Source organism: Cryptomeria japonica, chromosome 2, assembly GCF_030272615.1.
Source record: "Cryptomeria japonica chromosome 2, Sugi_1.0, whole genome shotgun sequence".
NCBI lineage: Eukaryota > Viridiplantae > Streptophyta > Pinopsida > Cupressales > Cupressaceae > Cryptomeria > Cryptomeria japonica.
This window is the reverse complement of record NC_081406.1, coordinates 54193671-54337849: the sequence shown is the minus strand read 5'-3', so window position 1 is coordinate 54337849 and position 144179 is coordinate 54193671. Positions and strand designations below refer to the sequence as shown.

Here is a 144179-nt window from a genome sequence, read left to right as displayed (position 1 = left end):
ATTTAATTAAATAAAATGATTTATTCAATTAAATGACATAAAGGGCTTAAGTGAATTTAACTAAATAAATTGAATAATTTATTTAATTAAATAGAAGAATGTGGGTGATTTAATTAAATTAGATTTAACTAAATAGAGGAATGAGAATAAAATGAACATTGAATATTCATTTAGGAATATAGTCATTTTTATACGTCTACACCAGTATCTAATCAACCAACTGAGTCACCTCTGTAGCATAAAGGGACCTTGGAGTCGATTGTTTGAACTTCTTGCAATCTTAGTAGGAAATCGCATTTTGATCAAGAGAGAGTGAAGTGATCATTAGGCAACTTTATTATGTGCTCGACGTAGTCATAAAAAATACGTCAACAGAATTGGCACTAGAAGGAGGGCCGAATACGTGAACTCCATATTCTATCATTTGAAATTTGCATAGATTATCTCAAGCCATTTTTTTAACCCTCCTCCACAGCCAATAGAATTGGCCCTAGAGGGAGGGGTTGAATATCAAATCATTCATTTTTGCAAGTAGAGAAATCCAAGCTGGTTGGAACTAGTGTGATCTTTTAAGTGCCAAATCAGAGATATGTTAGATCTCTTATATGCTTGAAAATCCAAAAAAAGTGAAAAATCAAAAAAGACAAAAAAAAATCAGAAAAATTAAAATTAAAAAAAAAAAAAAAAGATTTCTCAATGGAGTAGTTTCACCAAAATGAGCAGGAAGTTGATATTATTCAACTTTGGTGGTGATTGAATGTGCAGTTACAGCCACAGAGTTTGTCTGAATTCTCATCAAGGAATAGCTATAGAATTCATAACACTGGCAGACACAATGAGATACATTGTGTAACATTTCTATCAAGGATGGAATCAGCCTTGCAAGGAAAATTTTCCTTTTCAAAAGTACATGAACTTGTTGTACTGGTAAAAGTGGAAAATGAAGCTTCAATTGGTGAAAGTGAATTTTTCATGAGGTTCAAGGAGATGGTTAAGAAAGGGTTAAGTATTGAGAAAGACTTGTGTGTAGAGGACATCTTGCTTCCGTGTTGGTGTAGGATCCATAATACCACTGATTCTAAGGTCACATGTCCATCATGCAAGGAAGCTATTTACCAAGCTAAGATGTCAGACAATCAACAAAGTTTAGTCAATAGCAAATTTGCATACCTTATACCAAGGAAAGGAACACCTGCTGAAACGGAGGGTGACAAAGCAATGGAAGATATTCAAACAAATGCAAGTAATGATTTCACAATCAAGAAAGAAGAGATGCTCCTTGATGAAGAGGTCCTTTCGTGCATGCTCAAGATGGAAGAAATGATAAGAAACTTGAGGCAGGAAGGATTATCTGATAGTCAGTGGGCCACCGAGATGGAAGTAGAGTATGAAATGCAATTTGGGTCAGTGCTTGAACCTCTACTCAAGATCCAAGAAGAATTGTTAAAATAAATTGAGATACGTGAGATGTCGATCGAGGAAAAAGTTGTCGTGATAGAAGTAAAGAATGAAGAAAATTTTGGGTTGGGGCTCAACTCGTTATCAAATAATCAAAACGAGTTAGCTGGAGAAATATCGTCTATTTACAAGTTCCCATTCAAATCCAGCTCACACCACAATTTTCTCATCATTGAGTGTGATCTTAATCTACATGTTGCAAATACAAGTGGGATGATACATCACCACCTTTGACCTCTTAATGAAGTAGTGGATGACATGCAACAATTCTGGCCCATGCACTAAAACCACCAAGTTGTCTCTTTCCTTGCTCCTGAATTTGAAAGTAATGAATTTGATTATGAAAATTTGAGAAGAACTTATTCATGGATTTATCATGGTCCCGATGAGTTGCCACAGTTACTAATATTTCTTGAATTCTTACTTGAGTTTGAGATTTGTATTGTGAAAATCACTTTTCTGAGTTTAAAGATGAATTTGCAAGGCTTCGAACCATGACTAATGCCATGTTGCTCATGCACATCCTGAAAAATCATGTTAGGAGTTGTATATATTTAGGTCTTGTGAGTATTGTTCGTCTGAAATTGTTGTTTTTATTAGATTAGGTTTCCTTTCTGTTTGTTTTGTTTGTTTTCCTTTTGAGTTTTGGTTTTTCTCTGTTTGTTTCAGGATTTTGGTTTGGGTTTGGGTTTTCAGCCTTTAGTGTTGGTTTCCCTTGAGTTTGTCCACTCAAGTGGTTTTGCTTACGTTTAGGGTTTTGGAGTGTCCTAAATTGTTTGGAGTTCATGTTTGTGGGTGCGATGATGATGTTGTATTTCACTTATGTTATCAATTTCTCTAAGTCATTTAGATCTCTTGGGAGAAGTTATGGCTAGAGAAAATCCTAAATCTTGCTTCAGTGCCACTGAAATTTCCAAACACTGAGTAAGCTTCATTTCTTATGAGCCAAAGGAATTGACGGAACGGAAACTAAATATCAAAAAAAAAAAGATGAAAAATGAAAAGAATTATCAAATTATTGGCTTTGGGAGCATGCAAATAACTCCATCGAGGCTATGGACACTTGGCAGGTAATGGAGCAATATTTGCAGGAATTTTAGAGACAACCTCGTCGAAGCTATGGACACTTGACTGTTAATGAGGCAATGTCTCAGATGCTATTGAAGTATGAATACCTTTTAGCCTACCATGACTAATTCTAGGAGTATGGATGGTCTTGTGAGATGGAATTAATGCATACCCCATTGCAAATGGGGACCCCCTTCTTTTTAGGCCCTTTCATTTGTCAATTTAAGAGTTTTTGTCTTTAGTCCTAGATTTAAGGGGTTTTCGCTGGGGTTTTGAAAAAACTGAACATATAACTAGAATCAGGACCCCTCAAGGAACCTCCTAGTAAAATTTGAGCAAAAACAGAGCAACTTTCTAGTTTTAGAAAGTTCCTATTTTTTAGGGATTTTACTGAGTCTCTTCATTTTGCCAAAAATCAAAGTTACTATTTTTAATAAGTTTCTATTTATAGTAAATCATTCTATGTCCTATTTTAGGGTCTGACGCTGACATTTTGAAAATTTTCTATTGTTGGAAAGATTATTTCTAATAGGACTATTCAGGCAAGCGATGAAGATCAAGCATTCACGACTATTTCTAAATCTAAAAGGTTTGAAAAGCAGACAAAATAAATCAAAAATGGCTAAGTGTTGGCATCAAAACCTAGAGTAGAAAGCTCAAAAAATCATCCAAGTTTGGAAAGCAACATAAAACCCTTCAGTAAGTCAATGTGACATCCAAATGAAGGAGTCTGGCATCAGGGAAGGAAGAAAGATGAATTTCCTTCCCTCAAGAAATCCAGCGCCCAAATCAGGAAGAAGGCGCCAAAAGTGAGCAGTTATGGAAAGTTCAAAATGCATTGAATTCCTTCCTCCTAGCAAAATTTTTCCCTAAGAAAAGGGAGGGCGCTAAAATCAATAAGTCATGGATAATCCAAAAACAAGTGAAATTCCTTCCTCGAGTGAAAATTCTGCCCTAATACAAGGAAGGGCACTAAACTCACATCCCCATGGATAAATGGAAGAAGTGCAAGATTCCAAGACTAAGGAAAAATTCCACCCTAGGCCTAGGAGAGACGCCAAAATGAAGAATGCATGGAGAGACAAAAAATCATGAATTCCTCCTTTTTCAAAATCTGCCCCAAGCTAGGGTAAGGTGCCCAAATGGAATGCTCTTGGAATGATGAAGAAAAGGATGAATTCCTCCTTCCTTGGAACATATAGCCCATGAAGTAGAAGGGGTGCCAAAATGTAGTATGCATGGAGGGTTAGAAAAATTGTGAATTCCTTGGCCTAGGTAAAATTTCGCCCTAGCACTGTGGAGGGCACCAAAAGTCAAGTAGAAAGGAAAATTTGGAAGTCATTGAATTCCTTGACCAAAGGGAAGGTGCCAAAGGGAGGTAATTCCACCATGAAGAGTGAATTCCAAGCCTAAGTTGGAAAACTAAAAATTTGACTAAGGCGTGAAAATCTAGGGGTCAAGGAAGAATGAAAAACAGAAATCCCCTCGGGAATTTTTTTAAAATTTCTATTTTTAGACACCAAATCTTATCAGAATCCAAAACAATTTGCAGATTTGGACTCGTGAGAGAATTCTCTCTCTCCTGGACCCGAGTCCTAAATTTTAGGAAATTTCCTAAAAATAAGAGATGTGAAAATTGGTCAAAAAGTGGTCAAAAAGCTCCCTGCAAACATGATGAATTCAAAGATCACAAAAATTCCTTCCTCAAGGAACAAAATTCTAGAATTTATTCTCTTGTTCCAAAATGTGCCCAAGCTTGGAAGCAAAACTTAAAAATCAAGGTTCAGGAAGAAAGGTTCAAAATTCAAAAAAAATCCTTCCTCAAGTTAAGAATTGCACCCAAGAAGAAGAAATTCCAAGAAAGTGAAAATTGGTCAAAAAGCTCCCTGCAAACATGATGAATTCAAAGATCACAAAAATTCCTTCCTCAAGGAACAAAATTCCAGAATTTATTCTCTTGTTCCAAAATGTGCCCAAGCTTGGAAGCAAAACCTAAAAATCAAGGTTCAGGAAGAAAGGTTCAAAATTCAAAAAAAATCCTTCCTCAAGTTAAGAATTGCACCCAAGAAGAAGAAATTCCAAGAAAGTGAAAAAATTGACTAAGTGATGGAAATTCCTTCCTTCACAACAAAATTCTTCGAAAAGGTAAGAATTTGGCTAATTGTTGGAAATTCCTTCCTTCACGACAGAACTCTTGGAAAAGGTGAAAATTTGGCTAAGTGACGGAAATTCTTTCCTTTGGGACATAGTTCTTGGAAATCATGAAAATTGGCTAAGGCATGAATAATTTCCTTCCTCAGGGGTAAGGAACAAATTTATTTCCAAAGGAGAATTCCTTCACAACATGAATTCCACGACGGGATGAATTGAAGGTGAAAAAAAGAAATTCTAAGGCAAGGAAGAAATCAAGGATGAATTGAACAAGAAATTTTCCCCCATGAAATTTTTTGAAAAATCCATTTCTGGCATCAAAAATCATTCAAATTTCAAAATGATGATAGATTTGGAGTAGTGAGGGAATTTTCTCTCTCTTGGACCGTGGAACCCTAATTTGAAAATTTTCCTAAAAAATAGGAAATGTGCAGAATTGTTGAAAGATCTTCTCCAAGGCAAAGGAAAATTCAAAATCTCAAGAAAATTCTTCCCAAATAAAGTTTTCTCTCTCCAAGGGTTTTCTCACCAAGTGGTAGCCAGGTCAATGCATGAAGAATTAATGGAGCATCTTTAGCATGTAGTTGTCACATTTAGGGCATTATGGCAGATTCTTTTTTTGCATGCAGTCGTCACATTCAAGAGATGGTGGTGAATTTATGACATCATGGGGCGATTTTGCATGGAGGCATATTTATTGCATTTATGATTTATTGGGCAAGCTTGATGGATGATGGCACATTCAATGCACAACATTTTTGGCAGTAATGTAATTAATTGCAATGGGATGGAATTAATTGTATATGGGCATAATGGGCATTTATTGTCAATTCCCACCTTGTTGCATCATGTGTGGGGAATATTTTAGGGAGAAACCCTAATTAGGGATTGCATGTAGTCGGGGCTTGAAGCCTATATAAAGGGGTGACCCCCCTCATTTGTAACAGGAGGGAGATTTGTATGAAATTGTTGCGATAAGTTTTTGAGAAAATAACAGTGAAACATTGTTCTCTAATGGTGCCCACTTAAGTTATTTTTTCAAAACTCGCATGGTTTCACCTTCCTCACTTAGAGTAGAATTTTATTTTCTCAGTTGTTAGATAAAGTGCTTTTATTTCAATGGAGAATATAATGGTGTTTGATGAATTCCCATGGTTCATACTTTTTGCATCTTGTTGATTTTAAGTTGCAGTGTAAAGTTAGCCTGAACCCCCAAATTTATGCTAAGTTCGATTGTGAATAGTCATTTGGATTACATCGTGTTGGGTATTCAAATGCACTTTCTCAATGTGAAAATCCTTCAACATCCTCAGAAGATTTCACCGGTTCTTACCAATTTGTAGTTGATCTTGGTGAAATAGAGCTTGGTTTATTTGGAGTTCGTGCACTAGAATAGTACCTATTGATATCACTACCCTTAGGAGTAGATTTAGATCCTTCTAAAACCTTTCCCCTTTATTTCCAATTCATTCTAGTCGAGTTTGTTTGAAGCAAAAGCATCATAGAATTACTATATTTGATGATGAAGGTCCACACCATAGCAAAGAAGTGAAAGAATGATCCAAACGTAAGGCCCCTTGGATTACCAACAATCACATCAGCCAACTGAGTCACGTCCATAGCATAAAGGAACCTTAGAGTCGATTGTTTGAACTTCTTGCAATCGTAGTAGGCAATCGGCGCACTTTGATCAAGAGAGAGTGAAGTGACCGTTAAGCAACTTTATTTTGTGTTCGACGTAGTCATTAAAAAAACGTCAATAGAATTGGTGTTAGAAGGAGGGCCGAATACGCGAACTCCAGATTCTATCATTTCAAATTTGTGGAGGTCATCTGATAGAGAGGCTACCTAGTTTACCATCAATTAGGATTCTTTGATGGTTGCTTCTATTCCTTTCCAGGTTCCAAGTCTATCCCTTTAGACTTCTAAGGGCTTCCCTACCATTTGTTTGCTTATCTCACCTTCCTCTAGCTCACAAAGTAAGCTTGCTCACTATATCCTTGCAGGGGTGCAAGACACACACCCACATGTGTTCTCTCTCTCTGTAAAGCCACCCATCCTGTTTGGTTTGGCAAATACACTCCTTTCAGTCACACAATGTCCAAGTTTTAGGCGTATAGCCTACTGGATCTTCTCCCAGTTCTCAGCAAATTCCTTCCCCTACAAGTTATCTCCTTCAAATTATTGAAACGTAGTCAAACTATCACCAAGCTCGCCTAGGGCCAATTTGCAGGAATAGCCAATGCCATCTCCTGGACTCTTACCAATAAAACCCTATTGTACATAATTGGCTCTACTTGACAATCTCCAATCATCATGTGGAGTCTCATGTCAAAGTCATGTGATTATTACAAACAGAGAACAAAAAATGAAAAGGAAAACTTTATTTACAGATTCTGAGCTTATGCACAGGTTCAAGATGGTAACTCTTACAATAGAGGAAAGAAACAATTACATTAACAGTATACGTGAAATGAATGAAAATTAAACACTAATTGGAAACTAGAAAATGGACTTCTCTATTGCATTTCAGAAAAACAAAAATGATCCATGATCTAAAAGATCAGCCATCCATGATTCACGATTAACCTCTTACAGATGCCCGTGGGTCTTTTATACATTTTCACTTCTATTATGAACTTCTCCTATTAGATGAGATAAATCTCGTTACCAATGGTTTCCATTTGTAACTACCTCGCAGGTTCTGCTACGCACTTTCCATTGGGTTATCAATATAGCATTAGAACCGAGTTACCGTTGTCTGATGCCTTCACACTTCCGCTTCGCACTTTCCATCGGGTTATCGATGTAACATAACATTGCACTTTTCCCATGGCCGATGTCTCCAAAATCAACCTCCTCCGCTTGCACCTTGTTATCGGGTCATCGGGGTAACAAGAAAACACTCCTCCCGATACCCGATAACTCTCTCCTCGACTAGCACTTTCCTATCGGGTCTGCGGAATAACAAGAAATCACTCTCCCCAATACCTGATAACTCCCATCGGAACATCAGTGTAGCATGCAACAACTCTTTTCGATACCCGATGGCTCATCGGGTCATCGGTGTAGCAAGAAAGAGCTTCTGTCGATACCCGATGGCTCCGCTCCAATCCAATGCTAACACATCGGGTCATCGGGGGAACTTGAGACGGTTCCTCCCGATACCCGATAACACTTACTCCACCATCAACGACCTATCAAATCATCAGAGTACGAGTGAACCACTCCTGTCGATACCCCATAACACTTCTCTCGCTCTAGCGACCTCATCGGGATGGGACTTGCCGATCGGGGTAGGTCTTGTTGATAAGAAAAAAAAAATCAAGACTGCAAATAAACGACCAAACACGTGTACTTTGAGCCAGTCCTTATGTATGTACATGACCACTAGAAGGTCTTAAAAGCCAAAATTGCTCAAGGGCATTTCAACCCTTAGGTGCTCCTGCACCATTATCTTAAACCACTTTTTTTACCCTCCTCCGCAGCCAACAAAATTGGCGCTAGAGAGAGGGGTAAGTCGAGAAATCCAAGTTGGTTGGAACTAGTATGAACTTTCACGTGTGAAATCATAGATATGTTAGATCTCTTATATGACAAACATCCAAAAAAAGTGAAAAATCAAAAAAGACAAATAAAAATCGGAAAATGGAAAATAAAAATAAAAAAATTCTCAATGGAGCAGTTTCACCAAATGAGAAGGAAGTTGATATTCTTCAACTTTGGTGGTGATTGAATGTGCAGTTACATACACGAAGTGTGTTTGAATTTGCATCAAGGAATAGTTGTATAATTCATAACACTGGCAGACACAATGAGATGCATTGTGTAACTTTTCTATCAAGGATGTAATCATCCTTGCAAGGAAAAGTTTCCTTTTCAAAAGTACATGAACATGTTGTATCGGTAAAAGTGGAACCCGAAGCTTCAATTGGTGAAAGTGGATTTTTCATGAGGTTTAAGGAGATGGTTAAGAAAGGGTTAAGTATTGAGAAAGACTTGTGCGTAGAGGACATCTTGCTTCTATGTTGGTGTAGGATCCATAATACCACCCATTCTGAGGTCACATGTCCATCATGCAGGGAAGCTATTTACCAAGATAATATGCAAGATAATCAACACAGTTTAGTCAAGAGAAAATTTGCATACCTTATGTCGAGGAAAGAAACACCTGCTGAAATGGAGGTTGACAAAGAAACAAAAGATGATCAAACAAATGCAAGCAATGATTCCACAATTAAGCAAGAAGAAATGGTCCTTGAAGAAGAGGTCCTTTCGTGCATGCTCAAGATGGAAGAAATGATAAGCAACTTGAGGCAGGAAGGAATATTTGATAGTAAGTGGGCCACCGAGATGGAAGTAGAGTATGAAATGCAGTTTGGGTCATTGCTTGAACCTCTACTCAAGATCCAAGAAGAATTGTTAAAATAAATTGAGATATGTGAGACGTCGATCGAGGAATAAGTTGTCGTGATAGAAGTAAAGAATGAAGAGCAATTCAGGTTGTGGCTCAACTTGTTATCAAATATTCAAAAAGAGTTAGCTGTAGAAATATCATCTATTTCCAAGTTCTCATTCAAATCCAGCTCACACCACGGTTTGCTCGCCATTGAGTGTGATCTTGATCTACATGTTGTGGATGCAAGTGGGATGATACATCCCCAACTTCTACCTCCTGATGAACCAGTGGATGACACGCAATAATTCCGGCCCATGCACGAAAACCACCAGTTTGTCTCGTTCCTTGCTCTTGAATTTGAAAGTTATGAATTTGATTATGAAAAATTGAGAAGAACTTATTTATGGATTGATCATGGTCCTGATGAGTTGCCACAATTACTAATATTTCCTGAAGTCTTACTTGAGTTTGAGATTTGTATTGTGAAAGATCACATTTCTAAGTTTAAAGATGAATTTGCAAGGATTCAAACCATGAATAATGTCATGATGCTCCTACACATCCTTAAAAATCATGTTAGGAGTTGTATATATTTAGGTCTTTTGAGTATTGTCCATCCGAATTTTTTGTTTTTATTAGTTTAGGTTTCCTTTCTGTTTGTTTTGTTTGTTTTCCTTTTGAGTTTTGGTTTGCCTCAGTTTGTTTCGGGATTTTGGTTTGGGTTTGGGTTTTCAGCCTTTCGTATTGGTTTCTCTTGAGCTTGTCCACTCAAGTGGTTTTGCTCAGGTTTAGGGTTTTGGAGTGGCCTAAATTGTTTGGAGTTCATGTTTGTGGGTGGGGTGACTCTTTTGTATTCCACTTATTTTATCAATTACTCTAAGTCATTTACATCTCTTGGGAGAAGCTATGGCTGGTGAAAATCCTAAATCTTACTTCAGTGCCACTAAAATTTCCAAACCCTTTGTAAGGTTAATTGCTTACGAGCCAAAGGAATTGACGGAACACAAACTAAATATATATAAAAAAAAAGATGATAAATGAAAAGAATTATCAAATTATTGGATTTGGGAGCATGCTCCATTGGGGCTATGGATGCCTGGCTGGTAGTGGAGCAATATTTGCAGGAATTTCAGAGACAACCTCGTCAGAGCTATGGACGCTTGGCTGGAAACAAGGCAATGTCCTGGATGCTATTGAAGTATGGATACCTTTTAGCTTGCCATGACTAATTCTAGGAGTCTGGATGGTCTTGTGAGATGGAATTAATGCATGTGCACACACTTATCCAATCCCAAGATGAATGTGATTTGATTTGGGTTCTCACCCTAAAGTGTTTTTAACACTTCTCTCGTGGATTGGAATTTTATCTTTGAAATGTTTCAGAAGATTTATTTGAGTGGGGGATAGATGTTGGGAAGTCTTCACATCGCTCCATTGCAAATGGGGACCCACTTCTTTTTAGGCCCTTTCGGTCTTTTGGTTTTCTCTTTTGGATCTTTTCGCAACAGTCTCTCCATTCTCTTTGCTTTGCAGGTGTTTGGGGGGTTGAATTGCTCAATTCTGGTTTTTGTTTGATTGATTTTGGTGAAGTCTAGGGCCTGGTTCGTCAATTTTATGGATTTTGCCTTTAGTCCTGGATTTTAGGGGTTTTTGCTAGGGTTTTGGAAACACTAAACATATAACTGGAATCAAGACCCCTCAAGGAACCTCCCAATAAAATTGAGCCAAAATGGATCAACTTTATATTTTTAGAAAGTTCATATTTTCAGGGATTTTACCAAGTCTTGGAATGTCTTCATTTTGCCAAAAAAACAAACTTACTATTTTTAGTAAGTTTCTATTTACAGTAAGTCATTATGTTTCTTGTTTTATGGTCTAACGCTGACATTTTGAAAATTTTCTATTGTTGGAAAGATTATTTCTAAGAGGACTATTCAAGCAAGCGATGAAGATCAAGCATTCACAACTATTTCTAAATCTGCAAGGTTTGAAAAGCAAATAGAATCAATAACCAATGGCTAAGTGTTGGCATCAAGTCTTGGAGTGGAAAGCTCAAAAAATCATCAAAGTCTGGTGTAGGTTAACAGATTTAGCCTTTTATAATTTTATACTAAATGACTCATGTATGCCCTTAGTTTTGTGAAAGACAAATAGAACCAGCAGTTCGGTAATCCAATTAATTGTTTACCCTCTGCATAAGGGTGCAGCTTCCCTATGATGTTGAATGAATTTTTAAACACACAAATATTAACTTCACTTTTAACTAGAAAGAGAGAAAATGTTTTTCAAATTAATCAGTCAACACCACATGAATGCCAGGAAGATCAACACTATATGTAAACCCAAAGATTTACAATAAAAAATAACTTTACATTTCAGAATTTTTAATTAAAGAAGAGATAAAATCATGGACTCTGATTAAGTCTCTCTCATGTCTCATAGCACAAGGGGAATCAGATCCACACAAATTTAACAAAAGAATTACTTATCACATTCATTCATAGACATATAAAAAGTGGATAATCAAAGAAGCAAAATATTCGACACATAGATTTATCCCAACAAAGATTCTATTTTCTGCATTCAAATACACAGATTTGAAAGTTGATAAAAATGTGTAATTTTATTCACTAATAAAATGCCTTCATAGAAAATCCACAAGTATCTAAATCAAAGCCTACTAATCTTTACAAAAATTATCAGGCCTTTTCTAAGTCTTTTTTCAATAAATATATAGCTAAACTTTCTACCCTAACCACTTGGTAACCACAGAGTTACACCACTCTACCCTAGGGTAAGTTAAACAGTTTGTTTTTAAAACTAACTTATAACTAAAACCATTTTTTGACTAAAATAGCAGAAAGTAAAGAAAACACGGGAACAGTTATCCAAATCATGGCAACGAGCGACCACTTTGATCCTTCTTCCTCTCTGAGAATGCCTCCGTGAATTGTTGGATGATAGGTTCATTCAAAATGCCTACGTGTAAAATCCATTGCTGCCAAACCTCTTTATCATAGCGCACCTGTTTTACTTTATCAACATGGTTGTTCAAATTATCTATGCATAAAAATAGTAAGGATTCGATTTTAGCAATGGTGGAGAAATATTTCTTGGTGACCATCGTTGCACTCCTGGCCATATCAATTTGCACTTCATAAGATTTGCTTATGGCATCAGCGGTGTAAACGATTTTTCCATCCTCCTTCATATATTTCACTCCAATGCATTTCAGATCTTAAGCATGTTTTGCACCAATTCAGACAATTCTTGCCCAAGTTTAACAAATTCCTCATAGCCTTGTTTTATTACCGAATTTCTCCATTCAATATTTTTTGCAAATGTACAGAACATTGTCATCGAATCCCTGTAAAGGCTTTTCTACAAGGAACTTCATTATGCCATGCTTTTGAACTTCTTCCATGTAAGCTATTGTTGGGGCCCATTTCGCTTCTTTGTTCTTCCAGACTGTGTTTTCCTTTCCCAACTTTCGGATAACTTTAGCAGCATCATCATACACCTTGCTCAAATGCCCAATGTATTATTTTCCCTCTTTTTTTATCGTCTCTAACCATTCAAGGAACACCCCATGCACAATTTTATTCCTTTGTACTTCTACAAGCAGCTTCTGATTGCTAGGGGTTTTAGGATCAAAGAGTGTTGGTTGTGCAGATAGTGGTTGGGGATCTGGCCCATGGATTGTGTCAATATATTCTATCATTTGTCTTAGGGTTTCTTTCAGTTATTTTTTATCTTTTTCATCCTTCCGGGTCCTGGTTATGATCTTTTTCATGGAAGCTTCAAGATGAAGTACATTCGTGGCCCGGGAAGCAGTACCAATATTCACCTTTTCGACAATAAAATCTCGGATTGTAGGGTCTTTTGTTTTCTCATTTGTTAATGGGTTTTCTATCTCTGCAGTCCAATTCCCACTGTCGACATCAAAGTCAATTCTTGAAATGGTTTTCAATTTCTTTACTTTGGGAGTCTTCTCCAAGCACTTGCTCACCATATCTTCCAAAGGGACCAAAACGGGAACTATGTTCCTTTTCTTGCTATTCAGGGTATTTTCTAACCATAGAGGCCAAGTGTGCACAGAAGTTTCATCAGAGCCAACTTTTGTTTCTTTTTCATTCCTTACTACCAATGTAGTAGTAGTGTTTCCCAAAATATCCACCTGTTGAGTGTCATTTGTATCATCAAAATTTAGCACCTCCAAGTCTAGATGAGTCAAAGGATCTTCCATATCAAGATAGGCTTCTAAATCAACTACCACTGAATAAACAGGAGATTTCTTAGCTCCGCTTTTGGTTCTAGCCCTGGTAATCCTAGTAGGAACTGGTTCTCTTTTGATTCCTACTGGCTTGGCACTCTAACACTCAACTGGTTTGTGTTCTGGATGATCCTGCAACACAAGATGTAACATGGGAGTTACCCAATGGAGCTTCAGAGGATGAGGTTGAACCTTTCTTAGAGCCCTTTCCCATTCTTTTCTCTCTTAGCCAACTTTCAGTTCTTCTGATAACTAGGAATGTTCTTGTTTGGATCTGGTCTTCCTCATCTTTTTCTCAGTCCACTTCTGGAATGACTCCCTTCTGCCTATCACCCACAAATTGAGGATCCATCAGTTCACTCTCATCATCCTTGACATTAGCAATGTTCATTTTCAACTCAAAGGCCATGACCTGCTTCAGGGTGAACCTTTTGTGTGTCCTCTTCCTAACTTCAAACTCATCGCAATAATCAGCCCAAAAATCCTCTATATTTGGCACATGGATAAAATATTTTCTTAGTGTCAGATGAGTGGCGGCAAACCCTTTGGCATCAAAATTTGCTCACGAACCATATAATGGAAAATTCAATTTCTTAAATTCAAGTTCCAAATTCAAGGCATCAAAGACACTACTACAAATAAAATAATTTAATCAATTAGAAATGAGACACTTGATTGATGTCTAGCTCTGCACTTTGTATCAATATAGGCTAGTTGCCTGCATATCTCCATTAAAATCTACCTGTCAAATGCATATCTAGGTAGCTTGTACGGTTCTCCTTCAAAACTCCCTACCCTTAGGTAAGTAAACTTTGGAAATTGTATGAAGAAGCTTCCATAAGTACCAATCAATTGCATAGCTTCATCCGACAATCTTTTATAAATGTTTCCCTTCAGTTCATACACAATCTTGCCTAGGAATATGTCATCTAGTTTATGATAATTTTCACATGACCTTTGTTGTTGTAGATGTGGGTGATATTCAAATATTCTCATATTATCCACCCATGCTTCATGGTACACATCAGGCCACGAGCTAATACATGTCAAGCAGTACAAAAGATATGATGACATGTAGAAGTTTTTGTTACCGAAGCAACTCATACCTTCATGCAGCCTGTCTCCAATTAATTATGCCCAGTCAATATATCCTTTCTCACCAAAAATAACCTATATGAAGAAGTACATCCAATCTTCCCAATAAAAGGCATGTTGGTTCCCTCTCACTCTATGTAATAGAATGACTATGTCCCTGACCTCTTTCATTAGTTGTTCTCGGGTCAATGGAATTGGCAATCAGGAACCTCCTCTTTGAAACTTTAATAGCCAGTTCCTTGCAATAACATTCCTATAAAATGATCTTTTCTAAGAAAAGCCCTTGTGACTTACACACCATCCAATCCTCATATTGCTCCTTCTCGGGTATTTTAATAATAGCAGCAACAACCTCCCTACTAACCCTAAGCAGAACCTCACCATTTGTGCTTCTTACACATCTCTCAATAGGGTCATATCTATTCATGCATTCTAGAACCAGCTCAGGACATGACACCGTTGGAGTGAAAGTTGTTGCTTCCACTAACCCACTATCCAGAATCCTTCCATTAAGGGAGTGATAGTGTGATTTCGTGCCCTTTCATGCTATTCTTCTAGGTCTACTGATGGCAGAAAAGTGTCCCCTAATTCTAGCAAGGTACAAACTAACCAAGACTTTTGGTTTATCTTGGGCAATTTAGGTCTCATTTTAAATTTACTAGCAGAAAGAAAACACAACAAGGGAGACAAACTGAACCAACTGAACAACCAAGCAAAGCTTCCAATTTAAGAAATCATGGGTATGAGAAGTAGATTTTGAACTCACCTTTAATGCAGAGATCAGAATCCAAAGAGACAAGAACAAAAAATATCGCCTATGCAAATCCCTTACTTACCAAATTAGGTAAATGAAGAGGGCAAGTATTTCGTTTTATTTTTAAAAAAAGCAAATCTTGAGAATAGGCTTAAAAATCGATCACACGATTTGATATAATCATAACCGCATGCTTATCCGTGCCAAATTATTCTAAAAAGACTTAATTATGATAATTCATTAATTACAAGTCTTATCCCACTAATACTTCTCTGAAATAATTAATCTCAAGTACGGCTCTTCATCGAGACTCCTTCCCTTGAAGTTCAACTTTTAAATCCATAGTATTCCCTCCATGTTGATGCTTCATCATTTTCATGTTTGCCACTTTTATGTCCAAAGTTAATCAATCCTTGAACTTTGAACTTTGAACCCTCCAAGAAGTAGTTCAAAAGTTAAAGTTCAAAAGAACAGAACAAGGACAAACCAAGACAAAGACAACACAAGGTCATGGCTTACATGTTACAAAGACAGGACTTAGACAAGACTCCACTTTCTCAACTTTGAACTTGAACCTTGAACTTTTGAAAAGGTTAAATAGTTCAAGTTCAATGACAATTGAGACTAAGATCATTAACTTTTTTAATTAGAACAAAGTCGCGATACAACATGCTCCGCTTGAACTTGAACCTTGAACTTTTGAAAAAGGTTCAATTGAGAGGTTCAGTTCAAGACAAAATTTAATAAGACCAAAATCGAGAATTACAAAAACCTAGACTAAATAAACACACCTTATTTTAAATAGCATGAGAACAAAAAATACTTCAAGAAAATGAGGAGGGTAACATCTGGAAAGAAACATAAAATCCTTCAGTAAGTCAATCTGACATCCAAATGAAGGAGTCTGGCATCAGGGAAGGAAGAAAGTTGAATTTTATCAGATTTACTTATGGTGTTAGCGGTGTCACCAGTTTGTCCATCCTCCTTCATATATTTCACTCCAATGCATTTCAGATAATTAAGCATGTGTTGTACCAATTCGGACAATTCTCTCCCAGGTTTAACAAATTCCTCATAGCCCTGTTTTATTACCGAATTTCTCCATTCAATGTTCTTTTTGCAAATGTACAAAACATTGTCATCGAATCCCTATAAAGGCTTTTCTGCAAGGAACTTCATTATGCCATGCTTTTGAACTTCTTCCATGTGAACTTTTGTTCGGGCCCATTTGGCTTCTTTGTTCTTCCAGGTTGTGCTTTCCTTTCCCAACTCTCAGATAACTTTAGCAGCATCATAATACACCTTGCTCAAATGCCTAATGTATTATTTTCCCTCTTTCCTGACTGTATCTAACCATTCAAGGAACACCCCATGCACCATTTTATTCCTTTGTACTTTTGTGAGCAGCTTTTGATTGCTAGGGGATTTAGAATCAAAGGATGTTGGTTGTGTAGATAGTGGTTGGGGATCTGGACCATGAATTGCATCAATATATTCTGCCATTTGTCTTAGGGTTTCTTTTAGTTCATTTTTATCTTTTTCATCCTTCTAGGTCCTGGTTATGATCTTTTTCGTGGAAGCTTCAAGATGAAGAACATACATGGCCCGGGAAGCAGTACCAATATTCACCTTTTCGACAGTAAAATCCTTGACTGTAGAGTCCTCTGTTTTCTCATCTATCAATGGACCTTCTATCTCTGCAGTCCAATTCCCACTATTGGCATCAAAGTCAATTCTTGAAATGGTTTTTAATTTCTTTACTTTGGGAGTCTTCCCCAAACACTTGCTCACCATATCTTCCAAAGGGACCAAAATTGGAACTACGTTCATTTTCTTGCTATTGAAGGTATTTTCTAACCATAGAGGCCCAATGCGCACAGAAGTTTCATCAGAGCTAGCTACAGTTTCTTTTTCATTCCTTACTACCAATGTAGTAGTAGTGTTTGCCAAATATCCACCTATTGAGTGTCATTTGTATCATCAACATTAAGCACCTCCAAGTCTGGATGAGTTGAAATATCTTCCATATCAGGAGAGGCTTCTAAATCAACTACCACCAAATACACTAGAGATTTCTTAGTTGCGCTTCAGTTTCTAGCCCTAGCAATCCTGGTAGGAATTGGTTCTCTTTTGATTTCCACCGGTCTGGCACTCTAACTAACTTTAGTCTATGTTATGGATGATCCTGCAACACAAGATGTAACATGGGAGTTAGCCAATGGGATTCAGAGGATGAGGTTGAACCTTTCTTAGAGCTCTTTCCCATTCTTTTCTCTCTTAGCCATCTTTCAGTTCTTCCGATAACTGGGAATGTCCTTGTTTGGATCGGGTCTTCCTCATATTTTTCTTAGTCTACTTCTGGAATGACTTCCTTCTGCCCATCATCCACAAACTGAGGATCCATCAGATCACTCTCATCATCCTTGACATTAGCAATGTTCATTTTCAACTCAAAGGCCATGACCTGCTGCAGGGTGAACCTTTGGTGTGTCCTCTTCCTAACTTCAAACTCATCGCAACAATCAGCCCAAAAATCCTCTATATTTGGCACATGGATAAAATATTTTCTTAATGTCAAATGAGCGACAGCGAACCCTTTGGCATCAAAATTTGCTCACAAACCATATAATGGAAAATTCAATTTCTTAAATTCAAGTTCCAAATTCAAGGCATTAGAGACACTACTACAAATAAAATAAGTTAATTCAATTGGAAATGACACACCTGACTAATGTCTAGCTATGTACTTTGTATCACTATAGGCCAGTTGCATGCATATCTCCATTAAAATTTGCCTGTCAAATGCATATCTAAGCAGCTTGTACGGTTCTCCTTCAAAACCCCCTACCCTTAGGTAAGTAAACTTGGGAAACTATATGAAGAAGCTTCCATAAGTACCAATCAATTTCATAGCTTCATCTAACAATATTTTATGAATGTTTCCCTTCAGTTCATACACAATCCTGCATAGGAATATGTTATGCAGTTTACGATAATTTTCACAAGACCTTTATTGTTGTAGATGTGGGTGATATTCAAATATTATCATATTATCCACCCATGTTTCATGATACAAACCAAGCCACAGTCTAATACATGCCAAGCAATACAAAAGATATGATGACATGTAGAAGTTTTTGTTACCGAAGCAACTCATACCTTCATGCAGCTTGTCTGCAATTAATTATGCCCAGTAAATTTATCTTTTATCACCAAAAATAACCTATATGAAAAAGTACATCCAATCTTCCCAATAAAAGGAAATTTGGTTCCCTCTCACTCTATGTAACAGAATGACTATGTCCCTGACCTCTTTGATTAGATGTTCTCAGGTCAATGGACTTGGTAGTCGTGAACCTCCTCTCTGAAACTTTAACAGCCAGTTCCTTGCAATAACATTCCTATAGAATGATTTCTTTTCTGAGAAAAGCCCTTGTGACTTACACACTGCCCAATCCTCATATTGCTCCTTCTTAGGTATTTTCATAATGGCATAAACAACCTCCCTAATAACCCTAAGCAAAACCTCACCATTTGTGCTTCTTACACATCTCTGAACAGGGTCATATCTATTCATGCAATCTAGAACTAGCTCAGGACATGACACCGTTGGAGGGAAAGTTGCCGCTTCCACTAACCCACTATCCAGAATCCTCTGTATTAAGGGAGAGCTAGTGGGATTATGTACCCTTTCATGGAATTCGTCTAGGTCTACTAATGGCAGAAAAGTGTCCCCTAACTATGGCAAGGTATAAACTAACCAAGACTTTTGGTCTATCTTGGGCAATTTTGGTCTCATTTGAATTTACCAACAGAAAGAAAACGCAGCAAGGGAGACGAACTAAACCAACTGAACAACCAAGCAAAGCTTCCAATTTAAGAAATCACAGGTATGAGAAGAAGATTTTGAACTCACCTTTCATGCAGAGCTCGGAATCCAAAGAGACGAGAATAGAAAATATCACCTGTGCAAATCCCTTACCAAATTAGGCAAATGAAGAAGGCTAGTATTTCTTTTTTTTTAAAGCAAATCTTGAGAACGGGCTGAAAAATTGGTCACATGATTTGATATAATCATAACTGCATGCTTATTCGTGCCAAATTATTCTAAAAAGACTTAATTCTAACAATTCATTAATTACAAGTCTTTTCCCACCAATCCTTCCCTGAAATAATTATTCTCACATATGGTTCTTCATCGCAACTCATTCCCTCAAAGTTCAGCTTTTAAATCCAAAATATTCCCTCCATGTTGATGCTTCATCATTTTCATGTCCGCCACTTTTATGTCCAAAGCTAATCAATCCTTGAACTTTGAACTTTGAACCCTCCAAGAAGTAGTTCAAAATTTCAAGTTCAAAAGAACAGAACAAGGACAAACCAAGACAAAGACACCACAAGGTTGTGGCTTACATGTTACAAAGACAGGACTTAGACAAGACTCGACTTTCTCAACTTTGAACTTGAACCTTGAACTTTTGAAAAGGTTCAATAGTTCAAGTTCAATGACAATTGACAATAAGACCATTAACTTTTTTAATTAGAATAAACTCGCGATACAACATGCTTCGCTTGAACTTTTGAAAAAGGTTCAATTGAGAGGTTCAATTCAAGACAAAATTTAATAATACCAAAACCAAGAATTACACAAACCCAAACTAAATAAACACTCATTATTTTAAATAAAGTAAGAACAAAAAAATGCCTCAAGAAAATGAGGAGGGTAACATCGGCTCTGACTAGGGACCGGTGCTGTAAAGGACTAGGGAGGAATTATAAATCTCTGGTTTCACACAAAAGACGGAAAATAAGACAAAGACCAAGAAAATGAACACACCAAAATTGACACAACCAAAAAGAAAAGAAAACTAACCTGCAAAACATGCAGGGGACACCTGCTTATAACTTATAAAGCTTAAGATCTTGTCCATTATAAGAGAGGGGAAGAACACTACTATCAATATAGGCAAGCTTGAAAGAATTAGGCCCTTTTACCTCATGAATCAAGAACAGACCTTTCCACAATGATTCAAATTTACCATGTGCCCCTTTAGGTTATCTTCTTCCATCCCAGAGTAAGACCTAATCTCCCTGCATAAATCTTCTGGTTCTGGCTCTTTTGTCAAAACATTTCTTGACGTTTAGTTGATGCTCAATGATCCAATCAACGAGTTTATCCCTTTCCTCCTCTATCCTCATTAAATGCATGATTCATTTTTCTAAGGAATCTTGAAAATATGCATCCTCAACCATTGTTTGTAACTTTGAAGCTCCCATTTCCAGAGGCAAAGATAATTGTACCCCCACACCATACACCAATTCAAATGGAGACATCCCTATTGCCCTTTTAGGAGATGTCATATCCGCCCAGAGAGCCTCATATAGTTTCTTGTGCCAGTCCTTCAAATTCTCACTCACCAGCTTTTTCATAATGTTTATCAAATTCTTATTGTTGGGTTTTGCCTGACCATTGCCTTGCAGATAGTAATCTGATGAGTGGGAAAGAGAAATCCCATGATCATAAAAAAACATAGAGATTTTTCTAGAGGATAAATTCATAGCATTATCAGTCACTATCTTCTGAGGAACTCCAAAGAAAACCAGAATATTTTTTTTTAAGTAATCACAAACCATTTCAAATGTAGTCTTTCACACAGGAACAACTTCCACCCATTTGGTAAAATAATCGGTTGCAGTAAGTATATGTGTATGTCCAGCACTTGAAACGGGTGACAATGGACTTATGAAATCCAACCCCCATTGTTTAAATGGTTCATCAATAACAACTAGTCTAAGGGGTAATGTCACAAGTTGTGGCTTTCTTGTGAACAGCTTGCATTTTTCACAATTTGCCACCCAGGTGTAAGAATCCTTGAACATGCATGGCCAATAGTAGCAGTTTCTCAAAATTTTATAGGTAGTCATCGTCGAAGAAAAATGTCTGCCGCAAGCTTCATTATGAAATTTTTTTAGAAGAGTCTCCTGATGTTCCTTATCCACACAATGTAAGAAAGTGTCGTCCAATCCCTTCTTGTAAAAAACATCACCAAAGATGACATACTTAGCAGCTTTCAATCTTATATTTTGTTTCTCCTTAGGTGATAAATATTTAGGACATTCTCCATAGGTTAGGTAAAATGCAACATCTGCAAACCAAGAATCTTGAAGACCCACAAACAAAACCAAAGGTAACTCTTCTTGCACCTCATTCTTACTTTCTGCAATCAATTTACATAAGCCCTGTCCCCTTACCAATTTGGTTGGTTTAATATCTAGATTGAACTCATGTATTTTTGATACCCATGTAGCTCTGTTATCCATTCCAATATCTTGTTGTGTCAAAATACTTTTAATCGCCGAGTGCGGCACATACACTATTGCATGAGAATGAATAATATAATACCTGAAGTGTTTAATAGCTTTTACCATTAAAAATGCTTTCTTCTCTACCAGAGAATATTTTCGTTCATGCTTCTTGAGCAGTACACTCATGAAGGCAATTGGAACTTCCTCATTTTCCTCATTTTTTTGCAATAAAATTCCTGACATAGTATGCTCAGAGGCATAACAATAGATGATGAAATCCTTCTTAACATCAGGATTGATGAGTGTAGGAGCTTGTGTTATAGCTTCTTTTACTGCTTCAAATGCTTTCATCCCTTCATCATTTGATCTGAACACTTGTTTTTCACTCATCAAATTCACTATGTATTAGGTAATCTCTGTAAAATCAGGAACACACCTTCTCAAAAAATTCACTTGACCAAAGAAGGACCTAACTCCATTTCTATTTGATGGTAAACTTATATGTTGGATTTCCTTCACCCTCTCCAGATCTACCTTGACGCCTTCTTTGGAAACGATGTGACCAAGCAGCTTACCTTCAATAACACCGAACACTGACTTCTTTGGATTCAAAGATACTTCATGCTCTCTGCACCTCTGCAAAACTTTCCTTAAATCTCTCAAATGATGCTTTCTCTTTTTTCGAGAAAACAATTAAATCATCCAGGTGCACAACAATTATTTTATCTTTCAAGTGACCAAAAGACAAGTTCATAGCTCTCTGGAAGGTTACTCCACCATTTATTAGACCAAACCGCATATAGTTATATGCAAAGGTACCCCAGGGAGTAATGAAAGTTGTTTTATGTTGATCCTTTTCTGAGACACTCATTTGATTGTAGCCTGAAAACCTGTCTAACATTGACATCATCTCAGAACCCGAGACTATTTGCAAAATATGGTCCATAGCAGGCAGCGGATAATTATCCTTCAGACTAGCTTGATTCAAATTTCTAAAATCCACACAAACCCTTATTTCTCAATTATTTTTACGAACTGGATCTATATAAGCTATCCAAGTGGAATGATGAATAGGATATATAATTTTTGTCTTTAACATTTTATCCACCTCCTTGAAGATGGCCTTTGTAACCTTGGGATTAAATTTTCTCAACTTCTGCCTGAATGGATTTGTTCCTAGTTTCATAGGAATATGGTGTTGAAACTGCCCATTTCTATAAATTTTCAGGTCATCATAACACCAGGCAAACACATCCTTGTATTTTATTAGCAAATTAATGAATCTTCTTTTCTCCTCAGGGACAAAACACCTTCCCAAATTGACGAACTTAGGATCTTCTTCATCACCAATATTAATCCTCTCATAATCAGTGGAATCATGAGTTGCTGGCAGTCGTTCATCCTTCCTCTTGGTGAAAGCATCCTATCGGTCAAAAAGGTGCTCTAAAGACACTAACCCTCTAGGGATTTTGTTTCCTTTCAACTGGATAATTTCATCTCGTGGTTTTTCTCCTAGATCTGGGGAGAATTCCTTACATTCAGTTTCAGATCCATCAAAGAATGTAGTTATGAACATTTCAACACAATGTAGAAATTTTTTAATGTGCTTATCATTTTCAAAGACCTGCCAAAATTCTGAGTTATCAGGGACACTTGGTCTATATACTAACTCCACCCAGTAACTATCTACTATGAATTCTGGATGGGGAATCAAGAGAGAAGCCGACACAGCTAAAGAATCAGCTTTAGAATTGAATTCACATGGGATGGCTTCAATAGAAAAAAGCATCAAAACCTTCAATTTCATCCCATACCTTGTTTCGGTAGTGCTTTAATCTTTCATTATTTATAGTGAAAAATCCCCTAGTTTTACAATCAACTCAGCATCTCCTTTTACCCGTAACAGTTTCACTCCCAATTTCTTTGCTTCAGTTATTCCTAGCAATAAGGCCTCATACTCAACAATATTGTTTGTATTTTTAAACTCCAACTTGAAAGAGAAAGGAATATGTTTTCAAGAAGAAGGAATAAGAACTACTCCAACTCCAAAACCTGATGATGAACAACTTCCATCGAACTCCATTATCCATATCTCCTCAAGTGCCTTAGGCTGAGACAAATTTCCTACAACTTCATTATCAGATGAGATCATATAATTCCCAAATTCACATTCATGGTACAATATTTGTGTCTTCGGATCATCAAAAGGAAAAACACTGAAATTAGATTTGGGCTTTGGTTGTAAAATGACCTGTTGTTTCCCTATGGGAATGGTGGCCTGAGACCAGTCCATTTTAATCTCGCCTCCTAGGTCTCTACAAAATGTACGGCTCAATAACATCCCATAACTTGTAGAAATATCAACTATCAAAATAGTTAACCTAACTCTTTTATCAAGATGAGCAGCAAGGGCTACTTGAGCATCTTTACTCTATCCTAACAAGCGTATTTGTTTGGAGTCCATGGAGTAACATCTACCAAACTTTTTTGTTAAGGATAATCCCAAGGCCTTGGCTATAGCAAATGGCATGATGTTATCTGAGGCACCAGAGTCTATAATATAATTATTCAGTTTATGACCATTTATGAGCAGGGATATATAAAAACGCTCGGGTTTTGATTCAAGGACAAACAACATGTCATCAACTTGATGGGAAACTATTTCAGGGGAAGCTTCATGAGTAGAAGGACAAGTTGACACATCTCCTTGGGAGGACAATGTAGCGTTAGCTGATTGTTGTATCATATCAGCTTGTACATATGCATTATTTCTGTATACGGAAAAAGTGGGCGAATAAAACTTAATATGTGAAAATTTAGTTAAATACTAGTCCACACACACACACAGGACTTCTTGATGCAAGCTATGGAGTAACGTAGTGTTACTCAACTTCCCAAGGAGGGTCCCATGGTTCTCTATCTCACAATGTCCCTCAAACTAATGTTTTTGCTCTCAGATCACTAAGCAAAATGGTTTAGGGATGGCAAATGTGAGAACGAGAGATGCTTTGATAGATTTTAATATGAAATGGATGTTAAGCTATGTATGATGTTAAAATGCAATAAACTAGATGATAAGATGAGGAGGTTAATATGAATACTATCCTAGCATACTATATTTAGTCTATGATTGAGCTAAAATGATAAAGAAAGTACTCTAGCATGCATATTTAATCTAATTCCTGATCTAAAAGAGGCTAAATGAGGAGCATATATGAAATGAGAAAGCTTGAAAGAATTTGAGCATAAGTATAATGCTTCAAATTTGAAAGATGATTGTTGAGAATGGAGGAATTAGAGCTCTATTTAAAGCACAAACAGGGCAATGGATGGTCAAGATTGAATGGTTTAATCAAGGGCCAGGTTTGAAAGTTCGGGATCCATGTGCATAATTGGCACCAATGAAATGGTGACAAATGTCAACATAGGGTTGGGTTAAGAGAAGAGGTTGGAGGCATTAAAGGCCTGAGAAGACCTCATGGTTATCTAGAGGCTAAGCGTCAAGTCTAAGTTAGGCTTACCCACTGGATTAAAAGTTAATCCAAGGATAAACCTTTGTGCAAATGATTAAGAGATAATCATGGTCAAAGCATTAATGGCCTGATGAGACCCTTGGGTTGGATAGAGGTTGAGTCAAAACAAATGTTTTAACCATGTGGGAGGGTTTGAATTAACCATTAATGGTTATTGGAGACTTTGGGGATTAAGTGGTTGAAGGTTGGAAGCCTTCAATGGTTTTCAAAGACTTTGAGGATTTTGGTGGTTGAAGGTTGAAAACCTTTAATGGTTATCAAAGACTTTAAGGGTTTTGAGAAGTGACTTCCCTTTGCTTAGGGTTGTGACAAAATTTAGAGGAGGGTTAGGTTAATTAGAAGTGTTTAGAAGATTCTAGAAGGGATTAGAAAGGGGTTTGGGATTTTGCAAGTGGATGGAGGGATAATAGGATTTAATTGAAACAATTTAATTCATTCAATTTGGTTGTAATTAAATAAATTTGATTTATTCAATTTGGGATAACTATTTAATTAAATTTGAATTTAATTAAAAGTGGATAGGGGGGTTTTAATTGAATAAAATGATTTATTCATTAAATGGGTATAGTGAATTTTATTTAAATAAATTGAGTAATTTATTTAATAAAATAGAGGAATGTGGATAATTTAATTAAATGGGATTTAATTAAATAGAGAAATGAACATAAAATATTCATTTAGGAATATGGTCATTTTTATACGTCTACATTTTGCCCCTCTTTGAAGTGACGTGTGTGCACATGTTATTTCAAAGAAAATGATGTGTTTTTGTGATTTATGATCAAATGCAATTTTTGTGTCGCTCTTTTGATTTGCCAGTTGTGCCCCAGATTTGATTTGATGCGTGATGCCCCCTCGGGAGATGAATCAATCTTTTTGGAAAATTGTTGATTTAATTTGATGAAGTTCGTATGATGTGTATGATTTCGTGCATGTAAAAAGTGTGCAGATTGATTCATCTCCCGATAAGTTACAACTGTTTTGGTATAGGGGAGATCGCGACCATATTACAGGTCCATACGGCTAACCCTAATTTCATTTTCCTCCTATAAAAGGGGAAAAGGACTTGATTTAAGTTCATTTGTGCTTTATTGATTTTGGAGAAAGAGAATTTGCTCTGGAGAGAAAATGCCTATTCCTTACCACAGACACCGTTTCGAGTGTGTCCGGAGATACCGGAGACCTCTAGCGCGTGGACCACCAATAAGTCAACGTTTTTGACCCTCTTTTGATTTTTTTATTTTGTCATTTTTAGTCACTTTTTGAATTTCAAAGTTTGAGTGTTTCATTTTAGCGCGTCTAGGGTCCATAGTAGCACATAGGAAGTGTAGAGTGGCGCATCGAGGTCAATTTTAGGGGTTGCGTCCGAAAAAGATAGGTTAGCGCATAAAATTATTAGGTTAGCGCATGCATGTAGAATAGCACATGTAAAGTATTGGGTAGCACGTCGCGTCAAGAGGTTAGCGCGTAGGTGTGACCTAGCGCATAGAGGTCGCAGAGGGTCGCATAAGGAAGGGGGTTTAGCGCGTAGGGCTAAACGGGTAGCGCCTAGGAGGGATAGATTAGCGCGTAGACAGAGTCTAGCGCATAGGGTGGGTTATTTAGCGCAATGGGGGAAAAGAGTAGCGCGTAGACAGAGTCTAGCGCATAGGATAGATAGATTAGTGCGTAGGAGAGACAGCCTAGCGCATGGGGGTGTTTTAGCGCATTGAAGATCTATTTTAGCGCATCTGAAAAATTTTGCAGTTTTGGCCGATTTGAAAATTTGTTTTGTCTGCCTGGCGGGTTTTGATGAATTTATCCAATATGAGTGTTTGTATAACTTGTTTTGATTTGCGAGTTTTCAAGTTATGTATAGATATCAATCTGTTGTTTTGATCAAAATATGATGTATTTGCGTGTTCTGTTTCAAATTCAATGTGTGGGAAAGCCTGAGTTGTGTTACAAGCCGATATGGGTTGGAAACTTGAGTTGTTTTACAAGCTGATATGGGTGGGAAACTTGAGTTGTTTTACAAGTTTATGTGATTGTGGAGACTTGAGTTGTTTTACAAGTTTTGATATGGTTTTTGAGAACTTGAGTTGTTTTACAAGTTGATATGAAATGATAGGATTTTGAACTTTGATAGAGATGAGCAAATTGTTTCATGTTGTTGATGTAAATTTGATTTTGATATCTTTGTGTTGATGTGGAAACTGATATTGGATATGTGTTGTTTGTTGACAGGAGCGATTGGGTGTTGTACAGTCGAGGGAGAGATTCCCGAGACCGTGGACGTTGATACCACGATTGTCACAGGCAGATTTGGATATTATAAAGAGATGTGGATTGACCTCTCTTCTGGATATGCCTCGATTCACTGTGAACCGAGGGCTTTTGACAGCGTTGGCAGAGAGGTGGCATAGCGATATGAACACCTTTCATTTTGCCACTGGAGAGATGGCAGTGACACCGGAGGATTGCTACCGGATTTTACGGATTCCTGTAGTAGGGGCACTACTTCCCTATGAGCAGTCAGAGGAGGGTGGCACAGGGGCACTGCGCCGCATTTTTCAGGATGACACAGTCTGTGGCTATGAGATCCCCTGGCAGGAATTTTTGGATTTGGGTTATGCACCGCTGCCATCTGTATTGGCAGGATTCATTGGGGGATTCCTTTGTTCTAATCATAGATCAAAGGGATTCTCAGTGGGATGGGGACTGGTTTTGGAGGAGATGGTTACATAGGGCAGGAGGTTTGCATGGGGGTCAGCAATGCTGGCTCATTTATACAGGAGTTTACATGAGGTAGTATACCTTGGGTACGGCAGTTTGTCAGCTGGTGTGACCCTTTTACAGGTATGGTGCTGGGAGCACATTCCAGCAGTGAGGCCACTGGCAGATAGAGACAGACTCGTAGGTGCAGCATATGCCTACGGATATAGAAGTCTAGTTTTCCAGCGTAAGTTGGGCAAACTAGAGCATTGGAGGAGGGTTTTTGACGACATAGATACGGTCACCTGGAGACCGTATACAGGCTGTGAGGTATGGGCGGAGGATGGGCTGGAGATGCCCTTCATATTTATGATGAGGTATTTGATTGGGAGGACCTCATTCATCATTGAGCGGTTTGTGGTGACACAAGTTTTGAGGCAGTTCGGGCGCCAGCAGGGTGTTCCACAGGGAGCATGCTTGTATGCACGGAGGCAGCAGGATGTGGCCGATTGGGGGCCGACTATTGATAGTGCGGTGGAAGTGGAGGAGTTTGTGGGGTTGGTTGGGCAGATCTAGGACTATGCCCCAGAGATTCAGGATGCAGGGATGACAGATGAGTTCGCCCATTTGTTTGTTGCGCGGGCGGTGGCTAGGATCTCGGATCCGGAGGAGATGAGGCCAGCTTTTGACTCGGATGAAGAGGAGGGAGACGGAGGAGATGATGGAGATGATGGGGAGGATGGAGGAGGAGGAGGTAGAGGAGCCAGATGGAGACAGGGAGGGAGAGGTGTGGAGAGAGCAATGCGGAAGAGGAGGATAGAGAGAGGGAGAGGTGGATTGGCTATCAGAGCCGGGAGAGAGGGGAGAGTGGGGGAGGTGCTAGCTGCAGTGGGGGGTGAGGAGGAGCTGAGGAGACCAGCACAGAGGAGGAGGGCAGATGTACTCCCACCTCCAGCATCGAGGACAGGGTGAGTGGGAGGGGTTCCTCCAGCACAGGTACCGCTGCGGGTTCGAGTGCCAGGTCATGTAGAGGATGCACAAATCTGGACCTTGCAGATTACCGTTCAGCAGCTGCAGGCGCAGATTTCGACCTATCAGCGGCAGATTTCTTAGTTGACCACTGAGAGAGATACTGAGATAGAGCGGCGAGGACGAGCGGAGGAGGTGTTGGTGAGTGTGCAGAGAGCAGCAGCGGGTGGTCCGATGAGAGACACCCGAAGAGAGCTGACGCGGAGAGTGCAGGAGATAGAGTATTATAGGCGGCATTATGAGGCTGCAGTACCCAGGGAGCGGCGAGTGGAGAGTTTTGCACAGTCGAGATCTAGTCGATCTCGAGCCACCGGGTCATGATCTGAGAGCCGAGGTGTGACGGGGCCACCGAGACAGGACCCTCCTGGAGATCCAGGGGCGGGTGCATCTGGAGTGAGACCATCTCCGTCGAGAGATAGTCATACTTGAGAGACATGGTCTCTGTTGTATTTTTGAGCAGTTGTTATTTGTTGTACTGGACACAGTGTTTGGACACATTTTGTACATTTTGATCAGTTTTGAGATATATATATATATATATATATACGGCACCATTTTTTATCATATGATGTGTTGATATGGATGCATTGACTTTATGTGATGATGTAATGCTTAAATATATGATGTAATGTATGATGCAGGATGTATGCTTTTTATATGCTGTGAGATGTATCTTGAAAATGAGATGTATGTTTTATTTATGCTACTAAATGTATCATGATATGTAAATGATGTTAAATGATATGGAATGATGTGTATGCAACTAATTGTAAATGGATGTGCAACTAATTGTAAAATGATATGCAACTAATTGTTTTTGGAGCATCCCTCATTCTGTATTTGCCATCTGATATAACCATATTTTTGTTTTCTTTGTAAATATCATCATTGAGCATTTATTGATTTTAGGATATGTTGAAAATTTATACAAGCATAATGGTATAATTGAACCATAATGACCTGAGAAAAATTTACATGATATTTGATTTTGCAAGATAGCACAAGCGTCAAGGTATAATTGAACCAGGACGACCTGAGTGCGTATTGCGTAAACAGACAAGATTTGATCATTTATATGCGTGAAGTGGAATCAGGCCTTCAGTGATATTCGATGTATCACATCTCGAGGCAAGTATTCACACAGTACAAGTGATCGCCTCCCAGACAGAAGACTAAGAAAATATTGGAAATTCCTCTTGACCTCCAGCGGTGAAGCATGTAGTGAGACAAGGAAGAGAATCCAATAATTCAAAAAGTTCAAAATGCAAAACAAGTCAAGACTTTATGCAAGAATGCAACATCTAGTACTTCAAAAAATCATCCATCCTTGATATTTGTGTGAATTGTCTTTGTTTTGGTTTTTGCGATGAAGAGTAGTGTTGTTTGTTGGATGTCATGCTGTGGAGTTTTGCATCTAGTCTTAATGTATTGAGTGTGTGCAATATTGATATGATTTATATGCCCCTAGCTGAGTGTGCCTCTCGATGTGAATATATACAGTGATTCCAAGCCATGGTGTTTTAGTTGTAGGAGGATATTTATAGATAAATCAGGATAGTGACTATGCTAAATATGTCCTGAATGGATATTTGCTAAGTGTCGGCCGATTGCCGATAGTGTTTGTATGGATAACATGGTATGGAAATAGATAGAGGAGCCGTTCTTTCACAAGGGCGCCTGTTTACCAGGTTTTCACCATTTGTTTTTATTATACTTTGTATTTTTGCTTTTTCTGGATTTTTGATTGATTTTTTTTTATTTTATTTTTTTTCGTGCACTAGGCTACTTTATGTATAGTATCGTTTCAGATGGATGCTATTAGTTGGTTCATCGAGCACAGCTCCTTCAGAATTTGTTAGCTGATAAGCTCTTGATCCATAAACTGATATGATAACATAGGGACCCAACCAGTTAGGTTCAAATTTCCCTTTCTTTTCTCGATCTTGCTGATTTCTTGGATTTTCTTTGAGTACTAGGTCACCAACCTTGAAGTTGCGGGGAATGACCTTGTGATTATAGCTCCTGCACATGCGTTGCTGATATGCTTTGAGATGAGTATAAGCATGTTGGTGTCTTTCATCTAATAGCTCAAGTTCTTGTAGACGGTTAACTCGATACTCTTCATCTGGGATTAAGCCTTTCAAAGAGACTCGGAGAGATGGGATCTCTACTTCCAGGGGTAAAATAGCCTCTGATCCATATACCAATGAGTATGGTGTTGCCCCTGTAGGTGTGCGGATGTTGGTTCTGTATGCCCAAAGTGTTGGATTGAGTTGTATATGCCAATCTTTGTCTGCATCATTCACTATTTTCTTGAGGATTTTTAGTATTGTCTTGTTAGATGCCTCTGCTTGTCCATTTCCCTGTTGGGTAGTATGGTGTAGAGAACCTATGTTGGATTTTGAATTTTTCACATAGTTCTTAGACATCTTGATTCTTGAAGGGCCGTCCATTATCTGTGATGATTGAACTTGGAATACCATATCTGCAGATCAGATAATTTAGGATAAAAGAGGCAATTTGTTTCCCGGTCACTGTGGTCATGGGAACTGCTTCTATCCACTTGGTAAAGTATTATGTTGCTGTTATAATGAACTTGTGTCCATTTGAAGATGACGGATGAATTTTGCCAACGAGATCCAGTCCCCACTGGCAAAAGGGCCATGAAGTTGTAAAGGGCTGCAGTTCCTGTGCTGGTGCATGTATTAGATTGCCATGAATTTGGCATTTAGGACATTTCTTGGTGAAATGATATGAGTCTTTCTCCATTGTAGGCCAGTAGTATCCCATCCTTAGAAGCTTTTTAGCAAGAGTAGTGCGACTTGAATGTGTGCCACAAATACCTTCATGAAGCTCGTATAAAGCCAAATCGGAATCATTACGATCAAGGCAACGAAGAAGAGTACCATCGAGACCTCGACGATATAAAGTATCAGCGGTAAGGGTGTAACGTGTAGCTTGTCGGATAAAGTTACGTTTTTGGTTACGGGATTGGTAATGGGTAAGATATTGTGTTTGAGGTAGTCGTATATTGGTCCATATAACGGAGAATCTGAACCAGTCAAGGCATAGATAACATGGGATTTAGAGTGGTCATAGGCGGGGGAGAACAGTTGCTCTACCAGAAACTCATAACGACTCTGTTGCTCTGGAATTTGTAGTAACGAAGCGATTGTAGCCATTGCATCGGCTTCTTTGTTGTTCAACCTTGGTATTTGCTCGAATGTGATGTGTACAAAATACTGTTTGAAGTCATCCACCATTCGTTTGTAGGGTAGTAGCTTATCATCCTTTGTCTGATAGTTGTTATTGATTTGATTGATGACTAGTTGTGAGTCTCCATAGACCTTTAACTCTATGATTTTCCATTCGACGGCCATTTTGATGCCTATGACCAATGCCTCATGTTCAGCCACATTATTTGTGCATGGAAACATAATCCTGTATGATCTTGGTATAGTGTGTCCTTCAGGAGTGATGAATAGAATGCCGGCCCCTGAACCATGTTGTGTATAGGATCCGTCAAAGTATAAGGTCCATTGTTGAGTAGAAAGAGAAAGAACGTCCCTGTCTGGAAATTCGATCTCCATGGTGTGTTTGCCTGGGAGGGGTGCTTCGGCTAACTGATCGGCAATTGCCTGTCCTTTGATGGCTCGTCTTTCTGTGTATTGGATGTCAAATTCACTGAGAATCATGACCCATTTAGCTAATCGGCCTGTAAGAGTTGCCTTGTTGAGTAGACATTTGAGAGGATCAATTTTTGCAACTAGCTTGATGGTGTGTGCTAGCATATAATGTCAGAACTTCTGAGATGCAAAAACCACTGTTAGGCAAGCCTTTTCAATGAATGTATAGTTGAGTTCATAGCCATTCAATGTTCTACTGATGTAGTATATGACGCGTTCCTTTCCTTGTTGATCTTCTTGTGCCAATAATGCCCCCACTGAAATATCTGTTGTTGAGATATATAGAATAAGTGGCTTTCCAGCGACTGGTGGTACTAGAACTGGTGGATTCATCAGGTACTGTTTGATTTGATAAAAAGATTCTGCACATTTAGCCTCCCATTTGAATGGTACATTTTTGTGTAGCAAATGGTTAAATGGTAGACTTTTATCTACTAGCTGAGCGATGAATCACCTGATTGATTGAAGTCGTCCCTGTAGAGATCTGAGTTGACTGATATTCTTTGGTGGTGGCATGTCCATAATGGCTTGTACCTTTGCTGGATCAACTTCAATACCCTTAGCTGAGACTATGTAGCCTAGTAACTTGCCCGATGTAACCCCGAAGACACACTTCTTAGGGTTAAGCCGGACTTGGAATTTCTCTAATCGATCAAAGATTTTGGTTAGGATACCAAGATGTTCTGCTCTGGTGAAAGATTTAGCTAATAAGTCATCCACATAATCTTCCATAAATGTGTGCATCATGTCATGGAATATTGTGGTCATTGCTCTTTGATAAGTGGCCCCTGCATTCTTTAAGCCGAAAGGCATAACATTCCAACAGTACGTTCCCCAAGGATAGGTGAATGCGGTTTTATCTTAATCTTCTGGGGCTATTTTGATTTGATTATAGCCCGAGAAACCGTCCATTAGTGAGAGCATTGCATGGCCCGCTGTGAGATCTACAATTATGTCGATACTTGGCAGAGGAAAGTCATCTTTTGGACAAGCTTTGTTGACGTCTCTGAAGTTAGTGCAGATTCTGATACTACCATCTGGTTTTGATACTGGAACGATGTTGGAAATCCATTCAGCATAGTTAATGGGTCGAATGAATCCGACATCTAATAGTTTCTTCAATTCAGTTTTGACCATGAGTGCCACCTGTGGATTCATCTTTCGTAGCTTTTGCTTGACTAGCTTAACTCCTATAGAAATGGACAAATGATGCATGATTAAGTGTGGATCCACTCCGAGCATATCAGCATATGACCAAGCAAAGTTGATTTGCTATCCTTTAAAGAAGATGATGAATGCCGATCTTTCTTCCTCTGTCGAAGATTCTACAAGGTGTATGTTTCTGGCTGTTTCTGTGGTGCCAATGTTGATTGATTGAGTGGGCTCAATCAATATGGACGATCGCTCATGAAAGTGCTCAAGAAGAGTGTCAAGTCTCCCATCGTTAGGTGCCTTAAAAAGGTTTTCACCCTCAGATGCATCCTTTATTTTTACTTTTTTATGATCTAGAGCTGCCATTGACTGGTTTTCAGCATTAGATTCTTTATTTGGTTCATTTTTGCGACTAAGAGACTTGGCACTCCCTGATTGACAGATATCATTATTTTGTTCACTGGTAAAGCCTGTTTCCAGATTTACGGTACATAGGTAATGGACAATAGATGCATCATCTGGGAAAATTGGTATATCATTTGTTTCAGGTTCATTCCAGTCGATGAGGTCAGGAAAGACAAGTGGTAATGAATCGTTGGGTGGATCAAGTTCGGCTACTCTAAGTGTTAGGATAGAGTTTTCATCGTGATGGGTCTTGGGTTTAAAGAAATTTAGGATTTCGTCGAGGTCCTCGATGGTATCATCTTCCACATAGACTTGTTCATAATGTTTATGTTCACTTTCCTGGGCGTCATAGATATTTTGCGGTCCAAATTCAAGAGGTCTATCTTCCGCGTGATGTTCTTCCTGAGAAAGGGATATAGAATTAGTATCATCCAGGATATCAGTAGTAGCATTGGAGCAGGTACCCCATTCATATTCATTGGAATCTGTCTCATAGGCATCATCCCAGATTCTATCTGTGCTGTAAACAGGTGTGTTGTATGGTGAAAATAAATCTTTGATGATTGATACCATTTTGATGGTTTTTGTTGATTCTGTGTCAAATCCGTCTTCTACTTGCTGGATTTGTTCATAGACTGTGCTTACTCGGGGAGGAATAACGGTATCTGGAGATGACCTGATTTGTTCTTGAGATATTGGTGTTTGAATATGAGCTACTGCTGCAGATAGGGCCTTTTTGTGACTTAGAAGCTTTTCCTGATGTAACTTCTGATCTTGACGTTCCTATGCCTTGCGAATTGTTTCTGCTGATTCAAAAAGTGCTTCCTGCCAGGATTCTTCTTTGTACTTCATCTTTTCCTTCCATTGAGGTTTTGTAGTTGTGTGTGGCAGTCGTTTTAATAGGAATGTGAGTTTAGAACCCAATCCTGCTTTGTTTCTACTAGGTTGTGAAGGAAGATCTATAGGTTCAGTGACTCCTTCTTTGCATTTTCCAATGGGTCCTTTCCCGCCATATCCCATTTGCTTCATGATTAAGTAGCCTTTTCCATACATGTGTGTTGGTAGAACAATGTCCAGAGCTGCTGCTCTATGATTTTCTTCTTCATCTTTGTATAACCAGCTAAGAATGTCATTGTCCTCTGATTCATGTGCTAGAGTACCCAATTGGATGAAGGTACCATCAAATTTAGTGATGGGCTGAGTAGCCAGTTGTGTTGATGTAGTAGGCAAACCATGTGATCTAGGTGATGTCGGCAATTTTGCCAAACATAAAGGCTCCAAAGAGTATTTGCTCATGCCTTGGTCTTTGATTTGCATTTTCTACTTGAAGTCTCCCCATAAGGAGTTGGATTTTGCTGTGTGTGGATCTGATGTTGAAGATTGCTGCTTTTCTCTATTATGAAGAACCAAACTGTCTTGGGCTGCCCCCATTGCATTACAATGTTGAAATGGATTGTGATCAGCTGATATGGAGATTTCTTGTCCATCATAAGGAAACTTGACACACTGGTGATAGGTAGAAGGAGATTTCATGTATCCAGGGTCGTCCTAACAAAATATTGTAGGTTAGATCAATATCTAAGACTTGACATATAGTATCCTTTTGTACTGGTCCCACTTGAATAGGTAATATCACTGTGCCTTTAGAGGACCTTTCTTCATCATCATATGCTTTTATGGTAATTTTCTTGCAAGGGTCAATAGATTCTTCTGAGAAGCCTAATGCACGGATAAGCTTTAAAGTACATATATTAAGTCCGGCTCCTCCATCTATTAAGACTCTTTTGACTCGGTGTTTGCAAACAATGACTTCAATATGGAGAGGAGTATTATGTGGATGACTCAATGAAGTATTGTCATGCTCTGAAAAGGTGAGATTATGAGGTCCTGTCATATGGGCGACCATGGCTTGAAATCTGTCTGTATCCAGATTTTGAGGTACATTTGTTTCCAATAGTGCTTGCTCCAATATGTCTTTGTGCTTGGGTGATAGTTTCAATAATTCCAGGATAGATATCTGAGCTGGAGTTTTGCGTAGTTGGCTAACCAAGTCATATTGGATTTTTGGTGTGGCAGTTGTAGGTGCAGTATGTCCCTTAAAGACATATTTCTGAGTTTGGGTCGTTACATTGACAGATTCATGATCACGCGGATCTCGGATGGTGATGACATTTACTTGATGATCTTCAGCTGATATATGGTTGATAGTGTTGTTGTAGATGTGATTAATACGAGCGCCGCGTGTATCCTCTGAAGTAGATGCTCCATCTTTGTTGTAATTTGGGAGAGGATTTTTAAAGGCTCCGTGATCACCATTTGTTTTGAGACCATCAAACGTTAAGTCACCTCGATCAATCATGTCCTGGACTATGTGTTTCAATCTCATGCACTCGTTTGTTCTATGACCCTTGTTGCGATGGAAATCACAATAGTGTGAATCATTGCACCAAGGTGGTTTGATTGGGGGTTCATAATTGTTGATTGGAGGTAGAGACAGAATCTTGTTTGCCAAAAGTTCTCTGAATGCTGATTCTAAAGATTGTCCTAGTGGTGTGAAGATACGTTTTTGGAAATTGTTCGTGTTGTTGCGTGAATTGTTGTTAAGTCCTGGATTCATGTTTTTGTTTTGAGTATCATTAGTGTTGTTCGTGTTGAGTTGTCCTTGATCATTGTTTGGTTTATATGTGTTAGCATTTGGTGCAGCATTTTTAAGATTTTTCGTGTTCTGAGGATTTCCAGATAATGCAAGCACTGGTTGCTTTGATTTAGGATCATGTGATTCGTTGTTGCCTTCATTTTTGTTTCGAGTCCAAAATCGAGATTTGTCAAGGTTGGTGTTGTGTTGGTTATTGTAGTTTGATGAATTTGTTCCTTCCTTGTAGAACTTGAGTGTCCCCTTTTTGACGCAGGCTTCTTCCACTTGGATGCCATTTTCAATCAATTTCGCAAATGACGGTATGCATTGAAGTTTTAGTCTGTAACTCATCTCGCCATTCAAGTTATCAATGAAGATTTCCATTTTCTCCTTTTCAGGAATATCTCGAGGATATCTAGAGACCATGCGTCGCCAGTGTTGAAGGAACGCCATGAATGTTTCATTGTTCTTTTGTTTGGTGTTGCAAACATCTAGCATGGTTATGGCATGTTGAATGTTGTAGGAATAGTGGGTGATGAATTTGTTAACCAATTCATCAAATGATCTAACAGGTGGCGAAATTTTGGATAACCATTCCATGGTTTGCCCTCCCAAGCTTCTGGGGAATAACCTCATCAAATAGGTATCATCATGAGCGAATTCAAGGCTTAGTGTGCAAAATTCTCGAACATGATCCCGGGGATCACTTTTCCCATCGTATTTATCAAATTTGGGAACGTCCGAGTTTGGAGGAAAAGGCACCATGTTCAAGCTTCTGTCAAACGGATAAGGACAGATTTCGTTTAAAGAGTACCGCATTGTTGTGCCTTGTTGCATATCTTGTATTTGTCTTTGCAACATTTGCATTTGTTGAGTAAGAGCAATCAAAGGTGCATTGTCTTGCCGAGGAAAAAGTTCTTGCCTTGTATTGGTTCTCAGCTGAAAAGGTGTGGTAAATGGTATATGTTGTTCTGGTGTTTCTAGTTCAGGTATACGCATTTCTGGTATGCGTTGTTCGGGAATGTGTTGTTCAAAGTTGCGTTGTTCAAGTATGCGAGTTTCTTCTTCTCTGTGTTGTTCTTGATATGCATATTGCTGAGATCCGGTTTGAAAAATGTTTGGGTCGAAATCCTCAGGAAGTTTAACGCCCTTGCTTGTGAGCATCAACAGATATTTTTCCTTGTCATTTTCCATGAGCTTTTCAACAAGTTTTTGGAAGGAAGGATTTACTTGACATTCCCGAAGAATGGCTTCAGTAATTTCAGGTTCTTCTACGGGTGGAACTTCAAAAGGATTTGATAATCTTCGATTCATACTGGACTCAGCGGGTGTCTCGCTTTGTTTGTTACTTTGAGAGCGAGTAACAGGCATTTTAGTAGAAGCTTTCAGTGATGAAAGGGACAAAAGCCTCTTCGATGTGTTGCTCGGATGTTGGTGGTTCTGGTCGAGATGTGTTATATGTGTTGCACTCGTCGGGCAACAATGCTGGATTGATTTTTTCGCCGCGGTTTATGGTTTGATTAAAAGCAGACTTTTGACAGTATGCTCTTGTCTTCAAGGGTTCCTTGTCAATTCGCTAGATTTGTTTTGGATATAATGTTTGACGTGATGAAGGAATACCCGATGAGATTTGAAGAGTTGACGATTGATGTATAAAAACTTATTTCTCTTGATGAATTTGGAAAAACTAGGTTGTTGTTTCTTCAACGTGATGTTACGATAGAGGTTCTTTCTTCTCAAAATAAGGGGATTAGTCATGCATGAGTGATCAATGGTTTCCTTTGATTGGTTTGGATTCAGTTGATTCTTGTTTTTGAAAATTTCAAATCTTACTTTATCAGAGTGAAGGTTTAGATGTCCCTTCACGATAAAGTGTGTCAAATGATATGGATAAAAGCTTCCTGATCTGGAAACTGGATTTGACGATTTGAGAATTTTAAACAAGTGTTTTGAGATAGAAATCTGTAAGATGGTAAAGGATTTTGATGACACTGATGATGAAAATTTTCCGGATTATGATAGGAGAGACATCCTCTATTGTGCGATTTGTTTAGGATTCGGACAACTTTGTTTGACACAAATTCAGCTTGAGAAAAGTTTTTAATAGTTTGTTTTTGTCACTCTGGTTTGATAAAAGATGATTTTTGATGAAAAAGTCTTCTAAAATGTTTTTGAAAATTTCAAAAAATTTCCAGTTTTGGACTCTTTGTTTTTCGGCCTTGGATCACGTGCTAGAACAGAGTCTAGATGCGCTACTAAATTTACGAGATGCGCTAAAAGAATCAGCACACGCGCTAAGCTGCCCCTAGACACACGCTAAAGTTTAGACTTTCTGAAAAATTTTGTTTAACTGATGTAAAATCTACGCGCTATACTGAGCCTTCCATGCGCTAACTATTGGAGTATATGCACTAAAATGTGGTTTTGACGTGCTAAGCTGTTTCTTCTATGCGCTAATGTTTGGACTGTTAAAATTTTGCTATTGAACTTGTTTGGAAAAGCCACGCGCTATACTGGGCCTGCCACGCGCTAACTGTTGGAGTATATGCGCTAACCTTTTGTTTCTACGCGCTAAGATATTGCTTCTAAGCGCTAGACTGTTTTGTGGATGCGCTAAATCATGTTACAATGTTTTGCCTTAGGTTTGAAACGCTACTGTTTTAACTCCACATGCTAATTTGAGACTTGGATGCACTAACATAAGTTTTCCACGCGCTAAGATGTTGTTCTTATGCGCTAGACTGCCCTGATTTTTCCGTGTGGGTGATTTCTTTGAGGTTTTTGAATTTTGCTGAGAAATTTTCAAGTGCGATGGATGATTTTCTGAAGTAATAACTGCAAGCACGGCACAAAAAGTACAACCATTTTTCCTAATATAACAAAAAGTGTTTGTTCTTGCGAGGATGTGTTCAAATCCCCAATGTTTTAACAGGTTTGGATACAAGTAAGACACTTCAGACAGACTCTTTAGTCAAGGGTCATAAATAACATCATAACCCACTAGTCTCGATACTCCGTCAGCTCAAACAGCCGTGTCACCCCCTAGAGGGCGCCCTTTTTTTGCCTTTTGCCAGAAATTAACCCAAAGTGAATTGCTTCACAGTTGAGTAGTTATCTTAGGAGATATATGGTGAGTGATCTTGGGGGCGGATTCTTCCCCACCCTTGCACTATGATGTTATAAATGTTTGGTTACTGACTCAGTTCAAAGCTTCTAATTCTATGGTTCGTAATCAGGCTTCCCGTTCGGCCGTTAGTGATAAACTCCCTCAGGAGGCTTCCCAACCTTTAGAACAAAGGCTTTACGTATCTCAAGGATACTGGGGGAAGGCTAATCGCTGCGCGCAACCGTTGAAAAGGACTTTTATCACTTTCCACATTTGATTATAGTGGGTTGGAATTCTTGGCGTCAAAGTCGTTTCCCACTTAGGTCATTCCCTTCACACCGGCCATAAACGGCTTTAAGAGTTGATTGCAACTCCTCAGGAAGGCAGGCCTGCTAAAGGATGTAAATGCTTGAAATAATGAAAGTTGTAAGAGTGGGTTGGATTTTTGATCACCCAGTTAAGGGGAGAGCATATTCCTTCCACTTTCGAGACAAAGCAATCAATGGGGTTTATTTTATCCTTTCAAATCAGTGATTTGCTAAAATCTATGTGGAGATGTTGCTCCACAAAAACATGATGTTCATTTTTATCTTGTCAAAACAATGATTTGCTGATGTATGAAAGGAATTTTGTCAACAAAGCAAAATTTTTGATGTGTTGGTCAACAAAAGAAATCGTTAAAAGGGGAAGATCTTCCCTCTTTAGTTGTAATTGACTCTGGACTTGTGTGATTCTTTTACTTGACAGAAATTTGAAGTGAATCCTTTTATGCACCAAAGGATGGTGAGGTTCTTTTTAAAACTTTTGCCAAAATAAAATTTTGTTGGTTTTTTTTAGAGCTTCCAAAATGAAGTGTTTTTCTCCTAAAAAAAGAAAAAGCAAGAAGATGTTGGATAGTAGTTCGTTTTATAGCCCAAAAGAAACTAGTGAGTTCAATTTTAAGACTAAAAGATGTTTTAAAATTTTAAACTAACTTAACTAAGTTAGAGAAAATTTTAACTATCTAAAAATGCTAGAATCACACTCCCTTCTGCAACAAATGTTACTCAGCTTCCCAAGGAGGGTCCCATGGTTCTCTATCTCACAATGTCCCTCAAACCAATGTTTTTGCTCTCAGATCACTAAGCAAAATGGTTTAGTGATGGCAAATGTGAGAACGAGAGATGCTTTGATAGATTTTAATATGAAATGGATGTTAAGCTATGTATGATGTTAAAATGCAATAAACTAGATGATAAGATGAGGAGGTTAATATGAATACTATCCTAGCATACTATATTTAGTCTATGATTGAGCTAAAATGATAAAGAAAGTACTCTAGCATGCATATTTAATCTAATTCCTGATCTAAAAGAGGCTAAATGAGGAGCATATATGAAATGAGAAAGCTTGAAAGAATTTGAGCATAAGTATAATGCTTCAAATTTGAAAGATGATTGTTGAGAATGGAGGAATGAGAGCTCTATTTATAGCACAAACAGGGCAATGGATGGTCAAGATTGAATGGTTTAATCAAGGGCCAGGTTTGAAAGTTGGGGGTCCATGTGCATAATTGGCACCAATGAAATGGTGACAAATGTCAACATAGGGTTGGGTTAAGAGAAGAGGTTGGAGGCATTAAAGGCCTGAGAAGACCTCATGGTTATCTAGAGGCTAAGGGTCAAGTCTAAGTTAGGCTTACCCACTGGATTAAAAGTTAATCCAAGGATAAACCTTTGTGAAAATGATTAAGAGATAATAATGGTCAAAGCATTAATGGCCTGATGAGACCCTTGGGTTGGATAGAGGTTGAGTCAAAACAAATGTTTTAACCATGTGGGAGGGTTTGAATTAACCATTAATGGTTATTGGAGACTTTGGGGATTAAGTGGTTGAAGGTTGGAAGCCTTCAATGGTTTTCAAAGACTTTGAGGATTTTGGTGGTTGAAGGTTGAAAACCTTTAATGGTTATCAAAGGCTTTAAGGGTTTTGAGAAGTGACTTCCCTTTGCTTAGGGATGTGACAAAATTTAGAGGAGGGTTAGGTTAATTAGAAGTGTTTAGAAGATTCTAGAAGGGATTAGAAAGGGGTTTGGGATTTTGCAAGTGGATGGAGGGATAATAGGATTTAATTGAAACAATTTAATTCATTCAATTTGGTTGTAATTAAATAAATTTGATTTATTCAATTTGGGATAACTATTTAATTAAATTTGAATTTAATTAAAAGTGGATAGGGGGGTTTTAATTGAATAAAATGATTTATTCATTAAATGGGTATAGTGAATTTTATTTAAATAAATTGAGTAATTTATTTAATAAAATAGAGGAATGTGGATAATTTAATTAAATGGGATTTAATTAAATAGAGAAATGAACATAAAATATTCATTTAGGAATATGGTCATTTTTATACGTCTACAATTTCCTTTCACAAACTTAACCAACCTATCAAGTTCTTTAGGGTTTAATTTAAGATATTCAGCTGGCATAATTTGAATCCGAGAGAATTTATAAAATTTAACAATATCAAACGAACCCTCAATATCTATAGATTTCAATAACTGAGGTTCTTGAGGTCTGAAATCATTATTATGAAACTGGGAAATGATCTCCTTACCTTTGGGGTTCACAACAGAAGACAAAGGAGCACCTTGAGCTTTGACATTCTGTTGAATTCTAGTTAGCACAGCGTAGGAAGGATCCTCCAAGGTAACCAAAATATTTCCTCCTCTTTCTAATTCAGACTCATACTCTAGGAAGTGGATTTCAGAGTCGCCAGGCTGCCTAGGGGATTCTTTTTCACTTGACTCTAGCAGTGTCTCCTTTGAACCAACCAATTGAACATAGCGTACCATTTTCAGGAAATAATTTCCATCATGATCATTGGTAAGGTGAAAGACACACATGTTGGCTTTGGATGGGGGTGCCTCAATTGCTAGTCTTTGTTGCGTAGGTGGTAATTATAAAACTCTACTTCCGGCTCCTAGTGACTGATTAGGGACCTGCCTTGAAACATCCTGGTAAGGTTGTGGATAAGAAGTATTTGTTTTGGGTAATTGCCTCTTCAAGGTTATCATGTCATTCATTAGTCGTTGAATCACAGGATCAGATGAAGTTGATGGTTGTGTCGTGGAAGTTTGAACTTCCCTCTTCCACTTTCCTACGGTGATCAAATCATCTTCTAGTTCTACTACCAATGTTTTCACATCAGCTAGGGCTACTACTCTTTGCCTACGGATCAAGAAACCAATCTCAGAGGGCATAGAATTGATGAAAAATCATTTCAAATTATCATTAGAAGGCCTTTGGTTTGTTGGAATCTTATGAACAATTTTATCAAACTTAGCCACAAAATCCCTCATAGACTCGGGAATTTCTTTCTTTAACTGGGCTAATTAGGCTAGAAGACAATGTTCATCTTCGGCTAATTTGAACCTAGCCCCGAACCTAGTTTTAAGATCTTTCCAATTCGTAATTGCACCATTTGGTAAATGATAAAACCAATCTATTGTCACCTCAGTCAATGTTTGTACAAACAATCTCACCGCCACATCCTCTGTTACTATTTACTAAGTTGTCATTAGTTTTATGTCCAAAGTCATTCTATATACTCTAGTCAGTTAATACTATCAAAATATTTAGTCGGTAAGTACTAGAAGTGTCGGTTATAGAAGAAAGGCTAGTCACTGAGATGAGAAATATTGAGCTACCTACTGAGTAAAGTTCTTGTATCTACCGAGCAGTAAAGAAGGTATACCGAGTTAGTCTGAACCGAATGGAAACTTGTTACCAGATTCAATGAACCTGGACACATATGAGGAAACTTGTTACAAGATTCGAGAACAAGGAACCGTTATTACATAGGGAATTGCACTTAAAGATTTTGTATGATTTTGAGGTAGTTTATCCAATGAAATAATTTCTATGTTTATTCATTGGACAAAACATGTTTGTATGATCGATGTATGAACAAGATCACCGCCTCAAAGATCTATATATACAGAGTGTTTTGAATATCAAAAGAGAGGAGAGAAGATGATGAGTTGAAAATGAAAATCTTGAGAGAAGTTAAGATGTGATTATTGAACAGAGATATTCAGAGGTCACCGAGAAGGTTTTCCAGAATACAGTCTATGGAACAGAGCATACAGAAGAGGTCACCGAGTTGATCTATCAATTACCGAGGTATGCTATGAGCATGGTAATTTCATATTAAGCACATAGAGTCTGCTATAACATTTCAGATGTAAAGTTGCAGATATTTTGTAAAGATTTTGATTGAATTATTTGAGTTGTAATAGAAACCTTTAACAGGGTAAAAGACTCTAACAAAGTCTATAAATTGTAAAGCCTTTAACCAGGTACAGCATTTTGTAAAAGTGTTTGTAAAATCCTTTAGCAAGGTAAATCTAAAGATCTTGATACTCCTAACATGGTAAGCTGTCATAAATAGCTAAACATGTAGCTCTAACTGAGCAACCTTTATTATTGCAGTAGTGAAGTTGTGGGTGCCATCCCCACCGCAGTTTTTCTCTCTAACCAAGAGTTTTTGCGTAACCAAAATATTTGTGTTATGGAGTGAAATGTGTATGGATGTTATCTCTATGATTATGTTTTAGCATTATATATTATGAGATCAGCTTTACACAGTTTATGTTTATCAGTAAGATTGTTTTTAAAGAAAAGTTTTGAAGTACTAATTCACCCCTCCCCTCTCAGTACATTAGTTTTCCTTGTTGGACCTAACAATCCTCATGCTAAATAGCTAGAACATCACAAGCAACATTAAATGCATTCAAATGCTCTCCTGTTGAGACCTTTCCATCACCACTTAATTTAAGCAAATGATCTCTTTCTCCTTTGGGCAAAGGATTAAGATTTGCGCCAAGTGCAAGTGTAACTATGACAGGGCCCCAAGGATTGTTGGCAGCCATAGGTAGAATGATATTAAAAGGTGTAGGGATGATTACACTAGGGAAAGAAACACCTTGTAATGTTAGGGCTTGACAAGTAGGAGATACAGAGGATACAGAAGAGGGAGTTGGAGGTTTACTCTTGTCTCTTCTTCTATGTGTAAAGGAGGTTAAGAAGTTGGAGTCTTGGAGTTCCTTAAAAACAGAATCAATCACCTCTTCACACCTATGAGATCTTGTATATCTTCTTGACTCCAGCCTGTTTATAATGCAGTACTCGCTTCAAACAGACAGTCTTACTTATCTTATGATTCAGCCTCCAGTCTTATCATCCGACTCCCCAGCAAAGTCGCCAAAAATCTTTTGGTTAACATATTTATCCTTTCATAATTTTATAATAAATGACTCATGTATGCCCTTAGTTTTGTGAAAGACAAGTATAACCAACAGTTGGGTAATCCAATGAATTGTTTACCCTCTGCATAAGGGTTCAGCTTCTCGTATGATGTTTAATGAATTTTTAATCACAAACAAATATTAAGTTCACTTTTAACCAAAAAGTGAGAAAAGGCTTTTCACATTCATCAGTCAACACCACATGAATGCCAGGAAGATAAACCCTCTATATGTAAACCCACAGATTTACAATCAAAAATAACTTTACTTTTCAAAAAAATTAATTAAAGAAGCGATAAAATCATGGACTTTGATTGAGTCTCTCTCGTGTCTCACAGGACAAGGGGAATCAAATCCACACAAAGTTAACAAAAGAATTACTTATCACATTCATTCACAGACATAGGAAAAGTGGATAATCAAAGAAGCAACAAATTCAACACAAACAGATTTAACCCAACAAGGAATCTCTTTTCTACATTCATTTTACACAGATTTGAAAGTTGTTGAAAATGTCTAATTTTATTCACTAATACAATGCCTTCATTGAAAATCCACAAGTATCTAAAACAAAGCCTGCTAATCTTACAAAATTTGTTGGGCCTTTTTTAAGTCTTTTTCCAGAAATATAAAGCTAAACTTTCTACCCTAACTACTCAGTAACCACAGAGTTACACCGCTCTGCCCAAAGGTAAGTTAAACAGACTATTTTTAAAATTAACTTAAAAAAACAATTTTTGACTAAAACAGCAGAAAGTAAAGAAAACACGGAAACAGTTATCCAATTCATGCAAACGAGCGACCAGTTTGATCCTTCTTCCACTTCGTGAATGCCTTCGTGAATTGTCAGATGACAGGTTCATTCGGAATGCCTACGTGTAAAATTTGTTGTTACCAAACCTCTTTATCATGGCGCACCTGTTTTACTTTATCCACATGCTTGTTCAAATTATCTATGCATAAAAATAGTAAGGATTCGATTTTAGCAAAGGTGGAGAAATCTTTCTTGGTGACCACCGTTGCACTCCTGACCATCTCAATTTGCACTTCATAAGATTTTCTTATGGCGTCAGCGATGTCAACGCTTTGTCCATCCTCCTTCATATATTTCACTCCAATGCATTTCAGATCATTGCGCATGTTTTGCACCAATTCAGAAAATTCTTGCCCAAGTTTAACAAATTCCTCATAGCCTTGTTTTATTATCGAATTTCTCCATTCAATATTTTTTTTGCAAATGTAGAGAACATTGTCGTCGAATCCTTGTAAAGGCTATTCTGCAATGAACTTCATTATGCCATGCTTTTGAACTTCTTCAATGTAAGCTATTGTTGGGGCCCATTTGGCTTCTTTGTTCTTCCAGGCTGTGTTTTCCTTTCCCAACTCTCGGATAACTTTAGCAGCATCATCATACACCTTGCTCAAATGCCCAATGTATTATTTTCCCTCTTTTTTATCGTATCTAACCATTCAAGGAACACCCCATGAACCATTTTATTCCTTTGTACTTTTGCGAGCAGCTTCTGATTGCTAGGGGATTTAGGATCAAAGAGTGTTGGTTGTGCAGACAATGGTTGGGGATCTGGCCCATGGATTGCGTCAATATATTATGTCATTTGTCTTAGGGTTTCTTTCAGTTACTTTTTATCTTTTAAATCCTTCCAGGTTCTGGTTATGATCTTTTGCATGGAAGCTTCAAGATGAAGTAAATTCATGGCCTGAGAAGCAGTACCATTATTCACCTTTTCAATAGTAAAATCCTGAACTGTAGGGTCTTTTGTTTTCTCATTTGTTAATGGGTGTGCTATCTCTGCAGTCCAATTCTCACTGTCGGCATCAAAGTCAATTCTTGAAATGGTTTTCAATTTCTTTACTTTGGGAGGCACTTGCTCACCATATCTTCCAAAGGGACCAAAATGGGAACTACGTTCCTTTTCTTGCTATTTAGGGTATTTTCTAACCATAGAGGCCAAGTGCGCATAGAAGTTTCATCAAAGCCAACTGTTGTTTCTTTTTCATTCCTTACTACCAATGTAGTAGTAGTGTTTGCCAAAATATCCACCTGTTGAGTGTCATTTGTATCATCAACATTTAGCACCTCCAAGTCTAGATAAGTCGAAGGATCTTCCATATCAAGAGAGGCTTCTAAATCAACTACCACCGAATAAACAGGAGATTTCTTATCTTTGCTTCTGGTTCTGGTCCTGGTAATCCTAGTAGGAACTAGTTCTCTTTTGATTTCCACCGGCCTGGCACTTTGCCACTCAGCAGGTATGTGTTCTGGATGATCCTGCAACACAAGATGTAACACAGGAGTTACCCAATGGAGCTTCAGAGGATGAGGTTGAACCTTTCTTAGAGCCCTTTCCCATTCTTTTCTCTCTTAGCCATCTTTCCGTTCTTCTGATAACTGGGAATGTTCTTGTTTGGATCTGGTCTTCTTCATCTTTTTCCCAGTCCACTACTGGAATGACTCCCTTCTGCCTATCATCCACAAACTGAGGATCCATCAATTCACTCTCATCATCCTCGACATTAGCAATGTTCATTTTCAACTCAAAGGCCATGACCTGCTTCAGGGTGAACCTTTGGTGTGTCCTCTTCCTAACTTCAAACTCATCGCAACAATTAGCCCAAAAATCCTCTATATTTGGCACATGGATAAAATCTTTTCTCAGTGTCAGATGAGTGGCGGTGAACCCTTTGGCATCAAAATTTGCTCACGGACCATATAATGAAAAATTCAATTTCTTAAATTCAAGTTCCAAATTCAAGGCATCAAAGACACTACTACAAATAAAATAATTTAATCAATTGGAAATGAGACACTTGACTAATGTCTAGCTCTATACTTTGTATCAATATAGGCTAGTTGCTTGCATATCTTCATTAAAATCTGCCTATCAAATGCATATCTAGGTAGCTTGTATGCTTCTCCTTCAAAAACCCCTACCCTTAAGTAAGTAAACTTGGGAAACTATATGAAGAAGCTTCCATAAGTACCAATCAATTGCATAGCTTCATTCGACAATCTTTTATAAATGTTTCCCTTCAGTTCATACATAATCTTGCCTAGGAATATGTCATCTAGTTTACGATAATTTTCACAGGACCTTTGTTGTTGTAGATGTGGGTGATATTCAAATATTCTCATATTATCTACCCATGCTTCATGGTATAAATTAGGCCACGAGCTAATACATGTCAAGCAGTACAAAAGATATGATGACATGTAGAAGTTTTTGTTACCGAAGCAACTCATACCTTCATGCAGCCTATCTCCAATTAATTATGCCTAGTCAATATATCCTTTCTCACCAAAAATAACCTGTATGAAGAAGTACATCCAATCTTCCCAATAAAAGGCATTTTGGTTCCCTCTCACTCTATGTAACAGAATGACTATGTCCCTGACCTCTTTCATCAGTTGTTCTCGGGTCAATGGAATTGGCAATCAGGAACCTCCTCTTTGAAACTTTAATAGCCAGTTCCTTGCAATAACATTCCTATAAAATGATATTTTCTGAGAAAAGCCCTTGTGACTTACACACCATCCAATCCTCATATTGCTCCTTCTCGGGTATTTTAATAATAGCAGCAACAACCTCCCTACTAACCCAAAGCAGAACCTCACCATTTGTGCTTCTTACACATCTCTCAACAGGGTCATATCTATTCATGCATTCTAGAACCAGCTCAGGACATGATACCGTTGGAGTGAAAGTTGTTGCTTCCACTAACCCACTATCCAGAATCCTCTCCATTAAGGGAGAGCCAAGTGGGATTTCATGCCCTTTCATGCTATTCTTCTAGGTCTACTGATTGCAGAAAAGTGTCCCCTAACTCCAGCAAGGTACAAACTAGCCAAGACTTTTGGTCTATCTTGGGCAATTTAGGTCTCATTTTGAATTTACTAGCAAAAAGAAAACAGAGCAAGGGAGACGAACTGAACCAACTGAACAACCAAGCAAAGCTTCCAATTTAAGAAATCATGGGTATGAGAAGAAGATTTTGAACTCACCTTTAATGCAGAGCTCGAAATCCAAAGAGACAAGAACAGAAAATATCGCCTATGCAAATCCCTTATTTACAAAATTAGGCAAATGAAGAAGGTAAGTATTTCATTTTATTTTTTTTTAAAAGCAAATCTTGAGAACAGGCTTAAAAATCGGTCACACGATTTGATATAATCATAACTGCATGCTTATCCGTGCCAAATTATTCTAAAAAGACTTAATTATGACAATTCATTAATTACAAGTCTTACCCCTCCAATACTTCCCTGAAATAATTATTCTCAAGTACGGCTTTTCATCGAGACTCATTCCCTTGAAGTTCAACTTTTAAATCCGGAATATTCCATCCATGTTAATGCTTCATCATTTTCATGTCCACCACTTTTATGTCCAAAGCTAATCAATCCTTAAACTTTGAACTTTGAACCCTCCGAGAAGTAGTTCAAAAGTTCAAGTTCAAAAGAACAGAACAAGTACAAACCAAGACAAAGACAACACAAGACCGCGGCTTACATGTTACAAAGACAGGACTTAGACAAGACTCGACTTTCTCAACTTTGAACTTGAACCTTGAACTTTTGAAAAGGTTAAATAGTTCAAGTTCAATGACAATTGAGACTAAGACCATTAACTTTTTTAATTAGAACGAAGTCGCTATACAACATGCTCCGCTTGAACTTGAACCTTGAACTTTTGAAAAAGGTTCATTTGAGAGGTTCAGTTCACGACAAAATTTAATAAGACCAAAATCGAGAATTACACAAACCCAGACTAAATAAACACACCTTATTTTAAATAGCATGAGAACTTAAAATGCCTCAGGAAAATGAGGAGGGTGAAATCTGGAAAGCAACATAAAATCCTTCAGTAAGTCAATCTGACATCCAAATGAAGGAGTCTGGCATCAGGAAAGGAAGAAAGTTGAATTTCCTTCCCTCACAAAATCTAGCACCCAAATCAAGAAGAAGACCCCAAAAGTGAGGGGTCATGGAAAGTTCAAAATGCATTGAATTCCTTCCTCGTAGCAAAATTCTGCCCTAAGACAAGGGAGGGCTCTAAAATCAGTAAGTCGTGGAGAATCCAAAAACAAGTGAAATTACTTCCTCGGGTGAAAATTGCACCCTAAGAAAAGGAAGGGCGCTAAACTCACATCCCCATGGAGAAATGGAAGAAGTGCAAGATTCCAAGACCAAGGCAAAATTCTGCCCTAGGCCTAGGAGAGGCGCCAAAATGAAGGATGCATGGAGAGACAAAAAATCATGAGTTTCTCCTTCCTTGTCAAAATCCACCCCAAGCCAGGGTAAGGCAGCCAAATGGAATTCTCTTGGAATGATGAAGAAAAGGAGAAATTCCCCCTTCCTTAGAACATAGCGCCCATGAAGTAGAAGGGGCGCCAAAATGTAGTATGCATGGAGGGAGAGAAAAATTGTGAATTCCCTTGCCTAGGTAAAATTTCGCCCTAGCACTATGGAGGGCGCCAAAAGTCAAGTAGCAAGGAAAATTTGGAAGTCATTGAATTCCTTGACTAAAGAGAAGGTGCCAAAGGGAGGTAATGAAAGAGAAAGTTAAAAATCATGAATTCCTGCCTCAATGCAGAATACCACCCAAAGTGTTAGGAGAACACCAAACAGAGGTAACGATGGAGAGCAAGAATTTCATCCATCAAAGTGAAAATTTTATACGCGGTTAGGAAAATTGAAAATTCTTCCAAGGCTTGGAAATGATGAATTCCACCATGAACAGTGAACTCCACGCCTAAGTTGGAAAACTGAAAATTTGACCAAGGCATGAAAATCCAGGGGTCAAGGAAGAATGAAAAGCAGAAATCCCCTTGGGAATTTTTTTAAAATTTCCATTTTTAGACACCAAATCTTATCAGAATCCGAAATTTTTTGCAAATTTGGACTCGTGAGAGAATTCTCTCTCTCCTGGACCCGGGTCCTAAATTTTAGGAAATTTCCTAAAAAATAGGAGATGTGAAAATTGGTTGAAAAGCTCCCTACAAACATGATGAGTTCAAAGAGCACAAAAATTCCTTCCTTAAGGAACAAATTTCCATAATTTCTTCTCCTATTCCAAAAAGTGGTCAAGGTTAGAAGCAATACGTAAAAATCAAGGTTCAGGAAGAAAGGTTCAAAATTCAAAAAAAAATCCTTCCTCAAGGAAGAATTGTGCCCAAGAAGAAGAAATTCAAAAAAAATGAAAAATTGACTAAGTGATGGAAATTCCTTCCTTCACAACAAAATTCTTCGAAAAGGTGAGAATTTGGCTAAGTGTTGGAAATTCCTTCCTTCACGACAGAATTCTTGGAAAAGGTGAAAATTTGGCTAAGTGATGGAAATTCCTTCCTTCAGGACATAGTTCTTGGAAATCATGAAAACTGGTTAAGGCATGAAGAATTTCCTTCCTCAGGGGTAAGGAGCAAATTTATTTCCAAAAGAGAATTCCTTCACAACATGAATTCCACATCAGGATGAATTGAAGGTGAAAAAAACAATTTCTAAGGCAAGGAAGAAATCAAGGATGAATTGAACAATCCATTTTTCGGGCATCAAAAATCATGCAAATTTCAAAATGATGATAGATTTGGAATCGGGAGAGAATTTTCTCTCTCCTGGACCGTGGAACCCTAATTTGAAAATTTTGCTAAAAACTAAGAAATGTGCAGAATTGATGAAAGATCTTCTCCAAAGCAAAGGAAAATTCAAAATCTCAGAAAAATTCTTCCCAGATAAAGTTTTTTCTCTCAAAGGGTTTCTCGTCAAGTGGCAGCGGGGTCAATGCATGAAGAATTAATGGAGCATCTTTTCCATGTAGCCGACACATTTAAGGCATTATGGCATATTCATTTTTTGCATGTAGTTGTCATGTTCAGGAGATGATGGTGCATTTATGGCATCATGGGGTGATTTTGCATGGAGACATAATTATTGCATTTATGATTTATTGGGCGAGTTTGATCGATGATGGTGCATTCAATGCACAATGGACGCCATTTTTGGTAGAAATGTAATTAATTGTAATGGGATGGAATTAATTGTATATGGGCATTTATTGTTGATTCCCACCTTGTTGCATCATGTGTGGGGAATCTTTTAAGGAGAAACCCTAATTAGGGTTTTGCATGTAGCCAAGGCTTGAAGCCTATATAAAGGGGTGACCCCCCTCATTTGTAACAAAAGGGAGATTTGTATGAAATTGTTGCGATAAGTTTTTGAAAAAATAACAGTGAAACAGTATTCTCTAATGGTGTCCACTTAAGTTGTTTTTTCAAAACTCGCATGGTTTCACCTTCCTCACTTAGAGTAGAATTTTATTTTCTCAATTGTTAGATAAAGTGCTTTGATTTCAATGGAGAATGTAATGGTGTTTGATGAATTCTCATGGTTCATAATTTTTGCATCTTGTTGATTGTAAGTTGCAGTGTAAAGTTAGCCTAAACCCCCAAACTTATGCTAAGTTTGATTGTGAATAGTTGTTTGGATTGCGTCATGTTGGGTATTCAAATGCACTTTTTCAATGTGAAAATCCTTCAACATCCTTAGAAGATTGCACCGGTTCTTGCGGAGTTGTAGTTGATCTTGGTGAAGCATAGCTTGGTTTATTTGGAGTCTGTCCACTAGAGCACTACCTATTGATATCACTGCCCTTAGGAGTAGATTTAGATCCTTCTAAACCCTTTCCCCTTTATTTCCAGTTCATTCCAGTTCAGTCCATTTTAAGCAAAAGCATCATAGAATTGCTATATTTGATGATGAAGTTCCACGCCACAACAAAGAAGTGAAAAATGGTCCAAACGTAAGGCCCCTTGGATTACCAACAATCACATCAGCCAACTGAGTCACCTCCGTAGCATAAAGGAACCTTGGAGTCTATTGTTTGAACTTCTTGCAATCTTAGCATGCAATCGCACTTTGATCATGAGAGAGTGAATTGACCGTTAGACAACTTTATTCTGTGTTCGACATAGTCATAAAAAACACGTCAACACCTCCAAGTCTAGAGAACCTTCAAGGCCATTGCTACAAAATTCAAGGACAAAACAAGCTAGTCTTCCAAAGCTACAGCCACAAAATTCAAAGAGAAGCTTGAACCTTCTAGAGCAGTTATGTGAATGTTGGTTAATATGATATTGATTTATCTGATTCTATCTAACCATCCAAACCTGATAAGTGAATGAATGTTACCATTCTCCTTTTAATTTAGATCTGAATTTATTTTCTGGAACCATATTTCTTTTGTTCTTTCTTTAAAATCATACCGTAAAGTAGTTTAAATCACAATCAAAGTAATTGAAATATTCCAATTTGCTTCTAATGAAATGTGCATGAATGTTTACAATCACATTATAATAAACCTTGCATTTTCAGATAATTAATGAGATAATAAGTGTTCATACACGCAATTCTCAGGTTTTACCAAATTTCAACCAGCAAAGGGCCCCTCGTGAAACACCCTCACAAACCACTAGGCTATCCCAACACAGTCAAGACCTAGCTTAAAAGGATCCTTGGAGTAAGTTTCCTTGCCTTTCAAGGAGTGATTGATTCTCGTTCACTCAAAGTTATCAATGCTATTGCTACCATCAACACATACATTCATAAGCTTGTAAATGTATGAACTCGTAACCTTAGAAATTACAGCCTCTTCCTTTAATCATGAATTACAAGTATTGGGTTATGCAAGACTGCATTTATCCAATGACAAATTGCAATGCAATATAACATGTAACTCAATAATTGAAATTCAACAACCATGACAATAGTTGCATTGTAAGGGTATACCATAGAAAAGCCCACTGTGGGAAATCTCCCAACCTGTTATTTTGGCCTTATGCCTGCCACTGACCTGAAAGAACACACCTAGCTGATTCATATTTGAGCATGCAAAAGTGTGATTTACTCTAGAATGCTTCCTTATACATCATCTTATGCTCAAATGCTTGCCAACATAAAATTCCTCTTTTATCTAACTATTGCAACATGGAATAATCACCTAATGACACTTTATTTTTCTATTTGAGCTTGGATAGAAAAAGAAACAATCAAAACAGAAACCAATTGCTCCAGTTAGATAGTATTTTGCCTTTTTCATATCCACCTGAAAGTAGCATCAACATATTACATATAAGAGAATGCATGTTGTATATGTCTACGCAGCATATCTAAATTGAATTGACATGTTTGGAAATTGTGGCAGATCATTTGATAATGTACCTGTAAACCCTTTTACAGTGGTCGGCCTTCCAACCTTTTTTCCGTTTGGACGGATGGCTTTGTTCCTTATTGCATGACGGGCCACATGGGACACATTGTGACTTTGCTTATCTCTACGCGAGAAAACCTTACTTCTCCGGTTTTCCTCCGATGATGTGCCACATGTTGACATGGTGGAGGAAGGTGGTCATACAATACAGAGGGCTCTCTGATGATGTGCCACCTATTGTGGGAAGTCCAAGTTCCGACTCCGACATTCCTGACTAGATGTCTTTGGGTATGCGAGGAGGGACTATGCAAAATTCGGGGCTGCCACTATCTAATACAGAAAACATGATACAACCCACATGTCCGGCATGTCAGCAATTTTAAGAAGATCAGTAAACTCACAAGCTTTCCAAAACACAGGTGGACAAACACTACCATTCAAAATCAGATCTTTTTGAACGATGGTGAAATGAAGATTTTATCCTCCCCGCAGAAGGCTATAAAAACCGGAAACAATGGAAGATGGGAGGAATTCTTTTCAGAAAGGAATATGATCTAATTAGATTCCTTTTCTTCCAAGTGCTCAAAACTTAAATGTATTAGCTTTGGCGAAAGATTGACTCTCTCTATAAGTGATTGGAGTTTTCCGAAACATCTTGTAAAAAGTATAACTAAATGAGATGACCCAATTTGGTTTTGTATAATCTTAGAAATCGGCAATTGAGTCTTAATGTCATTCTGAATACCAAACTATGTCATGTTGCCTTTATTGATGTTCTTAGTAATCTTTTGTGCAAAGTTTACTCATTGAATTCTATCTATGTTTTTTTTCTTGGATTCTTCTTTATGAAATTATGAATTGTTGATGTGTTTTTTATGCACATGCAAACATAGAATAAAATACCCAAAACTATCTTATCGTCTCTTGACCAAAGTTACTCAAATGTTGAAGATTCGCTTAAGGATCACTTGAGATAACTCCAAGGTTCTTAAATGTCAGGTCTTGACTTGTGGATAAGCTCGTTGGTTTGATGTGATTATGCTGGAATCACAAAAGGACTTACGTTGAATTGTTGAATGCTTGAATTGCTGAAACTTAAATCCTAACTACTTGCTTGGAGAATAAAAAAAGGCAAAAGGCGTGGGGTTTAGGGAGTCTATTCTAGTCCTATGAATGGAGGAGAAGAGTGAATAATTTGATGAAATCCTACTAGGCGAGGTCTCACCATCAGACTGAACAATTTGACACAAGCTCGGTGCAATCTTCTAAAGGATAGTTCAAAGATGTTCAAACCATTATTACCAAACATTAATTACCATTCAAGTTAATGCATAAACAATGGATGTATAACAACTGAAGTTAAGTTCATATCATTCCAGTCAACCACGCAAGGCACACTTACAATCAGCAAGAGGCTAGTGGTATGGACTAAACAGATTCCACACAAATGCATTCAACAAATTCCTCCATTCAATTTAATTAATCATCATCTAACATGAAGATCCAACAAGAAACCATGCACTTTGTAAAGAAACAACACGTTCCACCATAACTTTAATGAAAAGAAAGTTTATTTACAACTTTTGCAACAATTTTTGCCTTCTCCTCCTACTCTACTCTAGCTACTATCTAAGCTCTATTCACTATTCCTCTACTACTTACTATTACTATTTTATTACTATCTCTCTATTAACCTTTACAAATGAGAAGCTTGAGCTTTATATAGAGAGCTCATTACTATGAATGGCTAGGATCAAACCTCATCAACAGTCGGGATTTTACAATGAAACCCTAATTAGGGTTTGTTACAACAAACTCTATTTTGGCCAATGAAATAATTACAACATTTTGACACATGTCGTCTCTGGAATATTCGACCAATGGATAATAGGGGTACGTGCCTCGAAGTTTGTGCCTCCATATGATAAGCTTATTTCATTGAATCTGGATGTGCTGATGTGGAACTCCTCTAATTGGTGTAGTAGTGACTGGGATGACACCTCAACTTGCTTTGACTCATCATCATGAATGAGTATCATTATTCAGCTTCAATAGTGATGATGACGATCTTCTAACTTTGATTAACTCTTCTGAAACTATCCTCTTGAACTCAATCATGGAAATGCAAAGTGTAGATGTTGACTTCTTCACTCTTTCGAGACTCCTTTGTGATGTTGTACTGAGGATTCCTTGATTCTTTCATCTTCATCCTTGAATGTGGGTATCATGTTCTGGTATAAGTGAGTGTTTCTGGTGTAGACACCTTCTTGTGTTTGCCTATGAAGTCCTCTTGAAGATATCTTCCTTGTATATTGTCTTTGATGTTGAAATTTTCTCCCTAAGATGCTTGTTTCGATTCTCCTCCAACTTGGTTCTTTTGACTTCTTTCTTCGCCTCTTGCAAAACAAACAAATGAGCATCAAACAAACATGATATATACCTTTATAATCTCTTAATTTGACATGATTTCTGATTTTATGCTATTTGCAGGTTTCATGAGTGCATTTAGAGAGAAGGGCGCTCCTAAGGATAAGCAATGGAAGTTGGACCAAGTTCACTCCTAACGAGAAGCAAAGGAAATTTAGCATCATTTCATCGCCTCTCTACCAATTGTTTTCTTCACTTGTTAATTCCTTGATTTTTCTTAGTCTCCACATGCAAAACCATCAAATTATCCTCAATTAGTGCCTTTAGAAGTGAATTCACTCTCATGAAGGAGCAATGACAGGTGATTTCTCTCTTGAGAAGGAGCAATGGAAGCACCTTTCGCTCCTAAGAAGGAGCAAAGGAAATAACCAACTCAACTCGCCACTTAGTTAGGTTTTATCAATTTCACCATCTTATGCCTCAAGCTCATCATCTCTCTTATGTGAAATGTGTTAGATACTTGATCACTCCCAAAGACACTGAGAGGGGGGGTGAATCAATGTCTAACCGGTAAACAAAAGATTTAAACTTGTTTGCAACTTTATAACCCAAATTAATATACCGGTAAGCAAATAATAATGCAGTAAAGAAAAACAAAAGTATAACCATCAATGCACACCATAACACATATATTTTTGGCGAGGAAACCCGGTAGGGGAAAAACCTCGGTGGGATATGTGACCCATAATATTTACTCACTGGCCAATATGAATAAATATTACTTATACAATAGGGGCCTGCACATGCAGGAAGGCCAACAGCCTAGAGCTCACTGCTCAATCACAAAAAGAAGTCCCACTGACTACAATTGGATGGTTAGATCCAATGACAATGTACTGCTCAAAATAGCATCTGCAATGTTGGATTCAGTACCGGTTTAAGCTTTGTCAGATACCTCTGCCATAAACTTTGCTTTGCTCTGCTCTGGTCTTATTCGCTCATAAAATAATTGCATCATAATGCATATACAGTTATTCGCTCTCATATATTGCTTACATTCATTTTCTAATTACATTTCAAAATGACCTACAAGATCTCATACATATATGATTCTTTACAATACATCATGTCGGCTATACAATATAATTACAATACAAAACAATATTATTTCCATGTTGACTTAGAGTGTCGGTGTGATCTACTGTCGGTGTAGACTAGATACCGGTGTGAATAAACTTGTAATGCCTGTCGGTGCCGGTAGATGATGTTTGTTGCCAGTGTAACCTGTGAACCATGTTACCAATTGGTTGTCATTAATGACAACATCAACTATTCTCATCTAAGTGTATAATGCCAACAAAATGCTTCAAGTGGTCATCAAAAGTACCTAGGACGGAATTTTTCTCTAAATGAAGGGCAATGGAAGTAGAATTCACTCCTAACAAGGAGCAATGGAAATTTTTAGATACTTAACCAAAATTCCAATCTCTCTCTTCATTCCAACAATTCAAAACTCAAGTTCTACCCTTCATGCATGAAAGTGTGTCAAAATAACCTCAAGAAGAGCCTTGGAATCAACTTCGCTCCTATTCAAGGGAAAAGGAAGTGTTTTTCACTCCCATTGAGGAGCAAAGGAAATTTTTGGGTACTTAGCCAAATTTTGCTCTCCATTCACTCAAGTCATCTCTCCATATGCAAGTGTTGTCAAATTTCTCCCACCAAACTTCTTGTAAATGATTTGGCTCCAAGGTAGAAGCAATAGAAGTGAATTTCGCTCCTAATTAGGAGCAATGGAAGGATATTTCGCTCCAATCAAGGAGCAAAGGAAGTCATTACAACTCGGATGCTTAGCTCAATCTTATCCACTTACCTTTATTCTACTGACTTTAACCTTTAGTTTTTGGCCACTCATGCATGGAAACATGACAAATTGACTTCAAAGAAGGCCCTAGGAGGAATTTCTCTCCAAAACCATGGCATTGATAGTGAAATTCGCTCCTAACAAGGAGCAAAGGAAGTAAATTTTTCTCCCTCTCATACTTAATCAAATTCCATCTTTCATTGCTTCAAGTGTATCAAATCAACTTAGAGGAAGGCTCGTAAGCAACTTTGCTCCTGAGAAGGGGCAAAGGAACAAGATTTCCCTCCCAATGAGGAGCAAAGGAAATGATGTTCAAATTGATCCTCTAGCTTGATTTTGTCAATTCCTTGTCTTTGCATCATTTTAGACTTTGATATTTTGCCTTCCTAGTGTGTAGATGTGTCAAATTAGCCTCAAAGAAAGCTCTAGAGAGAATTTCACTCCTATCTAAGGGCAAAGGAAGTGAAATTCCCACTGAGGAGCAATAGAAGCGAATTTCGCTCCTAACAAGGAGCAAAGGAAGTCATCTCCAAGTTGACACGTAATTCATTTTCGCTCACTCATGCTCACTTTCTCAACTCAAATGCATCAAATCATGCCCAATGTGAGGTCTAGGATCAAATTCGCTCTCAATCATGGGCAAAGGAAGTGGATTTCGCTCCAACTGGGGAGCAATGGAAGTGATCTCCAAATTCATCTTCTAACTTAGTCTTATCAAACTCACACCTTTGGTTTAGCTTTCATACATCAAAAGACCTCAATGTTTGCTTTGGATAGGATTTCACTCTCACCCCAAGGCAATGGAAGGGAAATTCTCTCTCAAAGAAGGGCAATGGCAATGAATTTTGCTCCTAGAGAGGAGCAAAGGAAGTGGCCCAAATTTGCCGCCTTCTCTCCATTACTTAAAACAAAATCTTGATGCATTTGATGAATTTGCATGATCAAAGTGATTGTGGAGGCACTAGACTAGCTCAACATCCCCAAATATGCCTGAGAAAATCAAATCGCTCCAAAATAAAGGCAATAGAAGAGGATTTCGCTCCTGAGAAAGAGCAAAGGAAATCATCCCCGTACTATCTCAATTCAAGGTCATTGATTCATAATAGAATTCTTTGCCCAAACTAAGACATCTCATGACAATAAGAGGTGGTTTAAGTGACTTGGAGGGCCTGGAGAGGGATTTCGCTACTAAGATGGAGCAATGGAAGCAAAATTCGCTCCAACTAGGGAGCAATGGAAATTTTGTCATACTTAGTCAAATTTCACCGCCAGATTCCGCCTCTCACTGTAATACATTTGAGTCACTTGGATGACGATGGAGATACTTGAATTGTTGACTATGCTTGATATAAAGGGTCCCTCCATTCATTCACCACTTCATTTCACCTCTCATAACTGTTAAAATAATATTAATATCTTCTATAATGGTCATCTTCTATTTTTAGTGGTCATCTTCTATTTTAAGTTGTCGACTTATTTAGCTTTTTAATTAATTAGCTTTTAAACTTTATTTAGCATTTAGCTTTTTCTTTTTAGTTAATTAGCTTTTAAGCTTAATTTAGCTTTCACGTTTAATTTAGTGTTTAGCTCTTTAATCTTTTACTTTAACGTTATGTTCTAATTATAGAACATTATCTTGTAACCTCTATGTATACGTGTGTATCGTTCAAGGTAATCATCCGATTATTGAATCACTCATTCAATTTATTTTTCATGGTATCCGAGCGAGTTGATGGGATTTTTTAAAGTTTGGCGAATTTTTTAATAAAAATTCATGGCCTTCTTTTTGGAATATTTTCCAGATTTTATTTTATTGTTTTTTAATTAAAAAAACGATTTTGCTTTTTTGAAGGCTTTTTGAGGGTTTCGAGAGTTTCTGGTTCGTGGGCGAATTTCTTTGTGTTGGGCAGCAGTTAATGTTTTTTTTAGGGGCCCGGAGATTTTCAGGCTTGCAACCTGGAGGATTTTTTTTGCAGATTGAAAATTTTTCTAAGGTTTTTGCAATTTTTTACTAGGGTTTTGACCCTTCAGTTCAAGTTGAAATTTTATTTTGGTTGCAAATTCTTGGTGGGTTTTTCGAGACCTCAACTGGGTCGTCGTCAGATTTTTTGGGTGCATCGTTTTCCATGCCTCAATTTTTGAGCTTTCCGATCTGCATTTTGATTTCAGATTATTTATGGGTTTTTTGAGAGCTTTTCTGAGTTGGTCTCATATTTTTCAAGGTGGCTCGTTTTTTGTGCCTCAAATTTTGTGCCAGCGAATTTGCCTTGGAATTTACAAACAGTCAGCGATTTCTACTAATTTTGTGGACGTCGCGAAATTTGGTGTCTTATGGGCGCCATTTATGTTGTACCTCCAACCTAAGGCTTCTGCCCCTTTTTTTTTTTGCGTTTTTTTTTTTAAAAAATCGTCAATATTTTTTTGGTTTTTTTACAAAAAAAATCAAATGCATTTTTTAATTTTCTGCAAATTATTATTTTATATTTATTTTCAAGAAAAATTTCAAGTTTTAAGTTTGCAGAAAATTTTAATTTCTGGGTTTCTTCTAAACCTCAAAATTTGCACCTTGGAATTTGTGTCAGAATTCTCCTCCAGGGTTTCAGATTTTTTGTGCAATTGCTTCTATTTTGATTTTTGAATCAGCTTCTTTTGTCTCATGCTTTCACTAGGTTGACCTCGTTTAACCTCCATTTTTGTGATGGCATCTTTGACCGGCATCATGTTGGAACACAGACAGAAGTTCGACAACTGCAACACTTGGAAACAGTGCATGTTCACGATATTTGAATATCGTTACCTTTATCAGATTGATTTAGGCCAGACCTCATCTTACAGGTCCCAGGGTTTTCACGATTTTTTCCTGAAAAATTGTCTATCGGTTTTTTTATTTTTTCCACAAAACATCATGGGAGGGTTTTCACGATTTTTTCCTCGAAAATTGTTCTCAAGATTTATAGTTTTCTCTTAAAAATTATTATCTGTCATCCGCAAAGCTTGCGTGGGATTTCTAGGTTTTCACAAAAAAAATTTCAAAAATTGTTTGCTAGTTTTTACGATTTTTTCCTCAAAAATCATTTGTAATACACAAAGTTCGCATGGGATTTGTGATTCGCGAAGTTCTCTGGTTTTGATCGATTTTTCTCTTCAAAAATCGAGCTTTGTTGCAATCAGTTTGGGTCGCACCTGCCAAGGCGTACATCTGCAACCGTGGTATCTTGAAGTCAGTTTTGGAGTTGGTACTCTTCTGCAAAAGGGTTTGCTGATTTTTTCTTCAAAATCATTGTTTCGGGCTTCAGTAATTCGTGTGCCAAATCTCTAATTCGCGTGTGAAGGCTACATTCACTTGGATGGCTTTTGGTTCTCTTGGTCATTTACATTCTGCAGTTCCTGGGATGGTCTCCGTAGCAACAAAGTGTTATTTGCATCTGTGATCATAACACCTACAGTGTTTTCTGTAGGATATTGAGTACGATGACCATTAGGGAGGGTGTTAAAATAATATTAATATCTTCTATAATGGTCATCTTCTATTTTAAGTTGTCGACTTATTTAGCTTCTTAGTTAATTAGCTTTTAAACTTTATTTAGCATTTAGCTTTTTCTTTTTAGTTAATTAGCTTTTAAGCTTAATTTAGCTTTCACGCTTAATTTAGTGTTTAGCTCTTTAATTTTTTACTTTAACGTTATGTTCTAATTATAGAACATTATCTTGTAACCTCTATATATACGTGTGTATATCGTTCAATGTAATCATCCGATTATTGAATCATTCATTCAATTTAATTTTCAGTAACAAGGGCTATCCTCTTGACTCCTAGCCTCTTAACCAACTATACCCTTCCAATGCAAAGGCTAATAGCAAAGGACTCTAATACTATCCTAGAAAGCAGAAAAAAAAAGTGGCGGTCCCCATTTGCAATAGGGCAATGTGTGAATACCTCACAACATGAATCATGTGCGTAGATCACTCCTTCATGTTCATAAAATGAATTCTAGACTATAACGTCCTTGCAAAACCAAAAGGACGTCTTATCATGAATTGTAAGACTGGTTTTTGATGCTCTGCCTTTATAGACACCCTCCCTCAATCAAATTAGAATGTAGCGTCCTATGTTGGAGTTACTTTGATGATTTACTCTTTCTAATATTTTGGGATTGTGATGTATTGTGCCCTTTTCAATTTAATGGTAAGTCTCAATACCTATTGTCTACAAATGTTTCCGAGAATTTCACTACTTTTCTGACTTTCCTTTTTGTTTTCCAAATGGGTTAGGTTTAAGATAACTTCTTTCCAGTTTCCAACCCCCTTTCCAAAACAAGGAAGAGTCGGCTTCTAAAATCCCAGAGATCGTTCCACAGGATGCAACTGGTCCCACCCCTGTGGAACTTCCCGACTTCCCCGCTTCAGGTCTTCGGACCCAATTAGGGATCAACAGTACCTATTCCAAAAGAATGTGATGAATAATAATAAAAAACTTCAGTTTTATTCTACTGCAAACTATCAAGTACAATAATTATGATTTTGTGAATGGAATATCAATGATGTTATGAATTTCTTTTGCTTGCAAACAGTAAACCAGAACTGGATACATTTGGATCCTTGAATATTTTGGAGGCTTTTATGCAACACTCTAATCAGAGACATATATTTACTCCACTCTACTCCAACTATACACATCAAGCAAGATCCCAAAATGATGAGGACAGAATTCCAGCAAACTATTCAAACATGGCAGCATTGAGGCGTGTCAAAATGGTCAATTAATCAAATCTATTACATTTGTTTGTGAGGCCGTAAAATTCTCATCAGCTTTTAATATCTAGCATTTGTATGATGAATTTGTGCCATAATTGTATGATGAATATTCACATAAATCATCTGGACAGATTGATCTGCCTACAATAAGTAAATAATGACACATCTTCCCATCGTAGAGGCTTAAATAAAAACATGATAGCATAGGAAATTGATACCAGCAGCAGTTGTGGATACTGAACTGTAAACTGAAATAAAAAAATGTTTTTCTACATGGCAAAAGGCTTCTTGACTTTCATTACTGATTTTGTCAGCTGTCAAAAAAAGATTATGAACCAAATCCTGAAAACAAGAAAAGGTTCTTAGACTGCAAAACTGTCATGACAGCCATTTCCAAACATTAATTTTGTTCTGCTACACAAAACTTCTGGCAGCTACAGCTTGTTCAATTTTTTCTATAACCTCATTGACAGTCATTATTCCAAGTTCTCCACCATGTCTTGAACGAACAGTTAAAGTTTCACTATCCACCTCCTTTGGCCCCACAACAGCCATTAATGGTATCTTCTGTGTTTCTGAATTCCTAATTAGTTTGCTAAGACGCTCACCATATGATATTTCTGCTCTAATATTTTTTTTCCTCATCATTTCCACCACCTTCTGACAGTATGGCACCTGTTGAACATTCAAATATTGATCAATCAACCTGAAATCCTTGTAGGAAAAACAAAATATGGAGAAGCGAAAAAACTAAAGACCTGGGTGTCTGTTACAGGTAAGAGACGGGCTTGTACTGGAGATAGCCACAAGGGAAAATCACCAGTGTAATGCTCTATTAATATGCCAAAGAAACGTTCAAGAGATCCTAGGATAGCTCTGTGAATCATTATTGGCCTGTGTTTCTCTGAGTTTGAATCAATATAGAATAAATCAAATCGCTGAGGCAAATTGAAATCCACCTGTATACGAAAGTCCACAGTATTAAATTTCAGGAAGTGAATTCTATAAATCCCATTACTCCCCCAGAGCATACTTTTTAACAGTTGATAACACAGAAACACTTCACAAAGGCATCTGTATTCAATAAAATTCATGGGTACAGACTGAATATTTTTACCTGAATTGTTGAGCATTGCCACTTTCTTCCAAGGGCGTCTTCAATCTTAAGATCAATCTTTGGACCATAAAATGCACCTCCTCCTTCATCAATAGAATAATCCCAACCCTTGTCTTGAAGAGCATCTTTTAAAGCAGAAGTCGCTTTCTCCCAAATATCATCACTGCCCACTGCTTTCTCAGGCTTTGTTGATAAGTTGACTTCATAATACTTAAAACCAAATTGAGACAATATTACTTCAGTAAGATCTAGAACAGATCTTATTTCTTCCTTGATCTGACTGGGCAAACAGAAGATATGTGCATCATCCTGTGACAAACAATGAACCTCTTAAGCAATATAAAAGAGACAATGAATTGACTTGTAAATTTCAAACAACTCTCAAAACTACAACCCCTGACAACTATATGATTGCATATACATTCAATTTATAGGTTTTAAATTGATTTTCATGTAGATATAGAACAAAACAGCTCAGGTCCCATCTCCAATGATTAAAACTAATACCAAAAGAGAAAATGAACAAAGGCCAAAATAGAGTGGGGTCTAAGTCAAATTAATGGTTTATAATATCCGATATTTTTTATTCTCATCTGTGAAAAATGTTCCAAGTACCTCTTAACATATTTCTAAATGATTAGCTAAAAATCTAATTTAAACATGGATTCTCTCAGATGTGTTAAAGATTAGTTTATGTGGCAGTACCAACTCTTCTTCAACCTCTTTGAATGTTAGCAATCCTTCAAGCCTTGAAAATAAGGCTGAATAAATTATCAAGCATGTATTCCTCCATATAGGCACTTGTTAAAAAAACAGACATTAATACTGTAGATTTCTGCATATAATTCCCATGACAGAACTGGTGCGATGTATACATAGACATCCTAAACATCGTAGTGGTTTTAATCCTATTTATGTATACATAGACATCCTAACAAGCATCAACTAAAGGTATCAAAGGAAAAATTTAGAGTTACTACCTACCAAACTGGATTGACCAGCATAGATCAAGCCACTTCATAGATTCAAAGTCAATTGAGCCCTAAGTATAAATAGTAGGGACTGCCCACTACTATATAGTTGATCAAGCACCATAGTTTGGATATGTCAATTCAATAGTTGCAATGAGTGCCAAGTGGACCACTCAAGCTCATGAGAGATGATTCTTATGAACCATCACTCATGAAAGATGGGTTCTCATTAACCACCACTCATGAAAGATAGGTAATAAAGATTGACTTGATTTAAAAACATTACTGACTCCACAGAAAACCAAATGCATAAAAATAAAGTTGACTCAACATTAAGACACAATTAACTCCCTAAAACATCAAATTCATAAAATGAAGTTTACCATCACTAGATTGCACTAAGGAAAATGAATGTTGCATGCTACCTTTTGAAATTTGTGGTATAATTTTGAGATCATGATCCCATATATAGGTGAAAGCCATATATTTACATGCTATTAAATTGACAAATATTCAAAACCCACAAATAAGAAAAACCAACTCTTAAGGAACTAACAACAGTAGAAAAAGGCACAATATTGATATCAATTCAAGAACTTTGATGTTTATTGCAAAGAAGTCCACAAAGAAGTAAACTGAAAAATGAAATAAGTTGTAAATTCCAGGCTACTGAAATTGAGGCAAGTCAATATCTTACAATTTGCTTGCCATTGGAATCTAGATTATGAAAAGTTAAAAAGGTTGAGAACACACCTGAGTGAAACCTCTTACGCGGAAAAGACCATGCAAGCTTCCAGACATCTCATATCTATATACTGTACCCAATTCTGCAACTTTAAAAGGTAAATCCCTGTACGAGCGAGTGCTGTTTTTGTAGACTAGTATATGATAGGGGCAATTCATAGGTCTAAGTTGATAAAGCTCATCTTCTATATCCATTTGATCAAACATGTTTTCTTTGTAAAATTCTAAATGTCCACTTATCTTCCAAAGGTCAGCTTTGGCCACATGTGGTGTATAAAGAAGCTCATAACCATGCTGTATATGAGTTTTCTTCCAAAAATCTTCGATATGATGCCTAACAATAGCTCCTTTAGGATGCCAAAATACCAAGCCCCCTCCTGCTTCCTCCTGAAAATAAAAAAACACACAACCATTCTTAAAAAGTTATATTGATATTCAAGAGTTCTCAATCAATCACCTTAAGAAATATTGTACAAGTAAGTTAGTAACTATAGAAACAAGTAAAAACCACGACCAAATTGCTAATAGCTGAGGTAATCATCAGTTTTAACAAAATCAAGGTTATATGTATTCTTCAATGTAGTATGGAGTTCCTTGTAATTGAATTGGGAAACCACAAGGGCTACAGCTGCAACATACAGCCTTGGATCAAAAACAGAATAGTGATGGTATGCACCTAAGATACCAGGAAAACATGCGAGTGTGATTGAGACTAGAATACTGGAACATGCATTTTCTGCACATTTAGCAATGCAGTATCAGTTCCATACTAGCTTGGTCAAAAATGAAAAGAATTTTACAGTTTGGTTGAGTGCATAGAAATAGACAACCTCAGTATGTGCATGTGTTTAAACTTTTTATCTCTAATGAAGTCAATAATAAAGAAATAGTTTTCTTGTTAAATGTTTTCATTAAATCACACATTATTTTTAATACATAAATCTGAGTCCAATAATCATCTATGTACTCTATCTTAATCTGTGCAGATTTGGTTACATGTGCTTACAGCCATATAAAATGTGAGTGTTTGGAAAACCTTAGGACACAAGAAAGATAACATACAGAGTGCACATATAATGCCATAAAAAATAGTGAATTCAAAATACCATTCATCAATTTAGAAATATGATTGAAGTGACAATTTCAATTAAAATTCCAACTACAATTTGCTGCAAAACATCCTGCAGCCAAAAGCAGGCCAATACCATGAAATAAACTCAAAGTTGAATAGTGTATGTGAAAAGGAAGATATTTTGCTCGTCTATATAGGTAAGAGATATTTTGTTTCCTTTCATTATTTTTCATTTTACTTATCTAAATATTCATGAAATATAAATACAGGCAGAACATATATCCAAGAGGACCATGTCCAATCCAGTTACAAGAATACACATATCTGAGAGGGAAAAGTATCATGAAACATGGATTCTGAGTGACATTGAGGTACGATGCCACAGTTGTTGTTTTGGTTTATTACAATAGGATAATGAGGGCACTAAACCAGAAACTAAAAATAATCACACCATCTTGACCAAGATGCAATTACTGACATTCAAACCAACATGATCAATCAGAAAGAAACTGCTAGAGTTATCATGTATTAGCTAATAATTATTTATTTAATTATTAGTCTATTATCCTCTACACTTAGGCTAAACTTAGGCATTTAATAATATGGTAGGTAATTATTATTAAATACACTTTATCCCTTTAGGGTTTCTTTAGGGTTGCACAACTTTAGGGTTGCATATTCTCCTTTTATTAGGATTGTATTGTACTTTTTATTTTATTCCCTCTCTGAATAATAATTTTTTTCTTCAGAGCCATTATTGTTTTTTTGCCTCCATTCTTCTCTTGTGACAGGTATTTTGCTTGCAGGTGTTCTTGGGATCTCTGAAGTTGTATTTCTCAACTTCTTCATTGTATCAAAGCCTACATCTGCTGCTACTTGTTCTTGACTTTTCAGAAGATTTTTTGGAGGCTAGGGTTTCAAGTTTTTCAGAGTTTTTTATTTGCATCTGGGGAGCTTTTTTGTTTCTGGGCATTTTGGGCTCAAACGGACCTCACTGTTGAGCTCAGAACACCCAAAAACCCCCATTTTCATATAAAATTTGTCCAATTTGGACAACTTTGACTCTGGGAATTTTTTTTGGTTTTATGCCTTTTTTAGGGCAGAGATTCGAGAAAAAAAAAATTTAGTAGTTTAACAACATACCTAGGCCGAATGCACCGAAAATTGTAAAAAACACCTTTGTTCTAAAAAAAGGGGTTTCACTTTTTTTACGAAAAAAAAAAAGCAAGAAAGTGGGGGGTCGGCGGCCTTTACAAGTTCATACGGCCCACAGCAGGTCGTGGCCCCTGCCCCATCAACAGCAGGTCTTGTCTCCCGCCGCCACCGCCCTGCCACCCTCCGGACAGAAGCCGCCACCACCCACCAAATTTTTTTCCAACCAGGGCCCTTTTCAAGCACCAAATTTTTTTTCTGGCTATGTTTTCCAATGGACGAAATTTTTTTCTTGCAGGGAGGATTTTTTTTCCGGCCGCAGAGAATATTCTCATAATATTCTGTTGACGTCAGCGGTACGAACAACATATTGGCCCTTGTGACCCTCCTTGTGCCCTAAAAAAGGGTTTTTTTTTCTTTTGACCATAACTTGGGCATACGATATCATTTTTTGGCAAACGAGATATCCGAAAGCTGGTTTCATCTACTTCCAAGATTTGTGGGTTTCATCACCTGGTTTTTCTGCTAGTACATTCTATAGCCATTTGAAATCAGAGGTACTGTTTTCAATCCCGAGCTCATCTTTTCGCCAGTTTCTCCGTTTATCGCGATTCCAGTGGCGTTGGAATGGTGTTTCAGAGCTCTTCACAGCCATCCATGCACTTTTTCCAGATTTTATTCCAGGTACATTTTATTCAGTTTTTTTGCGTTTTAACATTGGTGAATTACTTGGACATATGAGATCGTGGAAGCTTCTCGTTTGCATGGGATGACTTGTTTTTGGCTGTTCTTCATGTATTTCCAGCCTTTTGTCTTCTTTGAGCATTGTATACATCATTTTGTAAGCATTTTCTTTTTTGCAAACGCACTGAGATAAAGTGCCACTGTGCTTTGCATGCTTGGGATCTTGCACATCTTGTGCCTTATTGTACTCGCACTCCATTATAAAGTGTCATGGGGGGGTTTGATGTTTGTCTTTGTTTGCCATCTACCTTTGTCACGTGAGTGTTCCTTCCACGACATTACCCTCATGATGTGTGTCAAGTGAGTGTTCCTTCCATGACACTAGCCTTTATATGTGTTTGTACTTTCTGTTGCACTCATTGTTCCTGGTTCGTTGTCATGCAGTTTTTTCTTGGCATTTAGTTTCAGTGTACCTGTCACCTCTCCCTTGTCAGCATTATGGGGGGGTTTCTCATGTTGGTTGTTGGTTCTAATGCTTCCTTGGTTCGTTGGAGTGAGCTATGTATTCAGTATTTGTTCCTATGTACTAGGTGGATGCAGCGGCTGGTTTCCCATGCATTTTGGTGAGATGGATCATTTACCATATGGACACTCTTTCATTCCTATTTTTGGAGGCAACCTTCCATCTTCAATTGATCAGCTCTTCAGACTTTGATATTTTTGCCATCTATATCTTCGAGTTCAGTCGTTTGCCTTTGTTTGCCATCTGATTCGAGTAGTGTTATTTGAGTGCACTCATGCAGATTTCAGTCTTCTCTACCTGATCATCTTCTATTTCAGTGGAGGTTCTTCAGATCGACAATTATTCGATGACAGTGTTTGCAGCTTCATGCTTCAGGTAGTGTTCTTCATGTTCATCCTTTGTTCCTTTTTTCTGGGACATTCTCTTGTTAGGCTTCTTCAGTCCTTCAATTGTATTTCTCTCTTTAGGAGAGGAGTTTTTCCCATGAGGTTTTCTCCTTTTCTCTAGTTGTGAGAGATCTTTTGTACTTGCGTACCTCATCAGGCCTAGTTGTCGAGACCCATTGTTACTTTCATGCATTTTGCTTTCATGCACTTTTAGTCCTTAGTTGTTTTAGCTACTCCCTAAGTTCATCTTAAGGGGGGGTGTTAGAGTTATCATGTATTAGCTAATAATTATTTATTTAATTATTAGTCTATTATCCTCTACACTTAAGCTAAACTTGGGCATTTAATAATATGGTAGGTAATTATTAAATACACTTTATCCCTTTACGATTTCTTTAGGGTTGCACAACTTTAGGGTTGCATATTCTCCTTTTATAAGGATTGTATTGTACTTTTTATTTTATTCCCTCTATGAATAATAATCTTTTTCTTCAAAGCCATTATTCTTTTTTTGCCTCCATTCTTCTCTTGTGACAGGTATTTTGCTTGCAGGTGTTCTTGGGATCTCTGAAGTTGTATTTCTCAACTTCTTCAGAAACTAAATAAAACCTTTTCATTGTTTAAAGAGGGCTTATTACAGTGCTTTGTACAAAACAATACCTGTATATCAACTACACAAAGATGGACGTAATCTCCATCTTATCAGTCACTGCACTGGTTGGCAATTAACGCCGAAGTAGCTTATACATCTTAATATAGCAAAACAAAATACCCAACTGTGTCCACATAACAGCAGTTCTGCATTTAGGACAAGAAAAACTGTGAGCAATATTGACAGCATTCCAATCAGAGTGAGATGTAGGGTAGACACTTTCTTGTCCTTGGGATTAGTCCAAGGTATATTGCAAGGTTTTGAAATTGCTATTCCTTGGTCCTAGCCTCTGCCTCAGACCCAGCTATACTTGTCTTTTCTCCATCATCACCTGACTCATTAGTCACCACACTAGAAGCAACACCAACAACAGTTGTGCTTGTGCACTAAAAGATGTGATTCAAGTCCATATCACCACCTTTCTGCAACTTACCTGTGTAGCAAATCTCCTTCAACAACAACAAAGAAGCACTAGATTTCACTAAAGTAGATTCATTCCCATGCTCTGATCTGTCTCAAACCTAGGTGTGGCAAGAAGATCAACTTAGAGACCGCCTAGGAGATGTATCTGACTGGTTGAAGTTATATTGAACATAAAACATGCAAAGGAAATGTAAATAAAAATGTGGAAGCACCATTACGCAATTAATAAAATCAAGAAATGGAAATAAAGCTAAGTTACCATGTACAGGCGCTTTGACTGGCGCACCTACACCAAGTTCACCCTGATGCACCCAGGGTACGCCCAAGCACCCCGAGTGCACTATGGGTACGTGGGTGCATACCCAAAGCACACTGAGGGTGTCTCGTGCATACCCTAGACACACCTGGGTGTACTTTGGGGTGAACCCAAGTAAAAAATCGCTAGCTCATCATAAAAAATCACAAATTTAGGACCTTGTTCCCCCCATCCCCAAAACCTGTGCCTGCATCAAGAAACTTCATTGAACTATGATTCTTTTTATCTTTCTTTTTGTCTAAAACTCTATATATGAAATTCTGAATTATCAATTAGCATTTGACATTGATCAATGATGAAGTATCATACTATCAAATGTATTTAGTTTTACATCTCTCTCTCTCTCTCTCTCTCTCTCTCTCTCTCTCTCTCTCTCTCTCTCTCTCTCTCTCTCTCTCTCTCTCTCTCTCTCTCTGTGTGTATATATATATATATATATACACTCAAATACCTGATTCATGTCAGGATGCAGATACGGGTACGAAAACGATCTAGATCTAGATCCTAATACAGTTCAGGTTCACAGCTAGGTTCGTCATGAGTGCGGCCCAAGCCACACCCAAGACGAACATAGGCATTTCCAACACATGCATATACATATACACTAAGTTGCCGAATCAGGTATAGGAATGGGAACGAGTATGTGGGTGTGTATGTGGGTGTGAAACGCCAATACGATAGAAATTGTTTTGGGGGTTGCGTACATTTTCAATACGTTTATTGTATGTATGCATGTATGTATATATATATATAGCTAAAAAATAGAATTAAATTTAGAATGTCATATACCAATACATATGCTAAACAAAATCATTACAAATTTCAAATTTTGAAACACAACATACTGATTTAAATTCAGTTTTCAATATCAAAAAGATCAAACTAGAATCAATAAACATTTCGGCATCTAAAAATGTGAAACCTGGATGTACCCACAAGAGATTCGTTTCAGAATCCAATTCCGGTACGTTTCATACCCGGAATCATCTGAAAAATCCCACAATTCAGCAACTTAGCATATATGTGTATGTGTATGTGTATGTGTATGTGTATGTGTATGTGTATGTGTATGTGTATGTGTAGGGACATGCGGTTACAAGTTCGGAAACACTCCAATTCCCAATATGATCCGAGTTCACACCTAGGTTCATCCTGGGTGCGGCCCGAGCCGCACCCAGGATGAACCTAAGCATTTCCAACCATGTGGGTACCCAAAAACGAGGCCTGCAATAACAGAAAAAAAAATTTATAACAATGAAAACACTATTTTCACCCTATACTCGCCTCTTTTTGCTCATTATGCTCATTTTTTTATCCCTAGCATTTTTCACAAATTTTACTCTCCAAGTTGTTTTGAAAGTGGTTGCATTTTTCTTTGAAGGTGAAGGCTACAAAGGTGTGAGACACGCATCAAAGGCTTAGGAATCATTGGAGAAGGAATATTTAGCCATCAAAAGTGAATGAATTTTCATTTTTTCAACTTTTCAAGCAATTTTTCAAGTTTTTAAAAAAAATTCAAAAGAAAAATTTTATTTCTTTAAGAAGTTTTGAATATTTTTTTTACACTTTGTATGCATGATAGGGGGTTATAATGCTGAATTTTTTTCAATAATGTTTTGTATTTTCCATTTTAGGTTCATTATTCATACATAATGGTTGCAAGTGGAAGCTCTAGTTTAGTTGCCCATGGCCGAAGTGAAGGGAGCCCATTCAAAATTCATGCAGATTCGCCACTTTGGCGTTATACAACAATGATCAAGCAAATGTCTGGTGATGGGAGTTATCTTTGGCGGTGTCACCATTGTGGCATAGAATATACAAGCTCATACTATCAAGTGAAAGATCACTTACACGCCATCCCTCAACACAAAATAAAAGCTTATAAGGGGCTATATAAGAAAGGGCTATCAAAAGCTTTAATCCTAGCATATATTAGAGAACAAGATGAAGCCGACATGAGAAGCAACACATCAAAGAATGATCATCCTCTTGCCAAGTCAAGCTTGAGGAGGCCTCTTCGTGGCTCCACAAGACTGGCTGGCCCACATCCTTTCATGCCAATGCCACCACCTTCTAAACCAGAGAGCGGATCAAAGCATTGCTCGTTGCATTTATGGCAATAGGTTTCCTTTCAACACTGTTAGATCACCTTATTGGTAACAAATGGTAAATACCCTTTGCAACACACCTCTTGATTATGTTAGTCTCGGTTATGAAAAGATGCAAACCACCTTATTGACAAAGGAGAAAGCTTCCATAGAGACATATGGCTTGAAACAGGTGTGCATTATTTTTGATGGATGGAAATATTGCAAAAATAGACCATCGATCAATGTTATAGTTGTGTCCCCTAAAGGTATGATGTTTTTTAAGGCAATAGATTGTGAGGGGCAAGTTAAAGATGCAAGTTTCATTGCCAATATCCTCATAGAATCCATTGACATGGTGGGGCCTAAAAATGTTATCCAAGACATGACAGACAATGCTAAAAATTGTACGGCAGCTGAGTCTATAGTGGAGGCTACATATAATCACATTTTTGGACACCATGTGCAATCTACATAAATGATTTTGAGCATACATTTAAAGTCAATGATCACACCCTTGGACTCAATTAGACATTAGAAAATATTCAGGAAGCAATTTAGAGAGAACAACCTAAGTATGTTAACATTATGAAAATTGTTATCTCAGGAAAAATTGGAAAAAAGCACTTTTGCAAGTTAACTCAATACTGAAAAATAAATTGAATGAATGATTCAATAATCGGATAATTACATTGAACGATATACCTCTATATATAGAGGTTACAAGACAATGTTCTATAATTAAAACATAACGTTAAAGTAAAAGATTAAAGAGCTAAACGCTAAATTAAGCATGAAAACTAAATTAAGCTTAAAAGCTAAATGAAACTTAAAAGCTAATTACATAATAAAAAGCTAACTTAACAAGCTAAATAAGTCGACAACTTAAAATAGAAGATGACCACTAAAAATAGAAGATGACCATTATATAAGATATTAATATTATTTTAACACCCTCCCTAATGGTCATCGTACTCAATACCCTACAGAAAACACTACAGGTGTTATGATCACAGATGCAAACAACACTCTACTACTACAGAGACCCTTCCAGGATCTGCAGAATGTAAATGACCAAGAGTACCAAAAGCCATCCAAGCAAATGTAGCCTTCACATGCGAATTAGAGATCTGGCACACACGAATTATTGAAGCCTAAAACAATGATTTTGAGGAAAAAATCAGCAAACCCTTTTGCAGAAGAGTACCAACTCCAAAACTAACTGCAAGATACCACGGTTGCAGATGTTCGCCCTGGCAGGTGCGACCCAAACTGACTGCAACAAAGCTCGATTTTTTAGGAGAAAAATTGATCAAAACCAAAGAACTTCGCGAATCACAAATCCCACTCGAACTTCGCGTATTACAGATGATTTTTGAGGAAAAAATCGTAAAAACAAGCAAACAATTTTTGAAGAAAAAATCATGAAAACCTAGAAATCCCACGCAAGCTTTGCAGATGACAGATAATAATTTTTAAGGAAAAAAATTTGAAACCTTGCGAACAATTTTTGAGTAAAAAAATGTGAAAACCAAGAAATTTGAAGTTACAAATCATCGTTTTTGTGGAAAAAAACGGTAAAACCTAGATAAATAAAATCTTACGCGAATATCACGGATTACAGATGAGATAATTTTTAAGGGAAAATTATAAACCCTGCGAACAATTTTTGAGGAAAAAATCGTGAAAACCCTCCCATGATTTTTTGTGGAAAAAATCAAAAAATCAACAGACAATTTTTTGGAAAAAATCATGAAAACCCTGGGACCTGTAAGACGAGGTCTGGCCTAAATCAATCTAATAAAGGTAACGATATTCAGATATCATGAACATGCACTGTTTCCAAGTGTTGCGGCAATTGTTGAACTTTTGACTGTGTTCCAACATGATGTCAAATATGCCATCACGAAAATGTAGGTTGAACAAGGTCAACCAAGTGAAAGCATGAGACAGAAGAATCTGATTCAAAAATCAGAATAGAAGCAACTGCACAAAAAATCTGAAACCTTGGAGTGGAATTCGAGACACGAATCCCAATGTGTGAATTTCGAGGTTTGGAAGAAACCCTGAAATTAAAATTTTCTGCACACTTAAAACCTGAAATTTTCCCTAAAAATAATCAGAAAAAAAATAACAATTTGCAGAAAATAAAAAAATACCTTTGAATTTTTTGTTAAAAAAACCAAAAAAATATTGACGATTTTTTTCCCAAAAAAACGCAAAAAAAAATAAGGGGCAGAAACCCTAGGTCGGATGTACAACATAAATGGCACCCAGAAGACACTAAAATTCCCGACGTCCTCAGAATTAGTAGAAATCGCTGACTGTTTTTAAATTCCAAGGCAAATTCGCTGGCACAAAATTTGAGGCACGGAAAACAAGGCACCCAAAAAATATGAGACCAACCCAGAAAAGCTCTCAAAAAACCCACCAAGAATCTGAAATCAGAATGCAGATCCGACGACTCAAAAATAGAGGCAAGAAAAACCATGCACCCAGAAAAATATGACGACGACCCAGTTGAGGTCTCGAAAAACCCACCAAGACGCTGCAACCAGAATAAAATTTCAACTTGAACTAAAGGGTCAAAACCCTAGTCGAAAATTGCAAAAACCCTAGGAAAATTTTCAATCTGCAAAAAAAATCTCTAGGTTGCAAGCCCGAAAATCTCCAGAACCCTAAAAAAACATGAGTTGTTGTCTAACACAAAGAAATTCGCCCACGAACCCGAAACCCTCAAAAAGCCTTCAAAAAAGAAAAATCGGTTTTTTATAAGAAAACAATTTAAAAAATCTGGAAAATATTCCAAAAAGAAAGCCATGAATTTTTATTAAAAAATTCGCCAAACTTTAAAGAATCCCATTGACCCACTCTGATACCATGAAAAATAAATTGAATGAATGATTCAATAATCGGATAATTACATTGAACGATATACCTCTATATATAGAGGTTACAAGACGATGTTCTATAATTAGAACATAACATTAAAGTAAAAGATTAAAGAGCTAAACGCTAAATTAAGCGTGAAAGCTAAATTAAGCTTAAAAGCTAATTACATAATAAAAAGCTAACTTAACAAGCTAAATAAGTCGACAACTTAAAATAGAAGATGACCACTAAAAATAGAAGATGACCATTAAAGAAGATATTAATATTATTTTAACAAATACTACATGAAATCTAGTTGTGTTCTCTAAATTTTGACTTTTCTTTTGGGGGAATGATGTAGTAAGTATAAAATAACTTTGTAATACTTTTTTAAGTTGTTTGTATCTGATTATGTGTCGTTAACTTGTGGTTTCTAGGTAAATTTTTGGGAGGTAGTTATTAGTAGGTGTCTATGGTTGTGTCCTAATTGAAAACTACCAAGTTATTTAACTAGGTTTTCAATAGTGAAAGAAAGTTGTCTAATACTTGGTTGATCATCCTTTGTCTACTTCTATGTAAGAATTCATCTAAATGCCCATGTCCCTCCCTAGTCTAATGAAAGCACCCACATCCATAGACAATACTATGTCACACTAAAACAGTGGTAGTCCAATTTCAGTTTTTGTTTTAGTGTGTTTTTAGGTTATTCCTTTGTTTCAAGTCATTTCTCAATCTCGACAACGTCTAACAAATACAGCAATTATTATTGCTTAAGCAATTTAATCCTTTATTTCTTTCCTTTTGTAGTTGGTGTTGACTATCATTTCTCCAGACCACTTGGCAACTGATATTCATCTCCGTTTTCTTCGATTCCAATAATTCATTAGTTCTGCCCACATGCTTAGTTGGTGTATGCTCTAGACTAAGACCCACATATCCATGTGGCATATTGTTCTAGTAATGAATTCTAAAGAATGGCATATTATGTGGCTGAGATGGCAAATTCCTTGTTGAAAAGATTTGAATATGAATGATTTTTCCTATTCTTGAAATGCTCTTGGCTAGGACCCACAATCTGAAAATGAACCCGTGCTTTTCTTGTTTGGTCTTTTGACGAACATGGCACTACCTTGGTCATTATTCTTTGGATTGGGGCCTACACTTTTTTTGTCTTGGCCTGATCTTCAAATATTTAAAATTGTGGTTTCATTTAGGTCTGTGTAGCCTGTAGGAGGGGTCTACCATATCCTTCTCTAATTGTTTGAAGCTCCTGCCCCGGTTGTTTTCCTTCTGGGGCCCACGTGCCATCTCACTATCCTTATTTAAAACTTCTTCTGGATGCTTCTTCCTGCTAGGACCTGCAAGATTTCTTTTGGGGGTTGAAATCCTTTATACTCCTTTTATGCTGGACATGAATATTCTCATTAATATTTCCTGGCTGGCAGTTTCAAGTCAAGCATTTTCTTTCCCATTGCTGGATGGTTTTCAAACATCATTCCATTTACTAGCTGGTAGCTGGGTCTGTTAAGTAATGTGCTGGGAAGAAATTTGTTCCCCTCCACCGTCCCTCCCTTCCCACCTCATGGATGATTACTCCTTTGAATAGCAATAATGCTTTGTAACCAATTTCCTTGTTTTAGAATGAAGCATTCATTTCCATGGGTGGTTTTTAGACATTCAAATCTGAATACCTATACATATGTTGAGAGATACAAAGAAGAGAGAGAAGAGGTGGGAAGAGAAAGAATACAGAAAAATTTCCTCCTGGGCTGAGAAAAAAAGATGGAAGGTGGATAACAGAGAATTCACAGAATAAGTTCCTCCTTGAAGACCCTTAGTAGATATGAGAAAGACATAAAGAAATAAATAGGATGGTGTAAGATAAATTTTTCCTCCTTAGCTAATTTTAATAGATTAAGAGGTGTGAGAGGCAGTCTATATGAAATGATCAGTCCCTGTAGGACTGCATGACTGTTTATGCCTTTAAGGCGAGACTAATCTAAAATCGATGAATAAAGGTTGTGCTTTGAGTTTGCTGCTTCCATACTATGTTTGTCAGTTGTGTTGAGCTGCAAAGACAAGGCCACCATTCATTGGGTCACCTATCTTTGACTGAATCACAAGTGCCTATTTCTAGTGTATCTGGCATTTAACTCATGTTTGACACCTCTTCTAGCTACTTCTGTCACTTAAGTGGCATGCTAGGCTGTTTGGCACACCTCATACTTCGTTCTAACACTTCAAAGACTAATCTAACACTCACGGGTGCTCTTGTTCCATCCTTGACACTTAACCACCTTATTTTCTCTCTCAGGTGCCTTTATAACCTGCACCTGCCACTTGAAAATATTTCTTTACTGTTGAAGCATGCCCTATAGGTGACCTTGTCAATTAAATCTGTCCTAGGCACCTCTTTTATTTTCGTTTTTCACTTAAAAGATTTCAAGAAAATCTCATGTGTACCTTCTTGACACTCATGCACCTAATGTTCATCCCTGCCACTTAAAGACACTCCAAGACTGCCAAGCACACCTTTCACTCATTGTCTATGACACTTAAAAAACATCTTATCATATGCCTAGGCACTCATTTATGTGATGCTTATCACTTAAAACTGTTTTTTACCATCTAGGTACCTACTCTGGTACTGTCACCTCTCATGCCGACTTTAGGAGCACTTCTCCATTTGTGGCACTTGAAACTCTTGTAAACTATCCAGACACCCATTTTTCATGTGTTGGCCACTTAAGGGTTATAGGTGCTTATTCTTGTCAAGTTTGTCACTTGAAATAGATCTCAAACTGGCCTAGGTACACCATTCACCCTCATTTGTCACTTAACTGTCTTATTTCCCACAGCCAGGTGTGTATTCCAGGTATGTCACTCTCCATTAACCCTCATTTGCCTCCCAATAGGTTGTCTTACTATCCAAGCACACCATTCTGCCGCTTTTGTCACTGAACATTATCTTCACCTGCTACACAACTGCTAGGCATCTTCTTTTGTTGTGTTTGCCGTCTAACCTGCTCACCACAAACCCTTAAGCATGCCAATCTGTCATTGTTGTCATTCGAACCCATTTCAGGCACCTCTTTTGGTCTCTTTTGTCACTAAAATATGATTGCTTACATATAGGCTACTATTTGGCTCACACTCGTCACTTTAAGGATGATCAAACTCTGTCTAGGCACATCTTTGGCTCTAATCATCAGTGCTCATCCATAAGACACTTCACCAATCTCCTAAATTGCCATTCATCACTTATGCTTCCATTTGTGACTTGGCCAACAGACAAAACAACTTCAAGAATGGGAATCATTACCCAAAATGGAACAAGCAACAAAATAGATCGTGATATATGACTTCTATAGGCAACATTTTGATAGATAAACACAACAAAACACACACAAAGGCTTGTAATTCACAGTTTCATGGGTGCTGCAGGCCAAGGAAAAAGGCAGAGTGAAAGTGAGTGTCTCATCTGGAATCTTCAAGCCTGAGGGCAATTGCGACATTGACAATCCACTTGTCTACATGACCACTGTGGCAGCTTCTCTTACAAAACCCACAAAAATAAAATCATAATTTTCAGGTATTTAGACTATTCATCGATATGTATATTTACATTTTCTTATTTATGTATAGTTAGGCAATCATTATTGGACCTGCTTGGTTTTTAATTGCTTCAATTTTTATTTTTAATTTGTACATGCATCTGTTTTTGCAGTAGAAAAGGGGGGATTGTAAAGCATAGACAGAACAGCTTTAAATCTGGATCCTGTATAATGGACCCAGATTTGCCCAAGTTTGCTCTGCAGCAGACCCAGACAAATCTGAGTTCATTTTGCACTGGATAGCCCCATGGGGGATCCAAACCCAGTTTCAACTGGACCCAGATCCAAGGGTTTCCCTGAATGAACTGGTAACTGTTGCACATGTAAGTCTTTGTTGTCATTGATGTAAAACCTATTGTTGTGATCCGACATGTCAAACCTACTTGGTCTGGTTGACTTATTGGTGGTCCAGTTATTAGTCTAGTTGTTGGTGCTACTAGTCCAGAAGTGATGTAATGCAGAATCATATGATCTGACAATGTATTTTGGTTAAGTTCTTGATATTGGTTGTATCTGTTTGTTGGTCCGAATGTCTATCATTTAGTGATATGATGCAAAGTTGTATGAAGATTCTTGAGCGGATTGATGTGGTGTTTTCAAGAATAGGTGAATAGGCTATGTTAAATATCTGTAAGCTTTCTAGATAGCTAAAATTGATGATATGCTGTGTTTCCGAAAGATTAATGTCTTTTGTTTGGTCCAGAAAATGTGTTACTATCTGTTGACGTGTATTTTGTACACTATCAAACACAGAATAAAATACCCAAGGGTACCTTATCCTCTCTTGAGTAAAGCCTCTGATTGCTGAAGATATCGCGAAAAAGGATCAATCGGGATGACTTCAAGGTTCTTGTATGTAGGGTCTCTACGTGTGGATAAGCTCTCTATGGTATGATGTGATTTGCTGGAATCACAAGGGGACTTACATTTGATGATTGAACGTCTGATCTGCTTTGAATATTGCTGGAACACAGGCTCTTACTAGCTTCGATTTGGAAAAAAAAAGGAAAAAAGATGAGGGCGAGGAAAAGATCTAATCCTAACACTAAGAATGTAGGAGCAATGAATGATCTTTGATGAAATTCTAACTAAGTCTTGTTTTGACATCCCAGGACCATCTCCACAAGGTTAGTGCGATCTTCGAAGGAAAGCTTTATGATGTTCAAATCATCACTGCAGGCATAGACACCATCAGGTTGATGCATATCAATGAAGAAGCGACAATTGAAGTTAAGCTTAAGCTGAATGATTCCAGTTGACTACACAAGGCAAGTCTGCAATCAACAAACTGCTAGTAGTATGGATATACGAATTCCACCATCAATCAAGCACATTTCTTCCACTCATCTAATAACATGAAACCAAATACGAGAAGTATAGAGACCATGCAAATTGTCGAATCGACCCATAAATTTCACCATTTCTTCAATGAAGTTATAAGTCTTTTACAACAACATCTTGGCAACAATCTTTGCCTTCTCTCTCTACTCTACTCTAATTGCTATTCTATCAACTAGCTAATCACCTTCTAACTACTCTCTATCTGTCTTCTAACTACTTCCAACTATATTCTAACTATTTTTAACTGCCTTTTCAAATGAAATGTCAGGGCTTATATAGTGCCCTCAATACAATTCGATGGCTTAGATCAATTCGAGATCAATGGCCAAGATTCAACAATGAAAACCCTAATTAGAGTTTGTTACAACCATTACATAACATTTAATGCTTGACCAATGATAAAATTGTATTGCTTGGACACATGTCCTCTCTAGAAAATTCCACCAATGGATAGCTGGGGTAGGTACATCGGAGTTTGTGCCACCTTCCATGAGTTAGGTACACTGAATTTGGAAATGCTGAGGTGGACCACACTGACTGGAGAAGTGATGACTAGGATGCCACCTCGTCTGACACTTGTAGCTTAGTAAATATTCAACTTGATGTTGTTGAGAAGCTAGCTTTAATTAATTCATTTGGAACTATCTGCTTCTTCAACGAACCCTTGTTCTAACTTCTTGTGTCCTTGATGAGAAGGATGATTGTTGTACCTCGCCTTGGAATACTGGATTGGAGAAGTCCCCCTTGATGACGTTAGTCCAAAGAAGGCCGTCCTTGTCGATGCTAGGCTGGAGGAGGTCGCCCTTGTCCTTGCTTGATCGTCCTTGATCTGGCTTGATTTTCCTTGAGGAGAGTCTTCCGACTTGTAGATCTTTCGAGCTTGGGAGTCGCCATCTTGATACCTACACAACATTTCACAATTAATAATATATCTTGAAGTGTAGAAAGGAAGATTCAAGATTCTAATTTAGGAAACTTCATGATAAATCTTGAGTTATCATTTCCTAATTTAGGATTTTCAAAGCAAAATTTAAATCTTCAAAAAATGGTGCCAAGGTGATTACACCATACCTTCACTTGGGAATTAATTCTAAAAAATGATGCAAAAATAGGAGAATTCGCTAGGCAAAATGTAGATCAAGACTCCCTTTAGCAAAATGCGCCCCCTTTAGTCTTCACAAGCATCAACTCCACCACCTTTAGCTTCTTCAAGATCTAGAAATTATCCTCCAATCTAGCAAGAAATTCGCCTTCAAATGTCTTCAAAAAAATCTGGAAATTATCCTCCAATCTAGCTAGAAATTCGCCTCTCCAATAGCTTTCAAGATGAATTTCGCCCTCCACAAGCTTCTCCACACTTAGTAGAAATTCGCTCCACTCCTCTAGATTTCGCTCCTCAAATTGCTCTCCAATTTCGCACTTGAAAGGATGATTGAATGATTTGAATTGTGAAACAACACCTCCAATATATAGAGCGCTCACCTTCTACATCTCTCCATAGGCCGACTTGGCAAAATAGGCCAAAAAATAAATAAATTTGCAAAAACAAGAGGCCGACCTAATAAAATAATAAAACATGATACCTCAAGCGCCCCATTTTCAATTTTAATTTAATAAAAATTAATTTTAAATGCCTTCACAATAAAAGTTCGATTTTTTTAAGGCCTAAAATCAATTTATTAAATGCCAATTTAATTTAATTTTTTCAAATATTTCGAAGTTGATGATTTTGGCATTTCATGCGATTTGGAGGATATTAACGCCAAAGTAGAAAATAGTGAATGCCAATAACTTCGCTCTGGTCCCCTGGAGAGGGACAGGGGCGCCTTTTCACTTTTGTCCTCAATCCTTCATTTTTTAATTGCCAATTCACGTTGTGGGGCTAGCAATGATCCCTTTCGTTCCTTCAGTGCACGTTCAACTCGTTTTTTGCAAGGCAAAATTGATGTTCTAGAGATTTTCGCCCTGGTCCTTCAGTGAGGGACAGGAGCGCCTTTTGCATTTGGCCTAGGATCATCAAGTTTTTGCACTCAAACCTTTGTTCATCATGATTTAGAAGACCTTTCCAATCTTGCTCAACTTTGCCTAAGCATAATCTCGGAGGGAAATCGTTGATTTTATAAAAATCGCCCTGGTCCATTGCGCAAATTCTTGATCATATAAACCTCAAGGTATTTTAAACATCATTTCAAATTCGCGCCTTGGCTTAGGTTCGTCCAAACTTGGCAAGAAGGACTGGATATTAGGTTTTTCGCCCTGGTCCCTTGGAGAGGGACAGGGGCGATTTTGCAAATCCAAGCTTATCCGTCCTTTGTTAGCCTTCCAAATTATATTCAATGGATAAATCATGTTTTCCTTGGTCTCTTCAAATCATAAAATTGTCTTGATCCTGCAAGAACAGTGCAAATTTGAAATTCAAGCTCCGGTCCTTCAGTGAGGGACAGGAGCGAATTTTGTCTTCTAGGCCAAAATGCTTCACTTTTCTCCATGAAATGTCTTGGCTAAGGAAGATATCATCTTGTTACACGCCATGAATAAGAGTTCAAGTCTAAGAAAGGTCTAAAAATGTTTATATAAAGAAAATCGCTCTGGTCCCTTGGCGAGGGACAGGAGCGCTTTTACCTTTGTAGACAAAAACTCCATCATTTCATTGTCTTTGATCAAGTCTGGATGCTCTATCATGCTCATTTCGTCCTTCACCATGCCTTTGATGTTCCAATTTGACCAAACAAGGCCAGGAATGACTCAAATAAGCCCCTTTCGCCCTAGACCCTTGGTGAGGGACAGGAGCGCTTTGCCTTGGTCCCTTGGAGATGGACAGGAGCGAAATTCGCTCTGGATCCTCAGTGAAGGACAGGAGCGAAATTTGACCTTTTGAACTCTCTATCAGGATAATTTTTATGGAATATAACATTTAAGTATAAGAAAGAAGAAAGATAGAAGGAAATGTCACTTTTCTTATACTTTAAGTTATATTCCATATATACTTTCAGGGTGTTTGAGAGTGGTTTCAAACCTCCAAGAGTTATATTGCAAAATCTAGTTTTTTGAGGTTTTTCAGTTTCCAGACTTAGTCAAATTTCAGGATCAGGACTTTCCAGACTTAGCCAAATCTTCAGGATCAGGACTTTCAGACTTAGCCAAATTTTCAGGATCAGGACTTCACTCCAGCAAGACCTACTATCCTATTGATCTCCCCGACAACACTCAAAAATGCAAAAGCCAACTGACAAAACCCTAAAAGACCTAAAAAAAAAAACCCTAAAAAGCAAAAAACAGGGGTCCCCATTTGCAATGGGGCGATGTGTGAAAACGTCACAACACTATCTTTGCTGACTGTTCTAGTGAACGGTATCTTTGTCTGGAAGTATGTGTATATACCAGATATGTATCAAATGGCTATGTGGATTGAAGTAGAATGATTATGGCACACCAATCTCAATTTCACAATTAGATGGATGTTTCTCTATAAGCATCATTTATCAGTGTTGGTGCAGTTTCAGGATGTTGCAAAGGAATATGATGCACCTCGTCTTGCTATTGCTTTGAGGTTGTTGTGGGTCATTGGATATTATTCCTAGCACGTCATGCTTCAGTCATGGTGATACACATCTTGTTTTTGGGTCCGGATTAAGTGCTTGGGTAAAAGCAGGTTGATATCAACCGGCTTATGTGTTTTGGTTTGTACGGTTGTGTGGAACCTTTATGAGGATAATTGGAAGGTGTGCCGACTTGGTGTGAATCTTCACACGTCTTCTTTGCCTTCCACATGCAATGTTTTGGGTCGATGATGAATATACACGCTACATCTTTTGAGACAACCTAATAGAGATCAATGATGATCTAGTAGACATATAAAGATGGATCAATTGAGTTATTTAGATACATAGAAAGGTAGAATAGAGACAGATCAGATAGACAAAAGATGTTGGAGGATGCGAATGTGATGCGAGTTTGATGTGGTACAGAGGTCCGGATATGTTAAAAAGTAGAGATGAAAGATGAATCAAACGAATATTAAGCTATGAACTGTTATTTGCATGTTGGTAGATACTATTCCCTTTGCAATTCAAATTTTTTATTCTCATTTTATCAGGACAGATGTTTTGTATCTTGCCCTAAAAAAGTGATCTTCAGTTGTGCAAGTCTCTCTTTTGTATATTGCCCTAAGGTTGTGTGCCTTAGCCTACAAGTCCGGAGCAGTGAGCTCCCTAGCATATGGCCTAAACCATTGTAAACACTTATTTTATATTGTGAGTTTGATTCTCACAATTGTTTTTCCCAGTTGGGGTTTTCCACATAAAAAATCTTGGTGTTCTTGTGTGGATGAATGGTTGATGTGGAATAAATGTTTAATCTGATCAAGTTTTAGTATATGCTAATTCAACTCCCGCCAGCCCACCTCCCCCCCCCCCCTATCAGCATCCAGTAGTGTTCAATGGTAACAAAAAAAAATCATCATTCAAAGATTATGGAACAAACTCATGAATGAAGAATCAAACTTCAATGAGTTATAATTTTTGTGTTTATTCTAGAAATGGCAGGCAGGTTTGGCTTAAGTAATTATAGCTTGACATTTCCATAGAAATAATTCAGAATATGTATAAACTGCTGAATCCTAGATTTTGGGACTCCTGCCATACCTGCACGCACACTTCATGAACCCTTTGGTTTGTAATTTACCAATAGCCAAACTGGATCTTGTAGAAAAACTAGAACTGACATATAACAACAAATCTAATTTCGATAGTCATCTGTTTCAAAGATTAATCTGAGAAACAAGCATAAGTTTGGTTATATACAAAGATAAAACAAAATATATTTTACAGTGTACAATGAGAAGATCAAGTTTTTAATGCAATATAATACACATTATAAAAACAATTAAAACCAAGAAGCAGATTAGATGTCTACTTAACCTGTATAGAGAACAGGTCTAGGTCCTGCCCTAATCGCCTGTGATCACGCCGTTTTGCCTCCTCTTTAAGAAACTGATAAGCTTTCAACTGCTCTTCAGTCTCCCAGGCAGTGCCATATATTCTCTGCAGCATCTGCCTCTTTTCATCTCCTCTCCAATAAGCCCCAGCCACAGATTCAAGTTCAACGGCATTTTTGTTAAGTTGCCCAGTACTTTCAACATGTGGTCCCGCACAAAGGTCCCACCATTCATTCCCTGTGTGACCCACAGATCTTGTTAATTTTTAGAATGACGGGAGATGGAAGAAAAAAGGCAGGCAGAGCTAATCCATCCCCATAACTACATATATGACTTAAAATAAGAAAAAAGTTCAAGCAACATGAACAAGCCATGCCCACATTATTACTTGAAGTTATAGTTGTAAATTTAAGACTCAAACTGCATGGTTGCTCAGTCATTAGAAATCGATTATTTTTGTCCAAAACCCTTCTTTCATAGACAGCACTCTCCCTTTGAAATCCCATATCCTCAGTGGCATAGTTCTGGGATCCAGTTCACTGAGATCATACTAAGAAGCATGATCAAGAATGTGTGCATTAATACATTGCCAGCAGATAATAGTCAGTGATGATAGGAATTTATATCCCATGAAATTATCAAACCTACAGATATATAATCCCTTACTCAAACAGTTGATATTGCTGCTGAAAAGGATCCACATTACCTATCTACTAGACGAAGTCAAGCAATGTGGAGACTTTATTTCTAATCGAAGCTGAAGATGTGTTCTATAATTCAGAACTTCTCGATTTCAGGAATAGCAGATACAAATTATCTTAAAAACTTGCAGGTGAACATAAGAATGAAATTTGATATTCAAAGTGATACAATAACCTCTCAAACCCAATTATGTCTCAGTACAATTTATTTTTCAATTCTATTCAAGGATATTTGAAACAAAAGGTGAAGCATCTCCTCACTATCTGAATACTCAAAACAAATTAATGTCGAGAACCAAATAAATACTTCCAAGCTTGTTTATTCTTCAAAAGGAACAAGGCATGTGATGCAAACTTTAAAAGGAAAAAATAGATGTAAAGAACACACGGCAGACGAGATACTGTGAGTCTCATTAGGTCTAGTTATGGACCATCCTACTGTGCCTACACCCAACAGGTTATAGGACCAATGACTATTATAGTACCTTTGCATACACCAAACAAAAGTACATGAGCAGGACACATATAAGTGAATATCATCACCAAATTACATCCAGGAAGTGAGCTTCCCTTGATGTTCATTACCATAAGCTATCACTAACTTAGGACGCAAAAAAACTCATCGTCTCTGCCAACCAAATTAAGATGACAGATAAATAGTGCTTTAATATTACAGAATAAAATTGATTTAGTTGTATTTATTCAATCATATCCCATTTTACTTGCATGCCATCCCATAAAGTATAGGCTCTCATGCATTTCAATATTTTCCTATCCCCAACTATCATGGCCTCTATGGATTTTACTTCAAACTAATTATCACTGTTACCATGAGAAAATATACACTCAGGCCAATGTGTTCTTGAACGGCTATGCAGAGAAACAAAGCATTATAGAAGTGTAACAGTTACAAATGAATAGCAATATAAGGCATTAGGAAATTACAGCTAGAGATTGCAACAGATGACGCTTTGATAACTTCATCGGTATTCACATAAATATAAGATTATCATTTAAGATGCAACCTTTGCAGATACCTTTAAAATAAAAAAACTAACTTGACAAATTAAAATAGGTTTAGTAGCAAAGATTGGTACCAAATAAACCCAAGCATCCTGCTGCCTAGACCATCCCCACACCCAGAAAAAATAGTTTCTTAGCTATCTACCATTGATAGTGTGCGTCAGAATAGTGTTGCTATTTTGTGGTGTTGGCAACCAGCAAGGCCAATTTATTTGAAGAATTAAGGGCTTCACTGAGCTGATATATATGAGTTTTCCTGATGCATGACACCTCTTTCTGCACTGACTCTACCAGTAGCCTCTTACTGCTTCCCAGAAACCTATTTATCACATTACCCTCTTGATGCTATCATCCTTAGAACTTTCAGATGCAATCAAATCTGTTGCAGTTGGCATTTCAGGGCAAACTCTATTGTAGCCATGTTTTTTAAATTATCTAATTATGACTTCAATTCTGATTTTAAATATCTGGAAGTACCAATTATTTCTTCAGCTTTTACAAACCCACATTTAAGTCATCTGTCAGCTGCCCATGTGCAGTATATGAGTTGATAGCTCATATACAAGTTGGTAGTTGGTCCTAAAAATGCAGTTTACTTGTTGATAGTCAAAAAAGACCATTGTTTTTGAAATGGTATTTGATATTAAACAATGGAGACAAAAGGCTCCTTGAATAACAAATTACAAATGATGTTCCTAAAAGAGAAACAATTGTAAACTGAACTAAACTAAGAAACAAGAAAGTTTCTAATATTCTATAAATGCTAGCTTACCGGGTTCGCCCCTAGACACCCCTGGTTCGGGTCCGGTCCGGCCTTGGTTCGACCAGGGTTCGAATTTCCTAGAGGGAGTTCGACCTAGTTCGAACCCGGGTGGACCAAGATCGAACCAGGTTGAACCCGGGCAGACCCAAGTCGAACCCGGACGGCTGGGTGGCCCAAAACGCACTTTTTTATGCAAAATTTTAGTTTTTTTTTTAAATTCACCATGTAAAAAGTGAAACTTATACCCTAAAAGTGACTTCTAAAACATTATATTTACTCATTTCACCTCATTTGTGTTGCAAACAAAAGTTTTATGAGAGCAGGTTGAAGAAAGGGTGAACAAAATTTGGCTTCCAAGATCAAATAGAAGGAGTTGAAGACTGATTTTTGAAGCTTCAACAAGTGCTGCAGCATCATTTCCATACATTTGCAAGCTCCCATTGCCTACAAGAGGTAGATTTTTTAACATTTTTTTCCAACTATTTTTGTTTCCCAAATTTTCAAACATGAAACATTAATTGTTTTTCATTATTTTTTTTTTTGTTTTTGAATATGTTTATGTTATTTCTTTCCATAGGAACTAGAATGGCATCTACCTCTTCCTCCGTTGGCAATAAACAAACAATTACAAAACAAAGAAATGATCCGAATTCTCCCTTATGGAAGTATGTTGACATTTTAAACCCACTTCCAAGAGGTGGGGGATTCCGTTGGAGATGCCAAGGATGTGGTATTGAACGTAATAGTTCATATTATCAGGTAGTAGGCCATTTGTGTGGAATAAAAGGAAGAGGCATCAAAAAACACCCTGGAAAAGATGGCAACCCTATACCAGATGAGATAGTGATGAAATATTTTAAGGAGCATGAAGAGGCAAAAGAGAGAGAAGCCCGTAGATTGACTCAAACCTCTGCAAAGAAAACAAGGGGAATGCAAGCCCCATCTCATCCCAATGTTGTAGTACAAGACCACCCCTTCTTTTCCACAAATGAACCTGAAAATGAACCACCCTTGACATGCAAAAGAACAAAGGGGCCTTTAGAAACCGCGTTTCAAAATGAGAGTAGAGACATTGCTGACCAAGATATAGAAAGGTGCATTTGTGCAAATGGGTTGGCTTTCAATGTAGTTCGCTCCCCATATTGGAAGCAAATGATAAAAAGTGTTAATGAAGCTCCAAGAGGGTATAAGGGCCCAGGTTATGAGAAGGTACGTGGAACATTATTGGACAAAGAGGTGAAGAGGGTTGAAGATGCATTGAAACCCATAAGGAATTCATGAGCAGACAGGTGTAACAATTGTTTCAGATGGGTAGAAAGATGCTAAAAATCGTCCCTTGATCAATGTCATAGCGGTGTCCCCTAAAGGGGCAATGTTTTTGAAAGCTGTGGATTGTGAGGGCCAAGTAAAAGATGGCCAATTTATTGCAGAAATTCTCATCTCCGCCATTGAGTCAATGGGACCCCGCAATGTTGTCCAAGTCATAACGGACAATGCAAGAAATTGTAGAGCTGCTGGTTTGTTGGTTGAGGAACACTATGATCACATCTTTTGGAGACCTTGTGCGGTCCATTCACTCAATCTTATACTACAAAGGATTGGGACTAAAATAAAATGGATCAGAGATGTGTATGCAGAGGCTGAGGACATCCAGATGTTCATCACAAACCACCACATGTCTCAAGGGATTTTTAGATCCTTTTCGAATTTGGAGCTATTGAAGGTAAGTGAGATAGTAATTTAATTTTACATTTTCCGATTTTTTTAATTTCAATGTTCATAATATCATTGTGTAAGCTATATTGTGTATTCTTCTTTAAAGTTTGGCTTTATTTTTTAATCATTTTGGCATTAATTTGTGTTATAGGTTGCTAAGACCCGTTTTGCATCAAACACAATCGTCTTAAGACGACTTGTGAACATTAGAGTGGCACTATGCAATATGGTGATCAGCAACAATTGGACTGTATGGAAGAAGAGTAGCAGTGAGAGGGCAGAAAAAATTAGGGAGAGAATATTGAATGAGAAATGGTGGGATCTTGTTACATATCTCCTAAGTATCACTGAGCCCATTATGAGTATGATTCGCTATACTGACATGGATAGGCCTTGCATTGCTGAGATTTATGATGGCATTGACTCAATGCTTGAAAAAATAAAGTTCACTATAAATGCAAAAGAGAATGACCCCGAGGAGCAACTCTTCAAAGAAGTGAAAGCAATTATTGTAGAAAGGTGGAATAAGATGACCACTCCTTTGCATCTTCTTGCCTATGCATTGACACCAAAGTACTGTAGCAATCAGTTTCTTGATAAACCAGGAAGGATTCCACCATGGAGAGATCTAGAAGTATCTGATGGGTACAAGGTAGCATTTCTTAGACTATATCCTAATGATGATTTGCGAGATATTGTTACAAATGAGTTCATAGAATTCGCAAATGGGAATGGCCTAAGTGTTGAGGCACTTCGCCATAGCTCCAAGAAGGATGCTCATAGCTGGTGGTACTTCCATGGTGCATGCTTCCAACACCTACAACCCCTCGCTGTAAAAGTTTTATCACAAGTAAGTTTAATTAATTAAAATTATCACAAGTTTATTTATAGTTTACTTTGTCTTCATAGGTCGCTAGTAATTTTTAATTTTAATTTTATTAATGTATAACTTTAATTGTTTGCTTTGTCTTCATAGGTTGCTAGTTCATTTGCTTCAGAAAGAAATTGGAGCACATACTCTTTCATCCACTCAGTAAAGCGCAATAGGTTGCTATCAAAAAGAGCGGAGAATTTAGTATATGTGCATTCCAACCTACGTCTTCTTTCACACAAACAACGTGACTACACACAAGGGGAAACGAAGATGTGGGATATAGAGCTAGAGCATACTGATTTGGATGCTCCCGCTTCTCAGCTTCTTGCATTGACACTTGATGACTTGGAGGGCGAGCAAACTTATAGTGCAAGTGCAAGTGGCATTGGCTCATCTAATGTCAATGTCAATGATGATGAGGAGGAGGAGGATGAATCAGCTGATCCATTTGATGATTAAACTTTATATTGTTGAAAGTTGAAACAATGATACTTGAATATTTTGTCATTTTGATATTAAACTTGATGTATATGATGCTATTATGGTATGATCATGATGCTGTGATTACAAGTTTATATATATATATATATATATATATAAAATTTACATGTTTTTGTACTAACGAACCCAAACCCCTTTTCAAAATTTTGTCGTACCGGCATACCGGTTCTTCGAACCCGAACCGGTGCCCAAACCCGAACCGGCAAGCTAGGTCCAAAGCGAAATTCATATAAAACCCTATTTTTCTTCACAAAGTCTCTAAATGAATGCCAAGGTGAGCTTGATAGAGATCAAAGGAGGCCTAACAAGTTATGTCCAAGCCAAGGAAAGGAGAAGGGAAACAAGAAATGAGCCTAAAATGAGAATTTCGCTCCTGACCCTTCCAAAGGGTCCAGAGAGATTCATATTTCCTCTATTTTGCTCTTTAACATGACCAAATTTGTAACTTCTAAGACATGGTTTGGAGGACTTGGATACATGTTTGCCTTTGAAAGGAGGCTTGAGGCGATGAAATGATGGAAATCAACCTAGAAGATCGATTTTGCTCCTGACCCTTCCAAAGGGTCTAGAGCGAAATCCTCAATTTGACCTTTTTTGCCTTCAGCCCTAGGTTGACCTTGTCTTGAGCTAATTTGATGGTGGATTCACTTAACTATGGTGAAAGGAAGGTGAATTTGATCAAGTTTGAAGAAGGATTGGATGAAGGAAGTGTGAAACCAACCAAGAACATGGATTTCGCTCCTGACCCTTCCAAAGGGTCCAGAGCGAAAATCCCCATAGACCTCATTTTCTTCCTTGTTTTGGCCAAGTTCTTAGTTTCTAATGCATGTTGGAAGGTGGATTGATATGTTCTTGCCTTGGGAAGTGATTGAAAGCATTGAAAAGTGAGGATTTTGTCCAAGATTGTGAATTTTGCTCCTGACCCTTCCAAAGGGTCTAGAGCGAAATTCTTCATAAGACTCATTTGCTTCCTTGCTTAGACTACCAACCTTGCTCCTTGGGCGTATTTGGAAGTAGATTGACGTGTCCTTGCCTTTTGAGGTGAATTGGAGTTGAAAAGATGAAGAGTCAAGCCTAGATTGTGAATTTTGCTCTTGACCCTTCCAAAGGGTCCAGAGCGAAATTCCCCAAAACCTCCCTTGTCTCTCAATTTTGTGCCAAGCCAAGTGTAGGTCAGGGTGAATTAGGATTGGAGATGTCCTTAAGCATGGCTTTGAGTTGCTAATGATCACCAAATGTTAAGGAATTGAGCAAAAACTAGAATTTTGCTTCTAACCCTTCCAAAGGGTCCAGAGCGAAATTCTTAAGAACACCTATTTCCCCTTCAAAGAAAGTTAAATTCTTGGTTTTTATGGCCTAGGTAGGAATGGAGTAATATGTCCTTGCCCTTTTGAGGTGAATTAAAGTGGAAAAATGAAGATTTTGAGCTAGAACATGAATTTCGCTCCTGACCCTTCCAAAGGGTCCAGAGCGAAATCCTAGATAGGTCCTGTCCCTGGCCATGATTTTTAGTGAAATTCTCCTTTCAAGTCATTTTGAGGTCAAGCAAGTGTTGTCATGTTGAAAGATGGATCCAAAGGTGAGAGTCAAGGAAGAACAAAGTGAGAAGAATGGAGCTAAGTAAGAGAAAACAAGCAAAGGAAGAATTTTGCTCCTGACCCTTCCAAAGGGTCCAGAGCGAAATTCCTCAAACCACCTATTTTCTCCTTGTGTGAAGCCAAAACTTGGATTCCTATGGCATGATTGAAGGTGGAGTGATGTACTTTCACCTTGCAAGGTGAATTGAAGTGAAGGAAATGAAAGATCAAGTCTAAAACTTGAATTTTGCTCCTGACCCTTCCAAAGGGTCCAGAGCGAAATTCACAAAATATCCTTTTTCTTTCAAATTTGTGTTAAGCCAAAATGTTGATGAAGGTGAATTGGACTTAAAGATTGCCATAGGCATGCATTTGAATAGGTTATGAGTTCAAAAAGTAAGGATTTTGAGCTAAGGATGAATTTCGCTCCTGACCCTTCCAAAGGGTCCAGAGCAAAATTCTCAAGATAACCTAATTCACTCATAATGGAGGCTAAAAAATGAATCCCTAGGCTTTGGGAGAGTTAAGACTAGCATATGCTTACCTTGAGGAACGATTCGGAGTGAAGAAGTGATGCAATTTGGGCCTAATCATAGAAATCGCTCCTGACCCTTCCAAAGGGTCCAGGGCGAAGTCCTTAAAAATCCCCATTTTTCGCCTTGGTTGAAGGCAAAACTCATAATGGCAAGAACATTAGAGGTCAAGGATCAAGATGGTGGAATAATAATGAAAAAATGGAGAAAAGTGGCAAACATTAAAGAAACATCAATATCTCCTAGGCTTGCCTATGCCTCTTCAAGAGATTCACAAATTAAGCCACATTCAAGACACATTTTCCCTCTCATTAATTGCTAATCAAACCTCATTTGGATAAATAATGCAAATCCGCCTTAATTAAACACTTGTCAAATATGTTAAATTGATTTTTTAGGCCTTAAAATTCAACAATTCACCCTTTGCCGCCCAATTATATTTTTTTTAAAAGCCTTATGGCTAGGTCGGCCACCTTAAGAATGAATTTTTAATTTGATTTGTTTATCTAAGAGGTCGGCCTCTTGAGAAAATGAGGAAATAAACATATAAAGGTAAGAAGGTTTGACAAACATTAATCATTCATTCATTTGTATTTCTTCCTAAAGCGAATTTGAGGAGCAGAAGTGGAAGAGCAGATTGCAGTAAGAAGGCGAATTTCTGATTCATAAAGGCTGGTTAAGGACTGAATCAACAAAAGCAAACCTGGAGTACAGATCAAAGACTTTTGAAACCCTTTGAATACCACTTGGAAGGAAGGCGAATCCAGCAGCAATCTCCATTTTTTTATCCATCTTTTCAAGTTGATAATTAGAAATCGAAGGTAAGGTGTACAATCTGATTTTTTTGACAAGGTATTGAAGATCTGATTCAAGTTTCTGCATCCATCTTCTTAAGGTTAGGTCTTCAATATCTAGTTTAATTTCTAGGTGATGCTAAGTATGAAAATTCTTAATTTTTAAGGTTTTATCATTTCAATTTTTAAGGAATCTCAAGTCACCTAGCTAAGGTTCTACACATAAACCTAACTTAAGCCTCTTTTTTGTAGGTAGCAAATGGCAACCCCCAAGGCGAGTGGATCCGCTACCCGGCAGCTCTCATCAAAGAAGATCAAAAGAATGACGATTTGGAGACAAGGATCGTGTCCAAATGGAGCAATATTGGAGACACCAACTTAGGGAACTTCAATGTGAAGAAGTTTTGAAAAGCACCCTACATCGGCAAGCCATCACTCACAGCCAAGAAGATAATTGAGAGTGGCATCATCAAGGCCACAGGCTTCCCTCCCGGAGTCAAATGTCATGAGCTGATGATCGAATGTGTCAGGCATTATGATTCACATTCAAGGACAATCGTAGCCGAGGATGGAACTATCTTAGCCTATCTTTCAGAAGAAGCTATAAGTGAAGCTTTTCATCTTCTGGAACTGAGAGATATGATCTACAAGAGCTTAGAAGGAGCTAGGTCTATCTACGAAGATGATCCTGATACCTGTCTGAACTTCATCAATAAGAATTGGTTACTCAAGAGTAGGCCTCGTTTGAACAAGATACCTAATATGCCACAGAGAATTGATTTCCAAGAGGAATTCAAAGACTTGATAACCATGCTCAATCGGGTTATAGGTTCTTCTCAGACCTTCTTCTTCGACAAATGGATGTTCTTCTTTATTCAAGTGATCGTCCAAGTAAAAGGAATGTTCAATTGGGCCCGAATTATTAGCAACAACCTAGATGTGCAATTGAGGAGACTAGTCCCTACTAAGTCATTCCACATGAGTTCATATGTTATATATTATTTAGTCAGAAGTTTTGAGTATGCAAGGCTACCACATAGAGGAGTTGTTGGGAGAGGGGCAGGAGAGATAAGAGCATGTGATTCTTATGCTCAACTGCATCATCCACCTAAGAATGACTACAAGCTAGTCAATGACACCTTCACAATGTATATCACTAGGACATTGCAAGGAGGGATTCACCATCGACTGTCTGCGAAAGCACGGGAGCTCGTGAAGAAACATGGTGCATGGTTCATTCAATTTCCAAAATTCACCTACATCAGGGTCCATGGATGTCCTTCACCTCCTTATATGTTGCCAAGGTATCCTACAGATAGAATAATACTACTTGAAGTGACTAGACAATTGGCAGTTTGTGCTAAAGCATCAAGACATAAGCATGGAAATGGTATCCCCGTACCTATTTTACTGGGAAATTCAATTGAAGTGTGTCCTAATTCTCAAGCAGCCGAAGATGCAGAAAAGGAACTATCTCTGTATTCATTCACATCCTTTGCCTCAAGAGAGAATTTTTATCCTCATGGTCATATGGAAGAGACAGTTGGGAAGAAGTACAGACATGTGTTTCAAGTAGAAGACTTTTGGATGAATGTTCAGGATGATGTGGAGGTGAAAAGAAAGATGCATTCTAGATTACCCTTGGATCTTATCAGGAAATGTAAATTATATAGAGTAGCCGATCAAGCACAAGATAGTGGTAGATATCTCCAATCATCCTATGAGAAGGAAGATAAAGAAGTGAAGATAGATTGGAATGAGCAAGAAGTTGCAGACCTAAGAGCATTGATGGACCCAGTTTTAAATTGCACTCACAGATGGGTGGACGTACAGCATCAAAAATTGAAGGAGCAGAATATAGTCATGGCATTCACCCTAGAAGCAAGCATAGAAGAAGGAGAAGCAAGTGTGAGTGTGAATACTTCTCATTCCAAGGGGTCAAAGAGAAAGGAAGGACCTGAGAAGAAAGAACCATCCAAGAAGAAACAAAAGGTGAATCATGATCATCCATCGAGTACTTCTTCTAGACATGAAAAGGAAATAAGTCAGGGAGAGGATCAAAGAGAGAAGGTGTATGAAGTAGATGAGTCTATGGAATCCACAGTGTAGAATGATAAACAAGACAAAGGACGAACACCTCAGCACTCATCAAGTCAGTCTCTTCCTCTCCAAATTGGTGCTAATGAGCAACAAGAAGAAAAGAATGATGATGAAGCAACATCTCCTTTCAGAGCCGAGAGACCTTTGCCTGGGGAAATACAGGTAAGGGAAAGAAAGTCTTCCATTCCAGATTGGCTAAAAGAAAGACTGACAAGGGTAGTTGTAGTTGAGGAGGAAGAACAAATATTTGATTTGGAAAGTCTCATAGGAAACTCCCAAGAAGAAATCGAAAAAGAAAAAGGCTACAAAGATGTCAAAGGTAATTAGAGATGATGCAGGATCCAGGAAGATACAATTAGCTACACCAGCAGTAGACAAGTATGAGGATGAGATTATGGCAGAAGAATATGATTTAGAAACATTTGATCTTGGTCCACTTACCTCCGAGCAAGCCATGGAAGAAGCGACTGATTCAGTGAGAGCAGTTAATGATAAACTCAAGGAAGAGATGGAAAAGAATAAGAGGTTGGAAAAGGTGGTTAGAGCCTGGAGGAAATATTTTAGCCACCTTAATCAACCATTAAGGCGACAAGATCCAACAATATCACCCTTGCATGCACTCCCTCATGAGTCAATAAGTGAGGCAGAAAAGATGAAAAACTTAGCCCAACTCATGAGTTCATGGATTGATGAATCCTACAGGGTAGCTATGGAATTTGTAACAAGAATGATGAAGACAGTCCACAAGGCTATCCAAGTCCTTGAGATCATTCATAATCTTTTGATAACTGTAGATGCATTCACTCACACTAGAGACATTGTCATCCCTGTATTACAAGTGGTAAGAAGGACGTCAAGGCAGGTTTTAGCACAAGAGAAGATAATTGATGGAGGAACCCATAATCTTCTACAATGGTCAACTTTGCTCCAAATGAAGGAAGTTCTATTCGAAGACATCAATAGTAGATGCAACCAAGTTGAGGGCACTATCCATCCTATTCGGGATAAGGTGTTTGATGTATTATGTACAATCCTTCACAGAAGGATAGAGATCGAAACAGATGTGGATATCCAAGAATTGAAAGGCAGGATCAAGATTATTTTTTGCAAAGAGGAGAACATGATCACAGAAAAGCACCGAGATCAGATGTATGCTACTATGTTCCTAATCAAGAAAACAAAAGAACTAGAGCATGGATGGGAGATGACCCTTCTTGCAGCTTTTGACCAGGTCCTTCACTTGGAAGAGCCGATGAAGAACCTGCATGAGATTCCCATTGCTGAGATCGAGGGGATTACGTCCAGATTCATTGAATATGCCAGAAAAGAACATAGAAGAGGGAACAAAATTCTAGATGAAAAGTTGTTATGAAATGATGTGGCAATTCAATTCCTATTGGGCTATTTTTCTTGTTATTTGTGCCAATTTCTATTGGCTATGGGATGATAATACTTATCTAAATAGGGTCTTTTTTGTAACAAACCCTAATTAGGGTTTAGGTGTCAAGATCTCAACCTTTGATCTTCTTTAGATCCAGGCGGTTCATTGTATTTGAGAATGCTATATAAGCCCTCACTCAATTCATTTTAAAGAGTTAGAGAAAAGAGAAAAAAAAGATTAAGATTGTTAGCAGCAGAAAAAGTAGTGAAGAGAGAAAGTTGAACAATTGTTGTTTTATTTTGCTATGAGATCAATGAAATATTGAAGTTATGGTGTTTTGTTGCAATCCTTATGGCTATTTTCATGGTTGTTTATCTTCTTGAATCACTCTTAGTAGAGATAGTACTTAAATTTTAGAATTAGATTGAAGGACGAATGTTGTGTTTGATCTTTGGTAAAACTCATACTCCAAACCACTAGCTCCTTACTGATTGTAAGCACGCCTTGTGTGGTCAACTGGAGATATTGAAATTGTTTAAAAGTTCAATCATTATTAGAGATATTGATATGTATCTTATTGATAGTATCTATTCCATTGATGATTTGAAAATCATTGAAACCCCTTGGAAGATCGCACCGATTCCAGTAGAGTTGTAATCTTTTGGCAATACTGAAATTGGTAGAGTTTTACCAAGGCCACTCCTCATTTAGTCATTCCTAGGCTTAGTTTAGCATCGCCTTCTTAAACCCCCTATCTTTTGCCTTTTTTTTGAAACATCAGTTAATATTAGGAGAATCCAGTTTCCTCATTGAAAAGTAATTGCAAGAACAAGCTTTCTTAGAAAGACCACTGGTGCTTATCCATAAGTTGAGAACCTACATACAGAACCTTGGAGTTGCTCCGATTGATCCTTCTGCGAGATCTTTAGCAGTCAGGGAAACTTTATTCAAGAGAGGATAAGATACCTCTAGGTATTTTATTTTGTGTTTGGTCGTGTACAAAAGACACATCAACACATTGGTAAGCTTTTTAGGGTGCTAACCACCATATCCTCTTCTTCCATCTTGCGACCAATGGCCTCCAATTGATCGCGAATGTCCTTGATCTTCATGAGATGCTCCTACAAAGACATCTTGTCATCCATCATTATTGAAAACAACATATTCTTCAAAAAGAATGCTCTACCCTTGTCTAACGTTCCATGAGACACTTCAGATGCGTCCAATCTCCATGGTGGTCTTGCTAGACGTGTACTTCAGGATGAATTTTGTCAATGACTAATAACTTGATGAGCATAATAGCTTCCCAATTGCGCTCATCGAACTTGTCCTGCTCTTTGCCAGCCACCATGGGATAAGCAGTTTTACCCAAAATGATCTGATTGAGGCACCAATACTTGAAAATTGTGAGCATGCATTGTTTCCATGTGTTGTAATTCTTGTCATTGAAGCATTGATTGCTTTCCAACATAATGTTGGTCAACAACACCATCCCTCCAGTCTTCTAATGAACAAAAAACCAGGTCAAAGAGGAGCTACAGCAGCAAACTTTGAAAATTTTGATTTTTCAAGTCAAAATTAGTCAAAACCCTTTTGGCACAGATCTTGAGGTGCTGATTTTTTTATATTAAAGATATGGTATAAACATACATAGAGATATACTCACAATAGTCAAGGGGCAGATTAGTTTTGCCTCAAAATGAACCAAAAAATAATAAAGTGACTGCCTCACAGGGCCTCAACTTGATCAACCAAACTCTATAACATGACTTCTTGTAAAATAGATATTGTAGACACCTAAAAATGGTTAACACTTGCAGTGTCAAACTTTAACATGTCTGTGTTACCTTCTTTTAGGGTTTTCGCACTCACTAACACTTCCTCTAAGTCGTGCATTTGATCTTTATCACTTGTTGGCATTGTGTCATTCTTCTGCATTCTTTTCCTATTCGATTCCATTTTCTCAAATTTGATTTAGGTCTTATCAATGTCAAATCCTAATTCTCAATTTGTGATCGTGATCAGCCTTTTATATCAATTGGGCATCATTTTAACCCTAATTAGTGTCAATTAGGGTTTGTCTTCAATCATTATCATTTTCAATATCAATCCTCTTTCAGTCAATTGTCAATCAATTTGCATCATTTTCAATTGTCATCATCAATTTCTATCAATCTTGATCAATTCGTCATCGATCTCTATCAATTTTCAATCATTGTCATTTATCATTATCAATCCTTGTCAATTTTGATTGATTCGTCATCGGTCCCAATCCTTGTCAATCTTGATCAATTTATCATCAGTCCCTATCCTTATCGATTTGATCAATTTTTGGTCCTTATCAAATTATTTCGCTATTCATGTCCATCATCATTTATTAATCATGTTAATCTAAGCATGATATCATCTTGACTTATGTCTCTCTCTTAGGGTTGAATAATTCTTTAATTATTACTCCTTTACTAACATCTCTCTTTAGGTTAAATGAGTTCATTTCATTTATCCTAGGTCGTGTCACAATTAAATATTTAATTTAATTGGCTAATTTCCCTTTTGTGGGCTAATTAATATATGAAAAGTTATTAATTATTCCCACATTTCTCTCCCTAAATTTTCTCCTAATTTTGTCATAATTTGTCATCCTTGATTTCATGCTTCCCATTCTCTATAATTTCTCCCACCAATTTCTCCACTAATTCCTCAAATCATGAAGCTACAATTGCTCCTAATTTGTCATAATCAATTGGCTACAATTGCTCTTAATTTGTCATAAGTCATGAGGCATAAATCTCTCCTCAATTTTGTCATGAGTTTGTCATAGCAAGTTGTCATAATTTGTCATTCAATTATGCCAATTTTGAATCAATTTGCCTCTTTCATTTGCCTTGATTTTCTCATATCATTTTGGTGACCAATTTCTCTATAAATTGAGTCTTTTTTTTAATGATTTTAAACCACGTTTCAAGTATCCTTACGCTGTGAAAATCACTTTGCTATCATTTTGTCATTATCTAGCTTTCAATACACTTGTGTTTGTAAGTGAGAGCCACACACATTTGAAGGAGAAAGAAAAACAATGGAAGGGAATGGAAGAAATGCTTGCATTGGTTTGTGTTTGTTTTGAGCATTTCGTTTTCCATACTTCTATTGATTGTGATTAGGGTTACTTTCATGATGTTTGCTTTTGTGGTTGGCTTTATAATGTCATGATGTTTTTGCCCAATTCCCTATCTACAGATACAACTTCAAACATTGATAATGCTGATATATACAAACTACATGTGCTGATATATAATTGTATCATCTAATTCAGCAGGCTGTACCCCTTTATGATTACCATCTGCACTTTTGCCTTCATTGTACTCTCTAATAAAATCTTGTAGTCCTCTCACAAACAGTCTGTAGTCCTCCCTATTGTATGCCCATATGAAGTCTCTGCAATGTTGACTCTGTTGGTGTCATCTACCATGAAATTGTCAAATTTGAATCTGGAAATGCTTAGCGTAATGATTACGGACAAAGCAACATTATCATAGATGAGTCTCTTATAAGACTCAAGAAGCACCCTTCTGACCTCCTGTAACTTGTCCTCATCCCGTATTAACCAGATTTGCCATAAAATTTCAATTGATAAAATAAGCCAAAACATGTTATAATTCTTCTTCATAACATGAATGCTTCCAAATAAAATTTCAGAGAAAACAATATTATTATTCCAACCTTTCAACCTGGAGCAAAAGATGTTCCAAATTTCCTTAGCAATAAAACATTCAAAGAAGATGTGTTCAATGTTTTCAGGGATCCTGCGTATGCTGCAACTATTAATGCTATTATTATCATTAAACACTTTATAGGGAAGTCTCTGCAATAAAAGAAGCCATTTGAAGCATACCTTTTTAGGCTCAACATTATTATTCCACGGACTGGTGAAAATATCATTCCATTTTTCCTCAGGCAAGTTCAAATTTCAATTCTAATTAAGGTAATTAATCATATTAGAATTACAACACAAAGAATTATAAATATGCTTACCTTTGATAGCCCTGAGGGCTGTCCCATCAGCCCATTTATAATAAACAAATCTGTCATCAATCCTGGAATAGTTCGTAGGCAGGTGGAAGTGAGCACAGGCATCTCTAATGATGGTGCAAGTCCTTCAATTGGAGGAGGGGAGATCATACTCAAGACTCGATGAGGTCCAAGACTTAAGCTTACCATCTTGGAGGATGTCACCAAATCTCTTAATGCCCTTAATGAACTATTTTTTTTGCAGAACAGCCTTGGAGGAGAGCAAGTGGTTTATCCTTGTGAACAAGGTTCCACCAGATTGATCTTTCCCCACAAATTTCATTGTCCTCAGAAACAATGTCATTATGGGTAATAAGAACTCTAACCTCCTCCCACGCCTTCCAAATAGTCTTAAATACATTGGATCCTACAGGTGATATCGGGAAAGAGCCAACAAAGAGATCATTGAGAGGAAGAAATTTCAAGGTTTTAGCTTTTTTTTGGGACACAGAGATGAATGTTGTTTCTCACCACCACTTTCCAGGGTTCCTCACCATCCAATGCTTTGAATATCCACTTGGCAGCATTCCTTGCAACCTGAGATCTTTCAACCCTAATCCACCCCTTCTCCTTTCTAAACAACACCATTGCAACTTAACAGAGTGCTGCTTGTTTTTATCTTTGCCATTCGACCAGAGAAATCTCCTAATCTGTTTTTAAATATCATTTATCTAGTAACTGCTAAATAGCCAAACTAAGAAATAATACAAACTATATCATGAGAGAATCTTTTGGCAAACTTGCATTTTGAGAGCAAGAGTGAGAAATTGTTTGTTCCATTAGCCCAACTTATGTTCAATCTCAGTTTTGATCCAAAGCCACATATCTTTAATGCATGGATTGACGGCAAATGGAATACCAAGATATCTCATTTGTCAAGAGGGCCATCGCCACTAAAAAATGTATTTTGTCAACCAATGAGGGGAATTTTCATCCCATCCTAACATGATAGATTTGGAATTGGAGATGTTTGCTCCAGAGGCTTCAAAGAACAGGTTCAATTTCCCCAAGAGAGCATCCATATTGTCCTCTTTGAGTTCAATAAATAGGGCAGTATCATCTGCAAATTGTATGTTAAGTAGATCTTCATTGTTAGGAAGATTGATACCTTTGACTCCTAGTGAGAGAGATGTGTCCCTTAGGAGGTAGAAAATGGCATCTGCTGCAATAACAAACAAGGCAGGGGCAAAAGGGCAGCCTTGCCTAATGGATCTTTCTAATAATAAGACCCCTAATTTTTTATTTATTTTTAAAAAAATCATTCAAAAAGAACCCACAATGATAAAAACAAAAAGATCTGCTGGTAGAAACCCTAGGTCACCAAAATCTTCAACAAAATTTGTTGTCTTAAAACAAAGCCTGTCGCGAGAGAAATAAACCGTCGTAGAATGAAGAAGAGCGGACGCGAAAAAGAGAAGAGCTGTCATGCGGAAAAGATTTTGACCCAGTCATCATGCAAGAAGAAAACACAAATTTGAGAATCCCATCACGATTTTCACCATACCTGCCGTAGGTGATAAAATGCACAAAAACCTTTTTGTCACACAACCTGAACAATAATACCGATGCGAGCAGAAGAAAAGACCTCGCAAACTCCCGCTAGAGAATTCCCACAATTTCTTAATAAAATTTGCGATTTTGAAAACCCTAGACTTTTGCAGATTGACAAAGACAATTGGTTTTATTTCTAAAAAATCGAAAAACTTCTAAAACTTTCTCAAAAATCTTTAAGGATTGACCAAGAATTTTGTTGTTCCACTAATTTTATTGTTCAAAACAAAATTCGCCAAAAAATTTAGCCTGCTCTTACCATAAAATGGTATTTGATATTAAACAATGGAGACGAAAGGCTCCTTAAATAACAAATTACAAATGATGTTTCTCTAAGAGAAACAATCGTGAACTAAACTAAACTAAGAAACAGGAAAGTTTCTAATATTACATAAATGACCATTAAATAAGACAATAATTATTTTAATAGTTTTTCCTATAGTAATTTCTTTATCTTCTACTTTGATTTTCTTGTTTTGTTTCCAAACAACTATTTTGTTCCTTTAATTTGTCATTGATATATTTTCCTTTACCAATTTCAACCACACATTTAGAAAGCTTCTATGTTCTATCACATTACAATACAAAGTGTGTAACTTGTAGAAAATGGCTAATATTAAAACAGTCCATTCATACCATAGCCCTTACCAATAAATCCCAAGGTTCAATCGTGAACTTAAACCCACAGACTCTTCCCTGGCCAGTTCAAATGCCCCAAACAAATGTGCACCATAGATCTTAAATCCAACAGTCTACAGGCTTCTCAAGAAAAGATTCCCTTATAAGTAAAGCAGAGCAGACCCTGCTGACATGCTACTCTTGTAAGTTTCAAGAAGAGAAAACATTTGGAAACACTGAAAAATTCTGCCAGCCCTCAACTAGATAATTATAAGACTGCATACTCAAAACCCCAAAGTCTTTATGAAAGGGATGTTGTGCCTTTTGGGTTATTAAGTACTGCCCCTTTATATTTCCAGATAAGAATGGATGATGCCTTCCAGCATTTAAAAAAGTATTGTGTTGTATACTTCGACGATATCATTACATCTTCCAACTCTGAGGATAATCGTGCACAGCATGCAGAACTTTTGTTTGAAAATTGAAACTATAAAGAAAAATAGAAGTTGTTTGTTTGAAAAATAGATGGTCATTGGAAGCACCAACATTGAATTCTAAGAGCTGCACGTGGATCAAGATAAAATAAGGCTACAAGCCCATATCTTGACCAAAATTTAAGAATTTTCCAGTATTCTTGAAGGTCAGAAGAAAATCCAAAGATTTTAAGTGGTTTAAATTATATGTCACCATTCTATCAAGGTCTAGCAGCTTGAAGACGTACACTCCAAAAAATATTGAAGAACAAAGGTCCTCACTTGGATGATTCAGGGATAGAGGCCGTCATACAAATCAAGAAGAGATAGACATATGCTACCAACTCTACAAATGCCACAACTTGGTATTTCACTTGTTTTATGTACAGATGCTTCTGAAACTACTTGATCTACTATCTTGACACAAGAATATCCTAATGGAAAAAAGGAGACCCGTGAATTAAGATCCAAAACCTTCTCCAAGACATAACAGAATTATCATATTTATGAGAAGGAAATCCTTGCAGTCAAGAGACATGTAGAAAAGTTTAAAATCTTTCTTAAGCCTAAACATTTTATTGTATGAACTGAAAGCCAGGCTGTAAGGAACTTCCAAAAGCATAATCCAAACAAGGATATTAATCAAGGAAGAATTGTCATATGGTATTTTGAGTTTCAGAGTTATGATTTCACCATTCCTGGGATAAAAAAGCAAGACAATCTAGAAGCTGATGCCCTCACCAGAGAATTTACAGCAGCAGCAACAATTTTTCAAGAACCAAGAGAAGATCCATTTTTGAAAACTGAAATTATTGAAAGCTTACTTGATAGTTGGTATTTGAATAAATAAATAAATGAGTTAAAAGGTTTGAATCCAGGATAGTTGGGCTTTCAGATGGGAAAACCATGGTGAATATTTCTTTAAAGAAATGGATCATTGTAAAATTCCTTAATAAGACAGATGACGTATAAATGTTTCACCCAGATTATAAGTGTTTCATTCAATTTAACAGACTGCTTAAGAATTTAATAATACAGCTCTTGTCATTCCAGAATTAATTCTCTTAGCATCTATCGACAGTCATTAAATACATACAATTTGGGAGTTTAATGATGCACCTGCTAGACTGCTGAGGTTATTTGTGCTATCTCCATGTCTGCTGACTACCTGGATGATTTCCATATATTCCTTGTCCTAACTGTAGATGACTCTCCGTGCCTCCCCGTGTCAAATACGATATAAACTCCGCTCCACGGCCTTCCTTTTAACGCATTGTCTCCCTTCTGCGGCTCTCGCTACGCATTCCCGGTTAATCGCGATTGTCACGATTGCTCATTGTTTGCTATGATTTTCAATATATCAATTCTGTCGGACCCATACGCACAGAAAGAACATGTTAAACACGCCTCACCCGATATCGGGTCTTCCAGAGATGGATGAAACTTTGCACCGTTCTTGTGTACGAAGGGATGAATAGAACCGGCGAACCTCCTGCGTGCTTTCCCTCCAATGTTCGCTTGCCCAACGATGCTCTTACAATTCGGCTCCTGGTAATGACGGCACTGCACCAATGACGTGGTTCTTCCCACTGAAAGTTTGCAGAGCTTGCCAAACTTGCCAACGAGCGTCTCTGTAAAGTTTTCGTCCCGAGTCACGATGCCACAAATTCCAGTAGGCCAGTTGCAGGCTGGCGAAAGGATTAATTCAATATATTTGATGTCCCGCAGACTATCAAATATTTACTCCAAGCAATATGCTATTTCATACTTTTTCCTCCCCTCCTCCTAACGTGAGCCCATCCTTTATTGACAACAATTAGTTGAATTCCCGTAATAGTTAGGAATTCCCGTAATAGTTAGACTAATTACGGCTAAAAAATACATATCTTATAAATATTAATTATTTATATCATTGAATGGGAACTTAATATAAAATAATTAATATTCTATGCATACGTGATACTTATTAGGGAAACTTATTAGGGGACATGACAATCATGCAGATGGTCCTATTGCTATCTGATTAAGAATTTCTTGCAATTTTGATCTATATATAAGAAAGATAAGTATTCTATGGTGGCCTCCACATTCACGAAGGAATCTGTTAAAAGTTTGCCATTTACATTTTGTAAGCAGTTTGAATTTTGGCAGATATCCTTTTGAAGAGCAAGAAGATGTCTTTGGTTCTCTCTTTTTTTGAATTGCATATCGATTACAAACTGTAATGTCCCATTTTTGGGATGAGATGGTTATGATCGGATTAGCCTATTATTGGCCTTCATAGGCTAAGACTGACGGTTAGAGGGTCCCACTTGGCAGTGCAGGAGGCTTATTCCCATTCCGGAGATCAAAATTATTCAGGATTGCTCTTCGTTTGGTTCAGTTTGGCACACTTACAATTTATAGTAAGTGACTATTTCAGGAAAAGTCATGGTTTCTATTTATAACAGGGCACCTTGACAGGCTATGATTGCAATGTCGATCTCTTGCACAACTAGTTTGATCAAATAATGAGGGATTTACTATTTATAGTAAATTAGTGGTTGATAGAGAGGGACCCTTACTATTTTTAGTAAGGCAGTTGGATGCGTAGTGGGAACAATGGTTGACCTCCAAGTTCAGAGGAGACAGAGAGATAATGAGTAATCAATGAGATATTAAAATTATAATGGCATTTAATGATATTATTTCTTAATGATTATATTATAAAGTTATTATTTAACTTTATAAAATGTCATTAAGAGTGGGGCCATTATAGCATTAAATGACTTTATGATATGATGACTTAAACGGGGGGGTTAAAGAGTATTTAAGTTGTTTTCATAAAGTGACTTTATAAAATGACAATATAAAGTCATTTTAATCAATTAATAAGGCAGTTGGATGCGTAGTGGGAACAATGGTTGACCTCCAGGTTCAGAGGAGACAAAGAGATAATGAGTAATCAATGAGATATTAAAATTATAATGGCATTTAATGATATTATTTCTTAATGATTATATTATAAAGTTATTATTTAACTTTATAAAATGTCATTAAGAGTGGGGCCATTATAGCATTAAATGACTTTATGATATGATGACTTAAACGGGGGGGTTAAAGAGTATTTAAGTTGTTTTCATAAAGTGACTTTATAAAATGACAATATAAAGTCATTTTAATTAATAAAGCTCTCCAGCTTGTTCAAGAAGCTACTTCATAAGGAGGAATTAAAAATAAAGGAGGATTTATCCCACATTGAGCGTGAAGATTGATTTGGAGTTTGAGGAGTCTTTATAAACAAGCTTGTCTTCCTTCAAGAGCATGATATATGTGAATTCTATATGGAAGCCATTTCTTCTTGTCTCTGAAAGTCAGTGACTGGTTAGTTTCTAAGGACAAAAATCCTAGAAAGCCGAAGGTTGGATGCAAACCCAGACATTCTAAGTAGAGTGGATTTATATCAAAGTCCATCATTGGGTTTAATGCATGAGTTTGGATTCATATGTAGCTGAGACAGCGACCATTTGAAGAGCAGAACAAAAATACAGATTTCTGAGCATAAAAAGCATATTTGTGCAAGGGTTTGAACATATTTTGAAAGTATATTCATTGCAGACCTGTAGCTTCATTTTGGGCAGCCACTGTTAATCAGAATCAAGCTTTAATTTGCTGCTACAGTCAAGCGATTCACCCAGCAGTAGCACGTGGTCTATTTCTTTGTAATGTCCCCTTCTCAGGCATGATGTTTCAGTTGACCGATGGCCTATTTCGGAGACCCATAGGCTACTCAATGGGTGAAATTAGGGTTTCCAGTTTTGGAGGTTGTTGTTGCTCGTGAATTAGAGTTTGGATCGCAGATTCTTTCTGGGTTTTCAGAGGGCTTCGCAATGGTATGTCCGGCTTTGCGTTCCGAGCACTTTTTGGAATTCTATTTCTGGCAGTGGTCCTGTTTATTTCGGCACAGTTGGTTCCCTTCTTCAGTTGGTTCAGTTGGCTTCGTCACTTTTGGCCTTGGGATGTTTTTGGAGAGCTAAGTTCTTTTCATTTAAATAATGTTATGTTTTAATGTTATATTTTAAAGTTGACCCCTTGGCCTAGCTTCATCACTTCGAGTTGTTTTAAAAGGTGGTCTTCAAGGGTGGACGCATCATGGAAGGTATTTAATATTTCCTAAGGTCTAAAATCTTGCTTATGAAAAGGGGTGCCAACTTTATGAAGAGAAGTGAATTTAAATAAAGGTTAATTAAAGCTTTTAAAAGTGGCGCCATCTCTTGGAGGAAAATAAAAATGTGAAATTAGGGCGCACTTTATAGAAGCCTCTTGAGATTCCTTGTTAAGCTTATAAATGGAGGCCTCTTCCCTTCATTTGGGCATCTTATGTCCATTGTAATGTTACTCTGTCGGAATGGTATTGGGGTTGCTTCGAGGAATGAATGCCTCCTAGCCTTGGCATTGCTTCTTGCTTGAAAGATAGCAACTAGTGGTGATTTAGTGTAGTTGTGAGAGTTTGTAGTGGGGATTGCATTGTAGCTTGAGTTGTGCTTGAAGTTCAGTTATTTGCATTTCATTTCATTTTCGGGAGTCGCGGTTAGCAGGGCAGATTTGTAGTTTCACTCATATATTTCAAAATAAAAACATATTCATTCTGGGTATTGCATATTTCCTCTTGTTTTGGCTGGGCACTCCTTTGTGCAAATTTGTAGATTCTAATATGAAGTGTTTTATTTTATAGAGAAGAATCGCCATTCTTGCTTGGCGTCACTGCTGGGAATTGCCTTGGGGTTCGTGTTAAATAACCTGTTGGGTTTATGTCTGATTTTTTGGTATTGGTTTGGTCGCCTCCTTCATAGGAAGCCATTGCTTTTGGTTTTGGGTCATTCAGACTAGTATTGAGAGAGTAATGAGCATTTTAGTGATTCCATGGTGTTGCTGATTAAGCATTTCAAGTGCAGGTCTGTCATAAATCAGAATATTAAGATTGATCCTTGAGAAGAATTTCTTGGACTTATCATTTTTGTTAAGCCCGGGAGAGTCTTCTATATTGTTGCAGCATTGTATAGTCTTAATCTTATGATCTTGGCAAGCATTCACTATCAAATTGTAAGCTGAACAGTAGTACTGGCAGCATTTCTTCTCATTTTCATTTCACGCTTGTTATTTACATTTAATTCCATTTCTAAGTTCTTAGCATCTCCGCCATATGGTAGCTCCATTCCCACCCTGGGTTTGAAAGCACATGCTTGGTGTCGAGTTTTCCTTTCAGCAGTTGTAATTGTAAAGATCCGATGACCATATGTTAGTCCATCTTGGGCACATTCTTGGTTAGAGTTGCTTTCAGCATGCACTAAGATCCTCTGACCATATGTTAGTCCATTTTGGGCACATTCTTGGTTAGAGTTACTTTTAGAATGCTTTAAGACCCTCTAACCATATGCTCACGCCTTGCCCAACCCAAGATCCTGGTGTACATTCTTGGTTAGAGTTGTATTCCGCATCGTTTTGGTTTAAGTGCTAACCCTAACGGATGTGTGTTGCATTACTTTTTGTAATTGAAAAATTGAAAAAATTGGTCTGGGATATTTCATTCTTGGCCCAACACCTAAGTCTATAGGCTGTTTTCATTACCATGGGGGATGCATTAGGCAATGCAGGCCTGATTGAAGGTTTATATGCTGAATTTATACTTCCAGCTGCTAAGCGTGTTGGAGAAGGACCAAATCGATCACCTTCTTGTGCTTCAATCTGTCCTACTCTCAGTGTCCAGCTTGTTGATGATCATTGGCATTCATCTCAACATGGTGACCATCATTTGCAGCATACAGCTATATACCAGGTTCCTGTAATTTGCTATCATTAGAGAATTTTATGCTATATCATTGTAAATACTTGGGTTGGACAATATTAATTAAGGTCTCCATTGCTGCTGTCAATAGAATTCTTGTTTATTTGCATGGTTAGTGTGATAGTGCAATCATTAGTTTGTTTCCAGATTTCTTTGTGCATTGCACTTGCATATAATATATGTATCCCAAACACAAAACTTCATTGCAAACTCAAAAACCATAGAAACCCCAAACAAACAAACACCTTCAGAAACTAAAAATCAGTAGCATTATCGGAATTTTTGAGTTGAGGAGAACAGAGGTTTTTCTGAGTTTGCCATTTACGTTTTGTAAGCAGTTTGAATTTTGGCAGATATCCTTTTGAAGAGCAAAAAGATGTCTTTGGTTCTCTCTTTTTTTGAATTGCATATCGATTACAAACATTTTGCTCATACAAGCATTGACCTGAGACCAATACAAGCTCCTTACAAGCAAACTGTCTTTGGTTCTCATCAACCAGAAATGGCAGAATTATTTGACAAAATTAAGCCACAATTTTTTATCTCAAATTGCAAATTGAAATGTACGGCATTCTAGGATATAATATTATCCTCTAAACTAGAACATGTTACCTGAAGTGTTTTTTCAATGATGGAGAGGAAAAAATAAGGTTTGCACTTGTCGCCAAGAGAATAGAATATGACCAGATGGATCACAAGTTTTTTTCAACTTGTTCATGTTACTTTCCTTGCTATACAAGCAGATTATGATGACATCTATCTCATGAAGTAGAAGACCTTTATGGTGTGTCAATAAAGCTGCTAAGGAAGGACTTAGAATATGAAGACCTTTATCATGTATCAGTAAAGTTGCAAAAAATAGGGCCTAGGAGTAATGGAAGACATAGTGGATCCTGCCCATATGTCAAATAATGTTTGCCTTTTCCTGTTCATCAAGAATCTTTGTAAATTTGTTTTTTCTTAGTGCATTTGCTCTTGCTTCCTTCTGTGATCAAGCATCTTGTTTTGGTTCATCAATCCCACTTATAAATACAAGGAGTTTGAAATCATTCTCATTGAATGTTGAAGGAATTAGAGTCATAGGGAGTCAAAGAGATGTATGCTCTTAGCTTGTGCTGCATGAAATCTTACCAATCAAAAATTTCAGTATGGCTTAATAATTCCATATCGGCTTGACCAATACAGTATTGTAATAACTATTGTTATTGCAATATATGAGTTCTTGTGTTTGCGAGTCTACATTTAGGATTTTCTCTTCAGTTATCATCACTTTGTCCCATCCCAAGCCATATCAAAACACAAACATAATTGGACATAGATATTTGCAAATGCAAACACACTATCATAATCATATTGAATAATAGAAATATAGAAGTATTAATAAAAACAAGGATGTAGAGAGGATCAATTATTGCTCAGATGATGTTTTTCTCATGAATAGATATGATGAAATTTCAGTCTTAGTATATACAAAGGATTACTGCACTACCGCACTAAATCCAATTAAAGAAGAGTGTGTGGGTAAAACTCAATCTAAAGACTAAGAAGTAGAATTACTTCCCTTTTGATTATTTGCATATAAATATTGAGTCATAGCTTCAATTAAATGCATCTAGCAAACAGACAAAGTGCTTGTTGTGACTCTTAAACAAACTATTTCAAACGAAGGGGGCTATCATTTTCCACCACCATGCTAGAATTCACATTTTAAGAGATTCCTATTATTAGAAAATCCATTTTAAGGAGGGAAAATAAAGGACCAATACAGCTTTTGCTCTTACCAATATGGTAGATAGTGATTGGTTCAGATTTAATGCTTTCAAGAATTTCCAATTTGTATGGCTCATTGATGGCCCTTATCCGTTGCTCTGCTTCCTCCCTGGAAACCTCTTCCCTTATTAGAGGTAGATTTTTCTTTATTATATAATCCTACAAGCAATGTCACGTCAATGGCAGTCCTTAGGGTCTGTTAGCTTCATTTTTTCCTTGCACTAAAATCAGCGATATTATGAGTCACTATAAATGTAAAAACAGGAAACTCTGCAATCTACAGACCATAATTTTTTAAATTATTAATAATCTACTAACACACAAACATAACATTTACCATTTCTTTCTTGATTTTCTTCAGATCCTTGTCTGCTATAGGCTGCATATCAAAATCATAATAAAAACCCCTTTCAATCCATGGACCTATTGTAACCTTAGCATCAGGAAAAGCTTTTTGCACTGCCATGGCCAGCACATGAGCACTCTGCAATCACGTATACTGTTAATATTAGATTTTGTAAAGTTAGGCAACCTCATTATAACCAATTCAAATTAACTAGTATCATACAAACTATTGTGTCATAGCTTCTACAAATGATATTGCAAACTCACTAAATAAAATTAAACACTTCCTTAGGCATAAGGTAATTACAAAATCCGGGGCAATCAACTTAATTATGACTCTAGGCAAAGCACAGATGATAATTCTCCAAAGAAAAGAGAGAAAGAATTATGTTACAAAACAACATCTGCACTTTAGCTATAACCTGTTTTGACACATCAACCCCTGCTTTTCCACAAAGCTGTCCCCTTTAGAAAAACATGAATTGGATGGACCCATACTTGTCTGATTTCAACCTTCAGAAATCCCATTTGAATTTCCAATTTCAAAAGCATAAAATTAGTAGAATGCAAATCTCAGTTGCCTATGTGATAAAATTAAGTTGGCTCTATGATAATATGAAAATTAAACCCAATTGTGAACGTAAATGGTATTTTGTTATTATGATATGTTAACGCATGTGCTGCTGACTTAGTCTGTTATTCTAATTGTTGACTATGGTAGTGTAAGTTATCGTATGGATATAAACAATTAAACCCCAACTGACAGCAGTTGGTCTTTCAAATAGTAATTCCACAGTCATGAAAAGGGCATTGATTTATACAAGGTCCTCCATGTCTACCACTTACAATGCAATTGAACACTACCTCTGAAATAAAGCATCAATTGTTACATTATTGAGCAACCTTTCTTTGCATGAATTTGCTAGTCTTATCTTGTAATACAAATAATTGCATTGGTAGTGCGGTTTCATTAGGTAACGTATGGTGCAGTTGCCTTTGTGAAGCCAGATCAAATTGAATAGAGTCAAAGTCAAGCAATAATTATTGACAGCACAACAAGACGATGGAAATGTAGAAGCAAATGGGCCAGCTGATATGAGATTCTTCGACATACAAGAACAGAAAGATGATCAGCTTACCCAAGACCTTAGGTAATTGTGGGAACTTCCCGTCTAAGAGGACATCTATAAAAATCAGTAAGAAACCAAGTACTCACAGAATCCATATGTATTAACTTGTCTGTAACTTAAGAAGTTGATCAATTGTTGGATAATCTGTCTGTACTCCTAGCAAGGCACTGTATATTCTTGCAAGACAGTGAAGAGACAACAATACAAAGAGAGTTGTCATCAGTGTTAAGAGTAACAACCTTGTTGCTCTGAAGGTGTCCTTCCTTCAGCGGTGCACCAGTACACTGGAAAATCCCCTAAGCAGAGAATCATACCCAGCAGCAACCTTGGTATCTGTGCTGGTGGGTTGAAGGCACAGTCAAGAGCTGCACTAGCATGGTGCAGCATTGTGGTAGAGTTCACCTCATTTTCTGTGCAGCAGAGAGGTTTCATGTGAAGGCATGGCAACATTTGGTAGGCATCCTTGTGATAGAGGTTAGAACTGCTGTTCCAAGTTAGAAAGGCACTGATTTTGTTATGTTTCCAGACTAGGCACTTTGCATGAGAAGTTTCTATTTTTGCAGTGAGTTAACTGCTGTTTCTGATTTAAAAGTTTCAGTTCACAGATATGCCTTGCAGGTAGGAGAATTTGCACCCATGCTACTTCAGATTTAGAAGTCCTAAGTTTAGACCTTTTTTTTGGTTTTTCTTGGAATGTAGTGTATTGGATGCATTCATCTATAAAAGAAAGGCAGGGATGTGAGTGATTAATGCTCATATCAAATCATTCCTGTTTTGAGCTAGTGAAATGTATTCCCTTTCAACTTAATGAGAAGACAGTTGCAGGTTTGAAAGTTCAATACTGTGTATTCACTATTCACTTCAGTGTGATACATTTGTAGATTCTTGTACTCAGAATCAGCAGTTTTAGTAGGAGTTATTATGTTTAAGTTTCCTACAGTTTAGGGTTTAATCTTCTAGGTACAGAATCTGCTAACCATTATCTGAAAACTTTAAGTCAGGAGGAAGAAGAATGAAGTAAGGACCAATGTCATATCCCAAAAGATTCAAACCACTAAACTTGAAAAAAGGCTGGAGAAGAAGACATTGTGAACAGGGGGTGGACAATGAAATCAAACGATCAATTAAACAGGTGGAACAACAAGAATGGAAAGGGCTGCGATAAGGAGTCAACTCCAATTCCATCAAAACAATGTCAAAGACAAAGTGAAATTCAAGGCCAAAGTGTAAGCCCAATACCCAGTCATGAACAAAGAAATCAATGAGTTCAACCGACTGAGGATGTTAGTTTATGTAAGATTTGCCAAAAAAGCAAATAAACCGAAAATTTTGACAACAAGAATAACCACAATAGCAAGAGCATAACGATGATTGCAGAATGCAATATGATAGTTATTCCAAAAAAGAGTATGCAGAAAGATTACGATAAACCATCTAATAGATGGATGGAGTACAATTATATAGGCCTGTTAGATTCATGAGTCAGGATGACATGTATCCAATAAGTCATTAGTTAACTCCTAATTAGGTCAGTTAACTTCGTCAGTTGAAACAAAGGTAGCCTTGATTGTATACAGGTGGCAATTAATTACCATCAACCGTGCATTGATACAGCAGTTGTGGCACTTAATGACCACAAATCTAGGGTTACACATCACTACTAGTTAATTTAGCAAATGCAACCTACCTAAGTTATTTTATCCTAGATGCATAATATGCAATTAAATAAATATCTAATGCAAATAAATTAATAAATGAACACAACCCCATAAGCATAGCTTTAGGTTCATAGAAACAGGTCTCAGCAAATGTGTAGCCATGTTAGGTATGCACATACAAGCATTACCCACTCAAAAGAAGAGAAAGGAGAAACCCCCCTTCATACATGAGGGAAAAACTCCACCTAAGAGAGAGAAAAGATGAATTAGCTATCTTATAGTCCCTTTAAGATATGACACATGAATGCCTCCACACAAATGAGAGAGAATGTAGATGGAAATAGTCACATAGGTCTCTCAAATTCCAATTCAATAGGCGGAATGAAGGGAGGTATCAAGATGAAAATCTTTGAAACTGCTCAAACTTCTTCATGTCAATGCTAAGAGGTGTCAAGATCTTATCAAGAGTCTTAGGCCTAATCAAAGATGACATTTTGAAACCATGTGGAACATGATGCAAAACCAGTGTTCAACTGAGTTTCGAAATGGGAGGACAGGGGGATAGGGAGATGGGTTTCAGGGATAGGGGGACCAAGGGCCTAAGTTTGGGGATAGTGGGGGGACAGTGACGGGGCGGTGCTGGGGTGTCGTGCTAATATACATATAGTACTTGAAAACAAGTTATGAAAAGATGTATAAGAATTACATTTCAAATGAAAATTTGGCAAATTAGTAAAATTGCAAATACTAAATACTAAGATTTAAGATTTCCATTTTAATTTTAAATACTTGAATAATAAATAAAATTTGACAAATGAAATTGTCAAATTGGAAATTTCTATTATATTGAACATATCATAGATGAAAAAATCTGCAAAAAAACGTTTAACTCCCAATTTATCGCAAGTTGTTTATGGCCATGATTTAATCTGCAAAAAACTCTTGGGTGTTTTTTTGAAAAAATCAGGGCAATTTATTGGAAAAAATCGCGAAAAATCAGAAGAAAAACTCAAATAATTCTAAGTATGAGATGAGCTGAAAATCGATTTATTCATTCATCAATGTGTATGAGATGAGCTGAAAAATTGAAAGTCTTTGTGTGCACATGCCAATGCCAGCTATTGAACAAAGTATTTATTTTATGGAAGATGTCAAGTAGAGGAGAACTTTAATTCTATAGAGGAGATTCAAGGAATGCAAATCCTCTATAATATGTATTGCACTCAAATTCATTTAGAGGTTGCACCTATTTTTTGGTATATGATATGTATTTAACTCAAAATTTGATTTATATATGATGGAAATCAGTAAAATGTTCTACAAATTCAGTGTATATGTGTGTTTTTCAGGAATATTTTAAGAGTTATATATTTTCAGATGTTCGATAAATTTGTTGAGTTTTTGCCGATTTTTTGCCGAGTCCCGAGTTTTCAAAAATTTTGGGCCAAAAGAGTAATTGCCAAGTAAGAGTTTTTCATCTTTGGAAAATATCATAAGATGGTTACAATGAGTAGCATGAAAATATCATAAAGATGATTACAATGAGTAGCATAATATCAAAATAAGTACAAAATGTCAAAATGTAGTGAAGGGGCCTCTAATCATCCCCAAACTCCTCATCACTAGAACTGTTGGACTCCTCACGGTCAAGATCTGCCAAACTAACACCAACCAGCCTTACATCTGAAGCCGTAGCATCCTCTGTAATGTCCCCTACTAGGTTTAGGCCTGTTTTCACCATAATTAATCTATTTCAATATACTAAAATTGATTGAGAGACTAATCATGAAGCCATTCATTGATAGTCTTCAATTTATTAGTGATTAACAAGTGCTTTTTATTTTCCTCATTAGATGATTAATTTCATTATTCATAGTTCTTAATATAGATATCAGCCCCTGCTACTACTTCAGTTTTAAGGGAGAAGGGTCTATGTATGTTACCAAAGCGCTTAGGGACCAAATACAATAGGTTCCCTCAAAGTTTACAAATCCAAGCCCTTACCTATCTTGGGTCTATACCCTCAAGGTTTATGGGTCACTGATCCCCACCCTATCTTGGGACTTAACCTATTGCTTGGATTTAGACTGCCCCTCTTTGGAACATCTCAATCCCCAACTTCTTAAATACTGACAGTAGTAACAAGCATTATATATAAACATATTCTTCTTACTTGTATTAACTTAAGGGTTCTTTCTGTTTTACATTCTAATATTGTTATTCGTTTGATCAAACACTCTCTCTCTCTCTCTCTCTCTCTCTCTCTCTCTCACTCTCATATATATATATATATATTAAGTATGACCGCCATACATATTGCAGTCTATATTAATATTACTACTAAATTCTGCATAAGAACATTATCAGGCTTCATATATTAAGCTTACATATTAAATACATCCCCATGCATACCACCAAGAACAAAGATGTTACTGCCTGTAGTTCAATGACAATTCTAATCTGATCTGATCGATGGTGATGTCACTGGAGGCTTTTGATTCCTTTCCTTTATATCTCTCAATGTGAGGGAGAGGTCACAACTCTTCATCATGAACGCCCTTTGGCAAGAGACACACCCTTTCACCATTAGCACCCTTTGAAAGAGTGCAACTCTTCATTGTTTCTGCCCTTTGAAAGGGGCACAACCTTTCACAATCAGATATGCACTTCTTATTTAAATCAGATCTGCACTTCTGATTCCCAAATTATCCCCCTCTCGAATGAGGCTCTCTTCTCTCTTTTATATCTCATGTTTGAGGGAGTCGCAACTTTTCATTCCATGTCTTTTGACCATTGATTAACTTAATCAAATATTAATTATATTCGTTTATGTTTTTTTATTTTAATTTTATTTTATTCTTTTGCATTTTAATTTTATTATTATTATTTACCATTAAATTCTATTTCAAAGTGGGGACATTACAGTCTGCCTCACTCAAGATTGCTTGTCCTCAAGCAATGTCAGTTTTAATTTTCTCAAACTGAGCCATCTACTAATATGACAATTCCCCAAATCAAACTTTGGGAATTTGTAATCTTTCATGTGGTGTAATTAGTTTCTTCTATACACCCTAAGATAGTTTAGGTATTGGAGGTTCTATACCAAGTGATGTTTGTTTCATTATCTTGGTTATGTTTACTTGTGCTAACATGATAAACATGTTGGAAATGCATCAGGTCAAACATGGAGCATACACATGAAAACACGAAGCATACACATGAATATATGTAGACACGAACCATACACACAAATACACATGTTAGATTTATTGATTCATCTTTACCCTGCATGATGGCAGGATCATAGCTCTGATACCATTTGTAATGTCCCCTACTAGGTTTAGGCATGTTTTCACCATAATTAATCTATTTCAATATACCAAAATTGATTGAGAGACTAATCATGAAGCCAGTCATTGATATTCTTCAATTTATTAGTTATTAACAAGTGCTTATTTATTTTCCTCATTAGATGATTAATTTCATTATTCATAGTTCTTAATATAGATATCAGGCCCTACTACTACAACAGTTTTAAGGGAGAAGGGTCTATGTATGTTACCAAAGCGCTTAGGGACCAATACAATAGGTTCCCTCAAAGTTTACAAATCCAAGCCCTTACCTATCTTAGGTCTATAGCCTCAAGGTTTATGGGTCGCTAATCCCCACCCTATCTTGGGACTTAACCTATTGCTTGGATTTAGACTGCCCCTCTTAAGAACATCTCAATCCCCAACTTCTTAAATACTGATAGGTAGTAACAAGCATTATATATAAACATATTTTTCTTACTTGCATTAACATAAGGGTTCTTTCTGATTTGCATTCTCATATATATATATATATATATATATATATATATATTAAGTATGACTGCCATACATATTGCAGTCTATATTAATATTACTATTAAATTCTGCATAAGAACATTATCAGGCTTCATATATTAAGCTTACATATTAGATACATCCCCATGCATACCACCAAGAACAAAGATGTTACTGCCTGTAATTCAATGACAGTTCTAATCTGATCTGATCGATGGTGATGTCACTGGAGGCTTTGATTTCTTTCCTTTATATCTCTCAATGTGAGGGAAAGGTCACAACTCTTCATCATGGATGCCCTTTGGCAAGAGACACACCCTTTCACCATTAGCACCCTTTGAAAGAGTGCAACTCTTCATTATTTCTGCCCTTTGAAAGGGGCACAACCTTTCACAATCAGATATGCACTTCTTATTCAAATCAGATCTGCAATTCTGATTCCCAATTTATCCCCCTCTCAAATGAGGTTCTCTTCTCCCTTCTATATGTCATGTTTGAGGGAGTCACAACTTTCCATTCCATTTCTTTTGACCATTCATTAACTTAATCAAATATTAATTATATATTTTTATTTTTTTTTTAAATTTAATTTTTTTCTTTTGCATTTTAATTTTATTATTATTATTTACCATTAAATTCTATTTCAAAGTGGGACATTACATCCTCATCAACCTGTGATGGCTCCTCTAGCTCTACATCCCATCGTGTTGTTGGACTCTCTTTGTACACAAGTATCTTGCAGTCAATGAGACGCAAAGCGCTATGTACAGCCACAAGCTTCTCTACTCTCTAAGAGGTAAGATTGTTCCTCTTAAGAGAGTGGATGAAGCTATAGGTAGACCAGTTCCTCTCAGTAGTTGAAAAACTAGAAACCTGAGACAAAAAATGAATGGCTAGAGTGGTAGTCAAAGATTTTTGTGCATGACAAGTCTACTACAAAAGTGGTTCCTCCTATGTCATAGTTCCTATATTTATCTTAGCCATGCCAAAATAACCCCTACAAGTGGCGAATTTGGTCCACCCAGTGCAAATCATGTTGGCATTATTAGGATCATGCATCTTATCAATGCACCTAAAGAAACTTACATTCACCTCATCATCCTAAATCAGTGTAACTCTACCAGGCCTAGCCTTGTACCACTTAGGATTCAATGCATAGGCAATCATATGCAAGGAAATGTTGATGTCTCACCTAGTAGCACATATGATGTTCCTCCCCTCACCACCATCGATATCATCTCCTTGTAATAAGGAGATTGAGCTAAATGAAATGGGATGCCATTGGCAAAGAAGAACTTGTCAATGGCATCATCCGTGTCATCCTCCAGCTGCACATTGAACAATTCAGCTATGGGGTTACTTTGGAACTTGCATTTTCCCTTAGCCTCTTGTAATTGGGCCATAGCACTATAAGTGGATGAAGGTCTTGACATCACTCCTGCTCTCGTCTACAATGTATGACTAGAAGCATGTGGTTGGCTTTGTTGAACATGCGCCCTATGAGACAAATTAATAGGCATTGCAACCGCACTACCATCAAGAACACTCCAAAGCTTGTATCAAATCTCAATTCTATATTTGAAGTTTGAAGCTTGTTCCAAAAAAGGACACGGATCCACACCTTTCCCTCAAATAAAAAGGAAGTGTGCATTAACTCTAGTAATGTTGTCATACCGTTGTACACCACAAAAGTTGCATTTCCACTTCCTTATGCCACCACCTTGATGTGGCCCTATGTCTTCCCTTGTCTTTCCTTTTTTGAGTTAGTAGGTTAGGATTTCACCAACCCCCCACATTTTTGCACCAAATCGAACATTCTCCCTAGCACCCCATGCGCGTGCGCGAGAGTGGCCCATATTAACTTCTGGTATATTTTAAAAATGTGATTTCTTAACCTTTGAAACTGAACTCAAGTCATTTAAAATGACTTAAATGTTTGCAATATTTACCTTCTACTTTCACTTAGCGAACAAGAGAAAAACAAGGCATATAGGTAGAATTTCATAACCCTTGGTTCACCTACCCCCACATTCCCGCACCACATTTTGTCCTTACCGCCTTTGTTTTGCAAAGAATTGGGGTAATGCGTAACATTACAAAAGATTTTTCACAAATACAATTTTTCCTTTCACTAATGCTGCTTCGTGTCTTTGAATAACTTAGGTGGCCCCACCATTAATCTTTAAGTACCTTTTAGAATAACATCAATGACCAAAGTAATAATAATTAAATCATTTTAATTTTAAAATGATTTAAACTATTTCAATCCTTGGCACTCGTTTCCTTCATCCTCAAACCAGATATCACACTATTACTTTAATCATAAAATGATTCAAGTAATAAAATCATTTAAAATCAAATTTAAATTTGATCATAATCTCATGTTGTATGTTGGGTCCCCTTATGGTCCCAGCTAAAAAAAAATTGTTCACAAACAATTAGATTCTAGAACCTTCTAAAATTATAACTGCACACTTTTGAAACCAAAAGACGAAACGGGTTGTTCTATATTTTTTTTATGAAACATTTTCTTGTGACCACATATGGCCCCGTTGCATCTAGAATCGCATTAGAAAACTCATCAAACCTTATCATGAGGCTGTGAAATTGAGTAGAGGCCTTGCCATTTGACGTGAAAGTATGTTTTTCAAACCGGTTTGCATAACGCCCACTGGGTTGCAAGATTTTAATCACTTAAAATAGTCTCCAGGGCAGATTTGACAGGGTGCAGACATCAACTCCCTCCAAACTTTGACAGATATGGGCTTTGAAAACTTATCAAATCAAGTCCTAAGATTATGAAACTAAGTAGGTGCATTCATGTATGTCAAGAGTATATGAAGTCTCATGAAATTCAATAGGCTGCAATATATTAATAGCCAAAATAAGCATTTGGGCAAAGTCAACCAACTGCAAACAATAAAATCTTCCATGAACCCATCAACCAAGAGCATTAAAAGCACATCAAATCCGATCCTGAGAATGCTTAACTAGGCAATTATACTTATATCACATGAGTATGACTACCAAGGGATTTTACATGATAGTCAATTGGTTCCAAAATATTACTCTCCAAAGTAGGCCACTTCATAAGATTTAGTAGAGATGTTTCTAAGAGTTGCAATGACCATTTTGCAAATTATAGGCACTTCAAATCCCCATCCATTTCTACTAACATCTATGAGCATACCTCCAATTATCTTGGTCTATTAGAACACATCTTCAAGGGATACTATCCATGGAACTAGATGCTTGAGTCCTCCCTCCATCTCCCTTTCACATATCCACTATCTTCCAAATCCACTTATATACATACCCTTACCCTCATCCCTATCCATCCAAACTATTCCAAAAAGAAAGAAAAGAAAAAAAAAAGAAAAAAAAAAGAAGAAAAAGAAAAAGAAAAATCCATCCAATGGTGAAAACCACTTCTTGTGGCGTCTTGGGTAAGTACCATGATGATAGATTTGCTTTACAAAGTTGTTAGATGAATGAAAGATTTGATAGTATAGATTGGTGAAATTATTGCTCATACTTTTTTTGAACAAATGATTTTTGTTCATTGTGTAAAGTTAGTCTAAGCTCATATTGCGGGTGCTTTAACTTCTACTTTGGATACATATTGTTTGTCTAATGGTGTTATTCACAGTATGAAAATCTTTAGCACGGCCCTTGAAGATTGCATTTACTTTGTGTAGTTGTCCTTAGTGTGGCGAAGCAAAGTGTTGTTGTTAGTTTTTATCCTTTTTTTTCTTTTTTGAAATCCAAAATTGAAAATTCCCCAAGAAAAAGAGAGAATTTATCGTCAAATCTGTCTAAGTCCTAATTTGTGAATCATATCAGTTGAGCATAAGTCCCCCTTGTATTTCAATAAACATCACTGTTGTCATTTTATGACACCCTTGGTCCATCAGTGAGAACCGATCAGAGATATGTTCCATGGACCAACGCTGCCCCAATTGATCAAGGAGAAAAGCAATATGAAGTGTGAAGTGTTGCCTTGTCCGAAGGAAGTTCCTCCCTTGGCCTTTTCTTCCTTCCCCGGAACTCCGGACCCCCAAGCTTCCGAAGTTCCTCTCCTTCTTTCTCTTTTTTTCTTCTTCTCTCCGGAACTCCAGAACCCCGAAGTTCCCCGGAACCCTGAGGTTCCGAAGTTCCCTTCCCTTGCCTTCCCCGGAACTCCGGAACCCCAAGGTTCCAAAGTTCCTTGCTGCCCTCCTTTCTCCTTTCTCCTATCTCGGAACTCCAAAACCCCAAGGTTTCAAAGTTCTTCCCTGGCCTTCCACACTTCGGGAGCCCGAGATTCCAAAGTCCCCAGACTTCCTTCCGACTAGCGACACTTCTGGATGGCGTGATCAACACTCAAGGCTTCAAATGCTCCGACAGTTTTGGTGACTTGTGCACTTTCTTCTGTGGAGCCACAATGGTGCATTTAATGTTTTTGGCAGAATTTCCATCAAGGGAGGTATGGGGCCATGCTTGGTGACTTATGTCATGACTGACTTTGGAAGGTTAATCAATCCACCTTCTCAGGATTGCCCTTTGTGGGTATGGCTAGGTTGCTTGCATGTACAGGTCAAGTGCCTGCACTTCCAGACTGACATGCAGGGGTCATGATCACTCTTGTAACCTTTTTCTATATAAGGCTTTTAAGCCTCATTGTAAGGGGTTCTCTCCCTGCTGCCTTGATCTTTCTTATGCTCTTTCTCTTCTCTTAAAGACTTGTAATTATTTTTTGCATTTCTGCAACTGTAAGTTTGGCCTTTGGCCTTTGAATGAATTGCAGCAACCATTCTCGCCTCACTTCAACTTATGCATGATGTGTATGTGTTCTTACCTCCATTATAAGTGTATGTTTGTGGTTTTCTTTCACATGTATGCTGTGTTAACCTGTTTCTAGGTGAGACTTATGGGAAGCCTTCTCCCCTCTTGACATTCGGCAAATCCTAACCCCCATACTTGCATTTGGGTCACTCATGCAACTGAGGTTTGTGCATCTCCTGGGTATTTCAGTTGATTCCTTGTGCCATTTCGGGTGGGGAGAGAAACAATCTCTTATCTTGGTGCATCACCTCCTTTCATTTTAAGCATTTCCCTCCTCCCTTTCCTCTACAATTTATTAGGATAGGCCAAGGAGTTAGTTTTCAAGTGTTGAGTTGGTTCAACACCTGCACCCCGATTGAGAAGGAAGTTGGCCTTCTCCGAAGATTCAACCCCCTTGCGCAAGGTCCCACACTTCGGGGTTGTTTCTATGTTTCACAAGGTTGTTGAGTTGATAGCTCAGCAAGGGTGCGAGCTTTTGTGATAACAATCACCAAGGAAGCTATATCCAACGTAAAGCTATGTGTTTGCACATATAAACCTTGGAGTTGCCATATGATCTTCACGCAATCTTAGCATACCTAGTGATTTTGTTCAAGACAGGGTAGAGTGTCCTTGGACATTTTATTATGTGATCGGCGGGTGATAAAACACACACCAACACCTACCTTTCCACTCGGGGTACAGGCACAGCCGGAAAATGAGTCTCACAAACAGACTTACAAGAACAGTTTAGGAGAGATTGGGTGAGTGGAGGAGCAAAGTTCCAAGCAGCTATATCTTTACGAGACTACATTGATGTGAGAATGAAACATAGACCCCGTACAAGAGATAGAAATCAGAATTTTGACTTAGGAAAGAAAGTAGGGAAGCTAACTCTACCATATTTTGATGCTTTTGGGAAGACCACAACATGAGCTTGGGTTCAAAAGGTGGACACATATCTTCAGCTCAACCCTATGCCAAAAGAAGAAGCCATCAAATACGCAGCTATACACCTTGACGACATTGCACATGAGTAGTGGCACCATGGCATGGTTACCATGGGACATGATCAGATACTTCATATGTGGAGTTCACCGAGAGACTTATTGAAAGATTTGATAAGAAAGATCCGGAGCTGCATTTTAAGGAGCTAGCATTGCTTAAACAATGGGGATCTATTGAGACATAAGTTGTCGAATTCCAGAGACTGGCAATTCTTGTTACAAACATATCTAAGAGGAGGCTAATGGTTTTGTTCATGGACGGGTTATCGGACCCATTGAGGGGGTGGATCAAGGCCCACAACCCTACCACATAACAGGAAGCTATTAAAAAGGCTAGAGACATGGAAGCTTCCACATCCAGAAGTAAATTCCAGTCGAAGGGATTTCCACCGAAGAAGGACAAGGACAAGAAAGACTTTCAAAGGGACACCCATCAATCAAGAAATGATTCCAGAAGGTTAGATTGTGAGGAGCTCAATGATCTTAGAAGAAAGAAAGAAATTATGCTTCCATTGCAGGGAACCATAGGACCCTTTGCATAAGTGTGTTGTTAAAGCAAAGGCAAAACAGATTGAGTATTTTTCTGCTGAAGAATCAGCGTCAAAAAAATCAGATCAACAATCTGATTCTGAGAGTAGCAAAGAAGAAAACACATCAAAAGGAGAATCTAAGGACCATAGGACTATTGCACAGCTTACTAGTGCCCAAAAGGCGATCACTTTCAAAGTGAGGGGTGTGATACAGGGGCAGCAAGTGATCTCCTTGATAGATACAAGAGCTACACACAATTGCATTGATGAGAATTTTGTAGCTAAGAGAGGGTTGCAAGCAGAAGAATATGATGGGTTTAGAGTAATGGTAGCCAGTGGACATAAGCTTCTTTGTACTCATAAGATTTCCAATCTGCATTGTAATGTCCCCTACTAGGAGGCTGCCAATTCCTGTAACTTAATAATAGATTTGATCTGATCTGATAGATGATCATGTTCGTGGATGCTTTGACTCCTTTCCTTTATATCTCTCAATGTGAGGGAGAGGTCACATCTCTTCATTATGGATGCCCTTTGGCAAGAGACACACCCTCTCACCATTAGTACCCTTTGAAAGTGTGCAACGCTTCATTACTTCTGCCCTTTGAAAGGGAGGCAACCTTTCACAATCAGATCTGCACTTCTTAATTAAATCAGATTTGCACTTCTAATTCCCAAATTATCCCCTTCTCAAAATGACGTTCTCTTCTCCCTTTTATATCCCATGTTTGAGGGAGTCACAACTTTTCCTTCCATGTCTTTTGACCATTCTTAAATTTTAATTATATTTAATTATATTATTTTATATTTTTATTTTATTTTTATTTTTATTCTTTTCTATTTTAATATTATAATTTATTATTATTAAATTCTATTCCAAAGGGGGGACATTACAGTCCGCCCCACTCAAGATTGCTTGTCCTTAAGCAATGATCATGGAATGTTCAAAATGATTCCCAATATGAAATGGCTTTCCAAACACTCATAGAATAAACATGCTGCTACTTTTTTTGTAAAAACGCTAGTTCTTGCCCTAAATCACCATTTTATGTAAAACTACAAATGGAACAAGATGTGTACCTGATTGAGATCCTACAATAGGTTAGGTAACCATTGGAACTAATAATATAAATCTCTAAAGAAAGATAATTAAGCATAAATTAACTTACCCAAGGTCTGGTCCAACTCCCTATAGGAGCTCAATCATAAGAAAGTGGGAGTAAGAAGAATGATGAGGTGTCCAAGAGACCCTCTACCCTAGGCCCAAGAGCGGAGTGAAAGCCAGAGCCCTCTTGGCCTCATGGGACCATTGATCAAACCACCATGAGGTGGGTTACCTAGTGAGGTATCCTATCGTTGTTCCCCTTCATCATTTCCATCCTTATCCCCTTGTTAATAATCAATTATGATAGAGTTCAGAAAGATACAACAAGGTGTCCTGAATGTCCTTCTCCTCTAAGTCCAAGAGTGGACTCCGTCTTACACCCCCTTGGCCTCATGGGACCATCGGTCAACTACCATGAGGTGGGCTACCTAGAGGATGACCTCATCACCATTCTCCCTCTTTGTACTTCCTTATATTACTACCATGGCAGTTCGCTCAACATATGCATCAGGAGGTGTTCTTCATACAAAAGATAATATGAATTACATATACATTTCATAATTATGTAATTTTAAGACAAGTTTCTCTAATCCTTGTCTCGCATCACTTCTTAAATGGTTTGCACAATATCATAGATATCACTTAATGTTAAGAATTTATGATTAGAAGCATGCCACACATCTATGACCTCAAATACAATGTTCCTAAATAAATATGTCTATAGTAATCATAGACACTCATGGAGCAAACAATCACATCAAATATGAATCAATCATTGAGCATACACTTGAAAACACGAAAGCATACACATGGATATCTCCATACACGGAGCATACATGTGAATAGACATATTGTTAGATTCTTTTTCCTTAACTAGGATGATTCATTGATTCATCTTTAAATTCTTTACCCTACAGGATGGCAGGATCATTGCTCTGATACCACTGTAATGTCCCCTACTAGGAGGTTGCCAATTCCTGTAACTTAATAATAGTTCTGATCGATGATCATGTTCGTGGATGCTTTTGACTCCTTTCCTTTATATTTCTCAATGTGAGGGAGAGGTCACACCTCTTCATTATGGATGCCCTTTGGCAAGAGACACACCCTCTCACCATTAGCACCCTTTGAAAGTGTGCAACTCTTCATTACTTCTGCCCTTTGAAAGGGACGCAACCTTTCACAATCAGATCTGCACTTCTTATTTAAATCAGATTTGCACTTCTGATTCCCAAATTATCCCCTTCTCAAAATGACGTTCTCTTCTCCCTTTTATATCCCATGTTAGAGGGAGTCACAACTTTTCCTTCCATGTCTTTTGACCATTCATTAAATTAATTAAATTTTAATTATATTTAATTATATTATTTTATATTTTTATTTTATTTTTATTTTTATTCTTTTCTATTTTAATATTATTATTATTATTATTATTATTTATTATTAAATTCTATTCCAAAGTGGGGACATTACATGCATATACAGTTGGGTGACTAAGAGTTGGTAGATGATTTCTTTGTGGTTGACATGGGAGATTATGATGTTGTTCTTGGCATGACATGGCTGACGTCATCAATAGAATTCACTTTCGATTTGGAAAGGTTGGAGTTGAGGTTCAAACACAAAGGTAGGAACGTGCTGCTTAAAGGACTTTCGGATGGGGGACTTAGAGTCATATCACTCAAGAGGATGGAATGGTTGATTAGGCATGATCAAGTAGAGTGGGTCACAGAGTTATGCCTTCAATTTCCAAGTAGCAGGTTAAGAGTTACCATCCAGATATACAGAAGGCGATATCCAATCACACCAAGGTATTTGACAGAATACCTCATGGAGTTCCCCAAGGTATTAGATTATGCGAAGGAGCCTCTCAAAGTTTTCGTGGGAAAGTATATCAATGGACTTTATTACAGGGTTGCCCAAGATTCAGAATAAGGACTGCGTTTATGTGATGGTTGATAGGTTGACAAAATTCACACACTTCTTTGCTATTGCAGCCACTTATACAGCAGCTCGCTCAGGTAGCTGATTCGCTCTTCAGGGAGGTGTTCAGACTTCATGGGATGCCTAGAAACATTGTGAGTGACAGGGATAGCAAGTTCTTGAGTTTGTTCTGGCAGGAACTTTTCAGACTGAGTAGTACTGAGCTCACCCCTAATACTGATTCTCACCCACAGACTAATGGCCAAACAGAAATAGTGAACAAGTGGGTAGAGGGTTATCTTAGGAATTATGTGTTAGGGCAGCAAAAGGCATGGCTTAAATGGTTGTGTTGACGTGTTTTTTATGACCGCGTCTAACACAGAATAAAGTCACCAACGGTCACCTTATTCTCTCTTGATCAAGATTAATCCGTATGCTAGGATTGCTTAAAGTTCAAACCATAGAAACAAAAGTCGGCATTGAGTCGCGATTAATCGTGAATAATCGTGAATCGTCAGAAATGCCGATTTTTTCCCCAAAGTCGGGCCAAAAAATCGTTGACTATTAGTCAACGACTTTGGCCGATTAATTGCGGGTAGAACTCTGCAAAATCGTGTTTAAATCATGTTTAAAAATTGCGAAATATCTGCTCGGCTAAAAAAATGACATAAACCCTAAAAATCACCTATGAAAATAGACCGATTCTGGGTATAGTTTGCATGGAATCAGTTAGGGTTCGAAATTTTTGTCCTTAAAAATTTGCCAGACGTTTTGACCTCTGCAAAACCTTAATGACTTTCTGTATCGCTGAAAATTGAATCCTTAAATATTTTTGTTTGCATTTTGAATAAGAGCCTCACCTTGTCTCGCTGTTTCACCTGGGAATTATAAATAAAAATCGGAAATAACATTTCTGCAATTGATAAAGCTTGAGAAATACGAGAATAAGCTTTCCGTTGTTTCCTTATTTTTGGTAGCTTTATATTATTGAGAACTTTAAATTAAAATCTGAACTCTAAATTAAAAACTATGACATCTTATTTGGGGGATTATAAACTTTATATAGGTATTTATAAAAAAAATTATAAGCGACAATCCTTACATTCATTTATATTATTGTTTACTATGTTTAATATATAATTAAAAATAATTTAATAATTAACATTATAAAATAATTTGTAAATTAAAATTATTATACATTATATTAGTGTCATTTATTAAAATATATAGAATAATTATATAATTTAATAAAATTGTAAATTAGAAATATAAATAATTTAAAAATTATAAATTATAAATTCGTATCTTTATAGATCATTAATAAATGTAAATATAATAATATTTATTTTTAATTTATAATATATATTATTTAATTTTTAATATATAATTAATATATATAAAATAATTTATAAATTAAAATTATTATATATTATAATAGTGTGTAATTTATTAAACTATTTAGAATAATTATATAATTTAATAAAATTGTAAATTAGAAATATAAATAATTTAAAAATTATAAATTAAAACTTCGCATCTTTATAGACCATTAATAAATGTAAATATAATAATATTTATTTTTAATTTATAATGTATATTATTTAATTTTTAATATATATAAAATAATTTGTAAATTAAAATTATTATATATTATATTAGTGTGTCATTTATTAAACTATATAGAATAATTAAATAATTTAATAAAATTGTAAATTAGAAATATAAATAATTTAACAATTATAAATTATAAATTCGTATCTTTATAGACCATTAATAAATGTAAATATAATAATATTTATTTTAAATTTATAATGTATATTATATCATTTTTAATATATAATTAATATATATTTAATTTATACCATATTTATTTTTATACCATATCCGATTTTTTGCCGATTTTTTCCCGATTAACTCCCGATTTTTTCAAAAAATCTTATACTTCTGTTTTGCCCATTAATTCCCCAAACAATTAATGTTTCACTGGTTCAAACGGCTAATTCCAAGGTTCCTTCAGTGCATGGACATGACTCAGTTGTTTGATGGGTTTGTTGATAACCCGAGGGGGCCTTATGTATGTTGAAGAAACTTATGCAAGCTCAAGGATTTTTATACGGATGATTTGCAATTAAAGCTTTAGTTTTGGATCTTTTGGATTTTGAATTATGCGGAAAGTAAATAGGAATAGGGCAGAGAAAAACTAGACTAAAAGTAATCTAATCCTATGAACAAGGAGACGGGATAACTTGCACAAAATCCAACCACGCTTCGCTTTGCTAGCAACGCACAACTACACGAAGGCGGTGCAATCTTCAGAGGGTGTGTTAAAGATTTTCAAATCATCAAGAGAAACCATCAAATCGAACAATCTCTTCTGATAATCGAAGTTAAACATACACATAACGGAGGCTAACTTTGCACGGTATGCAACAATCAGTTGCACACCAAAAGTATGAGCACGAATTTTGCAACAAGCGATCCTATCAAATCCAGTTCGTCTAACAGCATGAAAACAAATCTAATCTATGAAGAGAATGAGACCATGCGAGCTCCGAAACAACACAAGAACACACCAACAATTGAACAATGTATTAAGTGTTTGCTTCAAAAAACTCTTAGCAACAATCTCTGACGATAGTCTCTCCTCTTTTTACAAATGAGGGGGTCACCCCCTTATATAGGCCTCAGGCCATGATTACATGCAAACCCTAATTAGGGTTTTCCCTAAAAGATTCTCCACTCAAGATGCAACAAGGTGGGAATCTCCAATTAATAACCCATCATGCCCATATACAATTAATTCGAAAGCCCAAAAATGGCGCCCATAAAGCATTAATTAACCATTACATTCAAAAAGTGCCCACAATGCAATGAATGTACCCTCATGCAAAAATCACCCATGATGCCATAAATGCACCATCATCTCCTGAATGTGACAACTGCATGCAAAAGGAATCTGCCATAATGCCATGAATGTGACGGCTGCATGCAAAGAGATGCTTCATTAATTCAGTGTGCGTTGACTCGGCTGCCACTTGGCGAGGAAACCTTGGAGAGAGAAAACTTCGGGAGGGAAGAATTTGATCCATGAAGAATTTTCTTGAAGTTTCTCAAACTTTCCTTGCTCTGGAGGAGATTTTTAATGATTTTCCACCATCTCCTATTAGGGTCCGGGTCTAGGAGAGAGAGAATTCTCTCATAATTCCAAATCTGGAAGAATTTTCGGATTCTGATAAGATTTGGAGTCCAAAAATGGAAATTTCAATTTTTTTCTTGAGGGGATTTCTGCTTTTCCATTCCTCCTTGACCCTTGGATTTTCATGCCTTCGATAATTTCCTCAGTTTTTCGGCTTGGGTGTGGAATTCACTTTGCATGGTGGAATTCATCATTTCATCCTTGCCTTAGCCATTTCAATACCTTTCCAGGGCGTTGATTCTTTCCTGAAGGAAGGAATTTCCGACACTTAGTCAATTTTTTACCTTTCCTAGAATTTCTTCTTCTTGGGTGCAATTCTTCCCCGATGAAGGAATTCATCTCTTTGTGCACTGTCCATGAGAAGATCATTTTAGCGCACTCTTGTGTTCCTAGGCAGCATTTTACACTTGGTGGAGAATTCTTTCAATTCCATGGATTCCTTGCATCCCTCTATCTGGCACTCCTTCTATCACTTGGGCGCTAAAATGCCTTGGTCAAGGACTCTTGCAATTTGCCTGTTTCTCCATGCACTCCTCATTCTAGCGCCCTCCACAAGGCTGGGGCGGAAATTCCTCCTGAGGAAGGAATTCATTGTTTTGTGAATTGTCCATGTCTTCTTTTCAACATCCCTATTTTTTAGGGATCCTTCTAAAATTTAGGAGCCAGGTTCATTGGATGGAGATTTCTGCCACAATTCCGAATCTATAACAATTTCCTCATTCCGGCGAGATTCGGTGTCTAAAAATAGTAAATTCAAAAATTTGCCCAAGGGGAATTTTACTTTCTATTCCTCCTTGACCCCTTGGATTCCATGCCTTAGGCAAAATTTCAACTTTTAGCTTGGGCAGAATTTTCTCTGTGGAGGATTCATGAAATTTATCCATCTATCCTTGCCTGACCCATTTTGGCGCCTGACTGCAAACGTGGGCGCAATTTTGCTCTGGCCAAGGATTCATGGATTTTTCCCTCTGTCCTTGCCTTCTTCATTTTGGCGCCTGACTGCAAACTTGGGCGCAATTTTGCTAGTGCCAGGAATTCATGGATTTTCCTTCTCTCCTTGGGAATCCCATTTTGGCGCCTGACTCCACATTTGGGCAGATTTTTGCTAGTGCCAGGAATTCATGGATTTTCCTTCTCTCCTTGGGAATCCCATTTTGGCACCTGACTCCACACTTGGGCGGAATTTTGCTAGTGCCAGGAATTCATGGATTTTCCTTCTCTCCTTGGGAATCCCATTTTGGCGCCTGACTCCACATTTGGGCAGATTTTTGCTAGTGCCAGGAATTCATGGATTTTACCATCATTTAATCTCCCAAACTTAAGAATATTTTGACCTCCTGAGATTTTGAAGTGTTTTCCCGAGCTTTCCATTCTAGGAATGGATTTCCAGCACTTGACCCATTTCTGGCTTTCTTTGTCTACTGTCTGACTTTCCGGAATTAGAAATGTCTGCGAACGTCTGATCCTCGTCGCCTTGTCTAACTGACCTTGCCAGCAATGACTTTCCAAAAATAAAAACCCTCAAGGTGTCAGCGTTAGATCCTTAGACAGGGTGCAGCAATGACTTACTATAAATAGAAACTTACTAAAAATAGAAATTACTAAAAATAGTAAGTTTGCTTTTTGGCAAAATGACGACATTCCGAGACTCGAAAAAATCCCTAAAAAATAGGGACTTCCTAAAAATAGAAAGTTGCTCCGTTTGGGCTCAAATTTTATTGGAAGGTCCCTTGTAGGGTCCTGATTCCAATTGTATGTTCAGTTTTCCCAAAACCCTAACAGGAACCCCTAAAATCTAGGACAAAAGGCAAAACCCTAAAAAAGGACAAAACAGGCCCTAGACTTCATAGAATTCGCTTGACAAAGAAGCAGATTAACTCTAATTGACCCCCGAACATCTGCAAAGCAGAGAGATTGAAGAGATGCCACCAACACACAAAAAAACCAAGACCAAACGACCAGAAGGGCCTAAAAGCTAGGGGGGTCCCTATCTGGGATGGGGTGATGTGTGATTAGGTCACAACAAGTTGCACTTGGGTGAGTATTGCTACAATAAAACCTATCATATGTCCATTAAGATGACTTCATTCATGGCTCTGTATGGATACAAGGCTCCTAACTTCATGGATTTACTCTTCGGGGACAGCAGAGTACCCAAGGCAAAGGATTTGTTGCAAGAGAGTTAGGACATCCTAAGAACATTGAAAGAGAATATCCAACAAGCATAGAATCAGCAAAAATTGTATGCTGACCAGCACAGAGTTGAGCGCAGTTTTGAGGTGGGGGATATGGTATATCTAAGACTTCAGCCTTACAAGCAGTCCACACTTAAGACAAAGGGTGCAGAAAAACTTAAACCGCGGTTTTATGGTCCATTAAGGGTTTTACGACACATTGGTGAGGTGGCATATGAGTTGGAACTTCTAGTAGATAGCAAAGTACATAACGTATTTCATGTTTCAAGGCTTAAGAAAGCTCTGGGACACAATGTGATACCATCTGTAGATTTACCTCCCCTAGATGAAGAGGGGAAATTGATCTTGGTTCCAAAGGCTATTATAGACACCAAGGAGAGGACATTACAGAGACGGGTTATCAAGAAATATTTGAATAAATGGAGGAACCTACCAATGGAGGATGCCACCTGGGAAATGAACAAATCTTGTAGCATCCAGAGTTGAAATTGCTTGAGGACAAGCAATATTGGGAAGGTTGGACCATAATGTCCCCTTTCTAGCACACGTTGTATGATGTTGTCGTTAGCCTATTTTTCGATGGTCCCGTAGGCTAACCAAAACATTTAAGGAATCTTGAGGATTTTTGGCCTAGACAGTTTCAGTTGCAGGTGATTTTGAGGTGTTTTGATGTGTTTTGGGGATACTATTTATAGTAAGTCAGTTGGGCCAAGTCTGGGTCATCAGTGGCAGTACCATGTCGATGGTAAATGTTTAATATTGACTGTTGATTTTAATATCATTGATATGATTTATAAATGCATTGATAAAAGTTGAGTTCTTAAGTTCAATATAAATATTTAACTTTATTAATGCGGGGACTATAGTCAAAAGCAAAATATTTAAATATTAAAGGTCCCCTTATTTAATAACACATTGGAGATATAAAATGTAAATGGGAGTGATGTTTATTTATCCCACATTGGTAAAACGAGTGAATGAGCTCTTATGAGAGCATTATAACAGATTTACAAGAGCTCACTTTCAGGCATGCTGGATTGAATACAAAATTTATGAAATATTAGAGAGTTCATCTTCAAGGGTTTGTGAGGACGAAATCCCTCATGAATGACGTTCTCTTCGCTGTTGAAAGACACAGTCAGGAGGATTGCTGAGCATTTAGTTTCAAGGTAAATCATATTGCTTGAGATATCTATTACTTTCATTTGTCAATACTCAGTTGCCAGGAAGGGTACGATAGGAGAAGGTGGTGTTGTGTTTGCGACTATCCTGCTGTGATCGAACTGTTGCTGCTGGAGATTCTTTGCATCAGTTTGGGAGAGCCAATACATGCCGCACAAGAATGAGATAGCCCAGGAACCGGGCTCCATCAGTTTAAGAGGAATTTGCAGCGGCCGTACAGGTCTGAAACTCATACATACAGTGCCCTTTCAGCCTGCAACACATCAGCATTATACCACACCAGTCTGAAAACACCTGAGACAGGGCCATAAAGGTTAAGAAAGAGCAGAAAGGGGACCATACAGGACTGTGGCTATTCCATGTGTGCTGTACATGCTTAGTGGGAGCCATACCAGGTCTGAAACTGATACTTGGGCAGTGATTGTGGTAGGCAACTTCATTGTAATCATTGTCTTTGGGCATCATCACTGCTGGTGAAAGTCTGAAGCATACTTAGGGCGTCATTACTATGTTTGAAAACATTTCCCAGGTCTGCAATAGTGTTTCATCTGATTGTAATGCTTGACAATTCTTATGAAGTCCGAATGAACTAAGTGTTATCAGCATTTAATCTTCATTGTTATATTGTGAATATTTGTTATGTATGGTTTTCTATATTGAATGAAATCTGAAAGTCACTTAACAAATATCAATAAACCAAACATATACCATTGCAAACTGAGAAAAAAATCAGAAAACTCAGTATCCCGTTTGCAAGCAAACTGTTTGACGAAATTACAGTGTGTGGAAAGGGGTTTAAAAAGGGGCAGTTAGCAAGGGGGCATCTTACACACATAGATATTGTGAGGCAAGCACTTAAAACTATCATATCAGTCAAAGTGATGGATCTATTGCAAGGCATCCTAACCTGAATCCTATAGACAACAACATGCAAGTACTCAAGCATGGGTTGAAGCTGGATCATAGTATAACTCACTTAGCATCTAGGAGTGGAAGCAATAATGAGGAGCCAAGAGTTGAGCCCTTCTTGTTGAGAGATCGTGTGACTGATCCCATTCCTCTAACTATGAATTTAGCCCAAAGACCAATATCATTACGCATGGAAATTTTCAAGAACCTAATAAACAGTACTGTTGATGATAGTCCCAACCTGAATGTGCTACCAAAAGATACTAGGAGAAGTCTGGACAAGCCCACTATTTGGCCTCTGACTCTCTAGTTGGTAGGAGCAAACCAATAAGGCATAAAATTATTGGGAGTGCTAATGGCTCAAAAGGGGCAATGAATGGAATTCACGCAGTTTTATTAAACTTTGTAGTCATACCATCACATTAAAAACCATATGATGCATTACTAGGTTGTGGTTGGCTGATAGCAGCCAACGCTGATCATATTTGGAAAAAGAAATAGAGGTAGGAAACATATAATAGATCTAAGGAATCAAGCTCTGAGGGTGAGGAAGCAACCTCCTTGGAGTAATTGGATTCACACTATGGAGAAGAGTGCTCAAATGAAGATGATTAAGGGCCTACAGAGCTGAACACTGAAGGGATAGTGATCCTGGAGCTGCATCCAAAGATGAGACAAACTCCCTTTGTGGTCTGTTGATGTTCCATTGGCAAATAGAAGATTATAAGTTTTTCTAACCTAATTGCAATTATGTTTAGAATAATGGAGATTAATGAAGAACGACTGAACAGAGATGACAGAAAATAAATGAAGATAATGTTGGCCCCCTCCGTACAAACAAGTTCCTCGGCAAACTCAATATCAGCATTTCCTCCTGAATTCACAGAATATAAGATGAGGGATGTAAAGATGGATGATAAGCCAGATCATCGGTTTGGAATTGTGGATGACATGAAATACTAAGAAACGACTACACTGACGGTGAATCTTGGGCTGAATATCGGAGATGATCATTGTCTCTGATCATTGGAGCCCAGTGCTAAAAGCGACAGCATTCAAAAACTTAAAATCGACGTAGTATTGGTTCTAATTTGTCCAGCTATTTTTTTCTAGACTAACGTGGCATTGATGTCGACAATACTAGAGAAATTTAAGTCAATATAGCATTGCTTTTAAGTTTTAACATGTCCGTAGAATTGATGGAACGTTACTTCTAAATAGTCCACGGGAATTTTCTCAAAAGAATGTAGCATCGATGTCCAAGATACTAGAAGAATTTGAAATCGCCATAGCATTGCTTCACATAAACATTATCTCAAGTAAAATCACTTATTAAAATTTTGATTAGGCTAGAACTCGTGAATTTTGTGGAGTACATTTTGTTGGCTATTTTCTAAAGAATACAAAGATGGATAAGCATACCGTGTGGCGAATGCGAAGGAGCCTCTCAGAGTTTCCGTTGGTAGGCAAAACAACCCGCTTAAACCCCTCATCTGCCTCAGTCTTCGCCGGTGCTTCCTGAGTAGCTGCCACCGTGGAAAAAGCTGCGATTCGTTTAATCTTTAAACGACTACTGCTTAAAACCCTAAACCAGACCAAGCTACTAGAGTTTTTTCCCAAAAGCCCTCTGCTATCTACGTGCCGCCCACTCCATGCGGCAACCTTCGAATTCGACAGCAATTTCCTGGAATACGTATGGAATTTTCAGTTTATTAAGCCATACAATTTGAGAAATTTTTTAAAAAAATTTGGTGATTACCTGGTAGGATTCGAACTGTGGACACATTTTGGATGCAGTAAAATGGACGTGGCTACGGCCATTCTGTGCACCCTGTACGAAGTGCAAGCGATCCCCATTTTATTGCACGCATTTGGCTATATATGATGTGATTGCAGATATTTATCCGCCATAGAATATGTATGGCGAGGAATGAATCGAAGGCAAATTTTGCTTAGCCTGACGAGAATATTCTGAGTTGAAAACTTATGAATTTTATGGCCCGGATCTGGGTTAAGAATCGTAGTCTATATCAATTTCCACGTCATTATCCTGATATATTATTAACATTTTTTAACTAGCAATTGCACCTTTGGTGTGCAATGGGTACACTGAATAGGTGCATAAGTCCATTAGAGAATATTTTGGTCTATATTTTTATACATTTTGCAAAGCATGAGGTCAATAAGTTGGCTTGATTTTTTTCCAATAAAAGTATCAATAGAGAAATCATAGATTCAAATCAAATTGGCGAAAGTGTTTTAACACAAAAATCGTTTTTGGGGGGCTTTTTGGAAGTCCCCCGCCGGCCTAACAGTCTAGTTGTCGGACCTGCAAACCCCGCCGACCCCCGTTCCTGCCGCCAACCCCCGTTCCCCCGCCGACAGTTCCCAGCTGTCAACAGCCACAGCTCCGCCCCGCCGCCGCCCACGGACCACCTCCACACGAACCAGCCACCGGACCGCCTCCCTCTTGCCTTTTTAGGGGGGGTTGGTTTTTTCTTCATAATTTGAGCATACGAAGTCGTTTTTTTGAAAACGAATAGGCGTCGGAAAGTTGATTCTGAGCCGAACCTCGTGGTGTTGGAATTTTTTTCCAATTTTGTTGTTTGACTGTGTTTTTTTCCAATCAAAGTGGGGTCTCTTTTCTACACTTTTGGAGCCGTAGAATGGGCAAACAGACTCCATTTTTTCAAAAACGAATAGGCATTGAAAAGCTCTCAGCATGATCTATTCAGATATGTGATCTTGTTTCTCAAATTTTTCATTAGGTACATGAGATTTCAGTTTGAAGTTTTTTTTGCTTATGCACTACTTCCTTCTCATCAGTATGTACTAGGGTTTGGGTTTATCTCTTGTGGGGGGGTGTTTTTTCTCACTTTCTGTCATTTATATCAGAAATATAGAACACCAAAACTCTCAAAATAAACAAACCCTTCTGCATCTTCTATCTATTCTGAAAGATCACATAATAAAAAAAAAAACCACAAGCAGGTGTAGGTGCAGAGTTTCATGGCAGATCCTTTAGTTGAGTTGTTGACGTCAGACAACTATCACACCTGGAAGCCTCACATCACGAGGCTTCTCCGGGCACGAGGGTTGTGGTTTTGTTTGGATGAGGTTCAACCTCTGTTACAGCGTCCTTGTGTGCTTCTTCCGTACATAAACAAGGTTGATGAGGCCATGGGTTTGCTCTCTTTACATGTTTCTGATAGTCTTTTGTTTCACCTTGATGAGTTGCTCACTCCTCGCGCTATGTGGTTAAAGTTTGAGTCTCTCTTTGGGAGGGTTAATGAGATTCAGGCATTATAGATTAAGGCAGAGTTGGTTTCCTTGTCACCTGATTCTTTTCCCACCATTGAGGATTTTTTGAACAAATTCAGAACTACCAGATCTATTCTCCAAGGGTGTGGCAAGATCAAGACAAACACAAAGTGCATTCACTTTATTCTTTCGAATCTTCGGGGTCATTTTCAGTTTTTTGTCTCTGCTTTCTACTCCACCATGGATGGCTTGGGTGCTCATTTCACCATGCCCACCTTTGATGTATTTTTTGAGTGGTTGTCTCGTGAGAAGTCTCACCTTTCTCAAGTAGACATGTTCTCAGGGTCCAAGAACAAAGCCTTGGTTGCTCAGTCCTCTAAGGAGAAGCAAAAGCAGAAACCGAAGCCAAAGAAGAATTTTGCAGGCAGTGAGCATTCCTCCAAGCCTCCTCCTAAGTTTGATTCTAAACCACCATTTCCTTCAAAATAAGGGAAATCTTTGCAGTCTAGTGAGTCTTCCTCCAAGACTAAGAAGAAATCAGGAGATACTTGCAGTTTTTGTGGCAAGGAAAGACATCCAGTTTCTAGGTGTTGGAAATGATTAGAGGCTTTAGAGGAAGCCATGCAGCAACATCACATCTCCTCACCTCGGGTGTCTTCTCCTTCCACAAGGAAAGGTCATGCTCTCACTACTCGAGCTTCGACCTATGGGTCCACTTGGATATTAGATTCTAGTGCTTCTCACCATATGACTCGCACTCAGCAGTTGGATACTTCTCTTGCCTCTTGTGGTACTTCACAGATTGCAGTGGGTGACTCAGTTTAGCTTTCAGTCTTGGGTTTAGGTTCTGTCTTTTTGGATGGGGGTACTCTGCAGGATGTTTTGATTGTCCCTGACATCTCGCCGAACCTCTTGTCCATTTATCAGATTTGTCATTCTGGCTCTGGTAAGACAGCTGAGTTCTCACCACATGATGTGGTTATTCGAGACCTTCATGACTCTGATTTGGTTGTGGCTACTAGGAGTGTTGATATTGCATCTCGTCTTTACAGATTTGATGGATTTTAGCCCTCTGCAGGTGTTGGTTCATCTATTATAGCACATGCAGATTCAGTGAGTAAGCTTTGGCATGAGCGCTTGGGCCATATCAATTATAGATATCTTTAGCAGATGAGTACACATGCACTTGTTCTTCGGATCCCACAGATTTCCTGCACTGATGGTGTTTGTCATGGTTGTGTACTTGGCAAGCATCACAGGGATCCCTTTCCAAAGGGAAGAGCCCCTCGTGCTTTGGCACCTTTGTAGTTGATTCACAGTGATCTCATGGCATTCCCTACTCCTTCTTTTTGTGGGGCCAAGTATGTACTCACTTTTATTGATGACTTCTCCAGACGCACATGGGTGTACTTTCTTAAGTACAAGTTTGATGTCTTTTATTCATTTCGAATCTTCAAGACATTTGTAGAGAAGCAGTCTGGTTGTTCTATTCGATGGATATGTACAGATAATGGGGGGGAGTATGTGAATCAGGCTTTCAGAGATTTTTGCACTAAGCATGGTTTGCAGCATCAGTTTAGTGTTCCCTACACGCCTCAGTAGAATGGTATTGCTGAGCGAAAGAACAAAACTTTATGGGAGATGGCGAATTGTATGATTCAGTCCAAGTCCATGGATTCGTCTTTTTGGGTTGAGGCAGTCAATTGTGCCAACTACATTTAGAATCGGATGCCTTACAAAGCGATTCACCATATAACTCCTGAGGAGGCTTGGTCTCATGACAAGCTTGATGTTTCTTTTTTCCAAGTATTTGGCAGTGAGGCATGGGCATTTATTCTTAATGCTCAGAGGAAAGCAATGGAGCGGAAGAGCTGACCCTTCATTTTTGTTGGCTACTGTGAGGATGTTAAGGCGTACAGGTTGTTTGATCCTGATTCCAGAGAGGTCTTGTTTCAACAAGATGTTCAGTTTGATGAGCGCCTTCCCACAGTGGATACCCTATCTGCAGTGTCTACTCCTTTGCCTACTCCTCCCATTGCATCTCTTCAGGATTGTTTTGAGGATGATTCTGATGATGTTGTTGATGATCCACCATCCCCACCTCCACCTGCTCCACCTCAGATGCCCAAGTGGGCTCGCTTTACTATTGAGGCGGTAGGATCTATGGCCAGTGATCCTTCAGATACTCGTCGCACCCGTTCTCATATTGTGGGTTCTAGTCTTTTGATTCATGCCATTTCAGATGATCTTCAGAAGTTTTCAGAGGCTACAGGACACCCTGAGTGGGATTGTGCTATGGAGGAGGATTATTCTTCTTTGATGAGGAATAATACTTGGGATCTATGTCCTCTTCCTAAGGGCAGAAAGATGGTTTGATATCGTTGGTTCTATCACACTATGCTGCTGATGGTTCGATTGATAAGTACAAAGAATTTCTTGTTGCAAAGGCTTTCTCACAGGTTGAGGGTATTGATTACTCCGAGACATTTTCCCCTATCGTCAAGATGAACTCTATTCGATTTGTACTCTCCCTTGCAGCTTCTAGGGGATGGTCCATTTTTCAGATGGATGTAAAGAGTGTCTTCTTACATGGAGACCTACAGGAGGAAATCTATATGGAGCAACCTCTGCGATTTGTGCAGGACAATTCTATTTCTTTGGTTTGTAGACTTCAACGTTCATTATATGGTCTCAAACAGGCCCCTCGGGCTTGCTATGAGAAGATGGACTCTTTCTTGCTCTCCATTGGTTTCACCCTTTGTCATTCCAATCACACAGTGTACATTTAGCTTCTTGAGGGTGTGATCCTGATTCTTGTGTTATATGTTGTTGATCTCCTCATCACAAGTAGCTCATCCTCTATGATTCAGCATGTTCAATGAGCTTTGATGGACCAATTTGAGATGATAGATCTCGGTCTTCTGCACTATTTTCTTGGTCTTTAGGTGATTCAGTCTTCTGATGGGATCTACATTTACCAGCAGAATTATGCTCTTGACATTCTTCAGCACTTTGGCATGCTTGATTGCAAGCCTTCTCCCACTCCTTTTCAGTCAAGGGTTGTTTTGATTACTACTTGTCCCACTCCTTCAATAGATTCTACACTTTACAAGCAGTTGGTTGGCAGTTTGTTGTACCTAACTCACACTCGTCATGATCTTTCCTTTGCGATTTGCCTTGTCTCTCGATTCTCCCATGATCCTCATGAGAGTCATTGGCAAGCTGCCAAATGTATTTTGCGGTACATTCAGGGCTCTACTTCTCATGGCATTCACTACACATCAAAGGAACCTCATATTGTTGGCTACACTGACTCAGATTGAGTTGGTGATGTCACTGGTCGGAAGTCTACTTCTGGATTTATTTTTTGTCTTGGCTTTGGTCCTATCACATGGTCTTTCAAGAAGCAGACTTCTCATGCTTTATCATCTACAGAAGCTTAGTACCAAGTTGTTGTGCTTGCCACTCAAGAGATCTTATGGCTTCGACAGTTGATGACTGAGTTTGGCTTTCCTCCTGATAGTCCCACTATTCTTTGGTGTGACAATCAAAGTGCTATTCATATTTCTCGCAACCCGATAGAGCATCAGTGGACGAAGCACATTGATCTTCACATGCATTTTATCCACCAGTTGATTCAGGATGGTTCTCTCATTCTGGAGTACATTCCCATTGCTGAGCAGGTTGCAGACATCTTCACGAAACCTTTTGCATCGCTGCGCTATCTTCAGTTGCGCTCTATGCTTGGGGTGAAGGAAGTTGTCCTTGAGGGGTCTTTATGAGGCCTTCCTTCCTTCTTATTTCTTTCAGCATGTTCTTTTATCTCTTTTTGGAGAGGAGTTTTTTTCCCACTGGGTTTTCTCCTTTTTCTTCATTTCATAGAGATTTCATTGTATTTAGGTACCTGATTAGGCCTTGTTGTCAGGACCCATCTTTCTTGCTTTCAGTAGTTGTTCTAGGTTTTAGCTTCTCTCTAAGTCTAGCTTAAGGGGGGGTGTTAGAGTAATCGGGTCTTTACTTGATTAATTAAACATTTGTTTAATTATTTAAGTTCCCTTTATCTCTTTTACACTTAAGCTAACATTAGGTACATAATAATTAATTCTTTTATTAATTATTATGTGCAAGCCTAGGTTTTCCCTTTTAGGGTTTCTTGACCTATTAGAGGTTGTTTTTCTTTTCTTTGTATCATTGTCACATTACATATTTTTGTGAATATTGAGCTCTCATATTTTTGAGCATATTTCTATGTATTTGGTTTTTCATTATTGCTTCCTTGCTTCTCCTTGTAACAGGTTTATTTCAGCTTGTAGAGATCATTTGGATTCATGTGGTGTTGTATTTCTCAACTCTCACAGACTACACCAAGACGGAGGATTTAAAATGATATGATGTGCAAACTAGATGAATGCATGATTAAACTAGATTGATCCAAGAAGCTAATATGCTAATGATATGCATGATTATGCTAAATGAAAATGCAATTAATCTAGAAGAGAGATTGATCATGCTATATGATTAAACAATTATTATAAAGGATGATAAAATTAAGCTAGATATAAGATGCAATTGCCTATAATAACAATGCTTAAATGAGATGAGATGGGATATGATCTACTTATAATAACAATGCTTAAATGCTATGAGATGGGATTCTTTGTGCTCCAAAATGGGGGATATTTATAGGATTTCCAAGGCCAGTGGTGAGGTGGCA

At 37.5% G+C, this 144179-nt stretch overlaps 1 protein-coding gene across 1 annotated transcript; it reads right to left on the bottom strand.

The window, feature by feature from the left end:
- Positions 1–63220: 63220 nt before the first annotated feature.
- Positions 63221–138191, bottom strand: LOC131073706 (threonine--tRNA ligase, chloroplastic/mitochondrial 2). Its single transcript, XM_058010205.2, has 9 exons — positions 137964–138191; positions 137627–137888; positions 112732–112878; positions 112406–112553; positions 86111–86364; positions 66080–66457; positions 64356–64664; positions 63997–64197; positions 63221–63913 (listed from the first exon to the last, which is right to left on the bottom strand). Exons 1-9 carry the CDS (start codon positions 138059–138061, stop codon positions 63653–63655), a joined length of 2058 nt encoding a protein of 685 aa, XP_057866188.2. The 5' UTR covers positions 138062–138191; the 3' UTR covers positions 63221–63652.
- Positions 138192–144179: the final 5988 nt, after the last annotated feature.

Coding starts and splice junctions, on each gene's coding strand:
- LOC131073706 (XM_058010205.2), bottom strand. CDS start 138,061: ATGGGGATCGCTTGCACTTCGTACAGGGTGCACAGAATGGCCGTAGCC. Junction 137,889..137,963: donor CACAGTTCGAATCCTACCAG/GTAATCACCAAA, acceptor TACGTATTCCAG/GAAATTGCTGTCGAATTCGA. Junction 63,914..63,996: donor TACCTGTAACAGACACCCAG/GTCTTTAGTTTT, acceptor AATGTTCAACAG/GTGCCATACTGTCAGAAGGT.